The 122,373-nt window shown below is 42.7% G+C and overlaps 4 protein-coding genes across 5 annotated transcripts; 1 reads left to right on the top strand and 3 right to left on the bottom strand.

Annotated features, from left to right (window-relative positions):
- Positions 1-988: 988 nt before the first annotated feature.
- Positions 989-7,521, bottom strand: DEGS1 (delta 4-desaturase, sphingolipid 1). Its single transcript, XM_054819648.1, has 3 exons — positions 6,988-7,521; positions 5,237-5,979; positions 989-2,855 (listed from the first exon to the last, which is right to left on the bottom strand). The coding sequence occupies exons 1-3, from the start codon at positions 7,067-7,069 to the stop codon at positions 2,709-2,711; spliced, it is 972 nt and encodes a 323-aa protein (XP_054675623.1). The 5' UTR covers positions 7,070-7,521; the 3' UTR covers positions 989-2,708.
- Positions 7,522-13,022: 5,501 nt separating this feature from the next.
- FBXO28 (F-box protein 28) lies at positions 13,023-25,762 on the bottom strand. The gene is made up of 5 exons (XM_054819635.1): positions 25,532-25,762; positions 19,467-19,576; positions 18,337-18,475; positions 15,603-15,798; positions 13,023-13,785 (listed from the first exon to the last, which is right to left on the bottom strand). Exons 1-5 carry the CDS (start codon positions 25,742-25,744, stop codon positions 13,391-13,393), a joined length of 1,053 nt encoding a protein of 350 aa, XP_054675610.1. The 5' UTR covers positions 25,745-25,762; the 3' UTR covers positions 13,023-13,390.
- A 12,321-nt stretch (positions 25,763-38,083) lies between these two features.
- TP53BP2 (tumor protein p53 binding protein 2) lies at positions 38,084-87,750 on the top strand. Of its 2 annotated transcripts, none has more exons than XM_054819768.1 (18): positions 38,084-38,393; positions 58,356-58,503; positions 63,385-63,498; positions 65,246-65,325; positions 66,273-66,374; positions 69,175-69,349; positions 70,771-70,952; positions 71,341-71,505; positions 71,930-72,167; positions 73,903-74,031; positions 74,504-74,640; positions 75,449-75,935; positions 76,290-77,071; positions 78,955-79,092; positions 79,670-79,803; positions 80,813-80,979; positions 84,053-84,252; positions 86,970-87,750. In XM_054819768.1, exons 1-18 carry the CDS (start codon positions 38,367-38,369, stop codon positions 87,009-87,011), a joined length of 3,447 nt encoding a protein of 1,148 aa, XP_054675743.1. In that variant the 5' UTR covers positions 38,084-38,366; the 3' UTR covers positions 87,012-87,750. The 2 variants fall into 2 exon arrangements, with proteins under 2 accessions (XP_054675743.1, XP_054675744.1); XM_054819769.1 differs by lacking the exon at positions 38,084-38,393 and adding an exon at positions 51,572-51,707.
- Positions 87,751-88,241: 491 nt separating this feature from the next.
- Positions 88,242-116,301, bottom strand: LOC129204225 (calpain-2 catalytic subunit). Its single transcript, XM_054819770.1, has 20 exons — positions 116,052-116,301; positions 115,065-115,134; positions 107,387-107,505; positions 106,871-107,004; positions 105,843-106,011; positions 103,800-103,883; positions 102,144-102,229; positions 101,378-101,452; positions 100,999-101,159; positions 100,511-100,692; positions 97,612-97,823; positions 96,287-96,323; positions 95,396-95,461; positions 94,788-94,845; positions 93,099-93,163; positions 91,951-92,019; positions 91,280-91,358; positions 90,170-90,286; positions 89,645-89,703; positions 88,242-88,985 (listed from the first exon to the last, which is right to left on the bottom strand). Exons 1-20 carry the CDS (start codon positions 116,286-116,288, stop codon positions 88,962-88,964), a joined length of 2,103 nt encoding a protein of 700 aa, XP_054675745.1. The 5' UTR covers positions 116,289-116,301; the 3' UTR covers positions 88,242-88,961.
- Between the last annotated feature and the right edge of the window lie 6,072 nt (positions 116,302-122,373).

Here is a 122,373-nt window from a genome sequence, read left to right as displayed (position 1 = left end):
TTTGGACTAAACACATTATAAGTATGACTGGAGAACACTAGTTACTAATTTAGAATATCAAACACAAGCAGTCCAGCTGGTCTTAATTCATCTTACCAGTGGTTCAGAAATGCTTTTAACTCTTTTATGGATGAAACTATGCTGCAATATAGCTTAACTCTCAGATGATATGCTTCTGACAAAATCCCTAGTACTGAAGTTAGATGCCAAGGCCTCTTGTGTATTAAGAATGCCTAAGAACGATAGTTACCAATGCTTGCAAGAAGGCTGGATCTAAACCATGGTCTGGTTAAGTCAGTAAATGTTCTGCAATAGGTAGCCAGTAGCAGATGTTTCAGAAAGATTATGTCAAGCATAGATTATCTCCCTCAGAATTCCTCACTACTCTGCAGCTCTTAAAGTGAAAAATTAGGTATTTATAATCAGAGGTAGAAAGAAAGATCACAGTCAGAAGACCTTAAAGCAACATTTGCAATTTTAAACAAGAGATGGCAACTTCAGTCCTTGTTTAAAAGCAGGAATTCACAGTTGCACTACCTATTGGGAGCATCAGTGATTCCATGAAGTAGGTAACTAAGCCTAAGCATAAAATTTTGACTCTGAACTCTGGTTATCCTAAGTATTCATCTAGGATAACTGAATTTCTTAACTTTAGCTTTTAGCTATAAAACTTCAGAGATCCTTTCCATCCTTCATCCAGCTATGGTAAGCCATCAACACCAAAGAGATTTAATTCCACCTTGTGCTTCTTAAATTGAGCAGTCATGCAGAAGTGGCTTAAGAAGAAACTGGTTTGCAACTTAAGCCTATTCAAGTCTTTCAGCCAAAGTCAGTTTTCTTCCAAGTAGAAAGGCAAAGCAGCGATTCTTTACAGTTCATCTACACCACCACTCAATAGAACAGGTCTTGCATCTGCTTTAAGAATACCAAATTTCTCTAAAGCTCAAGTCCTTCAGCATAAGGGGACCAGTCAAAAATTCACCCAGTATTACTTTAATCTTTGCTTTTTAATTACATTTGCTTTTTAATTGAATTACATTTTAAAATACTGGATAAAGTATATTTTGACATTACACTCTACCCTGAGCAATATGCTGGCTAGCTAGCACGTTATTGGCATCATAATGAAGTCACTTTGGAAGTGATTGAAACACTTCCTGCGCTTGACCACAGGCAAGGGCCCACACTTAAACATCACACATTAAAAACAGGACTGCAATCAAGCAAGGGTTAAGAGGTACCAACACATTCTTATCAGGCACTCAGCTTCTTCTTCAAAAAAAAAAAAAAAAAACCCACCCAAAATGCAGGAGTTGAAAGCATCTAAAAAAGTTACTTACAGCAGACCAGTGTGGACAGCAGCTAAGACTTCCACCTTCATCAGATTCCATCTTTCAGAGAAGTGAAGAACATACCACAGGATCACCATTTGAGATTTAAGGGTGATTTGTAGCCATCTTTGACAGCTCAATGCATTAGATGCTAGAAGGCAAATATACTGTACTGAGGTATGAAGAGATTCTTCAGTGTTCAGCAAGTCTATCCATTCTCTGTTCCTAATTTAAAAACTTCTTAAGCAGGAAATTTTATATCACTACCTGCACTCTCACCACATTTTAATATGTAAAAAAGGCAAGTGTTTATGTAGGGTACTGTAGGTTTAGGGGGAAAAAAACCAACATCATTTAGCAACACCTTTCTGTGTACACAAATTACTAGATTGCTTAATAGGTAGAGTTGTCAGTGGTTGAAGGTAGCCTTGTTTGCCAGAACAGTATCTGCTTCAACTGATTCCATTTTCCATACAAGCCAAATTTCCAAATAAGTATTTATAGATTGAGTATTTAAAACCATGGAATAACAGCAGAACCAAACAAGCCTAATCATTTTTCTTCGCAGATCAGAAAAATCCCAAACTGTAGTTAAGATTTTTCCAATACAAAAATCCTCATCAGTTACATTAAGTTACCTAGTGGTTTAATAGGATTCGAAATGGTAGCTGCCCAGCTATACGCTAACACAAGCAACATGGGCAGTAGGCAGGGACCCACAAAGTTGGCAATACCCTTGAATTCCCCACCTTTTTACTAGGAAGTCACACAAGCCATCTTGAAGATGCCAGTTTCATTCTGACAGATTGCTCCTTTAAGGTACTTTCAGTAGAAGAGGCAGAACTTTAAAGCAGTGCTTCAAATGACATGTTACATATTTAAACAAAAGCAGGCTTAACATTTCTGTGCAAATTTAGTTCTTCCACCCATAAGTTAGGAATCAGGTTCAAGAGAAGGTTTAAGTTAACAAATCACGTTAGTTTAGAATTAACAGGTAAGTACAGCATTAACACTACAGTCATCTAAATAGCACATTGTGGGCTGTGTACTACATTGAGAACTTTTAATATTTTAAGAGTCAGACAGACATTCTATAGATTTAACACCTGCCAAAGTAAAATCTGTAACAAAGTGATTTAGCATTATGCATATAACACTGATACTTAGGCAAACATATACACATTAAACCATTGAATCTGAGGACTGCGAGGAATGTTAGAGCTGGTAGGAGTCTGCTACAAAATCCTTTAGGATGCATTGCTATGTTGCTGTAGATCTTAATTCAGGACACTGGTGAACATCTTTAGCAAGAGACCTTATACCAGCCACTTTAAAGCAAGCAGATATTTCAAAGTGGGTTTTTTTGCTGCCAGAAGTTTAATCTTGCTTCACTTCACCCTTTAATTGCCTTTTCATGCGTGAATACGGGCTGATTGTGTCATCCATCACGAAGTCATACAGTACTTTTATCCAAGAGTTATATTGTGGCAGGTTGTCATAGTATTCAGCTGCTATTTTCTTCACCTAAAGAGGAGACACAAGGTTTATTTACTATTTATATTAGCACCAATTGTGACAACTTTACAATTTTCAACCTGTAACTTAATGCAGAGCACTAGAAGTTTCATTTTAGATGTTAGATTCTACAGGAAAGGCTACTAGTGCCATAATGTGAAAGTTTCTTGAAGGAAACTCCCCAGTTAAGTGAACTTCATGTGAAACTTTTATATTGAAGCTAACCAGAACAAACTAACACCCTCAAGTCCATTCACAGTGGTACCTACAGCATGATGAGGCTCACGAAAGCAGTTTGGTTGTTAGTGGAAGTAGGTGACCAAGTTCAGTGGTGACTCATAGGTATATGAGTATCACTAAAAAAAGATGGTTTAAGTTCTAGGAAGAGCTGTGTAACACAGCTATTTCTAGATGTAGTTTCAAACCTCAACACTCAGAAGAAAGAACATTAAAGAATGAATATAAACTGCTTCCTAAGACTTTATTCTCAGATGTACATGTTGACTAGACCACTTTTTTAAACTAAGAGCTGGAGTTTCAGTTAGAGATCCTTACTGATACTTAAGGCCAATCACATAAAGCCTTAAAAACCTGAACAGAACAAAACTGATTTTTCACTAAATTCTATAGCTTTAGACAGAAGACATATTCTGTATGAGCAATAAACTCAAGATATTTGCATGCCTGGTTTGGAGCTGAAGATCATTTTTGATCCATCATCACACCTATAGATTAGCCAGTGTCTTTTTATTGAACAGTAATTATTGTCAGCTGACTAGTACCCCAGCTGGAATCAAGTGTTGAGTACTTCAGTGATCTTTAGCACACAGCACAGCTGAGTCCAATCAAATTAACTACACTGTTCTAAAAGGCAGCTTTGTTCTCTTATCAGAGCTGTAGATTAGGAGTGCTGAGGCACAGCTGGGTATTTACCTCTGCAATTAAACACTTGGAAAAAAAAACGTTCTATATCTACAACTGAAGTACTGGTGCAAGAAGTGAAATGCTGGTCCACCAGCACAGATCTGGGTGTCACAGGTGAGTTAAAGCAGCTTTAGCTATATCTGAAAGATTAAATCTATGAATAAATAAATCATCTTTTTCAAAACTAACAGAAACAAAGTCTCAACAAACCAATTACAGAATGTAACTGCCCTGCTAAAGTAGTACTGGAGTGGTTATTTCATCTGCAGTTCCACCACTGACAACAGAAATTACAAGTTTAGACTCCAAAGGCACAAGCTTACAAGGTCTTACTTTCACCAAGTGCAATAACAAAGTTACAAGACCAACACCACAGCTGCTGTCAAATTGCAAACTTAGTACCTGATGAAAAACACTTCACTGAAGATGAGTTTTAGGTGTAACTCTGGAAGCCTGTGTTCCCATGCTCCAATTGGGAGACACATATGCAATAAGAATTAAGCTCCTGCTTAAGAGAAACCAGCAAATATTGAAGTAGGGAGAAACTAGTTTGAAAATTCACATCTGGTATTCACACAGATGTGACAGGTCTAATTTCACTTTGAAGCCTTAAGTCTGTCAATGTACAGCTGATACTTACTTAGGGTTCAAAGGTTCTCACTAGAGGAAACTGGGCTGCTCCAAACTCGAAAGCTATTAAACATTTGCCAACAGTACAACAAACATTAGCAGTACCTCAAACCCTCTCTTTTCCCTGCCAGAGAATGTCAGCAATAGAAAAGGCTGAAGGATAAGCATGCATTACAATACTGTCCTTAAGATTTCAAGGACAGAGCCAACAAATCTCTGAATTTATTTCCAACTTCTTAACTAGTTTTCTGCATACTTACTAACTGAAGCAAGCAGAAGGCTGGTTCTAATTACAGAAGACTAAAGTTAGTGCAAAGCCTAAGACATGCATTCCTCCCCTTTCCTTTTAAACTGAAGGAGGGTAGATTTAGATTAGATATTAGAAAAAAATTCTTCACTATCAGGGTGGTGAGGCACTGGAACAGGTTGCCCAGAGAAGCTGTGGATGCCCCCTCCCTGGAAGTGTTCAAGGCCAGGTTGGATGGGGCTTTGGGCAACCTGGTCTAGTGGAGGGTGTCCCTGCCCATGGCAGGGGGGTTGGAACTAGATGGTCTTTGAGGTCCCTTCCAACCCAAACCATTCCATGATTCTAGGATTTATGGAAGATGCCTGAGCAGCCAGCACACTGAAAGCTTGTTCAGGATACCACTAAAATGGTAAGTAATTACCCCTTTCATCACTTAACTTAGAAATTGTTCTCAGGTTGTTTTTTTGGAGTTTTTTGTTTGCTTTTTTCCCCCCTCTCTCAACTTCCCTTTAACTATCAGTCTTCTACCTAATTTTCAAGTTAAATTAGGGTTTATTTTAAGGAAAAGTAATAACGGAAGTAAACTTACCAGTGGAAGGCTCTTGCCAGGAATATTGGGGAAGTCATGATGTTCATTGTGATAACCAACATTAAAAGTGAGCAAATTAAGTGGCCCATAGTAGGAATACGTCTCATGCCCTTTTAAAAACATGTAATGTTCAGCTATGAAGTGTCCTGAAATTGGGTGCAACCCAAGTCCAAGTACTGAACCAGCAAGCATGTAAAAAGTGGATTTGACTCCCCATAAATAATATATCACAACATCAAAGGAAAGCTGAGCCAACAAATTGATTATTTCAAGTCGAGTAATGGGTTTGGGATTGATGCAGAGAGGTCTAATTGCATAAAAAAAGGGCTGAAGAACAATCCATATGAACTTCCTAAAGCGGGTGCAGAAAAACCAGCCTTCAAAGTTGGTAGGAATATCCACATCAATTCCGTCACCTCCTAAATAACGATGATGATCCATGTGGTATCTCTTGAAGGATATGGAGTATGGGAGACCAAGAGGGAGGTTGGCAAATATTCCAAACCATCGATTCCACATTGCTTTGCTGTTACCAAAGGCACTATTGTGAGAGATCTCATGAATAGCCAGAGTCATGGAGTGGCTAATACAGCTTCCAAAAACGTATGCCCAGAAGATTACCCATTTCCAGTCCAAGTCTTTAACTAGGTAAAATGCAGTCAACTGCGCAAGAACCATCAGCACAACCACCCAGATCAAGTTATAGTCTGGCTTCATCAACGCTTTTATCTCTGGATGTTTAGCTAGATAGGAAAGAATTAAACAAAAAAGGAATTATTTAGAAGCACTACTCACAGCCAACTATCCCAATTACAAAATCAGATTATAATCATTTCTTCCTTCCAATTAAGATTTGCCTGCAAAGCTAATGAAAACACACCACCTTTCCACTTGTGACATTTATTGCTATTGTGAATCCTTTAGAATTAAGTCATTCTAGCGTTTTTTCTTTTGCTCAGCAAGTAGACATATATGGCAAGCACCAGTAACACCTCCAGCCTACCCAGGAAGGAAATAGCTCTAAACTGACAACCCGCCAGTAATTCCGAACGGCTCCAGTAAGCTCGGGTCCGATTTGGGCGTCTTTCTTTAAAAACGCGGTTATTCACCACCGTTATTGGGTGCCGCGATAACCTTTACGCACGACACACTATATATTTATAACGACCAGCAGACACCTTATCAATTACTCAGCTCGTTTCCTACCCGCACGAAGAGCCCTGCGGAAGCGGGCAGCTCCGGCGGCGGGCGGAGAGCGGCCCCTAGCCCCCACAGGGAGCGGTAACCGCCTGCCCGCACCGCTGGCCGGCAGCGAGGCGCACCCCGGCTACCTCCCGCCGCTCCGCTGCTGCACAGCGCTCGCTTCGCAGCTCAAAATGGAAGCCCGGGCCGCCCGTCCCACGCCTCAGGGCTCGGGCTGTGCCCCCACAGGCGGCGAGCCGCCCCCCACCCCCGGCTTCTTCCCTTCCCCTCCCCCGCCAGCGCCGCCAAGGCGGCGGCTCCCGCCTCCACGTACGCGGCCAGCGCCGCTCCCTTCACGCCAGGCCCAGGCCGACTTCGGCCCCGGCCGCACACCAGCCGCCCCCCTCTTGCCGGGAGCCTCCAACGGCTGCCAGCGAGGAACGGCCCCCCCTGGCGCGGGCGGCTGGCAGCCATTTTGTGGGGTCGTGTGTGTCTCCCGTCGTCCCCCCCCCCCCCCCACGCAGCCGGCGGCAAGGAGCGGCGGCACCGCCACCACCCCTCCTTCTCACCCAGGATCTCCTTGCGGCGGTCAGCATGAGGCTGGTCCGTGTAGACCCACTCGAAATCCTCTCTGGCAACGGTGTTACCCATCCCGGCAGCGCGGCGCTCCCCGACCGCCCAGCCCCTCCGTCCGTTCACCCAGTCGGCTCCGCTCCGCAACAGCCGGCTCACGGTGCTCCTCGGCACCGCACGTTATAAGTCCCGCCCACCACCCCCGTCCTCTCTTCCCATTGGCTACTTCCGCTGTCGGTGCTGACGGATCAGCCGCCGCTGCCGCGTCTCGCCCCCTGCCCGCCGGCGCGGGCCTGGCCGGGCGGGGCGAGACGCCCGGCGAAGCCGTCGCCTAAGGGTCTGGGTGGCGGCTGCCCTCGGCCCCTGACACCTCTGCCGGGCGGAGCCGCGCTGCTGTCCGGGGGTGGCAGCCGGGAAGGCAGGGGCCGCCCCTCAGTCCCCGCTTCCGCCGGAGGAAAGTCGTGTGTATCCCCTTCTTCAAGGGACAGGTCCCGCAGGCCGCCCCCCGGCGTTCCCGCTGGAGGCGGCGGGACTGACTGCCCTTGGCGGCCGCAGGGGAGTCCCGAGGGGCCGTGACGCGCTGCCGCCTGAGGGGAGCAGAGCGCGGGGAGGCAGCGAGCCTCTCAAACCCGCGGTGTCGCTGCCCGCGCTCTGGGTGCCCTTAATAACGTCGCGTGCGTAACTCATATTTTAAGGAGGGAGAGAAAATTCTCGGCTTGTAGCGCTGCCCCTGCCCTCCCGGAGCCGCGGCGCCCTTCGTCATTCACCGTGTCAGCGAGGACGAGCTGGCCTCCCAGAGGCGGGACGGGCGAATCCTCACCAGGTTCGTGGTCAGGCACCCCGCCTCCCCTGCCGTGCCCCCTGCCGCCTTTAATCATGTTTATACAAGTCTAGCTGTCTGCGAGATTTCTGCCCCTCTCAGTTGTGGGGACTACCTGACCAGAAGCCACCGCAGGCGGCCGGGCAGTCTCATCCGAGTCGCTTTCTTGAAACTGGAAACAGAAACAGCATCTTATTAGTGGCCCTTCAAAAAGCACTTTTTCTTATCCAAAGGTAAGAGATGTCTGGTTGTAAGGACCAGCTATCACTTGTCCAAAATCTAAATTTCTGCAAGCTGCCTAAAGATACTTAACTACATATCAAAACGCCTGTGCCAAGGGCTCCATTTTCTTCACTTTTTGTGGTAAAATACTTTAAGAACTCCTTGGACAAACTCTTCTGTAAGAACTAAACTCCATTTAATCTCTCCCTGCATCTATTTCTCATATAATAGTGACTGCTGACAGTTCAGTTACAAAGATTACTTTATGTAGAAGTTGAATGGCTACTTACTTAGAATTTTAGTTGTCCATTAATCCACTCTAAATATAGTGATAAAAACAACAGATGAACTTATCACAAAGTAAATTATACCTTATCTATTAATGTAATATGAATATCTCAAGGTTTATGATGCATCACTTAAAATTTGTTAGTAATAACGAACAAAAAAAGGCTAATATGTACTAGCTGCTAAAAGCCCCATGTGCAACTGTGCAAACCATAGGGGAAATACAATCCCTACTCGAAAATGTTTACAATCTAAAGTAATGGACAAAGCACAGAATCTATAAAATGTAACAGCTTCATGAATATTTTTGTTTGCATGCATTTTTAATCTGCACATGTGAATTAGAAGTAAAAAAATTAGAAGTAAAAAAGGGAGCAAGTAGAGGAGAGATGGAAAAGTTTATTTACATCTTTTCCCTCCTTAGTCACACAATCTGAATTTTGGAGACTTTGTGAGGACTAGTGCAGCATAGAAGGTAAAACAGATGCTTAGATTTCACCAAGGCATTTTGTCCTTGCAAGGAACGTTCAGTTTTATTTTTTGCTCAGCGACCACTTCACAGTGAACCAGGAAGTGTTTTTGAGTTACCAGTGCAGAAGCTGACCGCGAAATTGCCAGGATCACAAGTGTTTCACTCAACTGCACTCTAAACACTACACGTAATGTTTCTGGAAGCATTCCCTTCTTGCTGCAGTTCAAATATAAGCACTGCTATCCATCACTGTGCTAAAGACCTCATCCATGGGAAGGGTCCTGCCAAAAGAATGAAGGCAGCTGCTGGCAAGAAAGGCTCCAGCTGTTGACAGGAACATTGGAGGACAGATACAGTATCAAGAGTTCCGTACACAGAGGCAGGTTTACAGCACTGCAAATGTATATAGGTTTGTAAATGGTCACAAGTTTCAGTAATTAAATAGAAGATCCCAGATTTATATATGAAACATTCCATAGCAGCCAAACAAGGCTTTAACAACTCAGAAAAATATTAAAGTTTTGGAAAATTTAGTTGCCCAAGTGTCCTGGAGTGCAGTGTTTTTCCTATTTAATCACCTAGTCTTTCTGCTTTAAGCATAGAACAAATCCAGATTTATTTGGTCCTCGGCAAGCTAACAGTTTTTGTACCTGACATTTTCCCTTCCAAGAGGAGAGATCCAGTACCTGGGGAGTCTTCAGCTGGCACAAGGATAGGACAAAAATCCTACAGTGTTCAGTTACACATAAACCAAAGCTGGCAGCGCATCCCCATCCAACCAGGAAAGTGAGATCCAGTAAGCACAATGGCACAAGCGGAGAGCACGCGGACAAGCGAGCTGGTCCAGATATGGTGCAAAGTAGTACAGGAATGGAATTGGCAAGTATCAGAATAGTTCATAACTAATAGGCATGTTACTATAAAATACTCCAAACTGAATTTACTGGTGAATAACATCATAATCTATCACTGTAATTTGCCAGTTACCTTCTTAATCAGGAACACCAAGAAATCAGGTATTCCTCTCCTGTCTGGAGACACAATTAACTACATCCTATGTCATTCTATTTTCAAGAGGCCCTCGATGTTGAAAATTCCTTAGGCAATCTTAGTGCTTTCCATGATTAACTGTGGGAATTACATTTCAATAAGAGTAACTAAGTTTCTGTTCAATACGGTCTTACCTTTTATGTGAAGAAATTATGTGAAGGCATCCTCATAATATTTATGAACTATTGTGGTTAATGTGCTGTGCTGAGAGAGTGTCAGGGATTGAAGTTCACATTTGTTTCTGTCCTTTAATCTGAGAAATTTATCTTGTCGAGGAGGTAGTCTTTCTTCCTTCAGGGCTTCCACCTATAACATCCATTGGCCCTTGTTTAGAAGGTGCTTGCATACTGCATTTACATACAAGTTGCTCAGTTTGGGGAGCAAGACCTGCTTGCAGACAGCTTCTCCCTCAAAAAAGTACCACTGCGGTATCTTCTGATACCATTTTCACTAGATACACAAATTTGTAAAAAATCCCCAACCTTACTATGAAACGAAAAACAATTTACAAAGCAAGCTGCTGTTTTTAGGGAAAAAAAGGTAAAGCTCAAAAAGAAGAAAAGCTAGCCTCAGTAGTTTTAAGCTGTTTTAAGAAACTATGAAAGACAAGCACTATTGCTTTTTCTTGCAACCCTGAACTGTTCAGTTTCAGCCCTTGCTACAAGCACTAAAGCTCAACACTACAATCTGATAGCTGGCTGCAAATAAAATGATTTTTCACATAACTTTGTAAACTACATCTCGGTCTCACTAGTTTGAGGTTCTCCCTTGCACAGATTATAGACTCGCCTATCACTACTAATACTGTACTTTGAGCTTGATATACTAACTCATGTAAATTTCCATATAAATTTATAGTCAAAAGTGATTTAGTTTTACTTCAGGCTATTTATCGGCTTGTTCATGTATTGCAAAATGCACCTTTTTTATTTAATAAGGGACAACATGGTGTCAGAAGTTAATGTTCCGGCTATTTTCTCTCAACTATTATTTTACTCTGTTTTCTACATTCTGTCTATACCACTGGCATATATTCCAGCCCAATGTCTGTCTCCCTCCCCAGGAAGTGAAAACAAAGTAGTGGTGTACCTTTGTTACAGCCTTTCTCAGAGCTTGCTTGTAACCATCCCCTCTGCCCCTGAGGCTTGGTGGGCCTCATTCAATTTTACTGTTCTTGGCAGGATGCAAAAGGTCAGGATGCACCTGCAAACTTGCAGCATGTGATACTTCCTTGAGTTGAAGGTTCCAAGTTGGCACTGTTCAGAGAGGATGTTTCATGTAACAATAGGCCGGTGTTCTTTCCAGCTCAGTTTACACACAGCTAGAGATTCACCAACATATAAATAAATGGTACTCTCCAATAATCCGAAACTATTTGTATACTGTGAAGGGGGGAGTAAATTGTTTGCATCTTCTAGAAGTAAATAAAGTGAAAGATATTGAGATGTATGAATAAACTTTTTCAGTAAATGCAACTCACAGGTTTATACTTGTTTAGAAGCATTTAACCACAAATATCAGGTAATTAGACTGTTATATGACTTTGTCATGAATAACCATTAAATGAATTTGTATCAAATGATACACAGTAATTATAGCTATCATGCTGACCCTTTGATTCAAAATTATTATTTTTTAAAAGATAAAGTATATGCCAGTATTTTTAAACTGAACAGCAGATATCTATCTTAAGGAGATCTTTAACAGTAAAATATTCTGAGCCATGGAAGACCAGTAAGAGCAAATGCTCCTTTAACAGCTGAACCTTTCCCCAGATAACATTTTATCACTTCTTTGAGACTCTCCTTAAGAAACATGCCTTTTTTTTAAAGACTCAAACTACTGAATGAGTTTATTTGAAAATTAAACATCTGCCAAAAATTTGGCATTTCCAGTATTACTTCTGATATGAGCTAATATGTTTTAGAAGTAAAGATTGCAGCTGAAGTTTCAGGAAAAATGTCAGGTTTCCCACGATTACATAACATTTGACCAGACAATTTCCAACTTGCTTGGTGATTAAAATACAACCACTACATTATGCTGACAGCCATACAAAATGTAAGAATAACTTGCACTTTAACCCATGGTAATAATATCAAGATTCTGAACAGCTACAAATGCAGCATTTGCATTTTCAGTGCCATATCAAGTTGAATTCAGAACCACCTAAACCCAAAGCAGCAGCTGATTAAAAAAAAATAAGTCAAATAATAAAGCTACATAGTTTAGTACATTAAAACAAAAGACAATGGTATTTGTATGAGGTTCCAAAAATATACAGATGGGGAAAAAAAAAAATCACTGTACACAACTCTGAGGTTGTTAAAGTGACCAGAGAGACTGAACAGTGCAAGACATGCTTTTCCAGTTACAAGCTCAAAACAGAAGTGCAAAAGAAATTAAAGCTTTGTCTGAAGTGATTTACCTTTTAGGATAAGGAAAGCTTAGAATATTGTCATCAGTGTTACAGAGAAATTTCCATCCCACCCACCCCCAACACATACACACAGAATAGTATAAGCTTTTTCCATAATACAGCATTTCATTCAAATGATGTCCCCCTGAGCTTGGTTATTGTAGGGACAGTTTGTCTGATACTTATTAGATGTTGGCCTATGAATCAAGTGATGCATAGGTAGCTTCTCAATTCTCCAGCTTTGGCTAACGATACCTGCAATTCACAGGCAGTGCAAGTGGCAGATAGCCTGGGTTCAAACTCTCCTACCGCTGGCTTCGTTAAGACCACCTCGTTGTAAGAAAGCAGTTGTGCTGAAAGCATATGCTAAGTCATGGCTGAGGAACAAAGATATTGCTTTATAGGTCTCTATGCTCTCTCTCCCAGAGTTAAAAACAATTTCAGGCAAGTGTTTTTAGCAGGCTAAGCTGTACATGCATCTATCCATGCAAATGTAGAATATGGCTCCCAAAACCTAGACCCAGGGTGTGTGCATGTGAAGACTGGATAGAAGGCCCTTCCTTGTAGGTTTACAAAAATATATAGCCAATACTGTAGCTTAAGAAGTCAGTTTTACTCATTACAGAGATCCCCAAAAAGTATTAACTACTTTTCAGACATTCCAGACAAGGTCACTTATAACAAAAAAGGTCAAGTTCTCTAAAACAAGATTTTAAAAGTGGATCTTTCCTTCAAGTGAACAGGACATCTGTTTTTACGCTTAACTTTTTAGTCAGTTAAGACTGAATTTATTTAAGATTTTATGTGAACATATGCATAAACACAAATAAGTTTACTTTAAACACATCTGCACAGAAAAAAAAAAGATTAACCCTTCAAAACATAACAGAGCAGGTCTGGTTAGTATGTATCTATTGCAAATCGTAAAGATTCTGTGCATTAGGCCCACCCATACAGAAAGCAGGGGAAAAGTCTCAATGAAAGAAAATCACTGTTCAAGTCTAAGTGGTGTTTTGAAGAGCCAGCAGCCTAAGTGACACCATGAAGCTAGTCACGGTATCCAAACAAGCAGACCTGCTTGGGCTACTAAAGCAGTGTATCCTCCTGAAGGTGTCATTTACTCCCAAGTTATTTTCTGTTTCGAAGGCGTTTCGATTTCCTAGGACAGTCTGTGGATTCAACCGCCTTCCTCCTTTTTCTAGGAGATTGTTCATTTGAGCCAGAACCTGAAGAATTTCCTACTGTGCTCTCCATCACCTCTCGCAGCTTGCGTTCAAGCTCAGCCAATCGGGCATTCTGTTCACCTATGATTTGGGTTTGCTCTAGCAGTTTCTGATCTTGATCTTGGAGTTGTTTCTGTTGCTCTTGCACTTTGATGCGAAGCTCTGAGATTTCCCGCTTTAGTGCTGTCAAGCCCGTGCCGTTTGCTTTTACTTGCTGCTGGAGTTTGGTGACTTCCTGTCTTGAAGGGTTCTGCTTGGAGAACAGCTGCATTGTTGTCAGCGCAGCAGAAGGCCCTGGAACTTCAGAGAAAACTGTGATTAATCGTCTGCGACTTCAAGGTAAAAATTGTGTCCCAGTTTTCCTATTTTGCTTATCCCTACTCCCCAAACAGGAATCTGAGTGCTGGTTGCAAGTTACGTGAACATGTAAACAGATTTATCGTCACTGAAGCGTCTAACAAGAGCATACAGTATTTCAGAGCACAGCTAGTTTAATTCAAAATACCTAGATTTTCAGTAGTCTGGAAAATAGCTCATCATTCATTTTCTGTATATAAGCCCCCTTCCTTTTGCTGTATCAAAAATTCTGTACAGATGTTAAGTCAAAACCCCACAACATGTCTATAAATTACTTATTACAGAATAGACATATTAAATATATTTCAACAGAGCTGTAAAATTCTGCTTAGTTGTAGACAGCTAAAGTTTGAATTTTTTGTGGTTTGGGGCTTAACAACATATTTCAGTTTAACTTACTTTTTCAAAGGAAGGAATTTATTTTCCATGCTGCTTTAGAATCATTCTTCCTAAGTACTAAAACCATACTGGAATTTGAGCTTGGGAATGTTGATTTTAATAAAGTTCCTGCAAATTAAGGAGACTAACAGTACTGTATAATTTCTCTCACCTTTTTCTATCATAAAAGATATCTGTTGCTTTTTCTATTATTTTATTCTTTCAGCAGTGCTGTGCAAGTAAGATGCAACTTTTAAGTGCTGCGAAGAACACTCTGGAACAGCCTAGAAGAGTTGTCTTCCTCCTCTTCTTTTTTTTTTTCTTGAAGATGCCAGCATAGCTACAGCTGTGTGACACTAAAAGCTTGCCGTTAGAGAGTTTATGCTCCTCCCTCAAGACAAGATAGGCATTTTTATGCCACATAAAGCCTTGGCCTTGAAAAGCCAGTGTTCATCAATTATGGTTTTGGGCAATACTTCCTCAACAGAAGGAAGAGATTCAATGAGTTGAGGTATAATTAACAGGATATAATTAAGAGGTGGTATACACACTTACGGCTAAAAGGATGGACGGGACATACCAGGAACAAGCAGCAGCTCCTACAGTTAGGCCTATCATTTTTGCTCAAGATGTAATTTATTTTTTAAAAAAAACTTCTATTAAGTTATCCTTTCAGAGAGTTAATTTCACAGTTCCTAAGAAGCATGGAGATGTTCAGCACAGGAAAAACACTACAGTTCTAGTAACTTTTTGCTTTTGGCCATTATATGAGGCAACTACATTAGACTTTGGTTCACAAAAGTTCTGGAAAGCCTGACAGAGTATATGAAGGACCAGTTTAATTGTTTATTGATAGACTGTTATTTTAATTGCCTTTTCACTATTACCTATAACTATTTTGCTTGTTAGTGTATACATTACACTATAAATATATGTTTTATGTATTTTTATACTATTTAGTGCCCCAGGAAAGTAAAAAAGCACATACAAGTATGTTCTACCTCTCTATGTACTACAACAGCTTAGGCTAATTCTTTGCTGATCGTCCTAAAAATAAAAGGCATCGAGTTGTCATCTCATACACCAAATTTCAACCAAGTGTAATGATAAAGTCTCATTCATCGGTGGCACAAAAGCGTTTGTTCAATGAATACACACTATGCATAATTCTAACATACATTCAAGTGACTGTTCTTTTGGTAGTACAAAGGCTCCTTAAATTTCCAAGCAAATGAATTTCAGTTAGCATTCTTAAGAAACAAGTATCATCCATATTTATGTAATAAAGCTTGCATTTAAGGGAAGGAGCTTTAAAAATACACAGTGCTGTGAATTTTTACAGAAAAACTAAATAAAACTTAACTATACATTGGAATTAATACCTGGGGCAGTTCCTATCAGACGTCCCGAAACATCTGACCCAGGCATCTTTCTTTTCAGTATTGGAACAATCTTCTCATCAAAATATTCCATAGCCATGGAGGAAATGTCCCTTAGTTCTTGAAGAACTTCATGAGCTCTCTGAGGAGCTCTTGTAGAGTTTACATACCTTAGCACACGATAAATTTCATCTATTACCTAAAACATTTAAGAAGAATTAGGATTTTCTGATTAAGGCAAGATTATTTCAGATCATTCTAGAAGTTCTGGCATATTCAGGGGTTTTTACTACATACATATTGCACACCACTGTGTGCTTTAGTTCTAGATCAGCTTTTTGAAATGAAGTCCTGTTTGTGATACATCAGAGAAGCTATTCACTTGATCTATCACAACTCTCTTCAAACTCATGAAATAATGCTCATTGTGTGAAATTCTGGTTTACTGCATCCATACTTGAGTTCTAAGTTATATAAATCTATACTCAGCAGAGCATAATCATTTCTTTTTAAAGAACCTGAAGCAAAATACTCTAAGCCACTCTGCAGAGCAGTCACTCCCCCCAGCCAGTTACGAGGCATTGGAAACACATGAATGGAACAGCAAGAATTATCCTTATGTCAGTCTGAAGAGCTGTAAATATTTACTTGAGTCCACTTGCATACACTCAAAATATTGCAATATTCAGGTTAAGTCCAAAATAGATTAATGTATAAAACATCAATCCACTGCCAAGAGAGAACATAAGCACCCTTTTAACAGGTTTGACAAGTCCTCTGGTGAGGACAGATACAGAGAGATGAAAGATGTCTCGCCAATCTATGAATTACAGTCTGAGGCAGGTTAAGATAGGTGTGCTGGTCTCTTACTACCCAAACTACTGACACAGGTATTTTGCACAGGATTAAGAATGGTTGAAGAGTCTCCTGAAGAACACAGATCTTAAGGACTTAGAAACATAAGTGAGACAATACAGTTGCATCTTGTGTTTTCATAAAGGAAGCTTAGCTAAAAAACATTGCAAAAGCTAGACAAGACTGAAGTGTCTCATCACGCAACAAGCTTATAAAAGAATTCTCTAATTTTACCCACTTTATATCCTGTTAGCAACAACATCCTCAAAGCATTCTCCTGCAATCCTCAACAGAAAATCTTGCAGCAGCGCTCTGCTATCACCAGGAACCTCCGCACAGCTTACTGTGTCGCAAATCAGGATTCACGTACTCTAATACAAATTCACTTCCCGACAATTCTGTGGCAGTTTCATTCAAATGAAATTTCCTGAGGGGAGCAGGGCAGGTGGGGGGGAAACCACAGACCATAAATGAACACTAAGCCTTGAATCTGCCTGACCAAGATAGGATTTTCTGGTGAATTCCTAACCGTGCTGAGAGCGCAGCAGCGCCAGCAAGCTCATACACTAAGTAAATAATTAAAAAATTTTTTAGCTGTTATATCAGAATACAAACAAGGTCTTTAGGACTCAGTGCCCACAAGGAAAATGGCTGGCAAGCTCACTTGCCCAACTCCTACACATCCCAGGTCTCGACTGCGTATTGCCTTTCCATCTACTGTTCAAAACAGAAAGGCAACGTTTCTTTTAAGTATTCCATTTACTATGTGAGTATCAAGGATTTAAGTTTATTTGACTTTATGTTGCATTACTTTTTTTAAAATACACAGGATATATAAAAATATAAAGTCAAATAAGCATAAATATATTAAACTATAATGATTTTTAATTAAATATCAAGTCAACAAGAGTGTACAGAAATCAAGTTACCTCTTGAAGACAAAAAATACATTTCATGCCAGCAGTCTGTCCTACTGTACTGAATGTAGAAATGCCTGCCATGCTTCCCCTGAATCCAACAGCCAACTTTTCCATTCATCCCAGCACAATTCAGTAATCTGCCCATGAAAAATTAATACCAGCATATCCAAACCTCACATGGAAAGATCAATGAATAGAGTATTAGTCTAAATGTTCACAGATCTTGTTTCAACCCTGACCTGTACCAGTCTTCCTCAGATCATGATTTTGTCAATTCCCCTGTGCACTTCTGTTTTCACAGCTCATTAAACAGTGGTGTCTCCGATGTACATCTTGCTTGCATAATTTATATTTTATGTTGGGGTAGCATACTGAAACACCAGAATTGTTCAGTAGTATTAATATTTAACACACCATCTACATTTAAAACTAATTCCACCTACTGTACAAAAACACCCCATCCACTGTAATACTGAACAGTGCTTCCACATACTAAATATCTTAATTCAATTAATCTGAAGGACTCAAACCCTTAAAAAAGGTGCCTAAAATCTTCCTGATTGACTGAGTGCTTAGTGTTATACATAGTCTAAATCACTACATCTTCTGAAGACCTGGCCTCCAGCTGTTTTGTACAATTAAAATTCAGAATGAAACCATACATATCATGTGTTTCTCGTAAAAGATTGTATAGGATGTATATGTCACAAGTCAAACGTCAGAATTAAGAAAGAATCTAAGGGAAAATGGAAATCGAGTTTAAAATAATTAGTTTTTAGATGTAGTCTGGTTCACTCATTTCACACTGCCTGTTGTAGGAGAGTATTGGCACATGTGTGTGTTTGCAAGTATCTGAAACACAGTATATATACACACATTATATAAATTTGTCCCAGGTTAAGTTACACAATCATATTTTTTAGACACTGATATACATTTACATAATATAGTCTACATTTTACCTTTCCAGGTATGAAGCAACAGAGATTGGAATCCACATACTTCATGAAAGTCATATTTAACAGAGAGAGTCTCGTTTCTACAGCAGCAAGGATGTCTGCATGACGAGCTAACGAATGGTTTCTTCTTTCAGACTCCCGTCTGGAAGACAGACCATTAAATGACATGGATTGAACAATGAGTCAACAAAACGAAACTATAACAGTTGCTTTAGTTAATTTCACCCTTAAAACCTTCTGAGGTTTGAAAATGGAACCACTAATATTAGTTCTGTCTTCATGGAAAGAAACTGATACAGACAGAGAACCAGCTAGTAATAGCATACTACGCTTTCTTAGACAAAATTTGTTCTCTAAATAATTACTACATCTTCCATGACCCATAAAGTCTATATGTAATTTAGGACTATTTAAAAACGAGCTTTCAGTACTAACTAGCAATAGACACTGAGTCAGTGTGAATATTTTTACACACACCCCCCCCAGTGATAAGTTATATCACTGCTTACTACAAAGTTTAGGTTGAGATATAAGCTCTTTTGACAGTACTTTGTACAGTAAGTAGCATGTAGTTACTTCACTCTGACTGGGAAATCTGATAGGACATAGCAGCAGCTGCATTTAGTCACCGGAAAGAGGAGGAAAGACATTGCTTTAGTGAGAAACTAGCTCCCAGTAATACCCACATGTCAAACCCTCCCTCCCTTTTCCCTGTTTAATCTTTGGCACTGGAAAACCTTGCTTTTTTTTTTAAGCAGTTGTAGATAATCATCAGTGAAGGCAGACGGTCTTGAAAAGGAATGGCATTTATTCTTTCCTAGGAGTCTTTCTTGATTTGCCAGAAGAGTTGAGTAATACAGGACCCACTCTTCTTTTCTCTGTATAAAATACCGGAGACACTTTCCAATATTCCAGTTCCTAGTATACAACAACTTACATTCATCCACACCATTATTTTGTAATTAGATCTTAGGTTCAAGGTGCTTTTGGAAAAAAAAAAGAAGTTAAACCAAATGTGATTCAGATTTTCAAGATACAGAAGTTGAATTAGCTAGCAAGAAATTTCTTTTCAATATTCTGCTTAGAAGAATCTAGCACATTTAAATTTAACTACAGTTTTAACTGGTACATACCTTGGAAGCTGAGCTTTAACTTGCTTTTGACACAAGTTGTGGTATCTTTCCACTTTCAGAAATCCCTGATTTAACATTCGTTGGCAAACCAAGTCCATTCGCTTACAAACCTGTATTTAAGTAAAAAGAAAAACTTAAGGCTCAATTAAGGCCACAAGTCACTTTTACTATCATCTTATCCATACTTGCTGGGTAGTAAAAGATTTCTTTTATCAGTTTTTGCTCCATTTCAAGAAGCAGAAACTGCAGTTGAGCTTAAGGCATCACCATCTCTAACAATGGTCCTGATTCTCCAAAAAGGAGCAGCTATGTTCCACACAGGTCACAAATTAGTCCCCTGATATTGCCTAATGAGACAGCAGGCTGAATTCCACTCACATATAAACAGATATAATTTTTCCTGATTTCAATGGAAGTTGCAAATGCCTGTGCCTAGCTTTTAACTTGGCCTCCACAGTGATTTTGGTAGATCAAGTTAATATTTTGTAGTCTCAAAAAGAAGCCTTTAAAAACAAGAAATCATGATGGTTTTCCTTCAGCATTTAAGGCTTATGTTTTTGAAGACAGCCAAAATTAAATTTAAAAACTTTTGCAATACAGTGCACGTGAAGCAAGATTCCTTTTCATATAAAAAAAAAAATCTTTTCTTCTCTGTTCAGCAGATTCCTTTATTTGCAATGTTGGATCCCAATAGCTTAAATGTTCTGCACAGATTTAGGGAAAAAGGACATTAATAGCTGCAGAAGACATAATAAACTGCTAAATTGAAACCTTCACAAAGTAACCAGTTACAAGACAAAGCCAACTTGTACAAAAGTTTAAAGCAGTTGCAATTCAGTTCTCAAGATGTGAGGGCTCAGTGAACCAACTGTCCTTTGAAATTGTTATTTTTTATACTGAAGTGCACAACTCCCACTGTGACCCCACTTTCCAATGGATTAGCTTGGGAGTGTTTTTTGGAAAAAAAAAAAACCACAAAAAACAAAACAACCCAAAACCCCACATCCTCCTTCCCCCCGCTCCACCTTATTTCATAACTTTGAAGTCTACATAGTTTATACCTTGAGGAAGAAGATTCTCACTTCTCCTAGAAAAGCCTGCAATTATTTTCTGTTTATACGGAAGGCACTACTTAAAGAAGTTCTACTCTCCGTGAGTCTTCCTCTAGTCACTGCTAATTTAAGTTCTGTGAGTAAGAACCAATCATTTTCAAACAGATCTGTATTAACAGACTATTAAGTAACTGCTGTCATTCTGCCTGTGCTCCTTTGTATTAGATCCTCCTTGTTAACAGTCAAAGGAGAATGATCAGACAGACTAAGTACAGAGGTACAATCTGAGTACACTTCTCCCCCCCACATTCACTAGAATCAGCTAAATCATTTCTAGTGTATAAAAAAAAATGCTGGCCCTTCAACTACAGGAAGGAGGAAATGGTCACGTTTCTTCTCAGATATTAGGTGCATTAGGGATGCCTAGATCTGATACCATTTTTGAGTACAAGACTTAACAGCTTACTTGGAGTTCTAATGCTACCAACGCCCTGAACTAGGAACTAGTACCTGCACAAGGGCTTTGTTGGCTAAGCAATTATTCAGCACGAGAGAAAAACAATCCTAGACACATTATGAGGTACAAATTCAGAGGAAGCACAGAGTGATTTTTATCATGTGCATACTGACACCTGGTGGCAGCGAGGACCTCTGAGTTTGCTGAAGCCCTCCCACATCCAAGAGTAGGTTGCAATGGGTAACGCTAGATTTCTTAAACACTGTATTTGCTCCAATTTCTGGAATTACCCATATTTGTGCCAATAATCAGTCTAGAACCCAAACACTGAACAGATAACAGGTACCAAAAGTGTGTGTCTGCAACTTATTTTACCAATCACCTCTTAATTCTGAGCTGGTTCCTGATGTCACCATTTAAACCACATGGCACTCTTACGTATAGGAACGATATACCTCTTTTAGACTGCACAGTCAGCGCTCATATGCAAAGTAGCATCATTACACTTTTAAGTGTCCATATTAGTCCAACACAGTTTGATGCTAGCTATTCAATGGACCATAAGAAAGTAAATTTGCTCATATTTGTATCTGCAATTTTTGTTAATATTTTCTTGTTCTAGCCATCAAGCCAAAAAAGCCCAAGTTTCCTCAAATGTCAAGTCCAACCAGACAGCCTGTCCAAACTTCAGTGTTAGAAAGTTATTCCAAGCCCATGTGAAAAACAGAACGAGAGGTGGTCACTTCTTAGCATGCTGACTTATATGCGATAACAGCTTCTATGAAAGAACTAATTTTCCACTTCACTTGTAAACAAACTAAACTGACATAATCTACTAGACGACTACTACCAGCTTCCCTTTCCTCAAGCAAGCCTTATGTCTTCTGAGCTTCACTAACAGATAACCAATATCAAAACAGAGATAAAAACATCCTGAAGTATTTCAATTCACTATGTTCTTTTTCTTAGAGGATACATGGACATCATGTTTCATAATGCCTTTCTAGGGTAAAGTAAGTAACAAAACGTTGACGACTTCAGCGAGAAGCTTTAAAATAGAAGATTTACTGAAACTGTGGGAAGATTAAAGCCATGCTGTTCAAAGGCTATCAGGCCTTAGTTATGCTGTGCAAAAAAAAAAAAAAAAAAAAAGCACAAGTGTGCTGCAGAATCTAAGACACTTCTGATGTGTGTCAGAATCCAAGATAACCTTCTCCTCATAGTGTTCATGGAAGGAGGTTGTGGACTGATTGTTTTTAATCACGCTTGCTGTAGCAATAGCCTGAATGGAAGTGCACTTCCAAGCTCAGACATGTGAGTGAAAAGAAACTGGAATATAAGAATTTCATTATTATCCCATTGAGGTAAAAAATCCAGAGCTTCTGTAAGTCATTTAAAAAAAAAAAATCACAGTAAAAGAAGCCTTCAAAAGCTGCAAGATAGCTAGCTTCCACATCAGCATGCATACTAGGCTGCAGCTTGTCCAGATCATTACAGCTTCAGACATAATGATCTTCTGGGTTTTCTGTGTTTCTCTTATGATGACATATCAGAGAAAGCAGATGAAGTAAATACTCAAAAGAGCTGAAAGCAAAGTGCTGCTGCTTTTTCTTCAATTCACTTTATCTGAGTGAAAGTTTGAAAACTCAGGATCTGCACTGAGGCATAATTTCAGAGAAGATTGCATTCTGAATACCTACTGTTCAGTCTCCATTACTGTAGATCCACTTCTCCGCTTAACCGGTAGGTGCTTCATTTATACTTTTAAATGCAGTAACACCAGAAATAGCAGAAAGCATTATGCTCAGGAAAGCAAGTGCTTCTTTGCACAATGAGGGGCCCATGGTCTTGCCTTGCCCAATGGCAATCATCATAAGCAGGAAACGTTCTTTACCTCATACTTTGGTGACAGAAAAAGACTTATGGATCTTAAGCCTTAGATTATGCTCCTCATTACGCTCTATCTAAACAATACAGGTTCCTATCTCTATTTTAACCTGAGAGCTTGCTGATGTTCTATGTCCTCCCACCCAACCAACTCCTTAGCCTGTCTTTGTCTTCTTGTACGCACTCTAGCTCCAACGGCAGTTCAACTCAAAGTTTTTTTGGTGTTTGTTTGTTTTTATAATCAGTGAGCTAAGGTGATCCAGAAAAAGAAAGAGATTAGGACATTCATTTCCTTCAATGCTGGGATCCAGAGAATGCATCAAAGCAATCAATTTAGGGAATCCGCATTTTGTGTCTACACATGTATGATCAAACTTCATTTGGGTTGATTGATGTCCTGGATCATATCTTCCTACCCTTCTCAAGGTGCTTTATCTCATGGAATGCCATGTTCTAAGGGGTTAACGAGGCTGCTTTGGGGCACATTTTTAATATGCATAAGACCTAAGCAATTTAGTACCTGTCATTCAACTAATGTGGTCCTGCAATGTACCTTTAGCAGAATACTACTCATTACAAGATACATCCATTCATCTTTGATAAGCAGCTCAAGTCTGTTTTCAGAGAGAAGAAAAATTTACTGTTCATGCAAGACATCTCTTAGAGCAAGAATATACAAGTGTCTCCCAAGGCTACTTGCAATCTTTAAAAATCTGAAAGTGATGAAATTTCATTATGAATTTATGCCTAGGCATTGTTATTTTTAAAGGTACCTTAATTCTCCATCAACAGCGTCTGGAGTTATGTAAAACATCCAGTCTCTTCCTCTGTTTATAGCCTTCAGTGAATCAACAAAAGAACACTTTTAGTTCTGAATGGCCATCCCAAAAGACCTAGCCAATCAAGCTTACGTGGTTATGAGCTACACTTTTGACTAGGTCAAACCAAAAGGGCTTTGATTCCTTACATTAGTGCTGGTTAACAAAGACAAGTGTACTTTCTTCTCAGAAGAATGCTCATAATGCCTTCTGATGTGCTTAAGGGAACAGTAAGGAATCTGATGGAGATTAAGTTTCTTGGCTGTCACTGACTCAAAAATTAAAAATAGAGAAAGAACAAGTTGATATTTATCTTGCATGGTTTTGCATATTTCTGAAACTTTTGAAAGGGGCAGTCTTCTTCCAGAAAAATGAACTTGTAGGTGCTACATGAGAAGTAAAATGTAACACTTTATGCTCTCTTAAGTAGCACTGAGAGTTACACAGCTGGTTTAGTCCTTACACCACCATCTTTCCTATTCTGAACTTCACTGCTGACAAAGCATTGCTTATAAACATTAACTTAGCCCTACAGAAAGAAAAAACCTTCTATTGACTAGTGATAGTTACCATTTATAAAATGCAATGGGAAAGCTGCAGCAAAGGGCTGTGTCTAGTGTTGCAATACAGACCACGCAAACACTAAGCATACCCAAGCAGTATACATACTTCTCTTCCCTTTATTCAAGCTGTAAGTACTCAAAAGCAGAGGCTGCAATCCAAAAAAGCAGCACTACATCTTTTTCACACATCCACAACCTACACTCACAGAAGCAGCAAGTGTCTTTAGTGGACTGACAACATTCTAGAAATATTTAGGTAGTGGTGTACTTGGTGCAGTATGAATAAAAACAGATTTTCTGCTTGAAGAGCTTTTGGTTTAAAGTTACAGTCAGGATGCAACACTTCAGGTTGCTGATCCAGGCCATGTGCAGTCTAATTTTCTGCAGAAATATGCTTGTAATATTATCCAGTTTAGGCCAATAAAGATCTTAAAATAGAAACAATACAGTACATGCAAGTTTACTGGTTATGTAAGCTATGCATTAATTCCCTCACTAGTATTCCATTTACAACCTTATAAGAAATTCAGTAAGATAGCAGCTTATCATATTATGTCATAGTTTACATGAGGTTCCTTATGCGGGCAGTTAAAGATCGATATATGCTGATCTCACTGACAGCTGTGATTTTTTTTTTTTTTTTGCATTCTAAAGTTTGGAGGTAGAGGTAATATCTTTTATTAGATCTACTACTATGACTGGAAGAAGCAGGCAACCTTTCAGTCAGACAAGGGTTTTCTTAAGTCTTCTTTATTGCCCCACATTTATTTCTAGATAGGGTAGGGTCCTTGGAGCAGCAGGGTCAGCATCTCCTACACTTGTAGACTTAAGCTCTATAAGTAAAAATAAATACACACATGAGACACAATAGACTAGCCCCCCAAGAAAAGCAGTCACTAGGAGATATAAGCCTCCAGCAGCCCAGTAATTTCTTACAGAGGTCGAACGGAATGAAAGAAGCAAGAGATGGTAAAAGACCCTTAGGAACGCGTGTATAGAGGCACACACCTACATGCTCGTACCCAAGGCTCGGGGGCGGTTGGGGAGAGGGGAGAAAGACCCATCCCACCCCACTCCATCCCGCCCCTTCCCCGGCGAGAGCAGCAGCCCGGCGGGGGGCGGCGGGGGCCGCCGACACCTCCCCACCTCCTCCCAGCGCTGCTCCCGCCCCGGGGCCGGCGGCGCCCGACCAGCGAGGCGGGTTTGCCCCGGCGGGCCCGGGTCCCGGCCGCAGCAAGGCTCCTCGGTCGCCCGCCCCGCCGCCTCCCCTCTCCTCCCCGGCCCCTACCAGGCGGAGCTGGCTCGTCTCATCGTAGGACAGGAAGCTGAGGATGCTCTCGATCGCCACGATGGGCAACCCCATGAGCGTGTTGCTTTGAGGCGGCGGCTCCAAGGGCGCCAGAGCCTCGGGAGACTCGGAGACCGGGGGCGGGGAGAGCCGCGCCGAGCCCAGGGCGCCGCCTTCCCCGTCCGACAGGAGCCGCTCCTCCGGCGCCGCCATCTTGGAGCCCGTCCTTCCTCCACTGAGGGAGGGGAGTAAGCCTTCCTATGACGATACTTCCGCCCCCGTATGTACCGGACGGGATGCGCCGCCCCGCCCGGCCGCTTGGGGGTGGCAGAGCGCGAGAGGGGGCGGCCGTTGCTGTCCCTCGGCGGCCCGGCCCCGCCCCGGCAGTGCCGCCCGCCCTCCCCGGGCTGCCCTCGGCGAGAAGTCCACAGGCACTGAGGTGCCTGCAGGGGCGGTGCGGGGCGGCCGCTGCAGGACTGCGCCCTGGGAGACACGTCTGCCGGCTGAGGGAGGACCCTGAGGCGTGGTGAAGGAGGCTGCTCCAAATTCCTCGCCCTCCCCCCTCCAAGTGCTGGGCACCCCACCAGGGGCAGATTCAGAACAAGCGACTGGAAATAAATCTTTGCTACCGTGTGTAACGAAAGCACGAGACTTGCTGTCTGCGAGCGCAGTGGAGGATGGAAGCACAAGCAGGGTTTGATAAGGGTGTCTGGGCACATGGGGAACGCGACCGCGCGCCTGGTGCGTTCCTTAGGCGAGGGACAGAAGCAACCGCTACTGCCTCGCTCAGGGAGATGGCACCATGAGCTCCCTACACCAGCAGTCCAACCCTGCACAACGGGCCTTTTGCACGTTAAGTCTTACGTGGGTCGTTGTGAAGCTACAGGGCTTTTTTCTTCCCGCCCTGTGGAAGGAGAAACCCAAGAGTAAGGCGGCTGAGGAGGCTGGAGAAGCTCACAGAGATGTAGGCTATCCTGAGCTGGAAGGGACCCACGAATATCATCCAGGCCTGCTCCTCACTCCACGCAGGGCAACCTAAAAGTTAAACCATGTATATATATCCAAATGCTTCTTGAACACCAACATGCCATGACCCCTTCCCTGGGGAGTCTGTTCCTGTGCCAGGCCACCCTCTGTGAGGAGCTTTTCCCTGATGCCCAACCCGAACTACTTCTGAGGGAGCTTTACACCATCCCCTCGCACCTTATGGCTGGACACAGGAGAAGAGAGATCAGCACCTCCCTGTCCATGCCCCCTCCTGAGGTAATTGTGCGAGGACAGTTGAGTTACAGCAAGGCAACTACAGGATGGAAAAATACCTCTGTAGCTCACGAGGTGCAGCTACATACTTCTTAGAAATGGAATCCAGGCCTTTCTATTCTACGTATAGATGGGTGAGCACCCTCCTTTTGTGTCCAACCTGGGCCTGCCCACCTTGGGCTGGAGGGGCAGGGGGAGCCCCAGCAGCCAGGGGGAGCAGTGGGTGTGCAGGTCTGCTGTCGGCCTTCGGGGGTCAGAGCCAGCTGGCAAAAAACAAGGCTGCCCACAAAACGCTGCTTGGCACCAGACATTATTGAGGAGGCAAAATACCCAGAATAAAACAAATTCTGCTCCTTTATTTGCCTTTAATTCTCTGTATTAGCAATGTTTCTTGGATGTAATAGCTGGGACAGCAAAGGGATGGGACCAAAGGCTATTTCTAGAACATTCCCTGGTGCTTCTGAGCATGGTCACAGACACATACACCTTTGTTTCACAACCATTTTAGCCCGACACAACTTGACACAACTATTGGAAGGTATGGTACTAGTCTCTTCTCTGCCTTCAGCTGCTACTGCTGCTTTTTTGACGTCAGTAGCATTGAGCTTGTGTGCTTGACTGGGGGAGCTGGTGCTGTTGAAGACTGACTTGCCAAAGAAAATCAGTAGGTGCATGCCAGAAGTGACGGTAGCAAAGTGTATGGGAAAAAGCCATAAAGTGTTTGGGGAGAATGGGACCACTCGTTGCAGTACCTGCACCAAGGTAGTACAGCTTAAAATATTACAGGACTAAAGCATTAGCTGCCTGCAGCGTCCCTGTACATTTTTTTTCAGCCAGGCTTCTTCTTGTTGAAGGTTTATCTTAACCCATTTCTTTCACATGCAACTTCCCCCTTTCCTTGGAAACCCACCTGCAACCTCTTTCTTAAAAGAAAAAAATTGCAACTGGAAAAGAATTAACTTGGGAGCAGAGCAATTGCAAGTGTAGACCTTTATGTGTGTCATCCTAATGGCACTCCAAAAATGTGCACTGAAATTAATATTTCCTTTTTGGGAGCAGAACACTGTGTTCCTTGTACGGATTTGGAAGTGTTTTGCTCCCCCTGCCCCTCAACTCATCAATGCTGCTGTAAAATGATCTGGCTATCTTGGAACAAGCATTTTATTCTTCTGCATGATTTTAGGACCAGATCTCCTTTCACATGCACACTCAGCAGTTCAAAACACACTCAGGAGAATTCTTTATAAACTTGTGACTTGGCACGTGACATTTGGGCTGGCAGTCCATTGATGCTCTAAAAGCAAGTGGTTTTCTTCATCCTACCTAATCATATATAATTTAAGAAAGTTTCAAGAATGCTTTTTTGTTTTGCCATATAATTTGAACAATCTGAGTTTTTAAGATACAGCTTTATGTTTAGTAAATATAAGCTGTATGTTCTATGTGTTTATTATATTACTAAGAATATATGAATAATATTCACAATATGTTTTATATTATTAACTACAACTATATATTTATAGTTAATAAGTCTGCTTCAGTAAGTAAGCTAATTCTGCTGCCTTCCAGGTTCTGATTCACATCCTTCCGCAATGAATTTTGTGTCATTTGTCTGAGCATGCATAACTTTGCATTAATTTGCAAAAACGCAGACGACACGCACTTTCACAAAATCCCCATTGCAGAGTTTCTAGTGGCTTAACTTTTCAGTTACTATAGGATATTGTGAAGCCAGATAACTTGATAATACCTCCTGAAAGGGATGAAATGAATTTATGTAGTCTATTGCATGGCAAGTAACATGCAAACATTTTGTCAATATTTTACAGCTCTTGCAGGATACATACCTCATTTGTCTTATTTGGGTTACTACTCATTTAGATTTCTGCAGTGCTTGTAGGATTTTAAAAAATCTTGAAATAGCCTTAGATTCGATTAGAATGATAAGTATAGTTGGACTGAATTTTTTTGGGAACATCTAAACGACTCACAAGGAAAATGTTAGGGGAAATGTATTGTTTTGCCCCCTTTAAGCAAAAATTTTCATAATATTTTCATTTTTGGGGGGAGAGGTGTGAAATTTTGATGCCTCCGTACTTTGGACTAGGAATAAGAGGTTTAAAAGGAAGGCCACTTGGGCCAAGAATATCTGTTTTGCTTTCTTTGTGGCAATCTGCAAAACTTTTTTATGTCATAAATCTTTGTAAAATCTCATTACTTGTCTTAAAATTTGTTAGTGAAATTCTTAGATATATTTACACTGAGCAGATTCAGCCTCTCACAGCTTAGTATGTGCTTATAAGACTGTATAAATCGTGTTCCTAACTGATTTGAGTGTGGTCTGTTGAGGACAGCAGGAACTGTGAAATTTTACTGAAAGTACATAGAATATTTCGTTTGGGCTTTTGTGGCGATGAGCAACACCAAGAGGCATGATGAAGAGGAAGGAGCCTGGCTCAAATACAAGAAAAGTTGTAAATATCAAATGTGAGAAAGGAGAAGAAATTCAGGGAAGGGGAGAAAGTGAGAAGCAGGAACTAACAAGCGGATGTCTGGGAAGATAGGGATGGGGGGAAGACATCTAGCAGCAGGAGCTGGAGATGAAGGAAGGTGTGTAACTAGGTCAAGAGCTGCCATGTTAATGAGGAATATAGGACCAAAGAGGAGTAATGTGCTCAAAAACTGAAGAGCAGAAGTTGGGTGGGAGGAGAACAGATTTGTTTTATTAAGTTAGTGTAATCAATAGAAAAATAGAAAATGCCTTTCCGCATGGCACATTTTTTTCTCTGGGGTGGTGGCAGTTTGCTCACTTTATGGGTATCAAGGGTTTTTTTAAGAGGTGCTAAATTTGAAAGAAGTCTGGTATATTCACACAGCCATATTTTCATTCAGGCTGCTGGACGCTGAGGCAGAGCAAAGTCTAAGGTGAAATCTAATGCAGAAGTTTGGTGCAAGGCCAGATCCAGACAAAACACACAGCCTAGTTATGCTTATACAGGAGAGAAGTTACATCTGGGCATATCTAGGGACCATGACTTTTGAGCCGGAAGAGGAGAGACCTGTAAGCAAGCTGGGGGAGATCCACAGAGAGTCTGCCCTCTTGTCCCTGTGAATCACCTCCAGCTTGCTTAAGGGTCTTTTCTTGATAGGCATTAAAAAAGAAATGGGGAAAAAAACTGCCATATTAAAATGTTCTTTTAAAATGCTCTTAACAAATGTAGACAGGAGTGTAAATTTGCACAGATTCATGTTTTGCAGCTGAGACTTTTGATCCGTTAATAGGTAACTTAATATTTATTGTCACGTGGAGTCATAGCTTCAGATATGAATGTAATCTCAGTTTAATTAAATCAATATAAATATTTAAATGGATTTTTTTTGGTAGTTTGTCCAGGTTTTGGCCCACTAGTGCTACATATTGCATAAAAAGCTGTTTGAGAAACCACCTCTAAAATCTACATCTACCTCATAATTTATTTGTAATACTGGATGTAGGGTATCTGATAGTAATCATAAGCTGAAGTTGAGAGGCAGAACAGTGTGATGCTCCCTGGGAAATGAGAGGAAGTGGCAAAAGGAGAACAGGTAGAAGACAAGATGAAAGAAAATACAATCTCTGTAGATTTTTCTCAGCTAAAAGTATAGGGACCAAACTAATCTTGAGTAGTTTTTGTAGGCTAGGCATGTTGCAGTCAAGCTTTCATTAAATATGGTTTTCTGTTTTAAATTTTTAAAAAATTACTTAACTAAAAATATTTTCAACTCCACAAGAAAGTAAGAGTTTGTAGACATGTAATATATTTATTATGTAAACTGATATACTTGGTGGATAAAAAGGTCGAAGGTTCAGAAAAATAACCTTTCTATTTTCTTGGAGTCAAAGTACCTTCCCTGAAAGAGGGCTGCAGGATCAAGTACTGGATAGCGTGTTATCTTGGTCAGGTTACATATCCTCACACAGCTGTACTCGGAAGTAAGCTCAGTGAGAAAGCTTTTATAGAGAAGGGTAGTTTTAATTAGATGACATGACTTTTGCTAATTCTCTGTATTATTTTCTTGTAGGATGTCTGCAAGCCCTGGGATGGAGAATCAGTTTCCACCACAGGGAGGGGCTCAGTTTTGCTGCTGGTTACCTTGATGTAAGTTCTAAGCAATTCCTTTGGTTTTAGTATATTACCATATATTTGCACTATGGTAAAGAGAACTTGAAGATATCAGTAATGTCTCTGTGTCTCATCAGTTCAGCTCAGTAAAACACCACTGACACAACAAACTGCACCAATAATGTTGATGTATAAGAAAAAGCTCCCAAAGTGTCTGTTGTTGCTTATAGACCATGTACGTGTGTCTGCCAGGGTGATCTAAAGCAGAGTTTAATTTACTGAGGCACAGGACTATAGCTTGCTGTGAGAATGTGTGAAGAAAATAGGTAAATTGACCAGGAAAATACATTAATAAAGATGTAGCCTGCTCAGTTCTGCAGTCACTTTATGAAAAAGAAACTCTGTGGAGCCTGATCTGGAAATAAGTTTGTATTTTCTGAAATTCTTCTGGTTTCATTCGCTCTTGCCTCCAGAGGGACTGCTAGCATGAGCTAAGGCTGGCTGTTTGGCAGCTGAGAAATAGGGACAAGGCAACTGTAAAATGGCAGCGCTAATTTAACTCTCCACATTCTCTAAACATCCAGCTGGGATGAAAGTTCAGCATCACTGTATGGCTGATCAGTGTCTTAAGGTTTCTGGTAAGGAATAGGATTTTGATCACAGAATTCCTGTTTGCAGCAGGTGAATATATATGTGCTTAATGAGCATATTTTTTAGTTCCTTCCCTGTTCTTCCTCACTGACCAACTCCCTTATGGGGCTGGGTGAGTGGCTGCACGCAGATACAGCTTTCTCATGTTGCTGTAATTGCCTTAAACAGACATTTTGTGACAGAGGGTCTTCTGTCAGGATCTGTGCTGAGATAAATTGACAGGGATCTGGAGTGACTCTAGTGAATATAATTTAGTGATTGAGAAGAATGGCAGCTGTGTATGATGCGTACAAAATACTAATTTGTGCCAGCCTTTTCAAAGATGCTGGGGACTAATGGAAGAGGAAGTTTATTTCTCCTCTCTTTACACGGTGTGGACTTGTTTTAGCTGGCTGGTTGTCTTTCTGTTGAATTACCTGTGGAAAAAAATCTGAATTTAAATTGCATGGAAAAGAATTTTGAGTGAGGAAATTAGAATTTTCTTCTAGGAAATAACCTGAGAAGTTGAAGAAGTTTAGTTTACGGAAGTTAAATCATTCTTGATTGATCTGGAAGAAACGGAACACTTTTGTTTGCTATGAGTGATGCTTGCATACAGTGATATTAATGTCACTTTCCACTTTTATAGAATCACCATTTGAAACTGTTGTTGAGTTACCAGCCTAAGAGCTGAACAGGTTGCAGCAAAATTGATGCAAATTTCTGAAGCAGTTTCTGAATGCTGCTGGTTTCTGGGTGCTGCTGGCTGTCCAGGTTTCAGCTGGGATAGTTAATTTTCTCCATAGTAGCAGGTATAGTGCTGTGTTTTGGATTGAGGATGAGAATAATGTTGATAACACACTTATATTTTGGTTGTTGCTTGGTAATGCTTAGACCAAGTCTAAGACTTTTTGGCTTCTCTTATTGCCCCGCCAGCAAGGAGGCTGGGGGTGCACAAGAAGCTGGGAAGGGACATAGCCAGGACACCTGATCCAAACTGGCCAAAGGGTTATTCCATACCATGTGATATCATGCTCAGTATAGAACTTGGGGGAAGCTGGCTGGGAGTTTAGACTGTGGCTTGGGAACTAGCTGGGCATCAGTGGTCTCTTGGTGGTGAGCAATTGTGCTGTGCATCACTCGTTTTGTATATTCTTTTATTATTATGCTCTTCTGTCCTATTAAACTGTCTTTATCTCAGCTGACAAGTTTTACATTTTTGTCCTGATTCTCTCCCCCGTCCCACTGAGGGGGTGGAGTGAGTGTATGGCTGTGTGGTTGTTTTAGCTGCCTGCTGAGATAAACCACAACACTGGCACTGTATAATTAATAGCTTACTGAGTAATGTGATTGAGTATGTACTTTGTGCAGTGGGTGCACGTGTGACTCTCACAACTTGGATAATGGCATTAGTTTACAGAGATGATGCAAGCTATGCAAGAAATATTTTTTTAATTAACTTTTCCTTAAGGTTACAGAGTCTGGACCTGAACCTCTGTTGTCTCATGTAGTTGCTTACATGCGTTACTAGTTCATATATACAGTGACCAACAAAGTTTGCATTCACTTTCTGCAGAAGTAAGTGCTTTCACAAAGCAAGAGACTGGCCTTGTCAAGAGACTGGAAAATTTAGTTTAGTTTGAGCACAGGAATGTAACAGAATACATTTTTGTTGTTTAGATTTGAAATCAATACCACCTGTGTATGAATAAGGACATATATGTCACAACCAAAATGGACTTCATCTGACATCAAAAACCACAAACCATTCAAGTAGAGGCCTGGTGATGTTGTTCATTAAGCATGCACTGATGTGATAAACTCCCTGAGGGGGATTAAAGCTGAAGGGAGTCATTTCATTTGCCAGACTCAGACGTTTTAGAGAGAAATAGCTTATCACTACGAAGAAGATAGGTCTATTGTATCACTCCTCAATGCCTAAGAAAACCTTTACACTTAAAGAATTGGACTTGACGGAAGTTGTGGCAAGCCACTGTGTCTTAATTTAAAATTTGTATCTCCCAAATGCTTCTTGATGTAGTGTTTTGAATGTGGCAAAGAACAAAGGCTTTTGGTTCGGAAACAGCCACTGGGATAATATGGGATGTCCTAGCTGGTATGGTTAGCAGATTTCTTTAAGGATTTCATGAATCTCAGCTGCAGACTTTGGTACTAGTGAATGTCTTTTTTTCATTTGGGAGGGAGACTCAGTGGCTGCTGTATGTTTTCCCCAAAACTGTTTCCACTGCAAGGTCTGTAATCTGATGTTTTTAAAACAAATTAAATACTAAAAATGCAACATTAGACAGTGACAATTAATTTAACAACCATCAGAGGACAGCTGGTGGATTAGCGGAGCTGTATGACAGTGCCGAAGGTATAAACCCATCAGTTTTCTTTTCTATAGCTACTCTTTTTCTTTTTGAGGTAATTTGATAACACTGACTAGTTGAAGCCTTTGCTTTGAATCGCTGGAAAGGTCTTATCCTTGAGCTGCAGACTAGCCATATAAATTAGGTACCAGAAGTTTGCCATTGCCCAAAAGAATCCAAACTTGTGAAGCTGCTGTGCCATGCCCCAGTTTCGATGAGCAATTCTCTTGGCATGTTCCCTTCTTTTTTTTTGTGGTTTTTTTTTTTGTTGTGTTTTTTGTTTGGGTGTTGTTTTTTTCCTCCCCAGCAATCTCAATTCCAAAGCTTTTCCTTCTTCCTGCGCTCCTAAGCCGTATCCCTCAGAAACCAGAGCTCGGAAGTTTGACTTGGTGGAATTTTAACAGTAGGTGGCAGTGGACAGCAAATCTAACCCAGCTGGCCGCCTGCTCCTCTTACTTGGATGCTGTTGTGTTGATTTCTGACAAACTCTCTCTGAGATTACTGTCTTAGAAACAGTCTAAGAATCAGCTTCACCATCTTTCTGATGAAGAATTAAAGGGGTTGTTAAAATATAAACGACTGGCAGGTACAGCTTTTTTTAAATTATTATGAGGTATTGCAAAAGAGATGTTGTCTGATGGCTGTTGCCTGATAATCCTTCTAATTGTGTCAGGACTGTAAAAGAAGACTTGGCTGGTCTGGAGGCAGTTTTAGGTAGGCTGGTAGAGAAGAGGATGAGAAGTTACTGCTAAAATTGCTTAGGTATACCACTGAAGGAGTTAACTGAAGTTTTGGAGCTTTAAGTAGTGTGCTGAAGGCATGAAATACAGCAGTGTCTTCCCAGCACCCCTCCCCCGATCCCATCGACTAATGGCAAGAAAAGATTATGTTATTGATTTCTCCTGATTATCATTACCACTACTGTCTGTAAGGTCTTTCTGCTACTGCAAGTTTCTGTGGTTCAGATCAAGTAGATCTCTTGTGAAGAGCAAAAGAATGATTCTGCTACATTTTTGTTTGGTGGGTTGTTGTTTTGGGGTTTTTTTTTTTTCCTTTCCTTGGATGCTTTTCAAGCAATTCCATGAGTATTAACTTCCCCTGGATGCTTGCTGTGACTGCTTCTGGGGAACTGCATGTGGTCTTAGTCAACTGCAGCATGCTCTGGACAGGCCGCCAAGAGTAGTAGGAACCAGGGAAGAGGTACAGAGTTTCAGCTGTCTGTGCCGTTGGCTCCAGATCCTGCAGATCTCATCTTCTCTTCCTTTTTGTGATAGCTCTGTATGTGCAGGACTGAGAACTGTTGCCACTTGCCAACTCTCCTGTGTGTGGCTCGGTTATGTCCAACTGTTGATGCTCCAGAGATTGAACCCATGGTCAGAAACCCTCATGTGTTTCTTCCCGCTATGAGGGGGAACCATCTACTCCCTGCTCCTAAAACCAAAAATCTTTCCTGTAATTAGTAACCTGTTGTGGGAAATTCATGTCATGATTATCTAGTGAAATCATGTCTGAATTGCTCTAAGAGGCAGAAATGTGGGATGCTGTAGGGAAAGTATGAAGTCCGTAGGGAAGGTAAGAAATGCTGCTGAGATTATGCACAGGTGTGAGTGGTTTTGACCCCGCTCTACCCACAAACCTGGCAAGTGTTGTCTCCTCAGTTGGAGTGAAGCCGTGATCTGAAGCACACTGCCAGATGGCACCGAGAGCCTCCATCACAGCGTATGAGTCACAGAGCCTGGACAAAAACTGGAAAAAAATAGGTGCACCCCTTGAAGCTTAATTTCCTGAGCAGGGATGGGGTTGTAGTTTTGTGTGGAAGATGTAAAAATCTGAAGTTTTGCCAATGGAGACTTGACTTGCTCTTGCAGGTCAATCCTTGCACTAGCAAAATATAGGTACCACGCACATACACGCATCTGAAACGTCTTTTCTAGTTTTTTTTTTTAATCTAAACATTTCCAAGTTTATTTTACAGGCTTAGAAATTGTTATTCTAATTATTATTAGAAATCATTTGTACGTGTATTTGTGGCATACATTAGATCATACCCCTTATTTTATCTCTTACCAGCTAGATGCTCCTAAAAATGCAGCAGAGATTTGCAGAATAATTTTGGTACTCCATTGCCATGCGCTTTGGCCTTTTATATTTTTATCTTATAGAATAAATTCAAAGTTTGAGTTAAAAAACCTACCAAAAGAAAACTGAGATTGTGTCCCTTCTGTGAGCAGGCTGACCAGTATGTCTGGGCAGCGGAGAACTGAGCTGTATGTGAATCAGGGCCATAAGAGTGAGCTGGTATTTCCAGCACATACTTTACTGGTAATATATAGGTGGTGATTTAGGAGTACGCCTGCGGGTGCAGCGTGGCGGGAGCAGCGATGCTGGGCTGTGCTCATAGTTGAGGGTGGGTGTTGCCAGTCCTTAAGTCAAACCAGCCGCGTAGAGACAACCTGGTGACGGCTGCTGCTGCTCGGAGGCGCGGGTTTTTCCCGGGGGAGCAGTTGGCTGCAGGGCCAGGAGGCGGCCGGAGCAGCGGCATCTCAGCCGGCGAAGGGCCGCGGGGCGCGAAGGGTTACGGGGCGGTGCCGTGACGCCACGGAGTTGCCGGGAGACGGCGCGCTGTTTTCGCGAGGTAGCCAATAGGCGTCGGGGAAGGTGATGTCATGCCGCCGCCGACGCCTTCTCATTGGCCGGCTCCGGCGGTGGGGCGGGGACGGGCCGGGGGGACGAGGTCCGTGGGGAGGGCGGCGAGGGCGGCCCCCGGGGGTGTGGGGCCCCGCACCGTGGGAGGGCGGCTTCGGGTTGCGCGCCGGGGTTTACGCTGCCGGAGCTGCTGCCTCGCTTGAAAGAAAAACGTACCGGGGGGTCGAAAGTTAAAGGGGGTCACGGCCGCGGGGAAATGGCGGGGCTGGACCCCCCGGCCCGGTCCCCGCCGCTGCTGCAGGTGGTTCTTCTGAAACCGAAGCGCTCCCGTAGGTGTGAGCCGGGGGCGCGGAGACTTTGTACAGCAGATTTAAAGCAGATGCGAGACACTTCTGGGACAGGCTTTAAATACTGCTACATTTCAAAGCGCCGTAGCAAAAAAAGAAAGTGCCTTTTGTTTTTCTTTGCTGTAATTAAGCAACTACAAAAATAGCTTTTTGATCTTTTTTTAGCTTCCCCCCCCCCATCTGCAACAGTATTGTATTAAACAATACTTGGTTCTTGCATAGGAGTTTCCAGGGGTTTTTATCGATGCTGTTGAAGTTTCTTTACTGCTTTAGAAAAAGGTATGTTTATATACAAATTAGGTCTGAGTTTTGTTCTCCATTCATCTGGGAACTTCTAATCCTCTTCCCTTTTATCCTTTTTAATTACTGGGAAGATTTTAATACGAGTACGAAAAACAGATGGAGCTGGTTTTCCTGCAGAGAGAGCCCTGTAACGGTGCTGATTTAGCATACTTTCCTTCCTTGAGCTTTTGAAGTGCGGCTAGCAAAGTACCTAGGTTTGAAACGTGTATCCTGCGCTCTAGTTCAGGGAAAGGATTTTTTTTTTCCCCTCTTAGGTGGGTGTAAAAGATTTGTGGGGTTGTGTTTTTTGGACAGCCCAACCGTAATATGGGTCTCTAAGACTCTTTTTCTGGCACATCAACGTTGTTCTGTGAGGTTTGACTTGGCCACTGTAGCTCGACTGCCAGGTCCAACTAAAAATAAGCGAAGAAAGTAAACCATACCTTGAGCAGGGATGCTAAATTGGCCGCGTACGCCAAGAACTAAAAGGAGATTATCGGTAGGACCATATGCTTGAGGCGGCAGGGAAGGCAGGGACCCGCAGATCAGACGAGGGGAGGCTCCAGTGCTGAAGCCTGACCTTGGCCAGTCGCGTCCCACCCGCGCTTCCCCGCTGCCGATCCAGGGAGGCTCCCTAGGGAAGGGACCGGCGCTGTGTGTGCCCCCGCCCTCGGCGGGGCCCTGAGGTCGGCGTGTTTCGGAGGGATGTGCGGGAGGAGGAGATCTCTGGGGACTTACACGTATCTCGTATTGCCACAGCTCCCTGCTGAGTCCCGGGCCCCGGGAGGGCTGACCCCCACCGCACCACCGGCCTTGGAAGTTGAGCCCCTAGTAGGCCAGGGCCGGGCGCGGCGGCTTCCCCGGGCCAGGCACCCCTGGCGGGGGGCAGGAGGCGGGCCGTCACCCCGCGGGAGCAGCGCCGGCCCCTCCCGGGGGTGGGCGGCGGGCGGGGCGCGGCGGCTCCTCCTCGCCGGGCCGGGGTTAGTTTCGGAGCGGAGCCGGGGGCGGCAGCAGCAGCAGCAGCGGGAGAGTAGTGCCCGGTGGGAACAAAGCGGAGGGCGAGCGACGAGGCTGAGTCGAGCCGAGCGCTTCCCGCAACAGGTCTCCCTGCGCGTCCCAGCGGCAGCGCAGGCCCTCCGCCTCCTGGGTCGCCGGTCTCCCGCTCCGAGCGGCGGGGCCGGCACCGGCCGCCCCCATGCGGTTCAGTTCCAAGATGATGCCGGTGAGTCCCGGGCGGGCAGGGCCGCGGGGGTGCGGAGCGGAGCAGTGCGGCGGGTGGCGCCCTGGGGCCGACCCCGGGGCGCGGAAAGTTGGAGCGGGGCAGCGGGAGGGAAAATGGATCCTGCGGACGTGGAGGGGGGCGGGAGGGCGACCCTCCTTCACTCTCTTCTCTCTCTTCCTCCTTCCCTCTGGTCTTCCCTCCCTCCGCCTAGCGTGGGCTCCGCAGCCGCGGTGCGGCCACGCAGGGGCTTCCCCTCCCCCTCCCGGCTTTTTTTTTTTTTTTCCCCTCAGCTTTTCCTTTTCTTCCTCATTCACACCGGGATCAACTTGTTAGACGGGCCCGCTGGAGCAGAGCCAGCGCAGGGGGAAGAGGGGGGCCACGGGGCCCCGGCAGCACCGCGGTGGGGCTGGGGGCAGCGGCGGAGGGGGACCCACAGCGCCCGGGAACTTCCCCCCGCTCGTGGGAGAGGGGAATATAAGGCTGCCCCGTTGGGGCCGCTCGCTCCGCTCCCCGCGGGGTAAACAGCAACCTCCTCTGAATCTTGCCTTTTTTTTTTTTTTTGTTAAATGAAGTTCTTAAAAGTTGACTTGAAGCGAGCCGTGTCTGCTGTTTCTGGGGGGTGGTGATTTTGTTTTCGAGTGCCGGGACTCCAAGAGGAAGATGGTGTCCATGTTGTTTACGGTTCCAAGTGATTAGGAGCTCTCGGGGGTAGGTATTCCCATCCCCGGCTGGGAGAGTTTCAGGAGTTGTTCCCGGCTGTGTGTGTTAAACCTGCCATGCTCTGGGAGGTGTCTCTGCTTTGACACTTTCAAAAGGGGATAGGGAGGACCACCTCCTATCAGAGTTTTAACATGAATTTTAAAATTACACCCGTTTTGTCAGCTGAAGTTGGATGAAAGCGTAGCACAGCAGCTTTGCTTAGTTTTCGGCACAAAATACATGAAGTTGGTGACATAAAATACTTAGTTTACTTAACAAGTGCGCCTGACTGAATACCTGGTTTTGCCAGCAGAGATGCCCTGTGAGATCCATAATCCGTTGCTCTGAGAGGCTGGAATATGTACAGAAAATGCCAGCAAGCTTAATACCTGCTTATTTCAAGTTGAGGGTGCTTTAAAATGTTCTCTCTGCCATCCTCCCCCAGGCGATATGGTCTGCCTTGCTGCGCTTGATACCGAGTGGCTTTGCACGCATAGGTAGTCCTTTCAACAGCACTCTCCTATTAAAAATGATTTCCAGTTTAATTCTTCCAGAAGCTGACTGAAGCAAGTGAGGTGAAACTGGGAATCCATGCTGGAAGGATATGGGTGTTTCAGGGATGCTTGCTTTGCTATCAGTGTGAGGTTCTTCCTCTCCTTGCAATTAGGAGGGAATAATGACTGATAATTTGATGTTGCAGAACACTAGAGAAGGCTGGGTGACTATTGCTGTAACTAATGAGAGAGGAACAGATAGAATATGAGCCCAACTACAGATAAAATAGCCAATGCGTTGTGCAACTGTGGTGTTGTCTACCTATAAAAAAAACTAAGAAAACCAAGCAGAAAATATAATAAGGTGTTAATTCAGCCCATGTCAAAACTGAGTTAAGTAAGCACCCTCATACAACAGTGAAATCTCCCAGAGATGCTGTTGTTGGCCAGTTCCTTGTCACTGAATTCAAATAGAGGGAAAAAAACAAACAAGCAGGAGCAGTCTTATCCCATCAGTGTTTGCAGGTGACAAGTTCCAGAGTGTGCATTGCCCTGGTGGCTCAGACTTTGCTTTGGCTGATGACTCAACTCATTAATGATTCTGATTTTTAATCCATAAATAAAGGGATGAATACAGCCTTTTCACATTTTGTTTACTATGAATAGTGAAAGATTTGCGAGAATTGAATGTGGCTAAAGGAATTAAAAATAGAAGTATTATCAGTATTAGAACTTCAGTTCACCTTTAAAAAAACAAAACAAACAACCCAAACCTGAGTTTTAGCATAATCTTCAGAGGGATGTCTGACAGTTGTATTAAACAGTGCAAAAGGGTGTTAAAGTGCTGTGGTCCCTTGGCTGTAGGGCAAATAAACAACCACTTGCAACTTTAAAAACATTTTGTAGTAAATGTACTCACATGAATCCTAAAGTGTGGAAAATGCAGTGCCAAAAGTAGTTCTTACTATTTATCTTTTTTGTAAGTATTTCTACAGATTTCCTTGTATCTTTCTTTTTTATTTTTTAGGTGTTTGGTTTTTTTGGCCTCTGAACTAATTCTCATTTCTCTTTATAAAGAGATTGAAAGTTTGGTGTGGGAAGAGGAGGAGGAGGAGGGAGGGGGACATCTGAGTGCCCTTTTTTTTTTTTTTTGCACTAATGAGGTGTTCATGGACTTGAGTATCTTCATCTGCTTTGTTTCAATGAGTAGTAGTAGGCTGGCCCTAAACCATCTGCAAAATGTTTTGTTTCTTGCTTAACGTTTCTTACATTGTCTCTTTGTCTTTCCCATCCTCCAAATAGAATTGTCTGTATAAGATTTTAAGTCTCTGCTCCAGAAGACCAGGGACTAAAAAACAGAGGAGGAGGGCTTGTGACCCCAAGTGGGGAATACAGCAAGCCTGAGCCCAGCCAGGAATTCACCTCTGAGTAGCTGCCAGTGAAAAGTCTAGAAACTGCTGTAGCAGCATAACTACTCGTGCTCTTGGAGACTACCCTGAAATGGGAATGTTTTCCTTGTGGTGATGACAGATAGGAGCTAAACTGCTGCTGTAACCATATGTCAGGACAATGTGATTAAAAGTCTGCATAAGGGTGTAATATGAAGTAATTTGTGTGTAGCTGTACTGATGATGGTAATAACAGGGTTAACACTGGCAAGCTGTGTGAAGTTGTCTCACCTTTCATCTGCGAAGGCTTGTGGGAGTGTGACTGGTACTGTTAAGTAGTGAAAAGGAGCTGGAAACACTTTCAAAAATAGCATATTTTTCTGCAGCATAATTGGTTTCTCTCCCTTATTTTACATTATTACCCTAAAGATGAGCATGTATTGAGCAATAATTTGCGTCATTATGCATACTGGATAAATGGCTTTTTGAAGATAGTAGGAAGTAGCACAGATTGAGCTACCCTTTGATGCCCAGTGAATTTTTTGGCTCAAAACCCCTTGATGACCGAGATAAGGGTCCATTTTGCAATTTGTCTTATGTACAGTAGTTATTGGGAGCCTCCTTGAAGTCAGGATGGATCCAGACATGCAGATAGATTGTTAGGGACTAACTTGGCAAACTGAAGAGTGCTTAAATTCCTTGATTAGCTTTGCTTCTATCATCAGAAATGGTGAAAATTTCTGAAACTGAAGTTTCCCGTTTAACTTGATTAGAAAAGAACACAAGGTTAACTACACTTTGTTTAAGTGTAATGCTGCAGCTTTGATACCATAAGGAGTTGTGCTTTCCTTCTAAAGTCTGTTGACTGCCTTGTTCCAAGTGGTCTTCTCCGAGCTGTTCTGTCCAGTGAGTACTAGACTTACAGTACATATTTTCATTGCAGAACAGTCTCTACTTTGTGGATGTGTGTATTTTTTAAATGTATTTTTAACTTTTTGAAAACCTTACAATTAAAGTTGTCTTGCTTGCTCCATTAGACAGTTAATTGGAATTGAGATGTGGATTCTGAATTACTGAAATAGCGTAGTAGTAGCCCATCTCAGGAAACACTTTTCTTGCTGCTTAACTAAAGAAATTTTAATAGAAATGAATCTCTTGCACTTTGTAAGAGCAGCTATGAGCTTATAACCAAACTGATCTTCACCCCACCCTGTAGAGTTTAACAACTTGCTACGATACTAATAAGTGATCTGTAGGATCTCAGCCCTATTCCCTGTAGTCTTTTACTTATTTAAGCTCCGATCTGGTTTATCAGTCATCAACACCGTTTTTCTTGTCTGCCTGCATGGATTTCAGTGCATGAACAGGACTTGAGACTGTGAGCTCTTTTGAGCGTATGCCTCGTATCTTCATCTGATTGAAGTATTTAGTATCTGTTTTCTGTTCTTTTAACTGAACTTACATTTAATGTTAGTCATTAAAATGTTTGAATAGAACATTTGTTTGAATTAAAACTTTTAAATGTGGCATTCAGTGTTTAAACTATTTTGTCTAGAATGCTGAATAAAGATAAGGTGACTATTTTGCTGAGCTTTCTTACTTCTAAACTTCTACCTCTTGCACTTCTCTTATAGACAGTGACCTGTTATTATGCACAATAGGAAATATTGCCTTGAGGATTCCGGAATACTCTTTTAAATCATTTTTTCTTCTCTTCTCTTTCATGTTGTTACAACAAGATCTCTTTTTTTTTCTGTCCCGTGAATAGTTCCAGGAATAGTTTTAAATGCATTTAATTTCTCAGATGACTTTGTTTAATACCTTAGTTTTCCTTTAATAACCTTAGTGTTATATTACACTGCAGCATGTTAAATATCTCTGTTTCTTTGTGTGGCTTTTATCAGAAATGGGGGAAGGGCAATATTACAAATTCATACCAGATCAAGCTGTAGAGGCCATGGGAATAGCTAATTATGCTGCTTCTGATCTGTTGAACAGTTCAGGGTGTGAGTGCCTCGTGGGGCTCTCGCATTTACTGTTTCAAGGGCTAGTATGCAGTGATGAAGTTTGGGGTGGACAGATAATTCGCAGGATTTCTTTCTTTTTTTTTTCCTTCCTAGTGTTGCCAGATGGGATCTCCACTTTAGTGAGCAGGTCTGCTTTGTGAGATTAATTTACATGCAAGTCAGTTGGACTTCAAAAGAGGCAGGTATAAAGGTTATTTCAGCAGAATAAACTAGCAGCATGGCAGTGGCAATGTACCTAGCATTCCTTTCAAGTTATTGATTAAGAAACTGTCTTGAAAATGCTCCATTTGTCCAGCCACTGTCCTTGTTAGTAGTCTGCCTCAGGGATTCTCCTTTCTCTCCCACTGTGCCTGTTATTGAGCTTGTTTAATTATGGGCAGAGTTGTGCCTTGCTGCTGTACGGCCTCTCTGAAGAGGGAGCTGGATAACCCTGAGGAGACTGACTCAAGCTACCTCCCATGGCTTGGTGGCACAGTTGGAGGAGGACTTCTTGCTTCCTTTTGCATGTGCCCACGGATAACAAAGGAGCCCCCAGATCCTCTTAATCCGTGGGCTTTCAACTTCCTGTGAAGTGTAAAAACTTATTTAATGCTGTGGAAACTAGAAGGTGCTCCTATTCACAAGGTAATGACTAGATAAAACTCTTCTCTTTGCTCTCAGTTTTATTATCTTTAGGCCTGGTTTCTCGTGGCTTAGTCACTTGTGAGTCAAGCAAAGTCTTTTTGATCTTCAGTTCTCAAACAGTTGGATGATACTGTGTATAAAGGTCACTAGAAAGAAATCTTGGACATCATGCGAAGTATACTTAATTATCTTAGTCACTGTTGCTTAACTGTTTTAGAAGTTTCAGGCTTTTCTGTGGAATGTGAAAGACCTGAAATGTTGTTTAAAATAGTGTTAGACAACTATTGCTGTAGTTTGGGATAAATGCTCGTGGAGAGGCAACTGTAAGTGAATGGGGGACAGACCAACAATCGTGGCACTGTCATGATGCTCGACATGTTAAAAGGCAGAAACCAGTCTTCCACTTGCTTTTGCTATTTGCTTTTTGTTAATCATTAATATTCTGGATCTTGCTGCTTGTGTTTAGAGTTAGTCATGTGTGTGTCCTCACCAGTTATTTCACCATAGCAATGGCATTACATGGATGTTGAGCCCAGTTTGTCTGAAGGATGAGCCCTTGGTTTTTGTTGCTGTGGTGTTAATAACAATTTTATTACTGAGATGTTAACATCATTTCTGTACCAGTTACTTCTATGCTACAGTGATGCTTCCAGGTCTTAATACGATATGATCCTTTTGATAGATAGCTGTGCGCAGTGCACTAGCTTTTATTGGCATCTATTTTAAAAAGGGAGGATTAGGGGAATGCTTCTGGGCTTTTTCTTGATTTTTTTTTTCTTCTTTTTTTAAATCTTACTCTTAGTCTTTGTTTCCTCCTTTTGCAAAGTGAGGCATATACACTTTAAAATCAAACATACTGCAGTTCTCCCTTGTTCTGCATGCTTCTCTTGATTATGAAATTGATTCAGGGAAACCTTTATCTGCAGTATACCTGGGTTATAGGTATAGTACCCAAACTCAGGTAGAAACACAGACACTTTCATATTGCTGACTTGAAAGCTTCTGACGTTATTTTGAGTTGTTCAACATCAAACATCTGGTCCGTAAAACACTAACTGCTATGGATCAGAGCGTTTAATAAAGGGAACGGAAGCTGCAGGGAGGTTAAGCAACTTGTTAAAGGTCATGTAGTGAGTTCAGCCTGGGATTTGGGAGACCGAGATTCACGTAGAGTCAAACCAACTGGTACGCTGTGGTGCAGCTGGAATACAAGTCGGTCATATCCAATGTAAATATTAAATGATCTTGCTTAAAGTAATTACATTGCCTGCACCCCTACTTCTGTAGGGTTAATCATGAATGGGGAGAGAACCTTGATGGTAGTTCATTCTGTTCTGCGCTTGAGAACAGTCAGCAAAAAAGGTGCTTGTTCATAAATCCATTACATGTGTGGAAAGGTAGTATTCCTTTTCACTGTTTAAGGAATGTCTTGGATATTAGCAGCAGCATGTGGGTTTTGGTTTTTTGTCAAATAATTTAAGAGATTTTCCTTGTTTTCTGATACTTGCATTTTGTGAGGCTTAACTGCTTAAGGAGCAATTTAAATCTAAGCTTAGATTACTAGTTTTCCTCTATTGCAATGGAGTGTTAAATCCCATTGTTTCTTTAAATTGAAAGCTAAGGGAGAGTCTCAAGAACTGTGTATTTTTCTTACCTTCAGCTTCTTTCTGTCCTTTAAAAGAGGAAAATCCATATTTTCTTAGATCTTCTTCAGTGGGTCTTTTAAAATGCTGCCATTTTTATCCCATTTGAGCTTTATGCTGCACCAAACCACCCATGTGCTCTGGTACTCCAGTGCAGCAGCAGCCTGTGGGTCTGTGAACATGTTGCAGCTTTGCAGTATGCAAATAAGGAGCTGGAAGATTACACGTAAGCACTGGTGTAGAGTGTCCTTCTTGCATTCTTAAGGTATGGCGTTTTGTCCTTCTGCAAGGTGACTGTCCCTTTCTTGGGTTTCAATAGCCATGAGCCTCTTCAGCAAGACACATGGGGATCTCATTCCCCTGTCAATTTTGCTGGACAAATGTGAAGTTGTGCAAATTGGCTGGGCTAGCAAATCACACAGAAATCTACAGGAAGGCTCTTAACTCCCTGTAGCTTGGGCTCTTTCTTATTCAGCTGTTTTCTGTCATACCTGTGCACAGTTAGAACTTGGTGGAAATTTCCTTGCTGCTTGAGGCTGGTGGCTTGTCTGATGGGCACTTTTTTTTTTTCCACCCTGCTCTCCATCCTGCATAAGTGTATGCTGCCCTGAATGCAGAACCTCACCCAGATCAGTATCTGGGCCACGCAGAGTAGTGATTGATGGCTCCTGCCCTGACTTCACCAGGAAAGTGAAACCCATTCTTGCTATCTTTGGGCATGCTAGGGCTGGGAAGACCCTCTAATGGATGGAATGCCCAGAATTTGTTAGAGGTTTTCTGATTCCAGCTGTAATAAGACTGTGTGTGTGTCTCTCAACATAATGAAGTGTTCAGGAAAAGCTGACATAGCAGGGAATGTGACTGATTTCTGGCTGCAAAAGAGGGAGGGAGGTGTTGCTGAGTAGTGAAAGGCAGGGTGTCTAGGGGCCAGGCAAAATATGCCAGACCTCCTTCGAGAATGCCACGAAGCTCTCTTGTGAAATACCAAAACTGACAAAGCAACTGCCATGGGTCGTGTACGAGCCATGTTTCTGAAGAGCATTGCCTACTTGTCATGCTGCCCCGTAGCCACTTTATCAGTGATAGCCACACTGTGCCTTCCAGCCTTTTGATACCAGATTTTACTACAAGTAAATATTTGTGTGGGGAAGCTATGGAAACGACACCACATGCTTCTTGCCTCTGCATCGTTATTCCTGTGCTGTTGTACATAGATCTTGCCCATGAGGCCTTTTTGCAGGGTGGTTTCCCAGTGTTGCACAAAACCATTGTTATTTAGAGTGCTTCTCTTGCAAATAGCGTTTAGTGAGGTTGGGCTAGAGAAAAAGTTTTCTACCTCCAGGGAAGCTGAATGAGTGGCCAAATAGTAACAGACCAAGGGGGACGATTTCTGGAGTTCTTGGGGCAAAAGAAGCCTGTTGAGGACCCCGACATAGTATAATTGTTGATTTGATTAAACTCTACTCTATTTAATTCATTTAAAATAGCTGTGACATCACCTCAGTGGCCACCATTTCATACAAGGCCATCCATAAAGAACGCTGTCATGACTTTGCTGGTGACAACATGCAGAGCCACCCAGCAAGCCTGCTGCCTCGCTCTGATGAACTGCTCTCCCTTCCTTCACTTCTCAGCTGGTGTGTCTGCGTAGAGCCTGGTATTGCCTAGAAAGAGCTCTGGGGAGTGAGCGGCACTTAAATAAAACCTGTCAGACAGTGATCAACTATACAATCTGCCACCCTTCTGCAGCTTCTGTTACAGCAGCTGAATGTTTCCTGATGGAAGTTAAAGCACGTAGAGCTCTGCGTTACAGAAGCAAAGGTTAGATCAAGCTGGGGTGCTTAGTGGGCTAATGGGCTGACTGGCCAGGCAAGATTTCTCCTTCTCAGTTCTGCTGCAGTGGGTAAGTTGTGCATATCCTATTATAATTTGATGGACTAGACTGTCTAACCATCCATTGTTTCTAGTGTTGAAATAGCCCCACTGGTCCCTTTTAACTTGCAAAATAACAAGAAGATCCATCTGTTTTGGTGCAAAAGCTCAATGTGTCTTCTGTGACAGTTGAACACATGCCACTGTAGCGTAATACTCTTCAGTATCTGCACAGTTACTAATGACTTCCTGCGTGTTTGCAGGCCAGAAGTGGTAGGACATAAACCCCTTCTTTATGGCTTTGAATAATAACGTTAACTGTTGTTGTCAGATAGTTATGATCACCAAGCATAGACATTTCATGCTGGTTGTCTTTGGCATTGCTGGTGGCTACGTCCGTTACCTGCGTTGCCATGCATGGGCTGCTCACTCTCAGTGCACTGGCAGTCATCAGGATTTGACAAGCGAAGATCATTCTTCAGGGTACACTTCCATTGCAACTGGAACGTGCTCCCACCCAGAACTGGTGGTGAATCAGAAAGGGCTACCCTTCTGCAAAGGTATGGTGTGACATTTCACCTAATTAATTTAATAGTAGGATGTTACCCAAATGGATGGTCTTGTTCCTTTGGTTTCCATCTCCACCCAAAGCCACATGTCTTTTGTACCTTCCCCTTCAATTTAGTAAGGAGTTGGGTGATGGTTGGGAGGAAATGCTACCTATGCTAAAGGCAAAAAGCAACGAAAGGGCTTATATGGTGGAAGTGATTTGCCGTGTGGCTGCATAATCGGACATAACGGGGAGGGATTTGAGAAGAGCATGGCTTGCCTCCATCAGCTCACTATTTAGGTCAGCTAAGCTGTAGCAGTCAGATGATACCTTACGCTTTCCTTACAGTCTCTCAAGACAGCGTGGAGGTTAATAGAGGGGAACTTCTCCACCATCTTTGGGTATTCTCACTCACTGTGAGGATTAAGTTGGACTAATGCAAACATATATTTGTCCCGGTGAGATTGAGAAGTTCATATAGCAGGAAGCCTCTGCTTCCTGGAGGCAAGTATATAGGAAGCCAGAACTGACCTTGAAAGCGGTAAAGCACACCGACTGCTATGTGGTCTGAAATTCCTGGTTTGGATTTGTTTCTTTTTTGCTTGTCCTGAAGGTAGATGGCTGAACAGAATGTTCTGGGATTGCAGCATAAAGAAGGCATAAATCTGCGGTGTGCTAAAATGCCCCTGAATTTCAAGTTGTAGTAATGCACTTTAGGATACCAGACTAGTCAGCCTGTATCACATAACAGCCTGAACAGTATACGCTGTGACTTCCCCACACTGGAATTACGCATGTAGTTAAACATGTGTCATTGTTTCACGTGCCAGAAATCGTATGCCCTCTGACCTACCTGTGCACGTCATGAGGGTTTTGGTTTGTCATAATCTGTTTCATAGAGGTAGGACACAGGTTTTGGCAGCTATTTTCCTGGAGGAGTGACTAACGTGATGTAAGGAGTAGTATTTTTAAGTGTTTGGCACTGAGCTCTATGAATTTGTTGTGATTGGAGTAAACCAGTGTTCTATGCTTCTTTTTTTCTGACTTGCTACATGATTTGGTTTGTGTTGCTATTTATTAAATCACAAAGCTTCTGCTCTTTTTTAAACTGTTTGAGACAGACATTAACTCACAAAAAAAAAAAAATCCTCCTTTCTACTTCAATACTTTGCCTCTCCTGTGGGTGTTCCCAGGAATGCAGCCCCCTGTTGCCAGTAAATAGAAGGTAATAAATTTGCTTGATGTGTGGGTCAGGCACTTGTTGCATGATAAAAGTGGATTCGACTTCCATGTTCCGGTGGGCTGAGGTTGAGTGCTTCCTGATGTGTATGTTGATCATCTTTTTATTGATGAGATTACTATGCGTTGGCTGGAAAAGCAGAAAATGAGTATTTTTAAACCCAGTAAAGAGTTGGTGTCTTAGGCAGTGGGTGGTGTAGGTGCCAGTTTACTGCAATAGCCTATTTTGATTAGGTGTAGGTTGTGTTAAATATACTTTCATTCCTGATGTGGGTGTAACTTTGCTTTTCTTCACGAAGGGTCCTGGCTTGTACAAAATCTTTTTGAATACCAGGAAAAATATTAGTCTTTCTTTTAATTGTAAGAATATACATGCATATAAAAGGACTATTTTGAGAGGTGTCATTCTCAAGTGGCCTGACAGACAGCACTTAGTATGGCTTTCTGTTGGCCTTTAGCTGTCGAGGAGGCTAACAGAACAGTAACGCTTATATTCCCAATGGGGGGTGGGGGTGGGTGCAAAGCTCTAGAGCAGCAAGAACAGCTTAGTTTCTTTTTTACTTTCCTTTATTTAGTTGTTGGTTGTTTGTTGTTTTTTTAGTACAAAGACTGCCTCTGGGTTTGACGCAAGTACAGAAAATTGAGATGATTCAGGCTTAAGTTTGAGTTCATAACCCCACTCATTATGCTTGGATGTTGCTTTGGCTTTAGGCTCTTGTTAGGTGCAATGTGTGTTGCACATACTGAAGAATAGGAGGAGGAGCCAACTGTAAATGAGTTACTGTTCTCCTTTTCCAGAGCCATAGTACCTATTGTAAGAACCATCTGGTATCTTTTTTTCATCTCCCTGAAAATAACATTAGTTGCTTTCTTCTTGTGTACCAAGTGTTTATAACTTAGTGCTGAATGAAGAAGATGGGGCAGAGTCTGCCTGAAGGGGCAAGCCTCTGAAGACCCAGTTCTCTTTTGCTGAGTCCAGGAGGAGCAAGCTCCAAGTAGGACACCAACAATACAAGTCCAAACACCATGTTTAGGCTTTCTGCCAGTCAGCTTGCAGTGGGTTTTGGTGAAGTGTCCAACAGTGCAAAAGTGATGGCTCTAAGGAGCCACGAGGAAGGACTTGGGGAGAAAGGGGAAGAATATTTGGTGGGGGGGAAATGCATGGAGGAGACAAACTTCACAGGTGGATACGGGAAGAGATCTGTGAACATGCTGCTGTGTGGTGCAATATGAAGAATCTGTTCAGGATTTGTTTACCCTGAATTCTTGTAGTTGTTTAACTAAATTGGTGCAAATGCAAGTGTGGATTCAGGTCTGAGCAGAATGAGCTGTACATGATGTGTTGGCAAATGTGGGTGCTCAGTAAAAAGCTGTGGTTTCCTACATGTGTTACCGAAGCCAATTCAGTTTATATATCTTAAAAAACCAAACTGACTGGCCTGTATCTTTCAGAATATTTTCTTCTGCTTAATGCTGATGTTGCAATAGATACCCACAGTGCAAAAGTTTGAGTGGCTTTAAAAGCCACACTTGACTTGAGATATTCTTGCCTTCGGTGATAGGTGGTAGCTCAAGCAAGGCATGTGTTGCTCCTGTGCTTAACGTTCATCCAACATAGTGAGCTTTGTTTGCGTAGACCTTTCTGATGTCTGGCTTATGGGAGGACTTTTGCTATCTTCCTGTGTATGAGAATGACTGAAGAAAAAAGTCAGGTTGGAAAATGTAACTTGGGTTCAAAGTAAAAATCTTTGTTTGGAAAGATCTCTTCTTAATGTCCTTGTGGGCAATGCCCTACTGAAAATAGGGAGGACGTAGATTAGGAATGCTGTATTTACCAGTCCTGAGCTATGCCTGGCAGTTTTCACAAAGCCAAAAAGGCTAAACTAAGATGAGCGTTACTTTCTCTAAGGTTTGGGAGGAAGATTGTAATTGCTTCTTCCTCATTTGTAAGTCTGAACTGAAGCACCAAGTTCTGTCTTTGAGGTTGCAGTCCATGAAATAGGAGGGTTGTGAACCTACAGCCATTAACTTCAGATGGTACCAATGTTTGGCCAGAACTTGGACTGTTTTCCTTGCAGCTCTTTGGAATCCCCTAATGATGATTCAAATGCATGCCTGATGGTAAGATGTAATGTGGCGTTTATGCTATAGCCTTTGCCCAGTTTAAGTAGTGTATGCTAAAAGCAGATGGCTTTCATTCTGTTCTCCCTACATTAAGGATAAGAGGGAGAAAAAAAAGGAAAGGGAGGGGAAAGCTTCCTCTTTGCTTTTTCCAGCTCTTTTTCCCCATCACCAAAAAAGTGCACGTAGACGTACGCTGTATTATAAGAAGTCCTGGGAAAAATTGACATTTTAATCAAAGATAAAATACAAATACATAATAAACTTATCTTTAAAACAATCTATACAAACAGAAACCACCATGCCTTTGAGAGTAAAGGCTGAGTCTTGTTTTCTCCTGTGATACAATTGAAAGGGAAAAGGGCCGTGCTTTGGATGGACTGAGAATAATCTGAACAATCCCATGGTGCTTCCTACTGCACTCCACCTACCTTGCATCATAACTTCCTTTCTCATATTTATGGCCAAAAGCCAGTACAATATAAACGGAGTAGTGTGTGTGGTGGGTGAGACAGCAAGAACCGAACTCTGTGCATTTGGGTGTGGCTATAAGCAAATATTAAACTTTACTCTGCATTTCTGTTGAACCTAGCTTTATGCAACAGCTGAATATGAAAAGGATTGGGGATAGCAATCATCCTGTGTGCCTGTCTTCTAGTAAGTCTATTATAATCTCTTGCTTACCTTAATCTCTTGCTTACCTTAATCTCTTGCTTACCTTAATCTTCAGGTACAATAAGTGAGCGTGTTGCCTACTGAAGGACTATTTTAGTGTTCTGAGAAACTTGATGCAAAAGAATTGCTGAATTTATTATTGAGATTTACTTTGTATTAAATGGAGAACTGTAACTATGCACCAGCTCAGAATGCTGCTTATCAGAACAGGGAAATGTGCTGTTGTGCAGGCTGTCTTCTGCTGTTTAGAAAGTTGTATCAAGTCAGCAAAAATATCTATTTCAGCAGCTGATTTTTTTGCAGCTGTCTGGGAAGGTGCAGCATCAGTGTTCTCACTAGGTAAGATGCAAGGTTGCCATTTAAAACTCTTTGGAGGGATTTTATATTTATCAGGAAAGACTCACTTGTGGTTAAAACTGGGTATCAGGTCTGTGGGTGAAAGCAGTTATTTCTCATTTCTGTCATCTGTACTTGAAATTTGATAGTTAATCTATTAATTCTAAAAATTTTATGTTGCTAATTTTTCAGCTAACTAAAATTAATTTCTAAAAATACATTTTAGTTCAGGTTCTAAATTCTATTGTTGTAATTATTTTCCATCCCACTCAGTGTTTTAAAAAAAAAAAAAGCTATTTCACATACTTATGAAATATATTTTCTGTATTGATGTATATGCTGCTGTGTAACCACACTGTAGAAAAGTCATTGAAGGGCGTGCTGTGAGGTCCTTTTTGGAGGCTTGTTTATCCAGCACATCAGGTGTATATGCTCCCCGTGTTGTAGGGAGATATATTGCCTGTATTAAAATATTTGCAGTGTAATATGATAGGTATAACTTGGATAACGAGAGAGAGAATATTACTGCAAAGCATTGCATTGTTAACCTTAAGAGCAACTTTTAATGCCTCCTTAAAAAGGAGAGCTAAGAAAATTTGTTACGCAAGCTAGACCATTACTTAGCTGAGTTATGGAAATAACAAAATCCCCCAACACTAATATTGTGTGGTTCAAGGTTTCGGTCTAACATGAGGAGAATATGGAATGTGTTAGAGAATTATATTATTAGCTCTAATGCAAGGTAATGAAATGAATCACGATTACCAGAGGCAGTATGCTTGTTTGGCTACCAAATAATGTTCTTGTCTCTGTCATTGCCTTGTTTTAAGCCTCAGTTTCCCTGCCTGTAAAGTAGGAAACTGCTTGCTTGTGTCACGACTTCCTGGTCATAAGATGCTTTGAAGATGAAAAACACTATGTGAATAGATGCCACAATTTGTAGTGTATATTACACACTGCGCAGGAAGACTGCATAAAGTAGGAATTGGGTAAAGAGTGAAAACCAGGGTTAAGTTAGGGTTGGGGCTTTTTTTTTAATAAATTCTCTACTTCATTATAATACTTTATAAGGGACTGAGTTTTGCCCTGGAGGCTTGTTATCTGCTGTTGAAATTTTATGATTTGAATTAGGTATTTCACTAGAAACTGTTGGGGGGAAAAAAAGGTGTGTTCATCCTTTAAACTGAGGTAGTTTCAGGAATTATTGAGGTCCTTGTATTTTAATTTGCATCATGTACAATAATGGAATTTTCCCCATAATAATTGAATATTATTAGTATATTAATTAGAAAATGTCCAATTTATCAGCTTTTTAATACTTAAGATGTGTGATATCACTTTTATAATAAGTAAGGAGTAAGAGAAGTCTGATACTTACAGAAACAGCATCAAAGCTGAAAAGTAAACTGCATTTCTATTTCTCCCCCTTTTTAATCAATAATTGAGGTCTTCTGATCTCAGGAGAAGATTGATATGAGGTCTTTGATATGAAATGATGAATGGATGTAAATTGTAAGGCACGTGTTTCCCTAGGTTTGTATTCCAAACAGGTTTGGAAGCTGGGTTTTATTTATTTATTTTAATACGACAAAACAAGAGCCAAAATGTAGTGTGGTCATAGCCTAGCACTTCTGTAGAGCTAGCCATTCTTAAATATTTTACTTTCAATTGAAAACTTATTTGCAGATGTTGAGACCTGTTATGTCGTATTTAATATCAGTGCAATTATATGAAATGATCCTGTTGATGAGCTTAACAACAAATGGGTCAGATTTGTGGGCAGATGTAAGGCTATTTGGGATTGACGTGCAGAAGAGAGTTGGAGGATTATCAAGTGGGGTGTGACTTGCTTTAATTGATGCCCTCTTCTGTCCTGTTTGGTTGCTTTTCTTGCTCCATTGTCTTCCTGTTCCTGGGCGTGTTACAGGCCAGACTTAGTGGCTGTAGTTGGAGGTGATGCATAAATAACATGGGTTGGAACAAAATGATATATTTCATGCTGAGAGGACTCGAAGTTGTAATTCATACCAATTTGGATTTTCTTAGATTTGTGTCTTAAGCTTTTTTTGAGACATAAAGTCCTCCCTTATGTTTGGTACTCTACTTTGCTGTTCAGTTGTTTGTAAGTCATATGTAGCAATCATTCCTTGCAAAAACTATCTCTTGCTGTAGCTTGTGTCCTTGGTCATCCCTTGGATGCCCTTGGTGCATCTGATCGAACTGTCTCATTTGGTGGTTCCATAACTGCAAACTTTTATTTTCTAAGATGTAGCAGAGTCAGCTGAAATCTGTGATGTGATTTTTAAAAGGAACTGCTTCAGTAGGTACACGACACATCCCTGGTTTCTTGCAAGTGTGTCACAGTACTGGAATGCTTTTACATTTTAAAGCTTTTCAGTACCTAAAACAGTGAGCGTGTCTTGGGAGTGGGATGGGGAATGAGGGGGTAATCTTTAGTTTAGAACTTAGGTGACTCCTGTTTAAAAGTGCTCAGCCTGTATACTGGGCATTCCTAAATCTTTAAAAGTTTGAGAGGAAAAAAATGATCCAAGGCTATATGGAATTGTCAGATATTTCAGTATTTGCCTAGATGCAATCTTTAAAAGTAATGCAAGGTCTGACACAGATTTGTCTTTCTCCTTTTTTTATCAAGTCTTTCATTTATGCCTAGTTCAAAACTGAATTTTTTTGCATGTTTTTTCTTCCTTCTGTCTGAATTCCTAGGTGCCTATATATATAACTGTCTTAATATCTTTGGTTTCAGGGAGGAGCAAAAGACCACATTACGCTCTAGCTTGGTGTAATCTACAGATTTCAAACTTATGAACAAGGTGTCATGAGAGTCGTCTTGTTTCCTCTGTTTTTTGCTGCTTTACAGCATTCAAACAGCAATATAAACTAGCTGGTAGGGTGGTTAGTAAATGTTGCATTTAACCGTTCTCAGGGGAAGGATAATTTCTTGGGATCCCAGTGCGAGGCAGTGCAAGCCACAGCAGCCACCAAGGGTTACGAGCAGCGCCGAGAAGCCATGGCAGGCTTTTGGTTTGCGCCAGCTTTACATTTTCCAGCGTTCTCTGGGGAGAGACACTTCTGTGATGGATACTCTGCTCAGTGCTTGCCCTAGGTTCGGCCATGGCCAGGCAGGAGCAGGCTACTCCAGGAGACCCCACAGATATGCAGGCAGTGGAGCAGATGGGGCTAGCTCTTTGCCTCTCCCCTGCAAGGTGATAAATGTGACGGCCATTTGGATGGGAGAGGAGGGACACAACTACTTAGAGGACTTCTGAATCATCTCAGTGTTATCCCTGGAGCTGAAGGGAAATGGCATGAGGTAACTGTGAAGGTCACATCAATTTTGTAGTGTTTTAGTTGCTTTAGACTCTTTAAGACTTTGAGGTATGTTTTTAGGGAATTTGCACAGTTTGGTTGCTTTCTTTTTTCCCCTGGTTCCTAGAATGTGCGGGATAGAGGTAATGCAGGCACTACTAGGTCTCAGAAATGGCCCCCACACACCAAGTTTGAGTGCTCTTGGCTTAATGTATTAGTAATTATCCTGAGCATTGTGGATAGAAATGGCAACTCGTGATCCTTCCTGCGTAGTTGTCTGTATTGGTAAATCCTGAAGATTAACAACTGGATATAAACAGGCACACTGAAGAGTGAACAGCCCTGCTAGGGTCAAATTAGGTCTGCTTTTGTGTATAATGCTGTGGTTTTTATAATTTTCTCTTAATTCCCATCTGTGATCTCATCTTTTAAAACTAACAAATGTTACTGCAGATACACAGCCTGTGCAAATTAGTGTTGTTCTGAATAGAGTTGTACAGCATTAAACATTAAGTGTTGATGTGTTTTACATACCTATATAACACTGCTGTAAAGCTATTTGGGAGCCTCTTTTTTATTTTATATTTTTCTGCCCCAATTTTTGTGACTAAGTGGTATTCTTACCTGGTTGCACGTGGCATCCCTTACTGTCAGCCTCCTCTAGAAACACTACATCTAAACGATAGCGTGTTCAATGAGAAAGATTAAAGCTGACTATCAGAGTTCCTGCTTGGAAAGCTTTGCCTCTTAATTTAGGTCAGTACTTCAGTGCGCTATGCTGTAAACAAGCACAATGGTTGCGCCCTGTGGTCTTCACCATATGAACGTATGTGGTAAGCTGATCCTACCTGACTGCCTGCCATGCACCTAGAGCCCACACAAAGCATACCAGAGAGGGAACAGCCTTAAAACAAATTCCCTGCTGCCTGTGGACGAGCAGCTGTGACCCCAGCTGGCAGGCGGGATGCTCCCCTCCAAGAGCGGAACTGTGGAGTGAGCAGCAGCCCTGATCCAAGCTAAAATCCTCAAGCACCGCATATCCCACTCCATCTGCCTGCCTGCCCTCCACGGGATTCACTGGCTTCTGTCGGTCAGTAACCGGAATTTTGTTGCCACCTTTGTATTTCCCACATTCTCTCTCCTAATTCCTCTCCTTACAAGCTCCAAGTGTTTGTCAAATTATGGGAAAAAAGAAAAAAAACAAGGAAATGTTTGGGGGATCTGAACGTTTTCCTGAGGATTACAGGCAGTTTGGAGCCCTTTCAGTAGAATTTTTCCACTCTGTGAAGATCTGTAGAAGGTCTTTGGTTTTGCCAAGCTCCTCAAGACCAAAATTTCTGATAATTTCCCGGAGATCAGAAACTCTGCGTGCTCTTGGTGCTAAATCTGGTGCAGTCCCAGTGCCCAAAATACTATTTGCAAGTGTTTATACTGGCACAAGTAGGAAAAATTATTATACTTTGTATAACAAGACGTGCAGAGGGTGGAGTGTTTTTGTAGAAGTTTTTTAAAAGAATAAAGGCAGCTTCTCTCATAGGGGTGGAGGGGATCTTGGCACTCGAAAGAGCCCTGGAAAGGCTTTGGAGACATGGAGTACATGTGTGTGCACGGTTGTATTCTGGGAGAATCCCCAAACAGGGGGTTACTAAAACTGTGAGGAAGATGGGGCGAAATTTCACTTTGTGGTGGCATCAAAAGTACTCATTCCAGAGTATTCACCCCAAATCACAGAAATAACGTGTGTGGTAATGTTTGGGTGGGGTTTTTTGTTGTTGTTTTGTTTTCTTTACATTTAGAAGGATATTTATAACTCTTTCTTGCCTTGTTTGATTTGGACTATGGTTGGTTTGGGGTTTTTTTTGACCTTTGAACTGTTGTTCTAAGGATGTATATCCCTTTTACACTCTAAAAATGAGGACAGGCAAGGATTTGTGTCTTTCCCTGCAAAAACAGCTTTCCCAGCTCTATGAAAGAGACTGAACTGTGTAGCCTATTGATAAGGTTTCTATTGCTTGAAATGCTTAGTGGACTAATTGCTTTCTGGAGACATTTGACGGATTTTTATGTTGCTGGAAGTCGTGCAACTAGCAGCCAGTTGATACTGAAGTTGAGAATAGGTCTCAGAAGAGAATTGACATTAACTTTTAGCTAGCAGCTAAACTTTGATAGCAGTTTAATATTAATAGCATACAGCAAGGTGGTGGTCAGAGGCAGAAATCATCGATATTTTCTATCAAATAAGGCCACTAATTTTTAAAACGCTCATTTTCTAGTTGTGGCAGGAAAGACATGAGCAAGAATAACTTCTAGCTGTGTGGTGTGTTTATACAGAATAATAAGCAAAGATCAAGCATCCTTCTACAGCTGTGAAGAGGAAGCCAAGTAAAATATCCTTGCTTTCCTGTGAACGGCATTTGGGGGGGAACCTTACATTCAGGCAGGGACTAAGGGTTTAGCAAGTTGATTTGTGTTTCCAGGAAACCTTCTGATGAAACATTATGGGAACACAAATTATGTTTCCGCTTCACTGCCGATGTAGTAAGCTCTGGTCTTATTTTTAACAGATGTAATTGCCATTGTTTTTCACAATAAAAAAATATTTGTGAACTCCAGATGACTGTTTCTCCTGTTGCGTCAAATGGGTGCAGTATATACGTATTGTAAGGTGGGAGGAGTTCTGACACATCACCTTGAGAGAGAAGGACGGAGCAGTAGGTCCAGATTTTTAAACTAAACAATCCTCCAGCGATGTAATTTGGTTGAGCAGAGAATTACTTCTGTAGTGTCTCACTTGCTTGTATCTTAAAGAAAAATTGGTTTTGTTTTGAAATTCGGTATGCACAGTAGTTTAACGAATGATACTATTATGTTGAAAATAATGCATTTAGTGAGAGGGTTGTGACTCTGATGTGCAGTCTGACTTTGTATTATAAAGTAATCATGTGCTGTTGCCTTTGTCTTTTCCAGATGTTTCTGACAGTGTACCTCAGTAACAATGAGCAGCACTTCACTGAGGTGCCGGTCACCCCTGAAACAACCTGCAGAGATGTGGTGGAGCTGTGCAAGGAGCCTGGTGAGAGTGAGTGCCACCTGGCTGAAGTGTGGTGTGGCTCAGGTAGGTTAGGCTTGCACTTTGTGAATTACTGGGCATTTGCTGCCTCTGAAAAGGTAGCATGCAGACCTGACAGATGTGGTCCTGTCCCAGAGGATTTCTGCCATACAGTTTTGTTAATCTCTTGATCAGACCTGCTGTATGATAACGCATATACAGGAAGATGCTCACGTGCAAAAGTGAGTTAAAAGTAAAAGAAGGGAACTCAAACGTGCGGAGGTTCTGGTGTGTATGCAGCCATTTTCTTACTCAAACAAGTCTCTGAAGGGTGTGAGGGAGTTGTTTGCTCTTCCTTCTTCTCCCCGCAGTGGGATCCCAGTGGCTTGTGTGGGTTTTTTTGTGAAGTAGTAAGTATCCGTAGTTCTGTGACCCAGTCAGAATAATTTCTTCAGCTCCATAGCCATTTTCACTTGCAGTGGCAAAGGGAAACTTACTTTTTCTCATGACATCTTCATTGTTCCCGATTGTGTTAATTGAGTTTGGAAGGGAAGGAGTGTTACCAGAAGTAGTAGTTGTTACCTGATGTCAAGTGCTCTAAAGAAGGTGTGTGGTGGGTGGGAGGGAGGATGTAGAAACTGCTTTTGACTGGCCTCGGTCCTCTTAAGCCTGTGGAAGATGGTTTTATGTATGTGATCGGTTGTGGCTTTTTTTCTTCTATGTTCTTGCTGATTTTTGTCTTGGAAGTTCAAATCTCCCTAGCTTGCGGTGCTCCACTGGAACTGGAGAACATGTCAACAAACAAATCAAAAGCTAAAGCATGGTTAACTTTTCATGGCTTAAATGGGAAAGGACTCTTGACTATCTCTTGTCTCCATAATACTCATTAGATATTGGTAGCCATCCAGAGACGTAGAATACATGAATCATGGACAGGATTTTCAGTCATGAAAAATAATGATATTTATCCAACTTTTTTGACATGCTTCAATAAAATTATAAAAGAATCAGATGATAAGGATTTATGTTCCTATCTTCCTCTACTGTTGGCTCAGGCTCACACCTGATCAAAGAAATCTTTGGCGAGCTGCATGTTTGTTTAATAGCATGAAATACCTGAGTTGTCTCTTGATTTTTAGCCACTTCTGACAGGGATGTAATATTCCTGGTATTTCTAAGCTTAAAAAATGCAATAGGGTTTTTTTTTTTTCTTCTTAGAAAAGAAAGCATCTTTTCTTTATAAATAATAGTAAAATAAAATCACCGATCCAGCATGAAAAGAGATCTTTTAGGAAAATGTTTTTATCCTTGTTCAACTCTGTCTAAAGCAACACAATACCAAAATCTGCAGTAAAATAAAGGTTTAGGTAAAACCACTGAATTCATAGTTAGCCTTAGCCCCATGCCATGTTAAAGAGCACAGGTTGTGATTGTGAGGGACAGGGTTCTCGTGTCGTTACCACAGTTGGAGCCCTGCTAGAGTGGGCAGCTCCTCTCCTTGTGTTTCTTGAACCTGGATTCTTGATTGACTTTTGAGATGTTGATGTAGAGTATGCTGGAAAGGGCAGTGAGATTGTCCTGCAGTCAAGGGAGAGCACCTATACTGAGAGGCAAGTGAAGTCCGCCAGTACTTCATGTCCAAATAGTTTTGTTAGGCTGAAAAGTGAACTTCTGGGTGAATGGGACCATATAATGCATGGAGGTTTATTTGTAAAATCAAGTTGTTAGCCTCTCTGCTACTCAAGGAGATGTAAACAAATAATCTGGATACAGAAACATAAAGCAAAGCAGAGAATTTTTTCTGAGATTAGTCTTTGCAAAGACGACATGAGATACTGCAAGAACAGGTATCTAAATGTTACTTGCACAGCTATTGTCATAAGACAAAAAAAAAGTATCATCCATTTATACAGTGAAAAACCTTGACAATTGTTTTATAAACCAAATTATTCTTGTTCCTTTCACTGATCCTGTCATATTTACTAATTATTCACTTCTGTATACAAACACTGGGATGTGTGTGTGTGTAAAACTGTATACAGTTTCAAATTGTACTTGGGTAACAACAAATGCCGTGGTCTCAAATCATGTAACATCGAAAGACTTGAGTACTGGATGAAGTACGTGCATGTTGTTTCCGATAAAATATATCCTTTCTTAAGCATCCGCATAACATCCAGCAGCAACCATTCGCAAGATATGTTTTCGTGTATATCTTGGATTTGGGGGAGGGAGCGACGAGGGAGAAAAATACTTTTAGTTTTTACCTAATCTCATTTTAGATGTCAGCAAAGTTTGTTATCTTGTTTTGCCAAGATACGCCATGACTTCTATTTTGTTTGCCTTTTACACTGAACAAATTAAACTTTATTTTAAAAAAAATGTGGTGGAAGGCAGCTAGCCTTCTGGGGTAGAAACAAAAGATTCATGCTGGAAAATGACTTCTCAGACTTCAATTATGGAGATCCTTCTTGGGTCACTTGTCTCTGTTTTTCTGATGCTTGCTCAGGAATTTTTGCTTCTGTTGTCAGACCTTATTAAGCGTACTTTGGAAGATTGCTGCAAGCGCACTTGAGGCACTCTGCTCCCTGAAGTGGGCAAGTTTACCACTCTCCCTGTCCTCCCGGTTTTGATTGAAATTTGACGAGTATCAGGGCAAAGTTTCTTGATCTTCCTATTATTGCCAGAATTCTGTTAGGCGACTACCTTGGCCACTGTGGGAAGCAGACAAAAGGTGTGTGCATGGATAAAGATTTTTTTTTTTTTTCTTCATGAGATGGATAGGGAATAAAAAAATAAAGTCTGATTGTTTGTCCTTTCTTCTTGAGCTTTCCAAATATACTTTCGTTTGGTATTTGAAAAACTCTTTGACCCTCCCTTGAAGTCACTGAGTGGTATTGACAGAATCCTTGTGTAAAGGGCATCTCCCTTGATTGTAGAGTTTCAGTTTAAGTATTGCCGAGCTGCTAGAAATCTGTCTCATAAGCCTGCTGTATATTCTTTAAGATGGAAATCTGACAGCAGTACTGTTGGTTTTTTGTTTTGTCTTTTTTTTCCTTGAATTAAGGTTTAGCAGATGAAGAGCTTTTTTAGCTGTCTAGACAAGTAACCGCCAAGAGACTGCTTTTTCTGTAACAGTGACCTACTTGCTTATTCTGTGAAGCTAATCTCTTTTGACAGTGACTCCAGAAATTTTCCTTCCTAGATTGCTTGAGCACAGCTGCAGCATTTTCATTTAAAGAAATGCTTTTATGTTGAAAAGAGCTTTTCACATGCTGAAAACATATGTTAGTAGCTCCTTTTCTTATGAAACTGAAAACATTTATACTCAACACCATCATTTTCCCCCTGAAATGATTATTCCATATTAAGATAGTGACTTTGAAAGACTCCATTGAATAGGAATGAACTACTCTCTGATTTCTTTCTTTTATTTTTTTTCCTTTTCTTCCCCTTGCTTAAATAATGAAAGGAAACAACTGACAAAAGCAATGTCAGGAAAAACAAAACTGGTGCAAAAGTGGTGATATTTAATTTCAATCATAATCTGCTTGTCTTATTTCTTAGGCGACGAACAATATCTTCTGTGTGTCTGGCATCCAGCACAAATGGATCCAACCTGATCATGAGTCTCAGATGTTGTCATAAGATACTATGACAGTAAAGTTGACTCCTATTATATATTGGCCATATAGTTGCCATCGCTTTTCAAATAGGCATAAAAATGTATGGTAAAATGTCTAGAGTAAACAAAGAAATTGCTTTTATGTAAAGACTTAGAGGCCAATAAGTCATTCTAATTATATTCTGTCTCTGAATACCTAGCTATGAAATGTGTAAGTTTTGGAAGAACAGTAGTACAGAAAGGGAGGAGTACTGGTAAATGAAGGCGGTAGATGTAGACTCCCACTGGGTTTTTGTAATATCAAAAGGCAGTAAGTAATGCTTAAAAATTAGAGATGTGACTGAATCCTGAACTTGGGAACAAAAGCAGGAAAGGAAATTCAGTGGAACTTGTGCATGTAACTTTTAAAGAAACTTCATCTTAACTGTCTGACAGAAAACCGCAAGTTCTTATTAGAGTCAGTTTTCACTGTCTGATCTCTTTTCCTTTGAGCCGTGAATCCAAAATACTTCAACTTTTCCAGCTTTATCAGAAGTGGGGCTTTCAAAACACGTGTAATGTGAACTTCATGAAATTTGCTGTCTGAGAGTATGAACCAGATCTATGGCGACAGGAGCTGTAGGAGAACACTTGAAGTGACAGGAGCTGTGATGGCTTGCTGAGGATCAGGCCCGTTGGGTACTGCCTAGGAGCCTCTTCAGGGTATTGAGTGCTTCTACCTGAGCTTGAACGCAAGGGCTGCAATCCAGCATTTGATTGCAGTCCTTAGGAAGCCTTAAGAGAACAATTCCTCTTCTCTGAGAGTTTGTCTTTGCATCTCTCTTAATTCTTGTTGGAATAGGAAGGAAATGACTCCCTGTAGGAGTCGGGGCAGAGGTACCCTTGAGGAGTGGGTGGGAAGGACTGAGAAATAAGTTTGTCTGAAGTACCACAGAAGTGGAGCAAAAAGTATGCCAGCACGTTTCCTGCAGTGGTGAGCGCATAAGATGATTTGCAAATACAAAATGAAGGCGCCAGAGCTGAATGCTCTAAATTTCCTGTTTGCTTCCCCTTGGGCTGTGACGGTGCCTCAGCTTCTCCCTTCAGGGATAGGCTTTTAAAGCGCTGTATCTGCTTTTCAGAGGTGTTGGTTTAGTTTCAGAAGCAAGGAGTGGTACGGTGCCTTCCTAAGGGAAAGGCAGAAATGCCTTGGGTGAGCGCAAGGGTTAGGTGTAATAAGAGGTGTTCAAGTGAAAGATGATGGACAGATATTTTTCTTCTGTTTTGGTATGTGCCCAAGCTACATGGGGATGTAATAGTCAACTGGCTTTTTTCCTTTTCAGAACGTCCCATAGCCGATAATGAACGGATGCTGGATATTTTACAGCGTTTTGGGATGCAGAGAAGTGAGGTTCGTTTCTTTCTTCGGCATGAACGCTCTCCCTGCCGGGAAGCAGGTAGGTATCAATCTCTGCTTGTCCATTTGTCTTAAGTTTCATTTCATTCCTCAAGGTTAAGGAAACGGCTTGTGTATGTTATTAATGTCGGTAATCAGTATGGTGTTGCAGCCCTTTTTGGTCTAACCGTTATTTTCTTATGAATAGAGAATGCTAGTAACAGAAAACTTGTTTAATTTAGTAAAAACTCCATCCTCCCTTTTCAGGTCTGGGATGTTAAATCCAAATTGAAACTTCTGCAGGTTTTCTAGAGCTGGTCCTCACCAAAGCATCCAAGGGCATCCTGGTAGTCTCTTCTTTTAAATCTAGTAACCAAACTGTTGTCCAGTAATGTAATTTATTATTTGGACTTAAGATGTTTCACCTTGGTAATACTTAACCAGAGTGATAAACTTAGCATACTTGACAAAAGATAGAGTTCTTTGATATTTCTCCCACAATCTTACACATTCTTAGTTTCAGGAATAGCGTTAAATGAACTGCCTAGTCAAGTTCTCTGAGAATGTAATATCAACGCATTGTAAATCTAAATGTGAAACCTATGAAGAAAATAACTTTCTGCTTTTCAAGGTTTTTCTGTGCATCCCATGTTAAAATATTCAGTAGAATCCTTAAGACTTTTACCTTTAAATCAGTCTACTGGATTCTTCTTTCTCCCCTCTTTGTTTTCATCCTTGATAATCTTCCTTGGTGTTGGAAATAGTGCATTTGTGTTAAGTGGCATTGTACTCAGCATATTTGAAAATGGCTAAACATATCTTGATGTTTGAAATGTATAATGATGATAGAATGAGTACATGAAAAGTTAAAGCTCTGTCCTTTCTATCTAGTAAGGATCTTACCGTGCAGTGTAGTTGTCAGGATGTAATTTTTCAAGTCCAGGGTGCTCGTGCTATTAGGATTATTGCCTTGGCCAATAAAATGCCATTGCTAAGCAATATATTTGAGGAAAAGCAAATGAGTAGTTAGGAGCTCTGCAGTTAGTTTTGCAGGAATACAGTCTTGAAATAGTTATCAAATGGGCAAGAAGCTAACAGAGGTGGCTTCATCCTGTAGTAGATGCATATCCTACAGGGAAATGAGAGAACTTGGTAGTTGGCATCTGAAGACCGTTTGTATGTAATTTGATGGAAATGTTAAAGTAGGATTCTAGTTAGGTAGCATCTTTACTGTCACAATGACTGCCAGGAAGAAAAAAAATTGTGCTTTTAAACTTTATGTGCAAATAATTGGCTGTAGATTAAATGGTGCATCTTTCGTGATACGTGACTAACCTTTAACTATTGTTATTCATGTTCTCTGTGAGACAGTTGATGAAGGCACACCAGATGCTGGTTTTAAGACACTGGTCCAAATGTGAACTAACAGTTATTTTTGTCACTTGCAGAGGGGAACACATTTTTGTGACTATGCATCTGTAATGCAGACTTACTAGGGGCCAGCTGCTTGTTGACTGTGGGAGAAATGTTGAAATAGTGTACTCTTCCTTAAGCTTTTTTTGTTTGTCTGTTTTTAAATAGTCCTGTATTTTTAAATAAATGTTGACATCGAACAGCAACCTCTTCATAAAACTTATGCCATCAGTTAAGTTTATCTTAGTGGTAAGCACATGGGAAGAACAGGTGCTCAGATTTTAAACCAAAATGATTATACTGTTTCCTCTCTTGTATTGAATGCTATATCTAAAGGGATACGGAAAATCCTAAAATACCTCACCATCTTTGACTATTCCTGTATTTCTATCTAGGGACTGGACAAAGGTCTCAAGATCCAGCCTTAAAAAGAAACGGTGTGAAAGTGCCTGGTGATCGAAGAATAGAGAATGGAGTAAGTGCTTGATGCAATGGCCAGTACAGTGAAAATGGAGGCTACCCTTCTTTTGAGATACTGGTGCAAATCCTACCCTGGAAACTAAGGGACTGTTTTGGAGAGATTGCTAATGACTGCTCTAAAATACACAAAACCTCTAGCAATTATCACCCTTGCTGTCAGTTTTTAAGATGTCTCTGAGACCTGTTGGCTACCATATCTATGCTTGTATAGGTGATCTTAGAGCAGCAAATTCAGCATACCTTCCCTTCTCTACTCTTACGAATTTTTTTCTCTCATTTTCCTTCAATGCATTGATTTTTTTACATTCAGTTTTGTGTCAGAGGTCCCTAGTTCCAGATTTCAAGCTGAGACCAGTTAGTGTTTCAGCATTGAATCCATTGTCTGTCATTTATTCTTGCTTCAGAAAGTATAATTATGGATATAAGATAAAATCTAGATTGAGGAAACGTGAACAGATAAGTAATGTAATGATAGTGCTATCTTTGGTGGGCTTTTCTCCCCTGCTACATTTAAACTTTCCATTTTCTTCAACTTATGTTGAAGTGCTTTGAATTGCAGTGACACCTACGACCACAGATCCATCCTGCCACGTGCTGAGCATTCTGGGCTCAGTCAGTCAAAGCTGATTCGTGCTGAGCTTAATTATAAAGGGCTCTGAAATGCCTTTTTAAAATGCTGCTGGGACTTTGCTAGAAATATTAATGTTTTAAGAGATGTCAGCTTATGTGTGTTGCTGGATTGGGCTATGTGTGTGTATGAGCTTACAACTCTTTTTATTCTTTTACCATGGAAATATGCTGTTTCTTATAATTTTGTGGGATACTCAGTTGTTGTTGTTTTTTAAAGATCTTTATCATACTTTTCTGCAGTAGTTCTATTGAGTTGCACGCTAGTTGAATTAAAAATTCTAGACTTAGCAAGCTTTGGATTTTCTTTGACAGGTCAGTGCTCCAAGGATGGATATGACACTGGCTGAACTTCAGGAAATGGCATCACGCCAGCAGCAACAAATTGAGGCTCAACAGCAAATGCTGGCTAACAAAGTGAGTTTGGAATGAGGTTGTTTACAACCAGGAATAAGGATAGTAAGAGTCACATGAGGTGGAGGGAGGATTGGGTATTTGGGTTGTTTTTTCACCCCTCATAAACAGAGGGCTCCCTTTCTTTGGCTGCCTCTCTTTAAATTTGAAAGTCAACTTATGCAAATATCCAGTAGTAAAACATTAAAATAATGCCAGTGATAGAAGTGACTGTATAGCTTACTAAAAGGATAGAGCACATAAAATTAATATATTGTCATTCATCCTGGTGGTTCTGTCAGCCCTATTTGTGCTCCATGTGGTGACCAGCCATTCACCAGTTTGATCACTGAACAATGCTTTTGTCTCTGGATATAATGCTGTCCTGTAATGATAACTTGCTTTCTCCTGATAGAGTTCAATGTGCCTTCTTTCCTGGGGCAGATGTCTGGAAAAGATGGCATGTATGTGATAAAAGTAACTAGGAGAGTGATTTATAAAATGCTTGCTGAACAATAACAAAAAAGCTAACGAAAGCACACAGGGTGCTTCTGAATCGTTTAGGGGGAAAAAAATACTCTGAATGCATCTGCAGAATGGTGGCATAGGTTTCATATTTGACCTAAGTGTTGTTTGTGCACACTACTCCTGAAAATACAACGGAAACCACTGCTTTTGGCAAAGAATTGTTGAATGTGAGCCTATCCTGAAGAGCGCTCGGCTGTCTGGGTGGATGAGTTCCCATGCATTTCAGAATGTTCTTTACTGGGGAAGGTGGCTGCTCTGGGGCTCTTGTCTTTCTACTCTTCCTCTGTCAGAAGCCTTGTCTCCCTCTCCTTTTGAGATCATCTGAGTTTCCATCCCCCCACCCCCTCCCCGTTATTTTTAGCATCTTGTTCAGTTCCCTTGGCTTTCAGTAATCATATCTCAGGCAAGTGCTTCACACCATGGCTTTCTAATCATACTGCAGCACCTGCAAAGTGGTACTATGGCCCATCAGAATAGCCCATGAAACTTTATTACTGTTTTATGATAAGAACAGGTATGAAGAAGGTGCAGCTATAAATGTAAGAAATCAGTCAATTAACCAAGTGATTAGAGTTTTCACCTGAAGTTTAGCAGCACAGTTAATACCTATTCTGCCCTGATTAATTTGCCACAGCAGAATGTTTCCTTCTCTTTAGTTCTAGCTGAGATGTATTAAATATGAAAGAGAAGTCTTAACTTTTGTCGGTTTCACTCACAGGTGATGGTCACAGACCTTGGTCTTGTAAATAGCACTGTAGCCACTATATATATGAAACCAGAAATAGGAATGTGTTACATATTTACTGGAAAGGGAGTTGTACAAGATTTAAAAAAAAAAAAGAAAAATAAATTATGAGTTTGAGTCTGAATAGCTACCCATCAGGTAGGTGTCTGCTGCCTGTGGTTTGAAGAAGAGTAGCCTTGTGGGTGTCCTGCCAGGAGAATTTTTCATTTCATGTGCCTCTCTGGAACAAACATGCTTTTCTAGATGCTCTTTCACAGAGAGGCTTTCCATTGCCTCTTTCCTGCCTTCTGAAATCAGATGCAACATTAAAAATAGATTCTGAGGAGGAAAAACGCACTTTCTTCTTAGACATGAGCTGTAATATCTATTTTTTGACATTTTCCTGCGTAGGATTGACTCTAAACTAGCTCATACACTGTAGGTGCTGCCCGGTTTTCTCCGGAAGGCAAGCTCACTTTTTTGCTCTTCCTTTTTTATTCAAAGTGCACAAAAATCTCTTTCTAAATATGACTGGGTTTTGGTGTGTTTTTTTTTTGTTTTTTTTTTTTTTTTTTTTTGAGGAAGCATTGAGTTCTAATGTTAGTAAGCAGTGGTAGTCTTGGCTGTTAGTGGGTGCTCACGAAAGTCTTAGTAGTTCTCCTACCACTGGAACAACCAATCATCTCCAGACCTGGAAGCCATGGGTAATGGTCAGTGATTTAAAGGAAGTCTCTACAGGTGATCTAGTGGTTTCTTTTAGGTCTAAGCTATAGACATCTGTATATAGAGACTGGTAGCGCACCATTTTACTCTTATTCTCTTGGAGAGGCAAAAGGATCCTCTCCGCTGAGATGATATCTGTTGTATAAATGGGGCCAGGTCACTGTGAAGGTGCTCCTGTGTCTTGAATCATCCTGTGCTGCGATAGTGGTAATCACTAATAGGAAATAGTAAATATTCAGAGCTTTGGTGTGCAGTGATCCCCCATCTCAAGGAGGTTCTAGCAGAACTAGTAAAAGTACAAAGTATGATGAAAAGATCAATAATTTAATTTATGGAATACCTTCTGTATAAAGAATGTCTAATATTCTCCAGCATGACTTAGAGTTGTTTATAGTGTGACGTATGATGGAGATCTGTGAAGTACAAGCAGCATGGAGAAGGTAGAGAGGAAGTAATAACTAGCTCTTGCAACTCAAGAGCCAAGTAGTGATTAAATGAAACTGGCAAATGTCGTGTTCCATGATGTTTCTTAGGCTTCAAGAGGCTTTGAGCAATTTCACGGAAGAAGAATTTACCGAGGGCTGTTAGACATGGATACCACCTCTGTTTCAGTAGGTTCTTGTACTACAGAATGGTGGTGCCTGGAGGATTGTATTGGGACAGAATCAGTACGGCTTTGCTCTGTTCTCTCAGACTTCCCTTGACACTCTGGGAGGTCAGGATACTGGGCTAAAGCTGATCTAAGCTGCTGTGGCAATTTGTTTTTAATTTTTGAGGCTGTTTCTGTCAGTACTTTAACATAAGTTCATTTAAAAATAAAAAAAAAAAAATTCCTTGTCTTGACTGTAGGAACAACGTCTGAAATTCCTGAAACAGCAAGATCAGCGACAGCAACAGCAAGCTGCTGAACAGGAAAAACTGAAGAGATTAAAGGAAATTGCTGAGAATCAGGAAGCCAAACTTAAGAAAGTGAGAGCACTGAAAGGCCATGTGGAGCAAAAAAGACTCAGCAATGGGAAATTAGGTGAGTTGCTGCTTGGGGAAAATAGCCTGTGATTTTTCATGAAGTGTGGTTCTTGGAACTCTAAAATGTCTGGTGACTTCAGTGATTTGGAGGAGGTATTTACAGTGTTCCAGGAAATGTTAATCTTGACAATTTCACACCTTGTATTTACCAAGAGAAATCCTGAATGACCTAGAACAAAATACATTTTAAAATATCCCATAAGGGCACCCTGTGTTTTGAGTCTGTCATATCTGCTCTTTAATTACAGTGTAGGTTTCTTCCTTACTTTGAATACCTTTGTGTACCACAGTAACTTTTTCCATCCTCAATGTTAATAGTCCACACATTTAGAGTATTATTTTCTTCTTGGCCTGTAAGAAAGCTTGGCCTGATACTCATGTTGCCTCTTATGCAAGAGGTAACTTAATGGTCGAAGTGGCTGAGCATTTTCTTTTTAATTACAGAAATCTGACTTGTCTGGCTTGCTACAGTACTAGTTGGGTGCTTGCAGTTCAGCATGTTGATGCAACATTAAATATTTATTTCAGACTTCATATCAAACACATTCTTCTGCCTACCTTTTCATCCTCTCTTTATACATATTGTACAGAACTTGTCACTTTCAGCTGGACTCAAATGAAAATATATTGGTTTATTAAGGTAAAATATAAATATATTGTTTGATTAGGAAGCATTGGGCTTCACAGATAAAGCAGAAGTGTGTTTCTATGGGGAGAATGCATTTTCTGTTTGGGTTCTGATGCACAAAATAAACAGCAGTTTAAAGGAATGGAAGGATGGTAGAGTAATACAAGATCTTGGAGCGTGTGTATCTGTTGCCCTGCACCCTCCCCAGCAGGTCTGTTCTTGGTAGTTGCTTGAATTGTTACTGATTCCTTAAACTTTGTGCTATAACGCAAAAGTTTTGACAGTGGGAGCAGCTGATGACAGCCGTTTGTAATAGACCCTAAAAAGCCCTCTGAGTCTTTGGTTAGTGTAACAGCTCGAGTGTTCAGTCATTGAGCTCCTACGACCTAAATTTGGAGTTTTAAACATCATAAATATGCCTTGTGGTTGAGTGTCTTCCTGCTGAATTCGGCATTAAGTGAATTTAGACTTCTAAGATGAAATTCAGTCTAGTAATGTGGCTTTATGTTTTTACTTTCTGAAGGACAGAAACAAAGTTCTTTTTCCCTCGTCACTACTGCTTGAAGTAGACCAGATTTACATAATCTTGCTAGTGCGTTTGCTTTTGCAAATGCTTGGAAGAAGAGCTGGTTTGACAGGGACCGTGAGTTTGCGGCAGCCGGCCGCAGCCTGTGTGCAGCACTGCTCTGGAGGCCGGCAGGGCGCTCTCTGTCCCCTTAACCACTGCCTTGGAAGCAGCCCACGCTCGGCTGTTTCTCAGGGCAGCTATTGTGCTCTCTCGTCCTCTCCAGTGGAGGAGATTGAACAGATGAACAGCCTGTTCCAGCAAAAGCAGCGCGAGCTGGTGCTGGCGGTGTCAAAGGTAGAGGAACTCACCAGGCAACTGGAGATGCTGAAGAACGGCCGAATTGATGGTTACCATGACAACCAGTCGGCTGTAGCTGAGCTCGACCGCCTGTACAAGGAACTGCAGGTAACAGAAAGCCAGCTCGTGACCTACAACTCTTAAGGGCTAGAAGTTGGTGGGGTTGTTTTTTACCGTGTCAGAAAGAAATCCAGTTGCTCCTGTTCCTGATAGAGCTGCGTGGCTGCCTGTGTGCTGAGGATGGAGGGTTAGTTGTACTGGGTTCAAAGTAAATGGGAAGGAGCATGCAGTGTACATACCTTTCTCTTCAGCAAAATTTGGAGACTAACCGACAGTTTCTCCGGAGAAAATAATCTGAGTTTGCCAGTGTGACTTGACTTTTTAGAAGGCTTTTCTCTTTGTAACTGTTTCCTGTCCCCCATCCTGAAAGTTAATTTGTTTTGATTTTTGTTGTTTTCCTCTCCTCCCCCCCCCCCGACTTTGTGAATTTATTCAGTTGAGGAACAAACTGAACCAGGAGCAGAATGCCAAGCTGCAGCAACAGAGGGAGTGTTTGAACAAGCGCAACTCGGAGGTGGCAGTCATGGATAAGCGTGTTAATGAGCTGCGAGAGCGCCTGTGGAAGAAAAAGGCAGCTCTGCAACAGAAAGAGAATGTACCAGTAAGTGTGGGATATTTAATAACAACAACAAAAAAAATTAATTTGTGGCCCATACAGTCTGAAGTAAAAACTTGCTTGTGGGGAAGGCTGTTCAGATGCTAGGCTTGTTGTTTTTATCCATATGTGGTGGAAGTCTTGTATTATTAAAGTATTTTTCATGGTACGTTGGTGTTAACCTACTTACTCTTTATGGACAAAAACTCTTCTTATGCTGTCGTGGATTATTTTTTTAGATTTTTTTTTTTTGCTATTACTACCTCAGGTTTAGATTGCTTAAAGCTTTCTTAAAAAAGCATTTTTAATATTGGAGTATCATTTTCTACTTGTTTTTATCCTTTTAGACTTTTATTTCAAACTCTAATGGATGGATACTGCAGCAGAACTTTCTTTAAATTTTCTTCTTTTTTTTTTTTTTCCCCCAAAGGTTTCTTCAGATGGGAATTTACCACAGCCAGTGGCTTCTGCTCCAAGTCGAGTGGCAGCAGTAGGTCCTTATATCCAGTCCTCTACTATGCCACGTATTGCTTCCAGACCTGAACTTTTGGTGAAACCAGCATTTTCAGATGGCACACAAGCTCTGCAGGTACCTGATGGTCCGCTAAAAACACAAACTCTGCCCAACATGAGAGCTGGAAGCAGTTCACAAGCTAAAGCTCCTGCAGGTAATAGCTTACGATTAATATTTCTTCTCCAGAAATGTTTTGATTTCTTATCTACCAGCTTGCTTTTTTTTAAGCAAAGTATTATTTGATATGTCAGTCTTACTACTTGCAATCTTCCTGCAGCAGTGAATGTATTTTATAAGCACTGAGGTTATACAATTCAATGTGTTATAAATTAAGTAATCCTCTTAGCGAGCAATTTGAGTTGTTATACAGTGCAGAACGTTGGAGGATTTTTCTGTAAACTAGTTATTTATTTAATTATTTATTTATTTTAAAATACTCCTAAAAACTATACAACAGTGTTTAAGTTTCTGAAGGCAGTTTTAGGACATACATGGTAACAACCTGGTGCCTGGACTTAAAAAGTAGCAGAGCCAAGTTTTCTGATCATGAATTTTGGGAATGACACATGTAAAGGATTAACCAACATTACAAGAAAAGGAGGCAGTTGATTGTAGCACAGAAATAGCAATAAACTTGCTGACAAGTTTGTGGCATAGGGATATGGAGAGACAGAAGTCCAACACCTGACGTGATCCTGCTTGGAGTGTTAATGGAGACTTGCCTGGCTTCTCTCTGTGGCTTTCTCCTATGAGATGCGCTTCAGCTCCGTGACAGTAGAAGTCTGGAGAAACTGGAGAGTGGCAAATATCTCTTCTGTGCTATCTTGGGAGGAGAAGACTTGCTTTTCAGCTGGGAGAGAAGAGAAAGTGATTTTCCCAAAAGGAAAAAAAAATTGGAGACTGAGCTTGCAGAATAGTTTTTTTTTAACTTTTTTTTTTTAAATCTCCTTCCCTCCATCTCCAGTTATGGCAGATATTATTAAAGTAGCCATGGCACAAAAACAGTTCAAGTGTCTCTTGCTGTACTGGAGAATGGGAAACTGTTTGATTTTTATCTGGTTTGCAGATCCTAAAACTGGTGGAGTGAAATTTTAGCTCTAGTCCATGCAAAATGTGATATTTTGCTATAGGAATGTGTGGCGGTATGCTATTTGAACTAAAACATCACTTGTTATTTTTCAGCATTTGGACAAAAGGACTGCTTTCCTGGAGAGATAGTATCTGATACTTTGTCAGAATGCAACTTTTCTCCTGCTGCTTATCATTACTATGTGAATTTAGTATCACTTATTGTACTAGATAATTTAGAATTTAGTAGAGAGAATTTGGTGAAATATTTAAACTAACAGCAAGTTCCAAGCATTTTCTTAGTTATTTTTGAAGCGGACTGGATGTCTGCCCTAGTGAATGTAAAGATCAGCTTTAATGCAGTACCCATATGCATGTTGAACATACAGATGATTTTTCTACTGTTTTGAACATCTATTTATGCTTTAAAGCATCAGATTTTTCTTTGCACAACATATTTTTCTTATCCCTTCTTACCATCCTGTCACTCTTAACTTACTGTAAATATCCAAGGAAAGTTGCTTACTAACTGGAAATAAGGCAGTCTAGAGAAGTTTCTTGTCTGAACGCTGCAAGTGCAGATGTGCTGGGACAAATAGTTTTGCTGCTGCTTTGATAGTTGTTTCTGACCTTGGTTTTGCATTCTCTTTTTATAACAAACAAATGAGTGAAAATCTCAAGTGATAAGATTTATAGCAGTTAACCCATGTATGGTACTTGTAGACTGTCTAGATCTGACTCTTACCAAAAAACCTACCTGTAATAGGTTAAGCCAAAATGATGCTTTTATCGACTTAGTTATTTCACTTGTTCTCTCCTAGGTTCTGTGGTCCCCAGTGCAAAATCTTCCCCATCTGCCATTGACTGGAGTAGTTCAAATGCAGACAATCATACTAGTCAAGGATCAGCCTTGACTTCAGGAAAAGGAATTGTGACTAGTGAAGGACAAGGTGTGTTCTATGAGCTTGGCTAATATTAAAATATGGAAAATCTAGTTAATGATATATGTCTCTTCTGAATGCTTCAGTAAACATGTAGAATTCATTTCAGACCACAGGGGAAAAAAAAAATTCAAAGAATATTGCCATATAAGCTTTAGTATGGTGTTGCAGGGATGTTAAAAAACCCCAACCAACCAGCAAACAAAACACATACACACAAAAAACCCCAACCAACCACAAACCAACCCAAAACAAACCCCCTTGTTTCAGGTGGTGAAGTATATACTAATGGCCTCATACATGCTCCTGTTCAATTTGCAAGGTACAGCATTTGGCAGGCCCTTGGGCCCTTAGCACAGGGGTAGGATGGATGCAAAAATCATCCCTTGCATACACTGTGTTGAATATTGCACAGAACGGGACTCTTATTCCTACAATTGTGTTGTCCCTTTTAAAAATCTTTCCCTCTCCCTAACAACAGCTGAAGGAGACACTTTTTTACGAGACAAAGAGAAGAAGGTGCGTCCATTCTCAATGTTTGATTCTGTGGACCAGACTGCTGGGCTTGGCACACTGAGAAAGAACCAGAGCAGCGAAGATCTCCTGCGAGAAGCACAGGTATGCAGGAAACTTGAGCTGCTGCATTCTATCTGACAGGGATTACTGCACAGCTTTTCAAATATTGCTGTCGGGAAGCTCTTTGAAAAGTACCTAGGTCTTCTTTTGAAAGACTACTTCTAAGGAAAAAAAAAAAGTCTTTTAGGCTTTTAATAGCAGTTGGTACTCAAAATTGTTCCCTACAGTCACTGCAATGAAAATCTACGTTTTGACTGAATACGTAAAATGGCTGTGTTACTTATGCTGGTGTGTATGCATGTGTGTATATATATATATTTTTTTTCCCCAAAGATTATATGCACAGAGGTATTTGCATGGGTGTTTTTTAAATAACTTATACACTTGTTTCATTGTTTAATGCAGCAGCGTGCTTCAGATGTTTAATTGCAGCAAGACTTCCCACCTAAATCTTGGCATAAGGGCACAATTTCATCAGGTAGTGGTCAAGTAACATAGAACAACTGGGCATGACAAGTGCTCAACTGGAAAATGAGCTTCTTGCCTACAGATGCTATTAAGTGCCTCTGCTATCTCTAGAGAAATTACTGTGCCCTGCCATTGCTTGATGTTTTAAACATAGCTGCTACAGAAAGAATTAAAGAGAATGGGTTCAAAGTATAAACAACTATGATGATAAAATGTTTCAAGAAGTCTCTTCATGTTTCCAGTGATGCTGTAAACGGTATTGCAGCAACAGTAGAAGTGCTAGATACTGTGTCATTCTTTGAGGCTCCTTGGTCCTTCACAGCAGAACTCCTAAAACGTGTTTTGCTGTTTAATCTTAATTAACTTATTTTGTGTCTTTCAGACAGCCAATAAAAATGTAACAAAGGTACCACCACCTGTCCCCACTAAACCAAAACAGATAAACTTGCCTTACTTTGGTCAAGCTAGTCATCTCCAACCTTCTGATACTAAGCTGGATGGAAACCTGCAGAAGCTGCCTTTGGCTATTGTAACTATGGGGAACAAACAAAAACCAGTGACACAGCAGCCTTCCCATCCTCAGCAGATACAGCAAAGAATTTCTGTACCTCCTGCAGGTCCTTCCTCTAGCCAGGACCAACTTCTTCCCTCCTCCAAACAGGAGAGTCCCCCAGCAGCAGCTGTGAGACCTTTTACCCCTCAGCCATCCAAAGAGACCTCACTCCCACCATTTCGAAAGCCTCAAACTGTGGCTGCAAGTTCAATTTATAGCATGTACACGCAACAGCAGACTCCTGGGAAGAACTTCCAGCAGGCAGTGCAGAGTGCTTTGACAAGGGCGCAGACCAGAGGACCACACTTCCCAAGTGGTAAGCCTATGGCTCTCCGCGTCTCTTCTGTCTTCGTAAACCTCAGGTGTATGTACTTTCTACCTGGTCTGTGGGTACAAAGCTGCTTCTCAGGGGGATTAAGCATGTTAGTGCAGCTGTGAGAATCTTAAATGGATCTTACACGCTGTATATCAGTGTTAACAAAAAGTGCAGAATATGTCATGTATTTACAAGATAATGGCTATAAACCTGGTTACCAGATTAATTCTGTTCAGTTGATCATATTCTGCTTCTTTGCCCTACGTAGGTGACTTGGGTTGTGTGTTCTTTTTAGGTTTGTTGATCAAATATTTATACTTGTTTTTCCCTATCCCTCTCTGAACTGCTCCACAGTGTATGGCAAACCTGTGATGGCAGGAGCTGGTGTGCAGAATCAGCTGGCGCAGACAGAGAACGTCTACTCGAACCTCCAAGGCAAGCCAGGCAGTCCAGAGCCTGAGATGGAAACAACGGCCTCCACTCATGAGAATCACGAAACAGAGCGAATACCCCGTCCCCTTAGCCCAACCAAATTGCTGCCTTTCTTATCCAATCCGTACCGCAACCAGAGTGATGCTGATCTTGAAGCACTACGGAAAAAGCTGTCCAATGCACCCAGACCACTGAAGAAACGTAGCTCCATTACTGAGCCAGAAGGACCTAATGGCCCCAATATTCAGAAGCTGTTGTATCAGAGGACCACTCTAGCTGCAATGGAGACTATCTCAGCTCCATCACATCCCTCCAAACAGACAGCATCAGCTGCCAGTCCTGAAAGCCCAGCAGAAATCCCAAATCCTTATCTAAGTGCAGAATCGGAAAAAGAAACATCTGCTGCTCTGCCAGAACCAGCCATTGCTGAGGAAGCAGAAAACACACCAGCGGATGAGAGCGAAGCTGTTCTTCCCTCCGTAGCTTTGGACACTGTACCTGAGGGAGTATCAGATGGTGATGAACTCACGCAGCCAAAAATGGAAGAACCAAGCCTAGAAGCTTCACTGCCACTGGAGGTATACATGGAAGAGTATCCTCCATACCCACCACCTCCCTATCCATCAGGGGAACCAGAGAGTTTGGGAGAGGACTCATTCAATATGAGGCCTCCTGAAGTTACTGGGCAGTTTTCCTTGCCACCTGTAAGTATTAGTTAGCCTACAATTTGGGTGCCCTCTCAGTAAGTCATCTCAAGCTCTGCCATAAATTCTGTTCATTGTATTGTAGAGCTTAAGCGAATGTGGGAGATCAGTCACACAAATAGGCTAGAAGTCTCTGTGGGTATCTGTTCTATTTATGTGATGCTCTTATCTCCAGAGTGAATGACAGTAATGAAAAATCTCTGTTGTCTGCAGAATTAATGATGTGATAAAAAGTTTTAAATGGAGTTTGATACAGCCCAGAAGAGTTTTCCTGTTTGTGTGAAGAAGGTTCCTTATAGAAGTCTGCCTGCGACATCCAAACTATACTTCCTTCTTAAGAGAAATCAAAGCTTTTTTTTTTTTGAGGCACTGATACAGATTACACAAGCATTTCCCACTATTGCTGATATGAGATTGAAACTAATTTATGTTAATCCTGGATTGCATTTGTTTATCTGAAAGTGCCTTGTTTGAAAAATATGGAGAAACAGATTTCTTTAGTTTCTGCTTTAACAACTCATTTATAGACATGAACCCCTTGCACTTCTACTGAAATGTTTTCTGAATCTTTCTCTGGAACCTGATTTAACATCAGTCAGTTCTCAAGCTGCATCAAAATGGAGTGTCTTTGGGCTAAGTGTAGGCAGCATTTTACCATCATGTTTGTTTTGGAAGTTTGTGTGTGTGTGTGTGTGGTATGGCGTTATCTCACTGTTGTAGAACAGAAATGCTTACTGCTCTCAGTTCCTCAAAGAGTTTCTTTTAAAACTGATCATGAATAGAATGTTAATAACTTGACACATGAAAGTGGGTTTTTTTCCTCTATTGCTTTCATGCAGAGGAGTTAAAAGCTATAAAGCCTTGCAATTTCTGCATGGAATAGTCACTGCATGTTTTCATGCTTTTAAGACTTTGTCCTTGCTCCCTTTTACAAGGAAATTTTGAGTAGTAAGATTTCCTAAATTATAAGAACTCGTTTCTGGTTGGTTTTGTAATAATTCTGTGATGATGAGAAGAAACCAGCCCAACTTCTTGATTTCATATTTAAATACTTGGGTTGTGCTGGCAGGTTCTTTCTTTAAAAGGCCTGTATTTTTGATATTATGTATAAATCAACAGGCAAAAGAGTATTTTCTGGGTATCTCTTCTTACATGTCTTATCTTCACACATTTGCTCTTGCAAAACATGAGTAATTTCTATTCATCTTTGCTTGGACATCTGTCAGAAATTTACATATGCTTATGAATAGTGTTTATTGCTGCTGTGCAGCCAGCTGGGCAGAGCGCTGAGCTAATGCGTGCATATTCTCTGAAGAGTACAAACTCAGCTAGAGAAATACTTGGTTTCCAGTATCACTGGGAGCATTTAAAGTGTTTTCTGTACTTGGTTCTATGTTCTTTCCAAAGCCATTTTCTATAACTATTTCTGTTCTTGTTAAACTATGATAAAGTTAGGAAAATGTTAGGAACTTAATATTGGTGTTTAAAAAGTAGTACACTTCATGGAGTCTTTTAAGGTTCTTGGTTTGTGTAACAGCTTTGAGAGCTAATGCTGAAATGGTCTGCATACAACAAATGTGTGGGGTTTTTTTCCTGATCTTTAGGGATTTGGGAGTGTTATGATTTTGATGACAGGTTTGATCAAGGTGACTTCTGTATTTGAGTAGTGACCTTGCCTGAAGAAGACGACAGAGGTCTTTCATAACATGCCTAACCTACTATATTCGTAACGTGTTGGTGAATTGGTAGAAAATAGTCTAAATTTCATATTAAGCTCTGCCTTACTTGATGATAATTTCTGCTGTCATTCCCAAATAAACGATTCTGTATTCTCGTTCTTCCTAGGAAAAAAAATGCCTGTAACTTGTGTTATCTCTTCACAGGGGAAGAGGACAAACTTGCGTAAAACTGGTTCCGAGAGAATTGGGCATGGAATGAGAGTGAAATTCAATCCACTCGCGTTGCTTCTGGATTCGTCTTTGGAGGGGGAGTTTGACCTTGTGCAGAGAATAATTTATGAGGTACAAATCTTAACTTGTAAGAGAAGAACTAGCAATCCTGGTTCAGACTGGGAAGTCCCAGCTTTTCTGGATTGGGGATGATAAAATAATAGTGCACACCTAGATCTGCCCTTGAGGAGATAAGTCCCGACAGGACACGGCCACTTAGAGGCTGATTTTAACAGTGTTAAATCCACACTGGGTATTTGGCATCAAGATTGTAAATTTGCAGGTCAACTGTTTCATCCCCTATCTGGCATATTATCAGATAATTTGATAAGCAAATCCACGTGAATTTTACTTGCATTTAAATAGGCAAATATCAGAAACTTGTTATAAATGCTCTCACTAAGTTATCAAGATACTATTTCTCTGAACCATTTTAGGTTCTCACTATTAAAAGAAGGCTGCAAGCTTTTATGTGAGTCTTCTTGCGAGACTGGTTACTGCTGTGGTTTTCTGTCTGTTCCTCATGTCCATTGAGAAATATGGCTCAAAATCATATTTCAGAGTAAGACAACTCATTTTTATATGTGAAGAGATGTTTATTGTAGAGAGTTTCACTAGAATGTGAATGGCTCCTTTTCTGGCTGAATAGGTTGAAGATCCTAGCATGCCCAACGATGAGGGGATTACTGCACTGCACAATGCTGTGTGTGCTGGCCACACCGAAATCGTGAAATTCCTGGTGCAATTTGGTGTGAACGTGAATGCTGCAGATAGTGATGGATGGTAAGGCTTTCTTTAAGGGGTACCTTACAGATGCTTTCCACAAGAAAACTATGGCTTGGGGGCTGCTACAGGTCCCTCAGGAGGTCCTGCACTTTGCTCCTATAGAGCTGGCAATGACGCTTCCACAGTAGAGCAACAAGCAGTTCTCTGTGGGGCACCATATGAGAATGTGCAGAGTAGAAAAATAGGCAAATTATACTATTATTCCCTACGTGAAAGAAGTGTGTGTTGGAGGCCCAGGAGGGGAGGGATGCAGTTGTCAGGAAATCGCTCTGTTTCTTTGAGATATTGGAGACAGCTTATGCATAATGAGCCATTTGCTGAAATTCCCAATGTCCTCTCTATGAGAGAGCCTATAGCTTGCACACGCTCTGGGTGGTATCTAGCCCTGCACACTCTCCTCAGTTCTCTGTCCAATACTCAAACAACTTAAAGCAGAAAAGCACGACCTACAAATTAGGCTTGCAACTGATAATGGATTACAAACCCTTCTTATGGGTAGCTAGGGAGTTTATTTACAAAAGGCTAGGGGGCAGTGACTTTACTGTTATTTCTGGCTATAACAAAAGTGTCTAAGGTCCAAGACTGAATAAAGATGCTTGTGGTCCCTCAACCTCAGTAGTTATTCCAATTACCTGCAGTTGTCACCAAGTCAAGTCTTGAAGTAATTGTCTAGATTGTAGGAGGATTTCTGACTATTTTTTCTAATATTATTTTTTTATTTTTTACTGAATGTTCTTAAAATGTTAATGGATTATAAAAAGGTAGCATAACTAGAGATCCATATGAAAACCCAGCTTTAGGCCTTAAGCAGCTGTTGGTAACTCCTGTTATGTGCAAAAAACAATTGCTCTCAATGTCCTGGGTTAAGTGCTTCTGGTGGGAAGCCTTCAGCAGCGCAGAACTGATTGCTGGAGGTCACGCATGAAAGTGCTTTGACCCTAGGAGTGTGTAAGCACTGCTATGAGCAATAAAAGTAATGCATCATCTTTTTCTTCTTGGCTTGCAGGACCCCATTACACTGCGCAGCATCTTGCAATAATGTGCAGGTGTGCAAGTTCCTGGTGGAGTCAGGGGCAGCTGTATTTGCCATGACCTACAGTGACATGCAGACGGCTGCAGACAAGTGTGAGGAAATGGAGGAAGGCTACACACAGTGCTCCCAGTTCTTATATGGTAGGTGGTGACAACTCAGTTCTGGAGCATGCTAGGGACTCACCTGGCACTTTTTGGTATGTTTTTGGATGAGGAGTGGTAAGTTGCGTGTTTAGGTTGTGTGCCCATGCCTCCAGCTTCTTGTCACAAAATGAGGTCCGTTGAGACTAACTTTATAATATTGAACCTATGGAGAAGATCTGAGTAACAACACATTCCCCTACATTAAAAACGTTGAAATGAGTTAAAAGCGTGCATTGACAAATACATTAGTGTGAGGTGGTGATTAGGTAAGTACTTTTTTTTACAAAAAACCACAAGTGGTACGGATATCTCAGTAGGCAGTTCATATTTGCTACCTGGTGTCTTTAAATGAGGAATATTTCCTAATGTGCACTTTAGAACCAAGAAAAGTATTGCCAAGTTTCTGCCTTAATGAAGGTTAGTAAGTGTTGAATTTGATTTTATCTTTCTGGCCTTTTTCTCCTCTTGCACTTTAAAAGAAATCTCATATTAAATTTAGATTTTATTCAAATAGTTAGACGACAGGGAAACTATCTTTTAATGGAGAAGATGAATACCTGCTAGGGTGTGATGAGTAGTAGTCAATGAGGTTTTTAATTACTTTTCTGTACGTTTTGTATGTAGTTCTTGTCCTCTAGGCACTTACCAGCTGGAGTGTCACCTATCTGTAAGAGGTTAGAGTAATAGCAATGTAATGCTGCGTAAAAAGCTGTAATACGGCCTCTCTGTTTTCATGGAACATATGAGATCTGAGTTTCTATAAGCTGCTCAGCCGGCATATTTCAAAACAGCCTGTCCAGCTATCCTCGCTAAGCTTGAAAACTGTATCTCTTGGTGCCAAATGTATAGTTTTCCCTACGAAGGGAGGGGAGCCTATTTAGCATTGAAATCTGTGGACTAAGCAAAATTCCATTTAGTTTTGTATCCAGACTCCAATGATGGTCATCAACAGCAAATGCCCAAGGAAGTCTGTAGGACTATATTAAAAATAATAATACTTGTCCAATATTTCTTACTGGTTTTAACTCTGATATGAGTTAAGAGATGGTATTTTTGTGTTGAATAGGTCTTGAAAGATTTCTTTCAAGAATTCGTCTAATTCTTAAATTTGGGTAAACAGCCCACAAGGCCCTATGGGGAGGAGGATCCGTGGCTTTATTCTATACAGCATGAAGAAATACTTTGTTTTTTTGTTGTTGTTTGGGCGGGTTTTTTTGGACCCACCATCTGGTAATCTCACTTAATGCTTTGTTTTATTTTGGGTTTGGGATTTTTTTAATGTGTTATGAGAGACACTCCTTTCAGGACCCATTGAAAAGTAAGACTTTGGCTTATTGCCAGCTTTGAAACTAAGGTATCTCTTGATACTTTGGCTGTTCAGCCATCAAATTTCCATATTGTTCCATTAGGAATTAATCCTATTGCTAAGACTGTTTCTGATTGCCTATAGGTATAGTAAGAAATTAATTCACTGGCTAAATCTGTTTATTTCTGTAAAAGAAATCTGGGGATGTGCGTGTGTCTGTTTCCGGAACAGATACTGCAGTAAATCCTAGCCCTCTAAACTCATCTGTAAGGTGAGAAACCTTCGTGTATTTCATTGATTCACCTAATCCCTTTTTCTTGTAAATGATGCACAATACTGAATACAGCAAGTACAGGCAGGTTCAAATAAAACCGCTAGTCCTTTAGCATTGATTAAATGATGAGTCTGATGCTGCTTCATTGTGTCATTTTTCACTTTCTAAGATTTAATGCCTGTGCTGTCTCCAAGAGCATGTTTGCGCTGCTACGCTGGTGTGACTGTTAAGACTTTTTTTTTTTAGAGGACTGGATCCGTTGCGTGAATTTTCTCTTTGTCTGTTTTGATGTTCAGTGCTCAGTCTTACCTTCCACATGGGTGCAGAGCACGGCGTTTGCCAAACCTTTAATTATACCAAAGGCAGAGCAAGGGAAGAGTTTCTCAGAGCAGAATTAAGCATGCAGTGGAAGTAATTTAATTTTACATGATGAGCTGGTATGCAGAAATAAAGAACTTGATTTGAGCAGATGCTTCCTTTAGCAGACATAGGTAAGAACCCTATACAATAGGTTGTAACAGGTAAGAGATGGAAAGGGAAAGGACAAGTTTTGCAATATGATGTGCAATGTAGTCTTTGCTCCTGGCAATACCAAAACTAAACAGAAACCTCAGTAGGATTCAATATTTTAAAATGGAATAATTACCTAAGAGAAAGTTTTTATAACAGTTGATTAAGATACCTTTTCTGGTTTGCTGCTTAGAAGCTGAGGAATGTGTACAGAAAGAATAGTATTTCATCTTTGGCTATGGCTCTAAAATGAGCAAGTTCTAAATAACATCTGTAAGGCATATGCACGTACTCCAAACCATCTTGGTCCAGAAGCAATTTAACAGAATTGTGTTTCTGAAGTCAGTGTTCAAAAGTAATTAAAATAGTGGCAGAAGTAAAGAACTGCTGAGATAAAAATGTTTGAATAAACCAAAAGCAGCTGGCAGGCAGGAGACAAATCTTTCACGTATAGGTCTGAGATGCAACTTGTTCTAAAATTCTGAAATGAAGTGACACAGGTGGCAAATGACACCTCTAGCATATAAATGACAATGGTGGTCAACATAAGCCAGTATTGCTATCTCCCTTTGACAGAAAGAAATTACTGATGAACTAAGAGTACAAACAAGTGTTTCTTGCTCATCATTTAGGTGTTGGAAGTGTGAATGCTAGCACAAAAATAAAACCCTTTATCAATCAGTGCTCCTCTCCCCATTTACCTTGTACTTTTTGAACACGTGTAAGGCAGGAATCTGTCTGCCGTGTGCAAGGGCTAACTTCACAGTGCCACCTGTTCCAGGACTGACCTTCAGGAGGCGGATCACAACAAGGTGCTAAGTGTGATAAGAATTGAGGGAGGTTGGTGGGTTGTTTTTTTTTTTTTTTTTCCCCTGGACTGCTCTCTAGTAAGAGTACAGCAATCTTTCCAACTGTTGTCTTTTTTAAATTTTTTTATTTTTTAACTTTTTTATTAAGCTACTCTGGTTTTAATGTTGCAGGAGTCCAGGAGAAAATGGGGATAATGAACAAAGGAGTGATTTATGGACTCTGGGATTATGAGGCTCAGAATGACGATGAGCTCTCAATGAAAGAGGGAGACTGCATGACAATCCTGCGCCGGGAAGATGAAGATGAAATTGAGTGGTGGTGGGCACGGCTGAATGACAAGGAAGGCTATGTTCCCCGCAACCTGCTAGGGGTGAGTCCTTGATATTTCCCCTGTGTGGAGTACACAAAGCATTATTCTCATGAATCTAGGTTAGGTGCGATTTCAAAAGTCAAGAGGAAGGAGTTAACGTTCTCCATTTATTCATTTGGGGAGTTGAATACCTTGGCAGAGTGGGTTAACAACCTCAATTTAGATAAGGAACACAGATTATATTAATGAGTGCATAAAAGAACAACATGTATCACCATGCTGCTATACATGGCAGGTTCTAATACTAACCTGGTCTCACCTTTTATCTGAACATGACGTGTGCATAAGGTTTTGCTGAGCATGTGAACAGAACTGGGCTTCCCCTCTTTTAGAAAGTGATATACTGGCACAAAGGGCCTTAAGAACTGAAACTTGTATGAAGAATGAGTCACGAGTCCTTCTTTGTCTGGGTGTACACAGTGCACCTTGTGATCTGCGATGGTTTCACAGAGAGTTTTAAGACACACACTGCAAAAGTCTATGGCTATATTTTCTTTCCCTAGTGTTGAAAAAGAGATCATGTTGCCACATAAAGGAAGATCTTTGTTTTCTCCTGTGCTCTTTAACTAATATTTAACCATATGTCAAAGGCCTTAAATGAATGGCCTCTCCTTTCATCATCACCTTCTGTATACTACCTCTTTTATTAAAAACAACTGTGTACAAATAATACTTTCAGTGATGTCCCCATATTTCTCCTCATGACTGAGTTGCTAGAAAATTATATGTGTGTCCGTCCGGTATAGAAATTCCACTAAGCTTTTTTTCTACACATCCAGTTGCCCTGCTGCTGGAGATAAGAGGTTCTGCCTCTAATGCTAAAGATTAACCACTGTGAATTTTAGCTGATTGATCTATGATGCTTGAAAGAGGCTGAACCTCCTTCCTCATGCAGATAATCCTTACTCTTAAACTGGTCAGATTTTGCAGAGCAACTATACCTAATGCAAAATCAGTTGTCATATCTGTGTCACTTTCAGGTCTACCCACAATGTACTGTAAAATTCTCCCTGACATAGTACTTCTGCTCAGTTTTTTCCTCTCTGAACGTAACAATTTCTAAATTGAGAGCAGCCATCAGCCCTGCACGGTAAGGTCAGAAAAGGCAGCTTTTTTTTTCTTCTTTCCTGCCCCAGGGTGAATTGTGCTGTTCCTTCATAAGTTTGCACAGTCAGCCTGAGCACAGGTATATAAGAACATGAGGAACATCTGTGCTTCTGTAATAAAAAGCACAAGGCCACACAGACTGCGACTCATCCTTCTAAGCACAACACAATCTGAACACAACCTTTGGGGAAAACTTCCCAAGCCCAGTGTTAACTGCTTCCACTCTTGTGTCTGTTCAGCTGTTCTAGTACTGCTACCAAAGTATTCTGTGGTTATTCTCAAAAGCAATTGCTGGACTCTTAATATAGCAGTTGAAATCTAGGCTAAGATGTTCAGCACAGAGGAAAATGTTTGGTAGTTTAATATATTCTTATATTAAGTCATATTTTTATCACAGCTGCTTTAGCCTTTTGCGGTTAGGTGCACTGAATAAAAACAAGGATGAAATTATCTGCATCGGTACACTACCCTTCTTAGTGACTCATTAGCTGCCTAAGCTGTGTGAGAGCTCTAAAACTGAATGCAGATAATACTGTCAAAATACTGACTACTTAGTGTTCAAAAGATTTCATTTGGTATTATCAGGTGTTTTGCTACTGTGACTGTCTGACTGACTTCATCTCTGATAGTGGTGAAATCATAGCAGGCTGCGACAAATCTTGTGGGCGAAGTTGTTGGTCTTCTCTTAATCCTTAGCTGACTATGAAAAAGAAGAAAGCCAGAGTCTGGTTGAAGAGAGAGGAGGGCATCTTTAAGGAGAACTTTAGCTGAAAAAAAAAAACAACCCAACTAGGATGTAACGTAGATATGCATTGCCTTTTAGAGCATGGAGGATTCATCTTTCCTAGTTGTATGACGTGTATCCTTCTATTTTTATATGCGAGTAGCCATGCTTTGCAGAACAGTAGTTGTTCCCAAAGCCCTTTGCAAGTGGGAGCCAAGAGCTTCCCAAGCATCTTGGCACTGCTGTGTTGAGCTGTGTCCCATCAATCGTCACCCTGCAGCTGAGGGGGGGGTCTCTGTACCTCCCTGTGCATAGCCTGAGCGAATAGCGCAGAGCTCAAGGGCCGCAGGGTGGCAGCTACTGACGTACTGCCAGGCAGTTAAATGAATATAACTGGCCACCTACTACCCACTAACTAAAGCACAGCTCCTACAGTTCTGTGGGCTGTATGCAGCCAGATGTTTCCAGCTTGCCCAAAGCTATGGATATGTAAAGGCTGATAGGCATTGAGAGAGAAAGCAAAACAGACTTTACTACCTCTCTATTACCATTTGTAAAACGGGAAAATCCTATAGTTCACTGAACACAAAAGTCTCTTCGCTTACAAAGCCACATGCTTTTCCTAGCCCACCCATCTGGGTAGAGCTGAAGGTGCTGAATCATGTGCAATGGCTTCCTTTTGTACTGACATGGCTAGTATTTTTTAAGCTTGCCTAAGAATGCTAAATTTTTGTTAGTGCTCTGGGTGTTTTTCTTATAACCATGCTTTTGCTACTAGAAATTACATTAGAATTGTAGCACCAAAGAGGTTTTTCTTTCCTTTTTTTTTTTAAAGTAACCTTTTAAAGCATTAAAATTTTAAATCTCATTTCTGTTTTACCCTCAGCTGTATCCAAGGATTAAACCTAGACAAAGAAGCTTGGCATGAAATAGTACAGAAGCCAGATTCTTGAAGTACTAATCATGGATGACTTACAAAAAAAAATCATTTTGTGGTGGTTCCAATATCATGAGACTTATTTCAATGACAATGTAATTTGAAAGCTATGAAGAATGTGCTTTGAAAACAAATGAAGGATTGATGCATTAGCAAATGGATGAGGGCATTCGACAAGATGAAATAATGCTTACAAGCAAATGAAGTTCTGCTGCCTTGGTCTAAGCAAGCCATTATGTTCAAGTACCCACTCTGATTTCTTCAAACATGGCAGAAAAGAATTTCACATTTTTCTGCATTAAATACAAGGACCTTTTCAATTTACCATTGAAGGAATCACTGTGAAACAGACAACTTGGCTTTGTCCAAATTTATCCTGAGGCTTTTTCCAGATGAGAGAAATTAAAGTATGTGCACAGCACCCAAATGCCTATTGCTGGAAGCAGAACATTTGTTAAAGAAGCAAAACAGAAGTGCATCTGAACAGTGATAACCACATGACCATTAAGCAATAACTCTTAAAAATGCTGTAGCATCTTAGGAATTTCATGTATTCAAAATATTATGTGCTGTAACAAGGTAGTTTTAGGTTCCTCTTTTTACAAAGTCTCATGTATTTATTGTATTTTGTACTTTGAAAACTAAGTGTAGAAACTTTCTGTAGTCCTTGACAACTTGGTTTTTACTTGACTGTGATACCATTAAACTTCTGTTTCCTCTTAAGCTCTAACTCTGTGTATTTTAGTGTCAAGTTTTTATTAGACCCTCTGAAAACATTACCGGTAAGACATACTGCTGTTCTATGTTATGCTAATATTCACCTACTTTCTGTATTAAATCCCCATTTGTTCAAGACAGTTTTTCTGCATTTAAAATTAAGCCAGATCTGTTAGTTGCATATAGCCTTTGTTAACCTTAAAAGCTAAGGGACATAAGAAAAAAACTTGGTACAAGTGTTTTCCAAATAAAGCCTTTCCTCTAGAACTATCCTTTATATCTATCTCTTTAGGAATAATCATTTAATAATACACACTATTTAATAGAGAGGATCAAATCTTTCCCTAAGGGTATTTAGGAAATGCTTCACCCTTCAGGCTCATGTTTTCCTATTAGGTAGGAAAAGGCAACATGCTCTATTCCTAACAAAAGCTCAGTGTATGTGCTGTGATGATCTCTCTAAGAAAAAGTATGCTTAGTTACAGAAGAAATAAGGGTCTGGCAAACTTTATCTCTGTTTTTATTTAAATAACTTCTTGTACTTCAGAGGAAAATAAGATACAGAAAATCAAGATTCCACCTGAGAGCATGGGCTTGTTCTTGGAAGAGTCTGGTTGCCAACAGCCTCCTGCTACAGGCTCATCAAGGGTCATGAGGGAAAGACTTGTCTCCAGTTTGGTCAAGTGTGTCAAACTTGCTACCTGAATGCTTAATATTTAACCAGAATAATGCTGGGGCTTGACAGAAAGCATACAAGGGACCTACACCATCTTACCTAAACACCTATATTCAGAAATATGCAATGCTATCCCTTATCTAGTTTCAGATATGCAGGATGGAACAGAGCTATTCAAAAAACACTTATTAAACCAGACTGTCAAGCTATACTGAGCTTTCTTCCCAAAGTCATATAAAATACCTTAAATTCAAAGATATTAGCAAAGCAGTATTTTCAAAAGTTGCACTGAGGATTTATACTAAATTAGAATTTTTTTTGTACAGAGGCTATATAGTAGTAGATAAAAACTGTCAGACCATAAAAAAAAGAGGTTGCAAATTCTTCTGTTGTTGAAGTAGACCACTTTCCTTCTTAATAGCTGTGTGCAAAGTTTGCCACGCACAAGTTAAGGCACATTCATGTTAGGATAGCACTTGTATGTTTGCTTGATTATCTTCTTCTGAACTTGCTCTTTTTTTGAGATCTCTTGAGTTGATGGCAGTAGCTCAAATGACAGTAAAGCACAGCCACTGTAACGAGAGAGAGAGAGGAAAATGGCCCACAGTTAAGTTTAGTAAAAATACATGTAGCAAGTATGCATGTTCCCATTTCTAGCATGAAGAAGAAAGTCTGTTGGTACAGAAGTAATTTTAGGATCTTTCCTGAATGGTTTAAATTTATATCCCATTTAAGTCAGGAGAGTTTGGGGATGATTTGTCCATTCCTCATTTTGGTCCAGAAATAAATTATGCTCAGGTAATAAGCAAGTCAAACATGTAGGAGGGTAGTTTTCTTCTAACTTGGTCCTTTCTACAGGGTCTTATGGTGCAGAAAGCAGCAGACACAGCCAATAGCACAAGTCACTACTGCACCTCCGTATTACCCTGTTGTTGACAGAAGAGGCACAGAAGCAGCCTGCACAGTTAGCAGCCAAAATTACTGCCAGTGATAAACGGCATCAGGTTCAAGTAACCTGGCCTGTTTGTTAGAGAATGCGATGTGATGTAATTTTAAAAAACAGTAATCTTAAGACTGCTTCTAAATACACAAGCTACATCAATCCAGCCTATATGTGACTACATATAATCAGGCAGACTAGAGCAGGGCAGTCTTTACTGTTAGCCCCCCTACCCCAACCCACCCCCCCAAAGTCACCAATGACAAACATTTTAGAGCTAAATGAACTTACATTAACGAGATTCAATTCTATGGTTCCAGTTTTTTCAGTATCCAGTTTTCTAAACATTTCTGTGGTAGGAGAGAGATGACAGACAAGGATGAATATAGGAACTAATTGGAAGGCCTTACTCTTCCTTGTGCTTCAGCATCAAAAAGGAATTTAGTCCCGCAGTCTAAAATTTATGACAATGGTCTACACCCCAAAACAGAAAGTGCCACTCTAAAGTCATTGTGTGCTCATGTGCAAGAATGAGACTGAACGTTTTTAATAGTTCAGCCTAATGTTAATGCTATTTTTCAACCTATAGGTGTTTAGATTTTGATTTTTTTTTTTTTTTTTAAAATCAACATTTAGTTGTTTGCATGGAAGACTGGCTCTGGTTCAGCCCTTTAGACCAGCCTGCAGACTGAGTTGCTGGGTTTATAGCTCAGCCTTGAAGTTGCCTTAGTTACAGTACAAAGTTTTCTGAATAACTTATCCTGGACTTGAAAACAAAAGCAACAGATTCTGTCTAGTTATTAAGTGTGTACTCACTGAACAAGGTTTCCAGCCGAATCAAACACCGGACAAAGTTATCAAAGTCAATGATGAGGTCTTCATCAGCAAAACGAGCCACAATGATTTGATGTAACTGGCAGTTCAGTTTGAACCCTAAAAATACCATGTCAAGGATTTCAAAAAGAAGGGAAAAAAAAAAAAAATGCAAAAAGCTCCAACCAACAAAAGCACCCCAACCTTACAGGCTGCCAGAAATTCAGTTAGCTTGTTTTGGTTAAATTCTCAACTTTTAGGAGTATTTACTCCATTTTGGAAACCCAGCCACCCCTTCTGTACATGGCGTGATTTAAAGTTGTGACTAGGTCACACATGGTGTTCCTGCTGCACGTGCTCCCCTTTCCCAGGGCACAAGGCCAATTGCTCCAGCTCATGGTCCTTCCCTGGGTGATGAGGCACCTGCCAAGCTCGGCCCCGAGACCCCAGATGAAGCAGCGGCTTCCTGTGGGCAAATAGGTCTCTGTTTCCAAAGAGCATCTAAACTTTGGGACAAAAAGAAACGCTGTCACATCTTATGTGGTGACAGGAGGAGAAAGCTCCACAGAGGTCAAACGCTGACATTAAGATGGCCCCAGAAGATCAGTACATCAATTAGGGATCATATGAGTCTGTGATACTCCCCTACTCACTGTCATAACTCTGACTTGCTTTTCAGTGGGTGCAGTAGCAAACTGACTCTTCGGTCCCCCCCCTTGGTCAAGCCACCTTCCTTCCCTAGGTCATAGTATCGCAGTTGTACAGGCTTATGCCAAACCCACATAGACCCAGAGAGAGTCACTGAAAGACAACAGCGTGCTATTACGAGACCGGATTATTGCAGTTATTTGTGCTTCTCCATTTGTGGTCACTACAGAAAATAACTGCAAACCTGTCACCCCTTTGACATGCTTTTAGTGTGCCTGCATGGCAAGATGCTGCTACACAAAGACAAGAGCCCAGGCTGAGCATCTAGATTCAACGGAGGCCTTTGTCAGGTCCAGGAACACAGGATTTTTCAGCTTACAAGTGATTTACAAGAGACTAGTGAGCATCTATAAACCCAGCTGGAAACTGATATAATCCTAAAAAGAGACAGACCAATATAAATACCTGCAGTTTCCAGCGCTCTCCTCATCTCATATGAATTCATGGTACCGGATCGATCCACATCAATTTCCCTATAAATTTTCTGAAGAACATAAAAACCAAAGTCAAAACTTGTTAATAATTCAGAGTGTGTTTTGGCTTTAGTTGGAAGTCAAATGTTTTGAAATGACATCTGCACACTGCTTAGGAGCATTTGCAATGTTGGTCTGAAGGACTAGGTACTTTTTCCCCGAGTTTGCCTAAAAGCAGCTTTAGAAAGTAAAGTCTTTTTATTGCAGCAGCCAGAGTGGATAAAGACTCCAGGGAACTCCTTGAATGACTGTGCAAAATGGCACTATCGTTACCAAAGCAAGCGGCAAGACCAACACCAAACTCACACTGTTAAGTGCAAAAGCTAAATGTACTTGGACGCAAGTTAAAACACAACAGAAACCCCTCCGAGAGCAAGGCAGGGAGAGAGGTAAGCTCCTTCAGCCCAGCGCCTGAGGGACCAGCAGTCACACCCCTGGAATCCAAGGGACAAAACCCGGGGGACCGAGGACATAAACGCATCGTGAGCTGAAGCGAGAGTCCCTGCTTTGGGAAGCGTGACTGTATACATTGTGCGAGGCAAATCAGTCTGTGGCCACCTCTACATCTGATTGCACGTTCCAAGCAAAAATGGTGCATCTTACCTGGTATTTCTGAATCTTTGTCCAGAGGGTGTGGAATTCCTTCAGTCCCAGTTTACCACTCCCATCATTCTTCTTTGAGTTAAGGTAATCTCTTTAGAGAGAAGGGTTTTCCCCTTCCTGTGGTGAGTTTACTTAAAAAATAAAAATTGCAATTAAGAAAAGGATGCAAGTCCTCTCTGAAGGACTCAGCCTATTGAATACACAGCTGTTGTCCAAGATTTCTTGTCTTTCTAAATCAACAGGGTGATCGATTCACTTAAACCGGGATCAGTTCACAAGCTCTTTCTGCTCCTCCTTTGTCAGCTCTCTCTTTTCAATACATGTATAAAACAGCCGCAGTGATGCCATTTTGTTCTGCATTGTTGGTTCAACACCTGCAGTTACAGGAGCATGAGTCCCAAGTCTGGATTATAAACAGGAAAAGCCACAACCCAGCCTGCTATTTGGACAACTTAAGTTCTTGCACGAACAGCTAACAAAAGAACCTGGTCATTGCACTGCTCCCAAAAAAAAAATACTAAGGAGTCCATACAGACTGCCAAATTGTACACTAAATTATAGCAAAGCATCATTTTGTTTTGGTAATTTTCCTTTTTCTGACTATGCAATTCAACTCCCACTGCACAGAGAAGCTGAACACAACTATACTTAGATATGAATCCTTTATCCTACGCCTTTGCCCTTATTCTTAGGGCCTCCTAAATCCAGCATACCCTCCGGCTCCTGTGTTTGTTTCCTTCATTTTCTATTATTTGCTTTACAATGCCCCTACGAACTCCAGCCAGATAACAAAGCAGAGAAATGCAATGTTCAAACACTACAGTCAAGGCTGCCCACACCTTGCTGAGAGCCTGGTGCCTTTTCCCAGCACAAACATCCCTTTGTTCCCAGCTAAACCGAACGTGCAACAGCTGGGAAGACTTCAAAGCAGATCCTCCTGTCTGAAAATGGATTTTCCCTGCTGCCTGGGAGAATGCATGTGCCATGGTCAGCAGCAAGGGCTACCATTTTTATTCAGGGGAACCACAGTAAAACCAGCTTCTCCGCCTCAGCAGTACATCAGTACGGACCCGCCACTGCAAAGGCAGCAGCTCACCTACTCCAGCACAGGCAGAAGAGTATCATCTAGGAACAGCCATAAAGGATACATCTAACAGGTCAACCATTATTTTGCATGTCTCGATACTAAAGCCATCAGATTTAATATCTTGGCCTGTAAAGAAAGAGCAAAAGACAGGATTATCAATTGCATGCTGCACCACAGCACCTTCCTAAATAGCTCATGAGCTCTGTAACCAGCGTATACACCTCAGCCCTTATTTGCTTCTGTGTCATCAGTGGCTTCCTTTGCAACTGGCAAGATGACACTTTCATTTCCGTGTGTTTTTTTTCTTCTACGTAATGCGTGCATAGTGCTGTATGTTGTTTGTGATCTACACCTGCTAGTTACTCGATGGCAATCCCCTGCCTGCTTCCAAATCCTCCCCTGGGAATGGGTGTCCAGCTGTATCCCTGGGCCAGACGAGCGCAGTGCGCAGCAGGGGATGCTGCCTCCTGCTCTGCAGTTATCATCTGAAGCCTTTGGGATCTGGCAAGTACCTAGCGCGGATGCAGACTGGAGGACACGGTGCCTGTAGAGCTACAGTCAGGATACCCGCGTACAGATAGCCCTCAAGTGCTGGATGGGAAACCCTCGCCTGATGTTGCTGGATGGGAAACTCTTGCCTGATGTTGCTTAGGTGCGCCCTCTGAGGTAAGCTACGACTTCTGACAATTCCTTTGCATCCAGAAGAGCAGGAGGCAACGCTCACTTAGAGGTGTGGTCAGCGGGGTCAGGACTTGCCGGTAAGGGAGAGCTTCAGGTGGGAGGACATGTGAGCAAGAATTACAAGGCTCTTGGCAAAGGGTCGTAAGATGGTCCTTGTTTTGCACGAGAGGGACGCAGCACTGAAGCAGGCAAATGGATGCTAATAAGCAGCCCACTTTGATTTCCTGGCAAAGAGGCTTAGGGTGAAAGTTAGCTGCGATGCTTCCCCCAGCAAACAGCCCAGTTAGTCTGGTTTGTAGGTGTGCCAGAGACGCAAGAGACAGAGATAAAGCTTTCCTGCACTTATTGTCTGCCTGCAAAGACAAGGGTGGACTTCAGTGGACAATGTGGACTTCTGACCTACGGAGGTCAGTGGTAGGTAGCTTCATGCAAGGGAAAAACATCAAATCAAGCCTGGTAACCAGCAACACACCATTGCTAACTGGCTGGTGCACAGACATACAACACAGTCCTGGCCAAGATTTCACTTTGGAAATTAGAGACACTTATTTCTCAAGCAGTGTTTAATGGAAAGGAAAATAATGCAAAGCCAAGCTCTGAATCACTTCACAGAAAAAAAAGCCCAGAGTTTCAAAGTTTCTCCTCCTCCTCAGGGACACCCCAGACCATTGGCTGGGCTACTGTTTGAATCCTGAGTGGTTTAATACTGACATAGCAGCAACACCTTCTCGTGATTATTATCAAGCATTAATCAAATCTGTCCATCTTCCTGGGAGCCAATTCCCAGTAGCCCACACTGGGATAAAATGCGCCCACATGCACCCTAGCAAAGCACATATCCTGTGAAACACACCTTCAGCGTAGGCACAGCCCCAGCGTTTCCACAGCCCGCTGAAGAAGCGGAGATAGCATGTGGCCATGGCCATACGGAGAGCCAAGCCACAGGTCTGGGGCAGAGCCCAGGAGTTTGACTCTGCCCAGGTCAGTGCTGCGCTCTGTGCTCTCACAGCCATGCCAGTAACCTGCAGGTGGCCAACTGAAGACACAGTTAGAAGAAGAAGGTACTTACGTTTAGCCATGACTTTATTCAAGATGTTGCGCAGTTCGAAGGCGGAGATCTCTGCATCCTGCAGGAAAGAGGAAAACAAGTTCTTCACTGTGAGCTGCAGACACCATCTCATAAGCAGCCTCTGACTCCTTTGGGAGAGTTGGCCCGGTGTTCCAACTTTCCCTTGGGTGGAAATACAAGTGGTAAGCTCTCCCCACCACCCATTCCCGGGAGCACCCCAAATTCCCAGGCGTTAGCACATCGGGCTGTGGGGTCTGGCCGAGCCCTTGGGCAGGCGAGGGCAACCTGGGGAGAAGGCACAGCCCTGCCCTCATCATCTCCCGGAGGGACCTATGTGTCTGCACCAAATGCTCTGCCCGAAGGACAAAATTAGGGACCTGCAGAGATAAAAGTCAAGCCTGCAGTTCAGAGAGAGCAGAGATTGTTTGCCCAGAGCACTCACAAATCCGTTGTGTAAGCAGACGGGTAACTACACAGATTTTTGCATGCACAATTATGCATATGCTCAAGATCTGACTCAGCACAAGAATCCAACTCCATCCGGGGGGGGCATCTCTCTTACCCACTCACTCATGTTACCAGCAAGATGTTAACAGAAAAATACTCACACTTCCTGCTAGCTGTCCAAAAAGCTTTTTAAAGCTGGGCTCAATGTCATCTTCACTGATCTCAGTCTAGGAGAGAGAAACAGAGAATATGGAAACGAGGAACTTTTCTGCCCGAGAAGGACTTAGTGCATTCCCTTGCGCCAAGTAAAAAACAATTTAAATGTGAAAGTTGAAGGTACAAAGTGCTTTTACTTTGATTTTAATCGGTTTTATTTTCAGGGGCGCCTCAAAATGCTGGCATTGCAAACACTGCAGGAATTAAGAACTTTTGCAATGGCTGTTACTTAAAGAAGTAAAATTAAAAATTTAAAAATTATTTTATTTTTAAAAAATCACTACCAAATTCAGAACTTCACTGTTGCTTGCTGCTGCTACTACTACTGTTGGACCAGCTGTCTTCATTAAAGAAAAACAAGCAATATGTAGTTCTTACCCTGCAAAAATAAACCAAACCCACAGAGAGTGGTAGATGCATTAGTAGGCAAAACATCCCCAGCTCCAGCAAGACTAAACATATGGCGAATCTCTTCTTACTCATGGAAACAACATCGCGTGCAAACACACCCTTATGGCTAAAGGGCTGCAATCCCCAATTCCTGGGGAGCAAAGGGAATTTCTTGTGGCTCCAGTTACCTCCGCAGAGAACACCTGATCTCCTCTGCCTGGGAAGCCCAAGCTCACCACTTGGGATAAGGGACAACGCGTGTTTCCATTACTGCCTATGACATTTCCATTTGCTGGACATTCAACTATGGATATTGAAAGATCTGTTTCCCAAGTGGGATGACAGCTCAAGACGATGCCTATAGAAAAACGCTGCCCTGCATCCCGAACAGGCATGCCTACTTATTTACAACAAAATCATCTCAGCTTAAAACATTTAAGATATACCTCGTCAAAATTGGCCTCAATTTCATCATCTATAACCCTAGAAAAATAAAGAAATCAACATTAAAAACAAATCAAGTCACTTTTCTGATGCCCTTGCTTCACGTTTCAGTTAAAGAGGGATTTTTTAAATTATGGGAATAATGAATGTTCAAAGCTCCGAGGTTACTGGATTAAATCAGCCACAGACACTGCATGCCACCAGTGAAAGCAGTGTTTTGCTAACTATGGCAACAAGACTTTCAAAACACATTACAAACTCCACAACATCCTGCAGAGTCACAGACAGGATTTTGGGTCAGACATAAGTAACCCTTTGGGTCGCTTAGTGCCGCAGCCTACAGACCTCGGCCCAGGACCAGGCTCTTGGGTGCAAATCAAACTTCTATCTAGTAATTTTTTTTTCTCCTCTTAAACAGCAAAAGTGAAAGACAAAGTCATTCTGATGTGACAGAGTGGGAGGAGAAGTGTTTCACGATGTCCCCTGCTGCTGTGGGAGCATCACACCTACAAACGGTCCATAAGCACTGCTAAGGGCCCATCAAAGCTGAATGTGCCTTCACACAACTGACATCACAGTTTTCTCACTGCTACAGAAACACGCAACAAGAGATTACAGAACAGTAGAAAGGTTTTTGCATACTTTGAATGAAGGAACTCAATACCAGAGATCCCACACTTCTTCCCAAGGCCTCAGCCCAGCTGCTCTTTAAGATGTGACACGTCTAAATTTCTTTCACAGCTTCACAGCTAATGGTGTGGTTTGAGCCAGTTCCATTAAAACCCACTTTAATTTTATCAAAGGTGTCATTTGGTTAAGCAACCATCTTGAATTTTTTTCCAGCCTGATCTCAAAGGCATGACATCAATTGCTGCGACCAGCGTGCTCCCAAACAGCCGAAAGCACGCGCATTTCTGTCTCCCAAGCGGAGAGCCCAGCCTGCCACGCTCTGGGGTTTTCTTTTCTCCACAAACCAACCTGTGCTGTGGCACCCAGCTGCCTACAGCCAACGAACTAAAAATGTCTGCCCAGGTAGGGCTGGTAATAACAACAACAACCTGTTATAGTATACTATACTATTATTATTCCACCATTCCTTCCTGCTAAGTTTACTCAAACTTTCCTCAGTTACACATGGGGAAACTGGGCACAAACAAGAACTGCCGTGACCCCATCCCTGCAGGGTGGTGGTGCATCCCCTTCCCGCTCCCTGCGGGAAGGTGAGGTACCCCAGCCTTGGGCTACTCCATCCTTCCACACCCGCGAGCGGGGCCAGAGATCGCCCGCGTGCCCATACCGCTCTTACACGGTTACAAAAGCTACATACGTGGAGTTTGCATTTTTTTCAGAGAAGACACGCAGACAGAAATCCCCATTCTTGTTGGGTTCGAAGGTCGAGGGCACGATGATATATTCTCCTGCAGGGAGCTTGAACCGGTTCAGCACTTCTCGGAGGTTGATAAAGGTGTTCGATTTTTCTCTTGCTTTGTTGGTCAGGAAAAAGTTTTTGCTCAGATGAATATTTGTCTGGCCAGAAAACTTATGACAAGCAAAGAAAGAAGGAAGAAAAAAAACCCCAACAGTTTGCATGTATTTGCATTTAAAAATTAAAATTGTAATAGATATGACAATTAGTTACGTATGAAAAAAAAAAACAAACACCCAACCATCCAAGAGACGTCTGTTCAACAGATCCGAAAGAGAGAAGAGAAAGGGGGTGGGTGCATCCCACCACAGCACTCCTGAGCTGTGGCTGCAAACATATTTTGCAGATCATCTCAATAAACCATTCAGGTCATGCTTATACTGTGCAGATGATGATGGGTGTGTGAAGACATCTGGCTATTTCTTCCACCAACTACTTTTCTCTAAAGCGAGATGGCTTATCACCCACGTCCCTCCGGTCCCCAGAGCCAATGCCACCAAGGGACTGCAGCTCTGCTCTGCCTCTGAGGTCAGGCTGCCTTAAGGCAGAGAGCCTGCTTACAGAGGGCTCCAAGAATAAAATAAATGTTAAACATCATAAAAGTATATTTGGAGCGTAACATCTACCAGAATAAATTCTTCTGCACAGGGTCTTACAGGTGGGCTAGCTCAGCTCTAGAAGCAAACATTGGGAACGTGCATGGTTCAGAAATCTCCCCCTTCCCGTTCTCCTGGATTTTTAAGAATGCAAAACCTGCCAGACCTGCTGCCATGGTGGGAGATAAAATTCCACTTTTTGGGGGGGGAGAAAAGTCACGGGACTGTAGCTAGAGCCTCTATTTTATGGAAATCAGGTTTCTGGACCACTAGGGTGAGAGCTGAGTGGCTGACAGAGTACTGTCAGGTAGGTAAGAAGTTTAATTAACTGGCAGCACTATTTCCTTCCTGACAAAACCACATTTTACATAGCAGCGGCTGGTTTGAGCGTAGCCTCGGGAGCCGTGAGGTGCCCCAACCGCTTTGCATGCGCCCTCACAGGTACAGCAGGCCATGTAGTGAGATTACACGGGCGTTTTGCTCAACCTCACTCCTTCCTCTGAGGAGCAACAGCTCCCAGGCACCTGCAGCCCTGCCTCCTATTGCATAGGCATCCCACTGCGTTGCCACCCCTCTCTGATCCCCGGGGCACGCTATTAGCTACCTGCAGGTAGAAACAGAGAGAAACCAATAAAGACAATGCTTAGGGAAATGAAAATAAACATCTCCTTGGAATACTACTTCTGTGTCAAACATGAACTCTGTGCAAACCTGAGAAAAGCAGCTGAGCTCTGGGGGAGAAGGTGTGTGTCTTGGCTGGGAGACGACCCGTGGAAGAGCAGCTTTGGTGAGTTTCTGCAGTACAGGGAGCTCTTATCCCAACCCAAGACACTCTGAAAATGCAACACGGGCTCAAGGCCCCTTCCAGAATAAATGGCCTCTAACTTCAGACTCTAGACAGTCAACATTGTCCTGCAGTGAAGGAGGATCCTCTGAACTGTTTCTTCCCACAAGCCACTCAGCCCCGACTCTGCACCTTGACCACCAATGCATGCTACGTACCTCGGGGGGCACCTGCGAGGAGAAAAGGAGAGAGTTATTTGCTTGTTGAATGGCAGCTCCAGGGCTACTGCTTTTCACTCTTGGTTAGCTGGTACATCCACACACTTCAAAAAAAAAAAAAAAAAAAAAAGACTTGGCTGGCGGGGGAAGGTGAACACCAAGCCCACATCACCCAACGCTGACTGCTGGCTCAGCTCCCAGCTCCATCCTGGAGGCAGGGGAGGCTCAGCCGGGGCAGTGTGGGCACAGCCTGGCACGGACGCAGCCAGGCTGGTCGTGGTTTCCTGCTGACCCTCTACCCTGCAGCCCATTGTGATTTTTTTTTTTGTAGACTCAGTTTCTCTACTATCTCTTCTCACCTTCTCTTTCACCCTCTTGCCCCTCTGACCTCTCCACCACCAGGAGAGGAGGCAGGGGCTAAGCAAGACAATAACGCAGTTTTCTGTTTCCTTATGGGTTCAGGGGACCTAGCTTTGCTTTAAACCTTACTTGCTTACAGGGACCAGACTCTTTGACGAGCTTTTCCAAAGCTGGGATACTGAGAAAGCAAGGAGCTGCACATATTGCCTACGGTTACAAAGCAATGTGCAGGCCAGACCATTATTCCTATTTTCACTGCCAGTTAAGCACGGCTGCTTTACAGCTCCGTACAAAACATCCTGCTTCAGGAGTTACCATACCATCATTCAGCAGAAGAAGTTTTACAGGTGTTTTGGCTGGTTCTGCTGCTGGGTTCACACTCCCCAAGCTAGCGCAGGTGTCCCAGCAAGGGTCACATCCCTACCACGGCTGCTCTCATTCTGCTGCTTTTCACCACAGCCTGACAAGTGAAGGGCAGACTGCATATCTGCACTTTTAATTTTCATTTTTTAAATAGTTTGTTCTGCTCCTCCATTTAGAAGCACAGAATATTACAGGTGGGAAGGGGCCTCTGTAGGTCATCTGGTCCAACCACCTTCTCAAAGCAAGGCCAATATCAAAGTTAATAACGTTGCTCAGGACCTTGTCCAGCCTAGGTTTGAATATCTCCAGGAACGCAGATTCCATCATATCTCTGGGTACCTGTCCCTGTGCTCGACTGCTGCTTTTGTGGAGGATCATTTTCTAAACATCTAAGTGGAATTTTCCTTGCCCAGTCTGAGACCTGCACTACCCCATCTATAGTGCGAGTGAGTTTTCCTTTTCCTCCCCTGCACCTCTACTGCCTTACTTGCCTCATAAATTGCAAAGCCGATGGTATGCATGTCCTCTCCCATCTTCCTCTGCTTCCGCCGGTGCTTCTGAATTAGGCCAATGAGGAAAGTGCAGCCCCTCTCAGGATCATCAGGATCCTCATCTTCTTCCTCCAGCTTGATTAAATACTGTGGATTCATCCAGAAAGTGTCTGGGAAGTGGATTTATGCAAACTGCTCAGAGGCTTCTTTAAAAGCAACTGTACTGCTATATATATATACACACACATATAATGTCAGCTAGAACAGATGCAGCTCTGACTTCCAAAATCAGCTGTGAGAAGGAAAATCTAATACTCTCCCCAGCCTTTGCAACCACTAGACCTTCATCAGGGAACCACATTTCCCAAACACTTGCGCTTTTTGGACATCAACCCTCCTCTTCCATAGGCCACCCCAAACCAGCTCCCAGAGAAAGTACAAGTGGATGAGTAAAGGGTTTCTCCAGTTTCTCTTACTTGGGTAATTCCTGCAGCCCCCTGCAGTGGCTCCTCGCCTCCAGTTCCCATCCAACTTCAGCAGGCTCCATTTCTTGTACCTGTCGCTTGCCAGAGTGTCTGGAGTCAGGTTGCAGATCTCCAGGCGGGAGTAATGCCTCAAGAAGTCGTTGAACGCCATCCTGTGGGAGTCAATGCCTCTGGAAACATCTCCTTAGGAGGGACAGGTTTTCTACACAACCACTTTGTCTATCCTCCCTCTCTCCTGCTGTGATTTAGCACTAGGATTTGGGGTGGATTTACTCACCTTAGAGAGTCTACTGAGAGAGGTTACTTCGTATGAAAAAAGCAGAGGAGAAGACATTCCCTTCTGCCTGAATGGAAACCTAGTGGTACTTACCAAAATTCCCCATCTTCATGCCTCCTTGTCAGCTGCTCCCGCACCTCAGGGTCAACACCATTCCAGTTTGGGCAGCTGAAAGGCAACCCCACATCAACTACAGGACACAGTAAAGGTTAAGCCCTAAGGTAGCTGTTCTGGCACAATGATTTCACTTTCTTACAGCTCCACGCGACTGCAATACTCCACAATATCTAGCTGATAGCAGCTTCAGAGCTCTCAAACCATGGCAGAATTAAAACACAGGGACCTGGGATATTAAATACCTCTGGGATATTAAATACCTCACTTCCTAAATATCCAAGGTAAAGGTAAGAAGCAGAGTTTTATTTTCAGAAAGCGCTAATGTCTTGACTGAAACAGAGCTTTATTTTAGAAAAAGCAAGACTCAGAATAAATACTGTCCAGCCACAGAAGCGAGTAAACTCCAGCTTTCCTTGCTAACAACAGAAATGGATTTTTAAAGCTCTTTTAGAAAGTAAGTTTTCAGAAGCTCACCACTGAGCCTTGGCTGTTAAAGAAGCAGAAACTACAGAGAGGCTTGTTGGAACCACCAACCAAACCACTGCACCTTACACAAAGGCAGGTGTTTGTATGAAGAAGGCAGTGACAGTGGTGGGATGCTTCTTTTAAACAGCTCAGAGAGAACATCACATGCAGATATTACTTAGAGGAATCTGACGTAGGGAAAAGACAGACGACAGCAGAAACACGATCATACCCCTGCAGTAAAAGCCTACGGGCAAAGCACAAGCCATCGACTCACTTGTCGTTCCACTTTCCAGTCCACTCCACTTCCCCCCAGGGATTTCGGATTCTGATCAGCTTCTGCACCGTTCCTCGGAAGTTCACCTGATGGGATCAGAATTGTATGGGGAGTTACCCAGGGACTCAGCACCACACTCCATTCCACCTTTTCTATGGGAATTAAAGGACATGACAGAGTAAGTCTCCCAGTGCTACACAACCACTACAGTGTATATACAAAACACGCACTCACCTGGTCTAAAATACATGAAGTCAAACTGATTTTGAATGAGCTCCATGTACCCAAGCTTGTCTAGGGAAGGTTTTTGTACAAAGCTCATGATAAACAAAATCTCTGGTTTGTGCCACTAAAAAAAGTTACCTCTGACAGGATTTCAAGCAAAGGAAACGTAAGGCTGCTACAGGACTGCCACAAAGCAGGTACAAGGGGATATTTCTCTAAAGCTATCATCTATGTATAAACTGCCCTTTCACATTCAAATACCTTTTTCCCCTCCCTCTATGTATTCTGAACCGCACCTATTACAAGAGATGGAATACTCAGTCTGACTGCAACTCCTTTGACAACACGAACGCCCCACGGCACAGCAGCGTCAGCCCTGCCACAACAGCACCTGCTCATGCTGCGCCGAGGCCCTGGCTTGTTATCTGCTGATCTCTGCGTGCACAGAGTCCAGCCCAGCAAAGCTGTATGTGTTTCAGTGGGAATACCCAGTTTTTAAGGGGAAACGCACAGCACAAATTTAAGGAAGGAGCTGGTGCGCCTCTGGAGCCTGAAGCCAAAAAAACTGCACAGAACATCAGCAGAGTCCAGAAATGATGCTCCAGCGCTGAAGATAAACTATCCTTACAAAGCCTGCACCTATCTCCAAAGGAAAAGCCTGGCTAAATCATGCCTGTTTGTGAATTAAGGTCAAACTCCCTCTTTGCTGCTTTTGCTGCGAGAGGAGGACCAAATGCACGCGCATAAACCTGCCTGTTACCAGCCTCCACCTCAGCGCAGCATCTCAGCGGCTCCCTACACCTCACTGAAGTTTCAGAGATATTTCAGAAACAATTACTGGCGAAGTGACCGAAAGTCCATTACACACCTGGAAGGACGCCATGACCTGCTTCTTTTGTTTTAACTTGCCTTGCCTTCGCCAGTCACTTGCTCTTGGACAGGCACCTTGAGTTCGAACACTGTGCCCTGCCGAAAGGCGCAGTTCAGCAGGCATTTAAGGGACAATACTATTTGTTTTTTGTTTGTTTGCTTTTTTCCTTGCTTGGCAAATGTCTCTTGCACATCTTGCTGTGTGTTTAGGGTACAGCGTTGCCTGCTATACAGAAATGTGTCGAGGGGCACGGTCACCAGCAGAGGGTAGTGTGCCCTCTGCACAGGGCTTCCCACTGCTCCCCTCGCTGGGAAATAGCAGCGCTTATGGAAAAAAAGGGGTCCTTTTGGTCAAACCCCCACGAAGTCAAGTTTGCATTTATCCAAAACACACCAACTTAATTCAGTATTTCTTCAGAAAGAATGGACTCAAAACCTGATTCGCAGACAGATGAGACTGAAGAATTTGCCAAGGTGAAGGTGAATCTGTGGCTGCCGTGGCCCGGGGAAGGCTACGCACAATGCTGGCTGCATTTCACCCCTTTGGGGAAGCACACGTACCTCCTCTGCCCCAGTGACTGAGTACGCGTGTCCCTTCACCAGCTTTTGGGAAGTGACTGCCTCCGTCTCTGCTGCACTGGTGATCTGGAGGAGCAAAGAAAATCAGTGAGTGTGGCTTCCTGTGAGCCCGGGATCGAACGGAGCAAAACCTCCCTCTCTAACAGAGCTTTAATCTTGCTGGGAGGCTGCAGGGGCGGTTCGGAGGCAATGAGAGGGATCTACGTGACAGAGTGGGGAGATGGGACAGCAGCACACGTGACTGTGCTGGAGCACGTTCGTGGCACGGGGCATGTGCCAGAAGCCCTGCACCACAGCAAAGCTCCCTCCTGGCTCCGAAACGCTTGGTGTGGTGTATCCCCTCTCATGCATCTCCAAACACTGTACAAAGGAAATACACACAATGAACTCCATGTTCTCAAGGGACTAGGAGGAACATAGGGAATGACCAGCCTGAGGCTGCCTGGGCGTTGCCGGGGCTCACATCCAGCTCCAGCAAGCCCCAGTGCTTTGCTTCTAGGTCAAAACATTGCCCTCGGCTCCACAGCGGGGTTGGAGGTTCCCCCTCCTTTCCCCAGCACCGCCACCTAGGACCTGCCATGCAGGGGAGCAAGGGAAAAGGCTGCACTTTGGATGCCATTCATATTTGAAGGCATATCACCCTCTCACTTTTTTGCGGCCATTACAATACTCGGGCAGTCTGGCCTACAAACACTGCAGAGAAAAGTCCCTTCTTGCTAAAAAATGACTGCTTGACATCTTGCTCTAAAGATGCTTAAATCTATGAAACGCATGTTTGCCATTGCCTTCTCACCATTTTAGAAAGCGTGTGATCTTTAAACAAGCATACCTGAAGCTTAAAAAGAGGGTGGAATCAAGCAGGCAGGATTCCTGCTGTCAATTCAAGCCCTATTACTGCCCCGCAGCGCGCTCTCCATGTAATGCTTAACCTTTGTGTCCCTATTTCTCTGACAGAAGAGAAGAAAAGATTTTACAGGATTTTTCAAAGGCTAAACTCACTAATAATTAGTTTATAATATAGAAAGCGTCAGTACTTACCAACAAAGGAATATATTTACTTCCCCCGCCCCTGAAGAGATTTGTACCATTTTGGGGCAAAAACCTAGATGTTGGATTCTTATCTAAATGCAAACGAGTAAAACGGGCCTCAAAAGTGCTGCGAAGTCGCATGCCGATATTAACCAAGTACTTTTCCTGCTGCGAAGCTTCCCTCTCCTGTAACTCTGATTTATTTTAAAAAATGGGAGGAAACACTTGAGTTTATATTATGAACAAAATTCTTGTAAACAGTTTACCTCCCCTTTAGACATAACTAAGATGTGATCTCCTTTGGGAGCAGGGTGATTATCACAATAACCATACTCAGACTCTTTTCAGTAAGGCTAAAAGCGATGCTGAATCCTTGCAGGCAGGGCCAAAGCTCCTCTCTTCCTTCAGGTGCAGTTTTTAGCCATGTGTTTTTCAATAAAGCTTTTTAAAAGCTTGGCAACAGTCCAAACGTCCCTGCTTCAAGAACAGAGCCCACATGTTTTGGGAACATTTTGGTACAATTTGTGTGACAAACACAAGGATCCTTGCTACGGCAAGGATGGATGTTGCCACCTCTGAGCATCTGACTGCAGAAGCCATTAGCAGCAGCTTTCTGTCCAAACCCACTCAGCCTGTACCAACCTGCTGCCAAGCTACAGGCTTTCTTAAGAACAAAGATGTACGTCGGGATCCGTAATGAGTTCCCTGTACAATTTGCTACCACAAACCTATGAAACAGCAAAGGGCTTAAGGAAGAAAAAAAAATGGAGGCAACGAGCTTTTACATATGAACTAACGAAGTCTACGTTTCAACCTAAGCCCCCAGAAAAGCACGTGCCTGTGTCACACTCTTGGGTCAAATGCAGAGCAGAGAACCACAGGCAGAGGGGACTAGCATCCTTTGTGCACCTCCTGTGGTTGGAGCATGGGTCCATCCCCCAGCTGCCCGCACGCACAACAAGAGCCGAGCGTCCAGCAATGAGCCTGCTAACTCACGTCAATGGAGCAGCCAAGGAGAGAGCCTTTCTGAAGAGCCTTCTGAATGATTTTGAAGAGGTTGGGTGGTGCCTTCTGCAGCTCATACCATTCTGCAATTCCACCGGTGAAGTCCTCAAAACCTTCAGTGGTGGTGCCACCAGAGAGAGACTCGTACGATCCGTTCAGCCTGCACGAAAGGGGACGCACACATGCAACCATCAGACTCCCTATTTTCCTCTTCTCACACACACAACCATCAGGTTCCCTATTCTCCCCTCTCGGAGAGAGGCACGCAGTTGTGCCAACTGTCACACCATTTATGCTTTCAACAGCACCACAGCAGCTGTTAACGCACACCCCCCCATGTAGCTTTGCTTCTTACACCTCTGTACTTGTAAAGCCCAGCATAAAATCTTATACGATCATGTATACGGGTTGCAGGTTCAGTCATATCAATGACAAAATCATGAACACTATTTGAAGGGAAAAAAAATTAAAAAAGAAAAAAAGAAATCAAGACCAAACTTTGCCCCTCTAGTTCCACACAGTCTTTTAATCCCTTTAACAATTATGGGTCTGATTTTCAGCTGATCTAAATTAGCTCAATTTCCTAAGTCAGTTGAAAATAGTAATGTTAGAAAGCAGAATTTCTCCCTGGCCATCCCCAAATGAAATTCGGATTTGAGCATCTTCACCTTGAACAGAGACCTGGGCACGTGGACTGGCATGCTTTGCACGCTGAAGCACCACTGCTGCAATCCCTCACCGGTGCATAGAGCACATGAAACTGAGCTTCCCAGGCCCCAGTGATGGGAGACAGCACCCTAGGAACAGCCTTGCCATGAGATGCAAGAGCTATTTTTTCTGGCTCACAGCAAAGCCAGTACTTTTGGCTACTTGTCTTAAGCACCTGTCGGCAAAGCTTCACTAAAGCAGCCACTGAGGGATACCCTAGAAGTTTTAAAGGGTAACAATTAGGCTGACATCTTAAATGCATAGTATCCGTGCAGGCAAGGATGCTACTGGCTGCCCTGGCCTCGACTCACTTGGCGTAGGCCTTCTCCAGCAGTGCACTCCAGAACTCACTGCCCTCCGCTGAATGCACGAAGAGCAGCTCCCCGTTCTTGGTGGGCAGCCTGTCGTCCACCACGACGTCCACCCACTCCCCGTACTGCCAGAACTGGAAAGAGAGCACAGACACCTTGTCACCACTCCACACTGTGCAGTCAGGTCACCAGGATGTTTATCTGTTAACACCAATTTCCTAGAGGAAAAGCAATCCCCCTCATAGCCAGCTTCACCCACCCTGTTCAGGGATGCATGTCCTCAGCTGGATCTGCTGATGGAGGAAGGACCACAAAGACAGACCCTGCTCCCAGCTCTGGTTAGCAGTCTTCTTCCTTCCACCACCATCACCCTTTCTGGATGTCTTTGTTTCTCTGCCTGGCTCTTTGACATCCCTCAAAATGTTCCAGGAAACACCACACACGTGGACATTACCAGCCACAGCAGTTCCCGGCCAACAGCACTGGGGGGATGGCAAGAGACAGTTTTCTACCTACCTGGAAATGGAAAATGCCTGCATAGTTATCCTGGAAGCTCTGGTCTTTGGGAACAACACGGGCCAGTATTTCTTCATTCAGAGTGAGAGAGGCAATAGCGGCCAAGAGCCAACAGTCTCCTGTTAAAATAAAAAAGTTCATTATTGAAACTTTATTCTTTAGGTTTTGTACTGCACAGGGGTCGTACATTGTAACTAATAACCACCTCAGCTGCAATGAGATGATCCCTCCCATCACTTTACCTCTAAGGCAGATCAGATGCACATACACAAATATGTGCCGTTTCCAAGCAAGTGTCACATTTCCTCAAGACCAGAGTAATTAAAAAAAAAAAAAAAGTAAAAGCAGGCTTTTTATGATCTACCAGCACAGTTATCACCCATGCTGGGACTATTTGAAAGAAACCTTAATATTCAATTGAGCGTCTACATGTTAGGAAGCAGCATGGGGGAAAGGTGAAGAGCAGGGCCTGCAGACACACACAGGTACTCGGGGGTGCAGTTTCCTCTCAAAAGGCCAGTGTTTTCTCAGGCATAGGCTGTTTTCCTTTCCCTTCTCCATGTTTAATAAACACCTGTTGACTTGCCATCCAGAGGCCTACCCTGCAGACGAGCTCCCTTTAAGGTCTCTTGCCAGACTCCTACCAAATAGGAGCTCCTTTCACATCTCTGGAGGCTCCTGCTAGAGGCCTCTCTGTTTAGTCCTACATCCCGTCTCTGGCTCTAGTCACCAGGGAGTCAGGAAAGGTCTGAAGGCAGGCACTGTTCCCCAGGCCCACACACCTCTTCACCCTTCCTGGGAGGGAGCCAACATACACCGGGCCTGCACGCCAGAGCCCCAGGGCCCAGGCTGTCTGGGTAGTATTTTTCCACACCAAACAGAGGGAGGGGGAGACCACAACTATATAAACATTACCTCTATTTTTTGTAATTATTTTCAGAAACCAGTGTTACTTTAACAGAGTGGTTACCTTGCTGCTCAGCCATGGGTTTTCTGCAGCTGGTTAGCTCGGTGGTTAGAGATTTAAAGACCCAGCTGATCCCCTGACTCCCACAACCCAACACAAAAGGCCTCGTTACTATTACCAGATCTGCTCTTGCCTTGCTTTGTGAACACGGAAAAGTCAGTATTACACACTAGACCCTACAGAGTCATCCCGCAGTGCGTGTAGGATTATAGGTTCAAGAAGCATGAACCAGTCGCAGCTGCAAGTCAGAAGCAGCAAAGCAGCAGTTTCTATACAGCCAGCTCTCTCCTATAGGAAAAGGGTCAAAAGCTCGCAGGTGAGAAGCTGGGGTTGAAATGGGTGGTTGGGAGAAAGTCTCAGGGAGAAGCAACTCCTGGTCACCCTCAAACCCAGCACCACTCAGCTAGCACAAGGAGGAACACAGGCAACCTGCAACTCCCTCCTGGCTGCCCACCGCTTTTCACAGCTGATCCCCAGCAGTACTTCTATGAATTACAGTTGTCCCACGGCCCTTTTCACACCTCGAGAAAGGTGGAAGATGTGGAATTTCAGAATAATTCCCAAACCCAAGATGCTCTTACTATTTCATAACCTAGAGGGGAAGAACTGAACATAAAACTCTTCCCTGGGAGCCGTGCACCCTCTGGTATGGGGGTGCTTCCAGAGGCACTGCCAAGCACAGCAACTCTGCTTGCTGGGAAAGAGACTGGGGTCAGAAGATACTAAAAGACATTTTTAGATGGGCTAATCTATAATTAACAGTATGATCCTCTGTCCCCCAGCCACACAAGGGCTTTAGCAGTGACTCTTCACAGCAGTTCTCCTTACAGAGGAGGATGTTAAAGAGCTCTGCAAACAAACCTTTTGGTCAAAAGGCAACAACAGGACTTCAACTTCGGTTCGGCTTAGATCTGTGATCTCCCATACACAGCCTGCCTGCACAAAGGGGTTTTTTGTAATTTTTTCAACCATAGGAGTCTTCAAACAAACCCAACATGGTAATCGCTTGGGAGAGACTGCTCAGAGATCCCTTCTCTACTAAGGATCCCTATTTTTATTAAGTGTCCAAAACAGCTAGTTTCTGAACAAGAGTTGGGGTTCTTCAAGTCCAAGGGCAACTCCCTGCTAGAGAACAGCCCTGGCACTTTGACTGAGGTTCTTGTGGGGTCAGGCTGAATTAATACCATACTACCTCTGAATTAATATCATATTGTCTCCACTCCTTCCTTAACTTGCTTTTCTCCCACTGGCACTCATCACACAGCAAGTCAATTCATTAACCCAGACAAAAAAGTCTTTCTGTCACCTTACTGAGTTAAAGGAGGTAACAGCTTGTGACAGGCTCTTCTGGTTCAAGAGAGCAGGTCTGTATTTGGCAGTAGAAACATCATATGTAAATACACACGTGCACTGGACCAGCACACATCGCACAAGAGCTGAGCACTCTCCATCAACACCCCGGTACTGCACACAGGTGGATAACCCTTGGCCTCCCCCCGAGACATTCCTCTTCTAGCACCCAGGAGCCACAGGCTCCTTGGTGTTATTAAGACCAACAAAATCCTAGAAGAAGGAAAAGAGTGGGGATCTTCATCCTCTCTGCTGTGCCACTGTCCCTCCAGCAGAACAATAATTCATTCCTGGGAAAAGTGAGCAAGCCTTAGTGAGACTTTTAACTTCTAACTAACCCCAATCTCCAAGCATCCTGAACATTGGGAAGAGGCATGAGACAAGTCACAAAAATACAAACCGACAGGTTAAGCGGTCTCATCTCAGCACAGAGGCCAAATAACTGATAACCCACAGAGAGGTGCCTGTCTGAGCAGCAGAACAACCCTGGCACACATCCCAGGCTCTGCAAGGCTTTTACAGACAGGCATGCACAACTCAGAAGCGAAGTGACTCTCTGGCATCTCATACCTACACTAGTTAGGCTAAAGCCAGCACAGGTATGCTTACCTAGACTTCTAGGATGCCTTCACGTGGTTAGGCAGATCCAGACTAAATTAGATAAACCCAGGAAGACAGCAACTCAACTCATTCAGCACAGCTGTGCTAGTCCTAAGGCACAGCTGGGTAAAACCATGCAGCTCACAGCCTCTACAACCAAGCTGGAGGCAGAGCTGAAGACACCTTGTGCACACCCTATCAGGTGGGTGGAAACAGCTTGAGAAATGTCCTATGCCCCTTGTTTGCGGTCAGCTGTGGAGGTGTTTTCCCTCTCAATTGTTCAACCCGCAGCATAAACCAGAGTTCACATTGCACAGCCTTACTTGACCAGGCAAACTCGACCATTCCAAGAGACCCCCAGAGCATTTGACATTGATGTTACAACCCTCACAAAAACTGTGCCGATTTAAATCAGTAGCAAGTCTGGGTCAGAGAGCAGCTGTCCCACCACTCTTCCAAAGAAATATTAGCATTTCTATTCCATAAACAAGGCAGGGGCTGGGCAGGCAGAGCAGCACAGAAAGAACAAGTGAACAACTTGACATGACCACAGTAGCTCAGGAAGCCTTGGTCGTGAAGCTGGTGAGGCACCTAGACTAAGAGCATACACCCTTGAATGCTGTAATATATCTTTGAGTCAGGTTTCCCCCATAGATTAGAAGCACTGAAGTTCGAGGAGGAGAAACTCCCCCCCGCCAGAGGACCTCTAAGCCCATAAGCAGAGTTTATAAAGAATTTCCTTTACTTCCTAGCTGTCCCATCAAGGCACGCATTAAGAGAAAGAAACAGCAGACGTTGTTGTAAAACCTCTGTCGAGCTTTATACTGGTTTCTAAGGAGAATTTGGAGTCACACAAACATAGATCTTAACTCTGGGCAAGGTCTTCTCGAGGTTAAAAGGCAGATGCAGCATATACGGGAGACACACCACCCTTTGGTTTCCACATTTTAAAGCGCTCAGCAGCCAGGATATCACCTTTCCCTTTCTGAGCAGGCATCACTAAAAGTAGACCTGCTAATTCAAAGCCTGGACAAGAACAGATCTTGTGATAATACCTAGAGTTTTAGCCTGCACTATGTAAGCCTGAGCAGGGTCTTTACCAAATAGTCTTAACTATAAGAACTGGTACTTTTGTAAAGCTCCTGACAGTGACTTTCCCTTGATAGAGAAGGAAAGTCCAAGAGGAGGCTAACACACAGGTTACTTATATGAAGAATTTGAAAGGAGCGTTAGGAAGGCTAGGTTAATCATGGAGAATTTTTGTAAATGCATAATACATTAGGCAGAACAAAGGTATCAGAAAAGGGAATATTATCAGGCTGTGAGTTTATTTATATTAACAAGAAGTACTACTTTTCCCTGTCATGCTTCCTTTTTGTTGCTATCAATGTTTTACTAGTTTCTATGCATCCATCTCTGCATCTACCTAATCTCCAGCTATAAACAAGAATGTTACAAAAAATGCAATTGCAAGGCAAGCATAAATAGCCATAAGGGCTTAGAATTGGCCATTCTGGAGAGCAGAGACAAGCAAAGCATCCCCAGGAAGCACCTGCAGGGGCGTAAGTGAAAAGCAGCTCCTCAGGTCACTGCACAGCCCATGTAAGAGTATGGGGTCAAATAAAAAAATGTACATTCAGCCAATCACGGACACGTCTTTACTTTAAAACACTCATTGCTATAGATTAGCAACTACATCAACAGCTGAATGTATTTATATTAATACTATGGGACTCCAGGAAGTTTTCTGGTTAGAAACATGAGGTTTTGCCCACCCACTTACAGTACAGCGGTTGCCAGCGTGGGAAAACCATGCATCTAATTTTCTAAATTCATCCTAACCAATTCATTATTTTTCCACACATTTTTATTTAAGGAGGAGACACCTGTGTCTGAACAGCAGACAAGAGATACTGTGCTGTGTGTGCCCCAGTGTTGTGATACCATGGTGACATCCCCTCCAAAGAAGGCGGTTAAGGGTGAATAAGCTTCCTCTCCTTGGTGACTTTGGTTCCTCCCCTCCGCTCTAATGAGTCACCACATCCCATGTGCTGCCTTTCTGAGCCAAATATCATTATCCACTTCAGATCTGATACTGCAAAACTAACTCCCAATTACTCACTTTTAAAAGTTTCTTCTAAAAAGCAACAAAACCAGAATAAAGGATAATCCAAAGCCCAAGGGGCCGAATTTTGGTGTCTGGAGAACCTAGCGAACTGCCACCTGGGTGAGGGGACAGCCTTTTCTGCATTGATGATCAGCTATGCCTTTTGTGTATCACAGTATCATATAGTCCAGGTCAAGAACAATGAAACAAATTTATAGGTTGTATCAAACCAAAAACTCTTGGGCTAAAAGGAACATCCGTACCACTGCTCATTAGCTGAGCTGTTCAGTTACACATCCCCTGCCAAGAAGCCTGTTGCAGCAGTGATGGGTGTGTGTGCTTTGGATGCCCCATCTGTCCCTGCAGTACTCTAAGATGTTCCGAATGGCTTCGCAACAGCCGTGAAACTCCACGTGGCTACAGGTCTGTTGCTTTGTGATCGAGCTTTTTGGAGAATAAATAAGACTACAAAAGTTTCCCATGGAAAAAAGCAACATAATAAAAAGTACAGATTTCCAAGAGCATCCTCCAGTGCAATCTTCTCTGTAACATCCTAAAATGTGATGGGACATCAGTGTCAGCACACAAAGTTCAAGTAAATGGAAGCTTAAGCAAATGTATCGATGCAAATGCTGGCGTCAGATGAAGCTGTGGCAAAAACCAACCAAACCCCCCCGCACACATTTGTACAGCATATCTGCTAGTCTCATTGTGTGAAAAAGCAGAGATTCAATACAGGCTCTTAGCAACTCAATGGCAATACAAAGAAAAGATCGATAGCATCTAATTTCTAATCAATCACTAAACTGTCACATGATACCAAAATCCTGCCCAGATTCATAAGAAGATAGCGTGGCGAGTCATGGCAGTACTTAGTCATGGTGAAAACAGTAATACAACCAAAACCGCAACCAACCTCCTATTCAAACATTGTTTCAGGAGGTAAAATAATACCAGCTGTGAGTCAGTTTATATCCTTTGGTGATACCATACAACCTCATGAGAACATCTGACTGGTCCAAAGACTATTAAGGCAACAAATGTTTTCATCAATTCAAAACAAGGTTTGGCATTAGCAACAGCAACTCCACAACTTGAAAATGAAGTTAAAAATCTTTCATTCCAGTGTTTTTGCTGCCACAACATCAGGATAGAAAAGCTGGAAGCCTGCAGAAGGCAGAAAGCAACTAAGTGCCTTCAGAAACCAGCATCTCTACAAAATGCTGAAATGGCATTACAATAAACTCTAATTTCAAGTTGAACAACTCCCTAGCTGTACAGTTTCACAACAAAAAAGAGGACAGATGTTTGGCATGTGCGTTAAGCACTGGGACATGCTTTTTGCCAAAATAGTCATGGTGGGAGACATGATATCGGGAAGGAAACTGGTGACATGCCAAGGACTTCGCCAATTACACAATGGAGCCTAATCCCTGCCATAGATGATACTGGGGCATCAGGAGAAATTCGCAATCTAAATATTTTTTTTAATGTCAGGGCTTTTTACACAAATTGTATCTAGTAGTTAAAAAACACTAACCTAAATAACTTCTGAAAGAAAACATAAGCACAAAATTTGTGAAATAAGCTTCCCTATCAGTTATATTTCTGGACGTGAAAACACAAATAGCAGCAGCCGGACTAAAAACTAAGAAGCCGCAACATGGCTAACAGTATGCTGATGAAAAGCAAACAAACAGAACTTCATTCCTTTGCCAACCCGGCTGCGAAACGTATCAGTTGTGCTTCCCTACACTGAGGGCTCTCCCTCAACCACGCTACCAGTCTAATCTAAAACTGTCTCCCTACAGTTATGGAATAAATAGGAGCCTCACTGCTTCCACTTCAGCTTCTTTCCTCTCACATCCCCACAGCTGTCCTCCTCACCAGCCTCCATGCTGCCTTCTGGGAGGAGAGGCACAAGGCACCCGGCACCCACCAAAAACCCCTTCTGGCAGGCAAGGCAGGAGAGAGCCTTGGAGACCGGGATAGCCGTGCACACACAGCCAGGTTAAGCCACGCACTGTCCCCTGGGGCTTCCCTGCAGCACTGGGGGCTTCTCCGGAGCGGAGCAGCTGACTGAGGGATTGCCATTGCTCAAAATGGCAGCGACTGCAAAAGCAGAGGGCTCAAAGGCTGGCCCATCCCTCCTGAAATATCCCAGTTTTGTTTTCCTTGAGAGCTGTTGAGCAGCAGGGAATCCCCCCCATATAATTTGTTTTCTCCATACCACATCTTTCCAGGTTTCAGGGGGTCCCTCCTGCTCGGCGGCACTCTCCCACCGGGGAAAGAAACACCCCGCTACGCACACAACTGCTCTCCTAAGCAGGCTGTTAAAGGCAGAAATTAGTCAGGCTGCTTTCAGGCACATGGATGCGGACATGAAAGGAACCGGTACCGATCAGAAAAGCCATCAGGAAACCAGTCTGTGTCATCCCTGCTTGGTGCACACAGCAAGGCTGTGCTCGGTGGCCAAACACACGTGGTCCCTGCCTACAGCCACAGAGGAAAGGCAAGAAAGGTCTGATTTGCTATGAAGAGAGGGAGTAGGATGCAAAAAGATGTATTTACAGAGGGAGTTACAGCCTAGGGTAAACTGTGGTGTCCTGGGGCAGCACCTCCATTAGAAACTCAGCTTTCTGCCTCCACCTTACCTAGGGCCCCTTGGCAGATGTCCGTGCGAGTGGCTCCACCAGCTATGAACTGGGGACTGGAACACAGCTCCTGAGAAGGAAACAAGCCTCGCGTTACTTACATCCACAGGTACGGGAGGGAACAAGGCCCCACTCACAGCAAATTTAAACAAGCGATTGTCCACAGCAGATGAACGCCACAGAGATGGAGCAGGTCAGGACTGAGTGCGGGCACCAGACACGCTAAGCACGATAAGAAAGGCATTTGGTGACCAAAGCTTGTGGGCAGCCATCTCACTTCACAGTATGTGCCAAGAGGTCCACTACATTTTTACGCGTGTGCATGCACCACTCCAGCATTACCTCCCCACCACTGACTACGTCAGGGTCTCTCAGAAACACCTGGGCACCCCAGAGTCCATCTGACCCAATGGCTCCCGTGGCCAGACAGGGCTGCTTCGGTAGCCAGAGGCACAGGCTGAGCAAGGGCTTGTAAAGGAAACCTCCGCACGGTCAGCTCATCTCTCTGCTGAGGGAAAGAATTATCCAAAGCGACAGCACCGAGCGCTACCCAAAGGAAGTGGTTTATCCGCACAGAGAGTTCAGGCCGGAGAGGGGAACGGCTTTTTGGTTGGTTGTTTTCCAGATGGAGCACGTCACCCTGCCAGCCCGGACCCTGGGCGAAGGGACATCCCCAGCGCTCTGAGCGGCCGCAGCCTCACAAAACGGGGGTACCGGGATTTTGCAGCCGCCTGGGTGCTGCCCGGGGCCGCCCGCAGCAGCCGCACCCCGACCCGCCGCCGGTACCGGGCAACGGCGGGAGAACCGAGCCTCCGGGTGGGCCGAGAGAGAGAAGGGAGAGCGCAAACAGCAGACGCACAACCCCTGCTGAATTAAATCAAATCCAATTTAAGGGGAGGGGGAAGAGAAAAGCCGGGTGAAAAGGCGCGGTGGTGCCGCGGGAAGATGCTACCGCCACCGGGACCCGGACCGCTGCCACCGCCCTACCGTGGGTCTGCGCCAGACGACGCCCTGCGTCTTGCAGGAGCTGGGCCCCAGCTCTCGGTAGCCGAGGGCGGTGGGGCCGGCGGGGAAGGAGGGGTCCTGGAAGAGCCGCCCCTCCTGCAGGCACTCCTGCCGCAGCGCCCCGAAATCCTGGCCCAGGTAGGGGACGGCGTGGCCGTGCCGCCCCGCGCCCGCCGCCACCGCCCGCTCCTTCGCCACCGCCGCCGCCATCCCCGCCATCGCCCCGCTGCTGCTGCCGCCCCGCCCCGCCGCGGCCCCGCCCGGCCCGGCCCGGTCTGACCCCCCGGGGGGCGTGTCACGAGTTTCGTAAGTGCGCAGCCCCCAGCATCCCCCGGTTTGCTCGGGTCCCTTTGTCCCGGAGTCACCCGCACCCCCTCCGAGTCACCGAGGAAGACACCCCCCCGCGGTCTCCGTCGCTGGTCCCTGTTGACCCGAAGGGAAGTGCATCTCCTAAGCAGCCGGGCACCTCATTGACTCTGCACCTGCGCCCGCCCTGGCTCCTGTATTGTCACACATATTCATCAATTAAAAAAAAAAAAATCGATATTTCCTGTGTAAAAACCAGAAGTATCCATGTCCAAATCTGTAAGCTTAGAAAAAAGTCGAAGGGAAAAAAATAACATGGCTCAAAGCCTAATATGGTGCACACGTACCCTGTATTTTCATCCTGTCACAATTTTGAATGCCGCCCACAGCAGAAATCATTTACAGCTTGATTTACTGGTGGCAACCAAAGCACGTGTTGCTGTCACTGCTGGCATAAATCCATCCACACCTCCCTGTGTATCCCAAACCACATGCAGCGGGTTCCCCCAAATGAGCACCTCTGCCGTGCAGTGGGGGGAAAGGAGTGTCCCTGTTTTGGCGGTGAGCTGCTGCCAAGGACGGCTGAAATGCTGTTGCTGGCACTTGCGTAGTACGGCATCCCTCCAAGGGAGAATTCAAACCATTTGTTTCATATTTTAGGTCTGAGTCAGGACGTGCTGGGCGCCAGGCAGCATTCCCCGGGCGGAGGTGCAGAGGCTGATAGCCCTTAGCGCTGCACCCACCGCCTGCGCTGGCTGCCCAGCTGCCTCGGAAGGAGAGGCACCTCCTTTTGTGCAGTGTATGCCAACCTCTGGATGCACTAAACACTTGTTTGGAGCCGTCCTATCCGACTAAAATTAACATTATTGTTTAAAATATGTCCAAGGAATCATGAAATGCCCAGCTATGCTGTTTACTGAGGTGTGGTGGGAAGTTTCCCTTGAAAATTATAAACCAGAAGTTTTTCTTTATTGCTGATACATGGTGCCTCGATGTGCCAGGAGACACTGTCCATTTGCTTGGTGGCTTTGAACTTCAATCACTTATGATCCCTCTGCTTCAACTCAGCACAGGTCCTACTTACACAGCTGCATGGGAAACCACTGCTATTAAATAGGAAAACAAGGTAAGCATTGCCCGTTCAATTTACGGTATGGCAGAGGAGGCCCCCCAAATATTTTTGAAGTTAGATATGAGAGTGGTGTGAGCCACAGCAGCCAGCAACATGTGTGTAGATCATGGCCATGCAAGGGAGCACTCCTGATGCTGCCTGTGAGGTCATCCAAACCTGACCAGGCACAGACCAACTTCGCTCTGCTTTGAAGGCATCAATTCTTCCTTGCAGGTCAGAGGGGCTCTCTTAATGAAGAGAATAATGGTATTTTTAGCTGAATATTGAGGCATGTGGGAAATCAGTCACGCGTGGAGAACTGGAAGTGGATCAAGTAATGTTATGTGCCGTAAGTGCCCTCTGAACAGAGCCGGTACGTGCTGTGTGTGCTCAATTACCAGTACAGCATTAACCAAGGTCTCCAGCATGGCTGTGCTGAAGCTCTAGCAGGACACAGTATGACACTGGAGGATGGTTTTGCTTGACTGTTCTGATGCATTAAGCACTGCTGAATTAGTTCACAGACAAGAAGGCCATCTACTGAACCAGGAGACTAAGAGACAACAGCAGCTCCCCACCTGGGGGTTTAACTCACAGCTAGCATCCTAACGTGACAGATCCGGGAGCTGTAGAGCTGCTCAAAAAGCGTTTGTTTGGCTCCACATAGTGGTTCAGATCTGTACAGCTGTTACAGATCAGACCACTCTGATTTTTCAAGAGTCACAGTAAAAGGAGACCGGTGTCAGTTTAAAGCACTGGTTTTCACTGGCCTATAAAACCAGCTTTGGTTTGTGAACTCCTCTAGCCACTTTCCGGTAGATGCAGAAATTTAAGCCAGGTTGAAGTTTGTCATAAAATCACTTTGCTTTTCTTAGTTATCACCCCCGCGTCCCACAGATGATGATATTCACAGACCACTCTAGGGTCTGCTGGCGGTGTGCCGACAGCCTCCGCTTGGACAACCGTCAAGAAGATCAGGTGTGTACAAGCATGGTACACAGCTACTTTGTGCAGTCAGAGCTACCGGAGCTTTCTAAGAGTCTCTGCGGTGGGACTGGGGTTGAGACAGAGCCAAAAAGAGAAGAGGAACAGAAGGGAGCAAAGCCAGAAGGAAATTAAGCCTGCAAGGATTCGAGTAGGCGGTGGGAGAGGTACCCAGGGCAACGCAGAGAAGAGGTATATTTGCCACCATGGCTTGTTAGACTGGTCCCAAACATATAGGGGCTGTACTGTCCCAGGTGGTTTGATGATAGACAAGGATATGTTGGTGTACAGGACTTCTCTTACTAAATGGGAAGTTGTCTGTACCGGCAGCCATCTGAACAGCCTACCCACAAAGTCCTCTGCAGCCAGGTAAGTCAACAAGTCAGTCACTTCCAGCCCAGCAGCACATGTGGATGTGAGTCCACAGTTAGAGAGAAGGAAGTTCTTTTGAGCACTACATGAGCCAGTCCCTTGATCTTCTACATACTCCCATGATATGCCCGTTTTCTTTAAAGAAAGAAGTGATTTCCACTTGACTGTGAGACCAGTGTAATGCTCTTAGGTAAAACAGCAGCCCCAAGAATAGCTATCCACTACTGTCCCCTTAAAACTAGGCAACTTTAGAAAGAAAAAGAAATTTGACTTTTTCTTGAGCTCTCTGCACACCTGCAGCTCTTCAAAAAAGTCACTAACTCTCACAGTTCGCAAGTAAAGTGGTTTCAGCTGTTGCTGCAGCAGCTCATGCTGGTTGCTGATAAGGAGCATCCAGCTGCCGCTCACAGCCTGGAGTCCCAGGTAGGATGGGTTTCTCCTTCCCTTTGCCCACACTCAGCAGCTGTGAGCAGCTCAGTGCTGCTTTGCCTCACAGCATCCCTCCTTGCTCTCGCTCATCTGCCCCCCACTATACACAGATATTGGGGGAACAATGGGGAGCAACTGGCCAACTGCCCAGGAAGGGGGAAATGGGGCCACACACCTGCTGGGCCCCTGCTCTCCTCCCCAGGAGCTGCCCTGTCCTCACCAGGATGAAGGTGGCTTCCCGGAGGAAGAGGCTTGCAGCAGCAGTGGTGATGTTTCGCAAGGAAAGGAATTGCTTTCCCCTCTGGAGCTGGGATCTGGAGAGGGACTGAGCTTTCCTCGTCAGCGCAAGACTGGCTGCAGCCCCGGCCAACGCAGCGAGAGGTGGCAGAAAGACCTGGGTCATCCTGCAAAATGCAGCCACCCTTCCCAGCTCCATATGGTGCTGAACCACCACCCCTGGATCAGCCTGGTTGTGTCACGGAGCTTCACACCTGGGGTGCAGGCATTACCGCTGCAGCATGTCATCTTCCTCAGGCACCAACACGTTTCTGGCTTTCGTAAAACAAATGAGCAGGATCATGGCTAATTTCAGATGCGTTTCTCCATAGGGAACCCACCAGGCTGCAGTTTGTAGCAACCCTCCCTCCCAAAATATTTCGGTAAAATATTGCAACCTCTAAAAGAATAAGCTTGTAGACAAACGTTTAGGGCCTTTCATAGCTTGCACTCGTCTGCCTATTAATAGCCATGCCATTTTCACAGTAATAGGGCGGGTAGGAGCCCATACATCTAGAATGGGAGAAGGCAAGCTCTCTAAATCAAGCTAATCCTTTTTCACGCTGTAGGGCCTACAATACAGCTAAGCAGCTTTAATTCTCATTAGCAAAGTGCTGCAGTACAGGAGAGCCATTTCATGTCCCTCTAATGCACTACAGCAAAAATGTATCTAGAACTGCTAGGTAATTGGCAGTTATTTTCTTCTACAGGTTTCCACAGATACAGAACAGTCTTGATTTCATGGAATTTACAGACCCTTCTTTGAAACCAAGATGATGCATTTTCCTGGTTTATTTGGTTCTTCCCCATTTTTCTCACTCTGTTGCTATTGTCAAGAAAGGGGGAGAGGGGAAGGAAAGCAGGAAGAGCCAGGCAAAAATATCCAAATCCCAGAAGGAATAAAAATCAGAATAATTGTTATAACTTTTTTTTTTCCTGGTTGCTGTTTCCCTAGGGTTTAATGCCACTTTAGCAGCAGTTTTTGAGAGTCATGGGGAACCTGAAAACTTCCCCCCACAAATACAACTGTTAGTTGTTGCTGTAGTCAACTACACAGTCGTCATCTTTTCCTCTTCTTTATATCCTCTAGATGGTGCTTGTGTATCACTTTCTATACAAAATAAATCATGTTGCAGGTAATCAAGCTTGGACATTGAAGTCCTGTACTACAGATCAGTAGGAGCAGAGGGTTGCGGTGGACACACTGGGTGGGTGGTTACCCGGTCCAAGCCTCTGCCAGAGAAAATGGTTGTCCTTGGCCTTTTCCCAAATGTGAGATACAGGACAGAAAAAAATTCCTATGGTACATTTTACTGGAATTTATGAAAATTAAAATCTGATTGTATTTCCTCTGTATCACACCTTAACACACTGGTCACGCACAAGGGTTCGTCCTTTCTGTGCCCACTCGTGTCTGGTGGCAACTGGAGTTACAGAGCACACAGCATATCAAGTGTATGTCTAAAAAAGTACACGGGAAACAAAACATTCCTGATCAAAATGACATTTCCCAAATGCCGCAGCACCGTGCTTTTCCATGAACAACGTTGCCAAAGCCTGCAGCTTACAGCAAGCCCAGGAAAAAGGGAGCGTGCCTCTGGGCCACAGGAACGGAGGAAATTTTAGCTCAAGAGGCTGGTGCAGGGAGGGAAAGAAAGCAGTATTCTGCCTCACGAGCAGAGAAAGTGGGTACCTCTGAGTGCGTCTATTTGTCAGGAAAAAAATCCATCCTGGAAAGGAAGAAAACTTCTCCTCAACCCTTTATTATTCCACTCTTCACTCTGGTTCGATACACAGACACACCTAGAAGTGCCGAAATGTAAGAGATTAAATTCTGGCCATCCTTCTCCTTTACTCAATTTCAACAGTATAAATTTAATTTTGGGATAACCAGTATAGTAATTCCCTCAGCCCAGGCTTCTCTCCCTGTGCCCACCTAGAACCGACCAAGTCATTTCATTTCCTCTTTTGCATTCACGCTCTTCAAATATTTGCAGACAAGCAACCCGGCTAGCCTCTATTTGGACTCCTTATCTCCACAGGTTTCGGTCCTGAAAAACTGTCTCTCCCCTTCCCCACGCCTTCTGTCTAAACTTACCCAGGGGTAGTCAGCAAACACGCTCTCTGGCAAACAAAGTTACTGTTTACCCAGCTCTTAGCTGGACACGCAGCGGGCTTTGCTGGGGAAACCTGGCCATTAAATGGGAAGACAGCAGGGAGCAGCTGTGCTCCACGGAAAATTGCTCCCGCTTCAGTTCCTGAACGTACAGACGTTTGCGGCCACCTTGCACCCCTGTGTCACTACAAAATGGGAAGAAACTTGGAGTTTTTCTACTACAAGAACAGGGATCAGTGTTTTTTAAGGTCCAAAAAACCTTCTGCACCCAAGGCTTGCTTTTTGGGGTTTGGGGTTTTTTGTGCGTGTGTGTTTTTTTTGGTTTTGTTTGCATTTTTTGCTTGTAAATACTTTATATGCAGGAGGCACCACTAAAAGGCTAAATATGATAGCTAACTAGCTGAGATAAGATCCTGGTTTTATAGATGGAGAAGGTACAGTGACTTTTGCCCAAGGTCACACTGGAGATGGGGAGCAGGGGTTACCAGCTTGCCTCCTATTTGGTGATATAACGTTCCACTTTTGGCCTGGGTCATGCTCCTGGATTGTATCCTTGCACCCTGCACGTCAAATGGCCAAAGTGGCCACCTCTAGCTCTGTCAAGTTCACACCTTTTATTGCTTATTAATTAATTCATAAAAATCACACTGCTTTGAGGGTAATCTTTTTTTTTTTATTTAAAAAAGATCATTTATGCCAGAAGTGGGTTC

The sequence above is a fragment of the Grus americana genome, chromosome 3, assembly GCF_028858705.1.
Source record: "Grus americana isolate bGruAme1 chromosome 3, bGruAme1.mat, whole genome shotgun sequence".
NCBI lineage: Eukaryota > Metazoa > Chordata > Aves > Gruiformes > Gruidae > Grus > Grus americana.
Note: the sequence above shows the minus strand (reverse complement) of the source record. Positions and strands in the feature narration are given on the sequence as shown.

Excerpts from the sequence above, each read along its gene's own strand:
- DEGS1 (XM_054819648.1), bottom strand. The coding sequence starts at position 7,069 with ATGGGTAACACCGTTGCCAGAGAGGATTTCGAGTGGGTCTACACGGAC. Across the intron at positions 5,980-6,987 it reads CCGCCGCAAGGAGATCCTGG|CTAAACATCCAGAGATAAAA; the intron begins GTGAGAAGGAGG and ends TTTCCTATCTAG. Across the intron at positions 2,856-5,236 it reads CTGGCAAGAGCCTTCCACTG|GTGAAGAAAATAGCAGCTGA; the intron begins GTAAGTTTACTT and ends TCTCCTCTTTAG.
- FBXO28 (XM_054819635.1), bottom strand. The coding sequence starts at position 25,744 with ATGGCGGCGCCGGAGGAGCGGCTCCTGTCGGACGGGGAAGGCGGCGCC. Across the intron at positions 19,577-25,531 it reads AGACGAGCCAGCTCCGCCTG|GTTTGTAAGCGAATGGACTT; the intron begins GTAGGGGCCGGG and ends ACTTAAATACAG. Across the intron at positions 15,799-18,336 it reads GTTGCTTCATACCTGGAAAG|GTAATAGATGAAATTTATCG; the intron begins GTAAAATGTAGA and ends TAAATGTTTTAG.
- TP53BP2 (XM_054819768.1), top strand. The coding sequence starts at position 38,367 with ATGCGGTTCAGTTCCAAGATGATGCCG. Across the intron at positions 38,394-58,355 it reads TCAGTTCCAAGATGATGCCG|ATGTTTCTGACAGTGTACCT; the intron begins GTGAGTCCCGGG and ends TGTCTTTTCCAG. Across the intron at positions 66,375-69,174 it reads AGCAAATGCTGGCTAACAAA|GAACAACGTCTGAAATTCCT; the intron begins GTGAGTTTGGAA and ends TCTTGACTGTAG.
- LOC129204225 (XM_054819770.1), bottom strand. The coding sequence starts at position 116,288 with ATGGCGGGGATGGCGGCGGCGGTGGCGAAGGAGCGGGCGGTGGCGGCG. Across the intron at positions 101,453-102,143 it reads ACTGGAAAGTGGAACGACAA|CTGCCCAAACTGGAATGGTG; the intron begins GTGAGTCGATGG and ends GTTGCCTTTCAG. Across the intron at positions 94,846-95,395 it reads TTGGACAGCTAGCAGGAAGT|GATGCAGAGATCTCCGCCTT; the intron begins GTGAGTATTTTT and ends TCTTTCCTGCAG.